At 35.1% G+C, this 144,179-nt stretch overlaps 7 protein-coding genes across 8 annotated transcripts; 5 read left to right on the top strand and 2 right to left on the bottom strand.

Moving 5' to 3' along the window:
• Window positions 1-11,233: 11,233 nt before the first annotated feature.
• On the bottom strand, window positions 11,234-15,482 carry LOC123680440 (cytosolic non-specific dipeptidase-like). The gene is made up of 5 exons (XM_045618339.1): window positions 14,624-15,482; window positions 13,755-14,106; window positions 13,371-13,572; window positions 11,655-11,982; window positions 11,234-11,531 (listed from the first exon to the last, which is right to left on the bottom strand). Exons 1-5 carry the CDS (start codon window positions 15,008-15,010, stop codon window positions 11,295-11,297), a joined length of 1,506 nt encoding a protein of 501 aa, XP_045474295.1. The 5' UTR covers window positions 15,011-15,482; the 3' UTR covers window positions 11,234-11,294.
• A 213-nt stretch (window positions 15,483-15,695) lies between these two features.
• Window positions 15,696-16,596, top strand: LOC123680441. Its single transcript, XM_045618341.1, has 3 exons — window positions 15,696-15,865; window positions 15,924-16,178; window positions 16,237-16,596. The coding sequence occupies exons 1-3, from the start codon at window positions 15,820-15,822 to the stop codon at window positions 16,446-16,448; spliced, it is 513 nt and encodes a 170-aa protein (XP_045474297.1). The 5' UTR covers window positions 15,696-15,819; the 3' UTR covers window positions 16,449-16,596.
• Window positions 16,597-16,852: 256 nt separating this feature from the next.
• LOC123680442 (PHD finger-like domain-containing protein 5A) lies at window positions 16,853-17,606 on the bottom strand. Its single transcript, XM_045618342.1, has one exon. The coding sequence runs from the start codon at window positions 17,461-17,463 to the stop codon at window positions 17,131-17,133; it is 333 nt and encodes a 110-aa protein (XP_045474298.1). The 5' UTR covers window positions 17,464-17,606; the 3' UTR covers window positions 16,853-17,130.
• A 787-nt stretch (window positions 17,607-18,393) lies between these two features.
• On the top strand, window positions 18,394-23,120 carry LOC123680439 (pleckstrin homology domain-containing family A member 3-like). The gene is made up of 6 exons (XM_045618338.1): window positions 18,394-18,565; window positions 18,632-18,748; window positions 18,888-19,034; window positions 19,792-19,916; window positions 19,976-20,137; window positions 22,566-23,120. The coding sequence occupies exons 1-6, from the start codon at window positions 18,526-18,528 to the stop codon at window positions 22,593-22,595; spliced, it is 621 nt and encodes a 206-aa protein (XP_045474294.1). The 5' UTR covers window positions 18,394-18,525; the 3' UTR covers window positions 22,596-23,120.
• A 19-nt stretch (window positions 23,121-23,139) lies between these two features.
• On the top strand, window positions 23,140-33,320 carry LOC123680438 (protein PTHB1). Its single transcript, XM_045618337.1, has 10 exons — window positions 23,140-23,412; window positions 23,587-23,675; window positions 23,732-23,996; window positions 24,154-24,410; window positions 24,605-24,907; window positions 26,818-27,291; window positions 30,373-30,671; window positions 31,774-32,079; window positions 32,864-33,068; window positions 33,123-33,320. The coding sequence occupies exons 1-10, from the start codon at window positions 23,147-23,149 to the stop codon at window positions 33,269-33,271; spliced, it is 2,613 nt and encodes an 870-aa protein (XP_045474293.1). The 5' UTR covers window positions 23,140-23,146; the 3' UTR covers window positions 33,272-33,320.
• A 2,386-nt stretch (window positions 33,321-35,706) lies between these two features.
• LOC123680437 (L-ascorbate oxidase-like) lies at window positions 35,707-57,772 on the top strand. The gene is made up of 6 exons (XM_045618336.1): window positions 35,707-36,057; window positions 45,517-45,616; window positions 48,349-49,394; window positions 51,766-51,987; window positions 56,530-56,748; window positions 57,477-57,772. The coding sequence occupies exons 1-6, from the start codon at window positions 35,928-35,930 to the stop codon at window positions 57,626-57,628; spliced, it is 1,869 nt and encodes a 622-aa protein (XP_045474292.1). The 5' UTR covers window positions 35,707-35,927; the 3' UTR covers window positions 57,629-57,772.
• A 7,321-nt stretch (window positions 57,773-65,093) lies between these two features.
• Window positions 65,094-133,258, top strand: LOC123680436 (sodium- and chloride-dependent GABA transporter 1-like). 2 transcript variants are annotated; one of them, XM_045618335.1, is made up of 11 exons: window positions 65,094-65,312; window positions 74,486-74,761; window positions 83,010-83,273; window positions 83,979-84,081; window positions 84,556-84,688; window positions 88,836-89,074; window positions 97,836-98,052; window positions 98,108-98,260; window positions 117,312-117,515; window positions 126,868-127,035; window positions 133,037-133,258. In XM_045618335.1, exons 2-11 carry the CDS (start codon window positions 74,617-74,619, stop codon window positions 133,181-133,183), a joined length of 1,773 nt encoding a protein of 590 aa, XP_045474291.1. In that variant the 5' UTR covers window positions 65,094-65,312; window positions 74,486-74,616; the 3' UTR covers window positions 133,184-133,258. The 2 variants fall into 2 exon arrangements, with proteins under 2 accessions (XP_045474291.1, XP_045474290.1); XM_045618334.1 differs by lacking the exon at window positions 65,094-65,312 and adding an exon at window positions 69,091-69,144.
• Window positions 133,259-144,179: the final 10,921 nt, after the last annotated feature.

The raw sequence follows: 144,179 nt of genomic DNA, 5'->3' as shown, positions 1-144,179 counted from the left end.
TCTACAAACAATTGCAAGCACGTTCTTCGTTTGTTTATATCGATGTACTTCGATGAACTTTACCATTGTTATACTAATTGCCCGCTTGCATATTTTGTCCAAATCAGAATGGCTCATCTTTAGCGATAAAATTCAATATAAACTGAATTTGTATGCCTAGGACTTGTTTCTTAAATATTGACTAAGATTTTTATTTTATAATATTCTCCGTACAAGTTGCAAAATCTACCAGGCTTTGGAAATGAAGAATTTAAATATAGAATTAGAGACACATCAAGTTTGAGACAAGAGTTCATTAACACCTATCTCTCCAAATGACTAGGATAATCAAGAAAAAAATTATAAAATTCAAATGAGTTGATAATTGATTTGAGTGATAGAATCTTGCATGATTAAAATTTTATTAATTTAATATGTAAACATTCGTTTATGGATTCAATATTATTCAAATCATAAAATCGGATCTTCGAAAATTATTTCAATTCAATTCGCAAATGTATTACATTGAAGAGTATGTGAAATAAGAAATAATCTATGAATCTATCTCAGTGGCTCGGTCAGTGATTAAGTTAATACTCAGAAATATATAAATTAACTAACTAATCGATGACTATTCAAAATTGATACAATTATTTTCGCAATTTCTTTGATCAATATGAACCAATAAACTAATTTCAAAATATCTATATGACATATCCAATACCAACTGGAATGTTGCAAATCAAAATATAAGGTGTAGTAAAAAGAAATCCATTGTTTTGGCATGAAAAACAAGGCTTTAATTGCTATAGTTATAATGATCCGATTTAGGTCACATATGCGCCCTTTTTGAAGGTAATATCATTCTACCTCTCTAATATAGGGTATGAAGGCTTCCACGGCCACATATAAAGGGTGTTTCTTTCGAGGTAAATAACTTTAAGTTGGCATTACTGTTCGAGATGGCGACCGATTTAACAGCTGTCAAGTGATTTATTCTCAGTTTGGTTTGGCAATTCATCATGAATAGACTCACGCCTGAACAACGCTTGCAAATAGTGCAATTTCATTTCGAAAATAATGGTTCTGTTCGGAATACGTATCCCGATTTTCATAAAAGAATTTTGTTTAGCGACGAAGCGCACTTCTGGTTGAATGGCTACGTCAACAAACAAAACTTCCACATTTGGAGTGAAGCTAATCCTCAAGTGTATGTCGAAACACCGTTACATCCAGAAAAACTGACTGTTTGGTGCGCTTTATGGGCTGGTGGAATTATTGGTCCGTACTTCTTCAAAAACGATGATGGCCAGAACGTTACAATCAATGGTGATCGGTATACAGCCATGATTACAAACTTTTTCATTCCTGAATCGAACAACAATGATGTCCAGGAGCTGTGGTACCAACAAGACTGCGTAACATGTCACACAGCTCGTGTCACAATCGATTTATTGAAAGACACGTTTGGTGACCGCCTAATTTCACGTTTTGGACCTGTGAGTTGGCCTCCAAGATCGTGTGATTCAACACCGCTAGACTACTTTCTGTGGGGCTATGTCTTTACATAGTCCCACAGTCTATGCGGATAAGCCACAAACCCTTGACCATTTGGAAGACAACATTCGCCGTGTTATTGCCGATATACGGCCACAAATGTTGGAAAAAGTCATCGAAAATTGGACGTCCAGATTGGACTACATCCGAGCCAGCCGTGGCGGTCATATGCGAGAAATCATATTTGAAATGTAATGCCACAAGATTATCTTGCGGATAAATAAAATTCATGTCAATCGAATAATCCATCGTTGTCTTATTGCAATTTAAAGTTCTATAGCTCTGAAAGAACACCCTTTATATGTGATTAATAATAAGTTATTATAGTATCAGGGGATAAATATCTACTTAACTCTTAGGATACATAAAAAATTGTTAGATTAAAAATTCGTGGAAATTAAATCAAAGTTTTTAATGTGAAGGTAACACCTGAGATAGCTAACATTTCAAATATTAGCCAACAGCCTGCGATAAACTAAACACCACTAAATCCATTAATGCCTCTATCAATAACTATCCCCATAAATAACGAAGACAAGTATCAAAAACTTTTAAAGTCGACCAGTATTATAATAACCGAGTGCCGAATCGTTTCAGCAATCGGCCAGCCTGGGGCAGTAGCGAACAAAATAAATCAGACAAAAAGTGTGAACCCGACTAAAACAAGATGTATAATACCCGAGATAGTTCTTAATAAAAGTTATTATCGACTGGTATGTGTACACACATTACGAAAATCGTGACTATCTCTACCCACCGTGTAATGAGGAGCCTGCGATTCATTGGCTCTTGCCGCAAGAACGGTACCTATATATTTTATCTTCCTCCTTCGTTGGCTGGGACATGACAAGAGTACAACTTCTCTCGTGGTGCTCGTTTTGAATCTCGATTTTTCAGGTGCTGAGAGCGATGAGATGTTGGAATGGCTGTATCTATCGTGGAAAGAATTTCGATCCATATTCCTCGCATAAAGATCGAGAACGAGAGATAGGTACCCTGATAGGTTTCACGATGGTGAAGATCATTGGTAAGGAGGATGTGGTGAGTATGCCAGGTCGAAGTTTCGATATTCAGATTTCCACGACAAGACGTTTCATGAAATGTCCGACAAAATTTTTTGTGTAGACCTGTTTTGCTGATGAGGTGTGGAATGTACGTAGTATGTACGCATGTTATTGGTTGGATGAATATTCTGGATGTCTGATTTGTGTCGATAAAATTTTTGAAAATTATATTGAAATTCTCATGTGATATGTGCTTACAAGTCCGATGAGAGCTGAGGGATGACAAATTATAGAACTACATCACCCTGCTAAACTATTTGAAAAATGTTTGGAAAAAAGATTAATGGCTTATGCTTATATATTCAAATTTGAATTGATTGAATCTGCTTTGAACTCTTCAGAAATTATTTGAGAGATAGAACACAGTATGTCAAAGTTGATAAGGTTCTGAATTAGCCAGCAGAAAAAAAATGGGTATTCCGCAGGGGAACGTTATTGGTCCAGTATTATTCTTTGTGTTCCTGTGTCCTCTTGGCTTAGAAATTGTTTCATATGCTGATGACTCGCCTACTGACTTGCCAGCACTGTATACAATGCATTATCTTCGAAAAAAACAGATATTTAGACGAAAATCTGAATATTTCTTTGAAAACAGATCCGGCTTTGTTGAAAATTAGTTCGTATATGTACGAGGTATGTCCAATAATCATTGAAACCTATTGTTCTGCTGTTTATTTTATTCAAACCGAAAACAAATCATGACAATTAATCATATCCCAGAAATAGTGGGTACTCTTTTTCCTATATTCTTTTTGAATTTCCTATTACTAATTGTGCGGTCAACATAAAAAACATGAAATTTCGCATAACGCTTAATATTGATTTTTTATAATTTCAATGTCAAATAGTCAATCGACAACAATATTCACATGTCGAATAATTAGTAATTTACGTAACAAGTCCGGAAAATAGGGTTTTTTTGGACGAATAGACAAAATTCCAGGACTCGCTTACGCTCGTCCTGGAAGTCTGTGAGTCCAAAAAAACCATTTTCGGGCGTGTTGCGTACAATATTTTTTCGGCAACCATGTAGAATAACACTATCGCTGCTGCTTCCATATTTCATTGCGATTGCAATCAAAAAACATGCAAATTTTTGACAACTAATTTCATATGAACTGTCAGCCGTTATCTCGGTTGCTATGGATTCTATGATTCTTTTCCGGCCTAGTCCGGGAAGTACGTACTTTCCGGACTAGGCCGGGAAATGCTTCTTTCTCAGAGAAAAAGCGTCCGGGAAGTGAGCACTTCCCGGACGGTTGCCGAAAAAATAATTTATTGATCCTTCATGACACTTTACAATGTGTTTAGGAAAAATCAGGGAAATATTACAAGTTAATCATTTCTATTCTATTATTTAAAATGAATACTATTTTATCGAGTGATTAACGAATCAAACACAAATTCCCTAACCGAATAGAAGCACTTTTGCAGCAACAACTCCTCAATTACTATTTTGAATGTTTGTTTTTACAAAGATTTTAAATGGGATGCCATATGAATGAACAATCTGATATAGTGGAGAACGTTTGAAAGTGTAAGTCCGATGTTTAGGAACCAGAAGCACCTGTGAATTACGTGTTCTCTGATCGTACGAACTAGCAAGTTTTTTCCAATTAGTTTCATTATCATTAGGGCATATGAGACATTTGAATATGTATATACCTACATGGAAGTGACAGTAATTTATTGGCGACAAATATAGGCCGATAGGATACTCGATGATTCAAACTAAAAATGAGACGTATTACTCTTTTCTGTGCCACAAAAACTCTAAAGAAGAAACTACAGTCTCCTCAGAGCAAAACAATTGTAAGAGTGTAAGAGATATGACAATAAACAAGGCTGTGATAAACATCAATAAGAGAACTAGGTGGTGAAGAAGTTTTGAGTCTACTTATAGCGAAATAAGCATTATTGTTTTTTTTGCATAGGAGATCAACGTGGGTTGGCCAACTAAGACTTCGATACATGTGGATCCCAAAGAATTTGATACAATCTGCTGGAAGTATAGTAGTACCCAGACAATCTATTTTCAACAAACATCTTTCACAGTTGCTTGCGAAATAGAAGCAAGCTGTCTCACCTGTATTAACTATCAAATTGTTATGGCGACATCATGATATGAACTCAGTCATAATTTTTTCACAAGCCCTCTGGATCTCATCAAAACTTCGAGCCGCGATTACAACAGATGTGTCATCAGCAATCAATATAAGTAATAAGCAGGATAAATGAAGAGGTAACTCATTTATGAACAGCAAGAATAATTGAGATCTTATTACAGAGCCCTGAGGAACACCCATATCTATATTATATTCTTCGGAATAATGGTTATCGTTCTTCACTGACATAGTTCTGTGATGCAGAAAACTACGCAGCCAATCGAAAAAAGTGTTTCTGCAGGCAGATTATAATTCATCTATAATAATTAACTTAAAGGATAAAGTATCAAAGGCGCAAAGGCTCTGGAATATAGTTTCTCTATAATTTTCTGTAGGTATATCCAAACAATCAAAAATGTAACTTATTTGATGTCAATATCTTTATATATCGTGTAAACTCACGTTGACCTACCACATACTCACATAGGTATACCTATTTCATTATAAATTTTCTGCTATGGATAAAATATCTCAAGCTACTAATGCCTTCAAGTCGACTTAATAAATGAAGAATCGATTTGGAAAGTTCACTGCTCAACCAATTATCCTTGCATAGCATTATACCTAATGATTTTTCTTATGATCGTTTCGAAGTAAGAGAGGACCGACCATTTAAATAAATAGGTTCAAAGCTCGCCTATAGGTGCCAATCGATCGTTAAACGAATACCATCGATGTGGATGATCAGCAGTTCTAGAAGAGTTAAACACTTATGTATACTAATGATGGTACCACATGTTGAGAAAAAATTCTGGTGTACGGGAATATTTTATTCTCGATCTGTCTTGAAAAACTGGACAGTAATTAGGTCTTTCTACATAAGTGACTATTCACTACGTCTTCTGATCGATCAAAGTCGGTAGCATCTCCAATTTTAAAGAACTTCATGTTTTTCGAGCGAACAATAATTCTAAAAGTTTATTCAGTCTACTTGATGGAGTTCCATTAAAAATATCAAAAAACTGACAACTTTGTGTCCATTCCCTTCACAATAATATATCTTTATGATACATTTGGTTTATTTTCGTCTTGGAATTCAATTTCCATTCTAAAAATGACAAAATTGATAACCAACCAAAAGAAATTTCAAAATAACTGTACAAATTGAGTTAACGATTAACAAATTGAATAATTAAATTAACATAAAGACAGATGTAGGTACGTTTCGGAATTTTGGTATTTAATATTACAATTTTTCCTCAACTCACCACTTGTATACCTACTTCACAAAAATTGCATTTGAGGAGCTTAAAACGAATTAAACATAACTGTTTCTCTAGTAAGGATTCACAGGAAGTCATAGAATCCTTTCTTTTTATTCTCGTGAACCAAATATACTTTATAAAACTACAAATCGACATTTACAATTGAAACAACAATTTTAGAAATTTAGAATTTATTCTTTGGTTGATAATGACTCTTAATCAATAAATGATTACTTCTAATTATAAAAGTTTATTGAGTCTACTTGATGTGATTGTTTTCTCTGTGAATCCTTACTAGAGAAACAGTTATGTGCAGTTCGTTCGAAGTTCCTTACTTGCAATTTTTGTGAAGTAGGTAGGTATACAAGAGATGAGTTGGTAAATTCAGTAATTTTTTAAACTATAAATCACTGATAAGAAAAAATTGTATTATTAAATACAAAATCCGAAATATTTTAGTTATTCAATATGTTAATCGTTTAGTCAATTTGTACAGTTTTAGTTATTTTGAAATTTTTTTTGATTGGTTATCAATTTTGTAATTTTTAGAATTGGAATTGAGTTCCAAGACAAAAATAAACCAAATATATCATAAAGATATGTTAATGTGAAGGAGATGGACAGAAAGTTGTTAATTTTTGGATATTGACTTCAATCAATCATAAAAATACAAATAGGTTTCAAAATGTACCTTAAAAAACTGTTTCTTCCTTTTAATATAGAGCATCACACTTTTAAACAATTCATGGCGTTCTTTGGAAAAATCGACAAGACATCCTTTGATGAATCTGATAGGGTGATTTTAAGTTCAAAAATATGATGTCATATGCAACTGAAAAGTAGCCTGAAAGGAATACCAGAGGGTCCTTCAATGAAAATTCAGATAAATTAGCCAAAGCAGAGCGGCGAATTTTTTTTGCCGGGGCGCCAAAATGTCTGGCGCCGCCAGATTGGTTTATGATTTTAATTTCTGATAGAGCTGTTCTAGCGGTTAATCCTGACTTTTTGTACTTGTGGCCCTTTTTTGGAGCTTCAAAATTAGCCAAAGCAGGGCGGCGAATTTTTTTTGCCGGTGCGCCAAAATGCCAGATTGGTTTCTGATTTCAATTTCTGATAGAGCTGTTCTAGCGTTTAGTCCTGACATTTTGTAATTGTAGCCCTTTTTTGAAGCTTAAAAAAAAAGAAAATTTTCTGAAAAAAAAGTGTTTGAATTCTTTATTCCTGCACCAATTAAATACCTCCCGAGCGTGAAAAACAGTTATACCAACACAACGAAAAATACATTTCGGCATTCTCTCTGTGTGGGCTATCAAAAGGTCAACTCCTAATACCCCCACGACCAAATCTGTATCAAAAGCACCAACATTGTTGATCCACCGCCGAAAGCACCCAAGACCATGCTATCGACATCGAGACTTGGGCGCCAATAAATAATCATCTCTTATTCCACCACCTTGAATGATGTTAAACGAGCCACCTCTGAAACTGGTGAATGTTCCGACTTAGGAGTTTGACGGATGGGTCAGGGTACCAACATTAATCATCCAAAATCAATTTGGGCTCCGGAGGCGGCTTACGGGGGTCCGGGGAAGACGAGGGCCCGGAGACAATCCGCAACAATAACGTTCTAATGAGTCTCATTACCTCGCTTAGGTGTGAACTTTCACCCAAATCATTTAGCTTCCATCAGTCAAACTCTAACGGCGACCCAGCCTTCTTCCTGTAGTTTACCAACGTAAATTGCTTTAACGATATCGCATTATATAATGTGGGAGATTGATTTCTGACCACGGGAGGATACACATCATCAATCCTGAAGGTTATGAGCAGTACTCTTTCGAATATGCCGAATGAACTCTAGAATGTTAACTGAAGGAGTTTGTGTGCGGTTTTTGATGGCTGAACTCTTTTCCAATAAGAGGTTTCATTTTGATAATACATAGGTGTACAACTTTGCTTCCGCCGTTTGTTTTTTTAGAATCTCCAGGTTTTATTGTAAAAAACTAGTTATTCATTCATGATTCAAAGTATTGCCCATCGCTGGCCACTACTTTGTCCCATCTTTCGGGCAGTGTACGAATCCCGCGTTGAAAAAACTGGTCATCTTTTGAAGCGATCCACGAATCGATGCAATTTTTTACTTCTTCATAAGACCGGAAGTGCTGGTCAGCCAGGCCGTGTGCATTTGAACGAAACAAGTGATAATCCAAGTTAGCAATGTCTGGAGAATACGGCGGGTCGGGTAGGACTTCCCTTTTCAACATTTTCAAGTATGTGTTGACCACATTCGCAACTTTCGGATCGAGCATTGTCATGCTGTAAAATCACTTCATCATGTCTCTAGTGTATTGCGGCCGTTTGTCTTTCAATGCGAGGCTCAAACGCATTAATTACGTTTGATAACGATCGCCTGTATTTGTTTCAGTCGGTTTTAACAACTCATAATACACTACGTCGAGCTGGTCCCACCAAATACTGAGCATAATCTTGATACCGTGAATATTCGGTTTTGCCGTCGACGTGGAAGCATGGCCAGGATATCCCCATCATTTTCTGCGCTTTGGATTATCATAATGAACCCATTTGTCGTCTCCAGCCACAATGTGTCTTAGCCTTGCAAGCAGCTGTTCACAAGCAAACAAACGTCGTTCAACATCTCTCGGCTTCAATCCTTACGACACCCAATTTCCTTGTTTCTGAATCATTCCCATGACTTTCAGGCGTTCTGAAAAGGTTAGTTGCATCCATCCCAATATTGCTGCAGATTCTTGTTGCGTTTGACACGAATCTTGATCAAGTAATGCCTCCACCATGCTAGTCTTCAACGTCAAAATCACCGTTCTTGATGCGTTGAAAACACATTCGGCACGTTCTTTCACTAATAACGGCCTCACCATAGGTGTTTGGGAGCATTCGATGAGGCTCAGCCGCAGATTTCTTCAGTTTAAAGCAGAAAATCAAAATCTTCCGCAAATGACGAGAATTTGGCTCATAAGCTGTCATGTTTAATCGAGAATAACTTCATGGTGCAGACAAAAATCGATTAATATTTCGATGGCGTTATGTTTACAAATAACTAAGCTTATTGTAGGACATCTACGATCTATTTATTTCGACTACCACTTCCGCTACAGCTATCTATTGCAAAACGGCGGAAGCAAAGTTTTACACCTAATGAAAAAAACGAGTACCTATATTTCAAAAGAAATCAAATGTTTGTTCATTTCATTGTAAAATGGAAGAATTCCCATTAACAATGGAAAATGAAATCAGGCCGCCACGGCTACAGTTGCACCGCCAAATCCTTTTCACGAAATTTTTCATGACCAATTCGCACATTTGCGGATGTATGTCGTCGATAACTTCACGAATGCCTTCTTTGAGGTCTTGAAAAAGTCTAAAGGTGTTAAATCAGAAGATCTCGGTGGCCTATTGTGATCACCTTTTCGAGAAATGAGACGGCTAAAAACTTTTCTTGCAGAATTGGGATTGTTTCGTTGCTTGTGTTACCGTCTTGTTGAAAATAAACGTCGTCCATATCAATATCTGTCAATTCTGGCCATAAAAAATCTTTAATCATAACTTGGCAGCGCAACAGTTGCAGATAAGTAAGGTCCAATCATACCATCAGGCCATCACAAACCGCACCAAATCATGACACGTTGAGAATGGAGAGGCTTTCCATTTTCAACAATCATTCTTGGATTTTCCGAGCATCAAAATTTGGATCATTTTGATGCATTGCAAGAATCCAATCAGCAGAGATACGACGTTGCTGGTGATCAATCGACTTGAGTTCAACTGAACTTTAAAAGCCTTAAGATCTGAGTCTTTAGGCAAAAAACTGTGTGATGTCTTCTTTGGGAATGGCTGGTTCCCAAGATCAACGAGGAATCGACAAACCTGCGTTTTCGCCAATACTACAGGTTACTGCAGTAATATTCTGAGTTGTTCTTGAGCGACGCACTCGTTTTCGATTCTTCACAGCCGAAAAAGATACTTCACGACGGCCCAAAAAGTGCTTTAGTTTTGCGAAATGTAACTGCAAAAATTTCCTCATTTTTGTAATAAATTTTAACAATTGTTAGCGTTGGTCATTTTTGTAATGACTAATGGCGCAGTTTCCACTAGTCAAATGTCAAAAGCTTAAAAAAAAACAGCTGCTCAGATAGCGAGCTATTCAAAATGAAAGCTCTTATTGGAAAACCCTATATAAAAAAATTGACTTGGCATCTGATTATCAGAAGATTAGGTATAGGTACCTAGATATATGAGGTGTTTAATTTTATTATTGTTATCGCTTATTAAATCTAGATGAGGTGTTATAATAGGTTCCTATTTAAATTTCTCATGAACATTTTAGTGGTTATTTAACATTTGGGAAATGAAGGAAGCACTGGAGTGAAGTCAGCAGCAATTGAGCGCTCGTTGATTAATGCGCCAACTTCCCCTAGGACACCACATAGCTGTATGTGTGTTCTACAAGGATCAAGTGCAATTGGAGCATGAAAGAACGATCGGTCAAAAGATTCTGACTGAATATGTTTATATTTTGTCATTTACACTCATTTCACTCGAGATCTATCCTGTAGGTACACAACGGCTTTTGACCTCGAATTCTTCATCGGGTAATCGAACCAATCATTAAAACCATTATGGGTTCAAAATTAGTGAATTAAAGACATTCACTCTTCAATGTTCAAACAGAAGTTTCGAACTGATAGGTAGGTCCCTAACTACAGGATGAATAATAAATTGAAATTTCTACAGATATTTCAAAAATTGATATACACTATTCAGTTTTATAAAACTCACATTTTTAAAATTTATTTTCACCTATAATTATAGTCATTTCATTATATATTTATTCAGTTTTCACGTTGAATCCAATTGAAATAAACGACCATTACCAAACGTACACCTCCTGACATCTGTCAGCGACAATAAAAACCGTGACGAGGTGTTACCTCTGTGAAATAGAAAATACCTGTTTTATCGACTGCATCGTATTATCGTTCAGCAAGAGATGGCAGCACATGTAACAAACAAAAACAAATGAATTCTATATAAACATGTGTACCTAAGGAATAATTAATTTTTGAAAAATATAAAACTATATCAATAAAGTGATAGTTCCTTTAGATAAATTTGTAACTAGTCATTTAGTCATTCAGTGGCCAAAAAGCGACACAATACAAAAAAATGAACCAATTCAACTTCCACTGTATTCTGTTACATAAATAAATATCTCTATCTAAAGAAAACAGAATTTCGGCTTTTTGATACATATAATAAGAACTCAAATTTCAAATATTCCTCAAATTTCAAATATTCGGTTTCTCAATTTCCTTGACCTCGGATAATTGTATCAAATAAGCTGCTAGTAACTTCGTTCCTTCGAATAAATTCCTATAGGAAATGTTTTCATTCGCTTCACCTGTATTAGACCCATTTCCTACAAGTGGCAAAACCAGTATGTTCTTTTCCAATGTACCGTCCAGATTACTTATTGATGTCATTGGGCGATCCTCCCTTATGAAGGAAGGTTCTTCCTTATAAGTCTGTGAAAACATCAAGTTTTATTCTGCTGAATTTTTTCAAAACCATATCAATATATAATTGAAGATATATTTTCATTTAAAGTAGTTTGAAAAGGAATTAATCATAAGACACCAAATTCTCACTTGAATTGTAGCCTTTCTGGCAGCTTCATAATTCCAGGATCTGATATTCTCCGCCCAGTGTCGAATTTCACTGACCACCTTACAAGTAATTATACTTTTGATGCCGAGTTCAGAAACTTTATTTTCCACAAAAGATGTGAAGAGAGCCATGGCTTTATCCATTACCTGTCTTTGTACCAGTTTAACAATGACTTGTCGTTTAATCATTTTCTTTGGATTCTCGCAGGAGCAAGCCATATCGTTACTGATATGCATATTCGGTAGTCGCCAAAAATGCATCAAAAGTTTCACCTTATCCCATTTTTGTTTATTTGGTGGAAGTGAGGGCCTTTAAAATGAATCATCATGTTCTCAACTTTTTCTACTCAATAATACAAAAATGTTGAAAGTGATATTTATGAACTTTATAGAACAAATGATTTGCTACTTTCATAATGTATTTGTAACTTCCTGACACGTTTTTGCAATCATTACCATTATCTCATATGCTACCTGCATATCACTACCCAGGTCATCCAAAGTCTGCGTAGGATAGAATAAATTGGGTAATCTAATAACACATAAGGCCGAGGACACACTTAGTCTGAAAATTGAGGTTTTTTTTTCTGTATAACTCATTTGTTTCTGGAGATAACTTCACAAAATTCTGTTTGAAGTCAGTATCCAATATAGAAATTCTAATGGTGTCGTCAGATGTTTTCTGTTTTCCATTGTTCCAGAGAGGAGATAGTCAATTTTTTTCCTTATGGACGCCATATTCGTTTTCCTTATGAGGTGATAAAGAAAAAACTACAAATTCAACAATGTATCACACTCTACAAAAATATTGAGTCTAGGTACGCAAATTTGAAGAATTGTTATGTGAAATCATTACTTGAGTATCGTGTCTCTGAAACAATGGAAAACAGAATAGTTATTAATAATACAAGTGCAGAAGGCATTGATATTCCTCCACGAGTTCAAAATTCAAAAACGAGCCACGAAGTGGCGAGTTTTTGAATGAACGAGTGGTAGAATGAGCCTTCTGTACGAGTATTATACATTATTTTTTCTAATTCATTGCATTGTTATTGAAATTAAAGAAATATTTCCATAAAAATCATTTAGTGATTTTTGAATTGAAAAATGTTGGTTGGCAGAACTGATTTCTTTAAGGCAAATTGATGAATTGACAGATAAAGCCGTGGCGGAAAGTTCGGAGTACCAACATATAATAATAAAATATAACCATGAAAACTGTGCGTTTCTGATATATTCTCGCACGATTTTGTTCTACAAGATGTGGAAGAATGAACGGAATAACCACAGAATTAGAGAAAAAATCTGAAGACACCATTAGTATCTCTATATTGGATAATGGCTATAAACCAAATTTCGTGGAGTTATCTCCAAAAACAAATGAGTTATACAGAAAAAAAGAAAATCTCGATTTTCAGTTTTTTCGAGATATCTCGGAAAACATTGGAGATATTTTGGATCTGTTAACACCAACACGCTAATCCCTAAACAACGCAACTTTTTTGTAATTTAAGCCACCCTGTCTTTTTAAAGATTTCGATATCCCTGTAATGGCCCTCTGAATAGTTCTAACCCTGTATATTCTACTTACACTCTTCTATGAAACCTGCATATATATTTTCTTGGTTTCAATTTTGGAATATCAGTATGCAAATTGTTGAAAAAAGTTCAGTTTGTAATTCAGAAGAATACCTTTACCTAATTTTTTCTATATCAAATTCTTGGATAGCTTCATAAACTCCTTCTTCATCAGGTGTTATTTGTTTCACAAAGTCATTAAAGGTAGGAATAAGAATGCGTTCATTCTCTTGATCATAAAGTTTACTCATTAGATTTTCCATATCGGCCTTTATATCGGAATTGTCTTTCTGTTCTGCCAGTATGTCGAAAACCAAATGTCCTAGGAAGATGATTTTTCTTATATTATTATTATTGAGTGCTCCTAAATCGTTTTGACAAAACCGTGTGGGAAACTATTTGTAAACACTTAAAAAAATGTTATGAATAGATAGTGTTGTAATAAGAGAACTTTGGAAAGATGATTAATGCTCACAAAAGAATATGTAAATGAAATACACAAACCTACGGTTCCGTAGATTATACAAGGATACTTTTCACCTATCCACTCTCCATCGCAACTAACCATGCAATTAACATTAGAAAAGAAATCCAATTTTTTAGTTTGTAAAAATTCTTGTAGTCCCATACTGTTCTGGTGATTCATAGATTCAATCACAAATTTTATGTTAACAGGTAATGGTATGTTTTTTTTCTTGAAAGCTTCAATTATATGGAACCAGCATAGGAGAATGCCTTTTCCTGAGGATGTTCCAGCACCATAAAATCTTTTATCCACTTGGGTAAGAGTCCATGGATCGGTCTTCCATTCTTCTAAATTTGGTAGTTTGACATCTAGATAACCATATACACAAACCTTAAAGCAGACATAATTTTATATATTCTTTTGAAGTCTATAAAAGTCATTAATCACTAGGGACCAGATCTGGGTAATGACCTTGCAGGTCTAGCAGTTGGAGACATAATTCATTCAATTCGAACATCATTTTCATCAATTTGTGATAAAGAGCATTGTCAATACATGAAACTCGTTTTTATTCATCTTTTAAACAACAACAAATGAGCATCTCTTAACCTCAATTATCTCGATCCAGACTTAACTGTATGTTCCAAAATTTTGATACACATCTTTTCACTCCCTTTTGGGGACTCTATCAAAACAGATCGCTTTATCATTTCGTCAATATGTCTGTATTTTTTCAAACTCTTCATCTAGATAAAAATAACTGATAACAGTGACATCAGAAACAAGCTTAATTCTACACAGCAGTTGAATTTTACAAAGAATAATGATTCTTATGTTTGACCAGAGGGAAAAGAACAGTTGAAATAACAAATTGAAGGAAGAAACTGAATTAGTTCACCACACTTACTGTTTTCTTCTTTGAGTCATTACCATGGCTCGCTAATATAACAGGTGGTATTTTAACTTTTTGTCCATTAAGCGAATGAAGGCCAACATAAAAACATTCATATTTAAATTCCAACCTCTTCATCCATTTCTCTGTCCATTTTATCATACTTATCAAGTCATTTCTATATCTAATATCACCCGAAACAGATTTAATTGCTACGGCTTCTGTAAGGTCACTAAGAAAATTCTTAACATGAGAATCAACGTATTTCATCAGAGTTGCTAGCGCCGGGCCTACAGATATTTTTCCTCTTTGTCTTGAAACGAAATAATCTCCATATTCAGCATTCGTTGTATGAGTTTCACTGTGTTCTGTTCGAAATATATGTGGAAATATGACGCTCATTTTGTTACTCTTTTAATGTGGGTGACTATATGAAAATGTAGCCAAGTAATAAGTGTACATATAACTAAAAATATACAAGTATGTTGCAAAAAGAAACTCTGATAGCATTATAAAATAACATGTCATAAAAATGAAGTGTCGGATACCAGAGCACTAACTACTTGATTTTACATTTTTGTTGCAGATTCAATTTCCTTCAGATATAATAATATCATAATGTCATCTCAACAACATATTCCATTTCAATTGCCAGAAAATAGTTTCATCAGATCCTAAATATAATAAATATAAAGTTCCTTGGATTTTGCTAATCTTCCTTGTTAATTCATTCATTTTCTCAGGTATTATTGACCACCAGAAGAATGGTTGAAGAAGACCACCAGAAGAAGGGTTGGTGTAATAAATCAAGAATTATTATGAATTTAAATATGATTCAAATAAAAACATTGGAAATTTGACAGTTTAAAATACGAGGTTAAATATCAATCAAAATTATTATGGATTTTTACTTCTAGCCATAGAGAAACAAAACTATTCAAAAAGTGAGGATAAAATAATGAAAAAAGAAATTTTCTAGAATTTAATGGAGATATATTCTTATAATATTATATTTTCTTTTCTATTAAAATAATCAAAATCACATAAGAAAAATAAAATTTCATTCTTCTTTCATCTATGTTTCATATTCTTTGAATTAGAACGTTGACATTACAAAAATTCAAAGACTAAATTCACATTTGAATATTGAGATCGAAGAAATTTGTAATATACAAGTTGTATTTCTAAAGGTTGAGTTTGAGGCATAAAAAATGTTTCTATCTACTCCAACCCTACGTCCTTTCGTTCAGAATGAAAGTGAGTATACACATTCACAAAAAAAATGTTCAATTCAATATACTATTTATTCTTTTAGACCCGGACAACACAGGTTTTAAAAAACCTGGAGCTTCTAAACCGGGAGGTTTAAGCATAAGAACTCCTTTTAAAGACCGTTCAGTCAATAGTGTTTCACCAACCTCTAAATACAATGCCAAGTTACATACACAAAAAAAATTGGAGCAAGCATCTGTCAAAAATGTAAAAAGTGTAAAACCAATGAATCTTCAACAGAAGGAGGAAGTTGATGATTTTTATATGAATGATTATGCTTCTTCTAGAGAAGTGGAAGGTGAGTTGAAAATATTATTTCGAACATGTCATTAGAGATTGCATGTTATTCATTATAGATACATTTGGTGACATCTTTCCATCTAAGAGAATTGATATAGTCAAATTCCTTCGTGATTATGTATCTGGAGGAGCGTCTCCAAAATATATATCAGATGATGAAGATGACGAGCCTTTTGAACTACCAATTCCGGATCAAATTACAAGCTGTTTTCCTCCTCTAACTCCCATTCAGACATATGATGTACCGCTTCCTGTATTCAACTATTGAGAAATGCAAAAAAAATTCATTTTCAACTCGATCCATTCATTTAATTATATCTTATGCGTTTATTAAAATATGATTTGTTTTTTTTTCCAAATATTTATGAATAAGACTTTTTTCTGTAGTTGTTGAATAAAAAGTTAGAATATTGTAAGATCATGCAATTTCTTTGTGTCCATTATACCAGCAGAAAACATTCATTTGGAGCTGCTAAAAATATTATAAGAAACATCAACCACATGATTCTAATATTAGTCTCATTGATAGTTAACTGTGATAATAATAGTAGTCAATTTGAAACTGCACATAATAATTTGACTTAAGTTTTTCTTTAAATGCTTTTTTGCAGTATTGTAATAAGAAATAGAGTATGTAGGTTTAGACATTTTTCAAGAAGCAGAAAATAAAAATCATTTTGAAAATATCGATTTATTTTGAATAAAAAAAATAAAGTACCATGATGGAATTGAGAGAATATGATCTTCCTTCAAAACAAAGTCAGTATTTTCTGTTACAAAACATTCAAATATAGTTTGTCAATTTATTCTAAGCTTAAATTAGAAATACATAACTATCCATACACTTGAATCCACAAAATGATCTCATTAAACATAAGAAAATTGTCTCGGTTTGAATGAATAATAAATCTGTTATCAAGTAGAATTAAAATAAGCCAATAAGGTCTCCACTATCTTCTCTTGAAACCGTACTTCTTTCTTTCATAGAACAAGTCCGTTTTGGAACTTCCCAAGTTTACAATTTTAGGGCATCCATCCCTATCTTTCTCTTGAATGGTGCACTCCTTGCAATAGTAAGCATCTGAAACTCCTGGCCCTCCACATATTACACACCTGCCTTGGTATGATCCGTAATTACATTCATCACAAATTCGGACTAATGTACACGGTCTAACGTAGGAGTCACATATAACACATTTTCCATCGCATTTTTCGCATAACCTACCGATAGCTACGCCGGGTTGTTTTCTACAAAATATTAAATCGGGATGATGCTTTGCCATTTGGACGAATGAAAATGGAACTTATTTACTTTGGTCTTCAGTATTGATTTATATCTAATTATGTAGAAATGACTTTATTTTTACTGTATGTATTTTACAACAAGAATCAACAATATTATTAGGTTAGGATCGAAATAGGCCTACAACCATAGATAAATGAATACATCCCATAGACCTAATATCATAGCATTATGATATAAGGTCTATGATACAGCCCAACTACAGTAGTAATCTGTGCCAGACCATAGAATACAAGGAAAATGACTTTTCAAAAAGCGAAAGAACGCATGTGAGAGTTTGCTGCCTACATTCGGCTGTTGCCGAAGATATCAGAATGGGGGCCAGTGTCGTGCATTTAAAATGGAATAGGGGTAAAACGTATTTTTGCAGAGGTGCATATCGGTTTTCTTGTCAAATTTACAAAGTAAGAAATAATTCTGTTTCACAACAATATGAGTTGAGCACTACTAGTGCTTATTGTATCGACCAATTGCAACTTTCCTTGACTTTTCACTTCACTCCTTTCGATTCAGAAGGTTTTTTTGTACAGTCCCTTGGGTTTAGTGGGTCCTGTTGCACCAAATTATTTTGCACCTTTCAGTTTTCGATACCCAATAGATTTATTTTATCAATCATTGGCAATTAGTTATAGTTTTGAATAAATACCTGAAATTAAAATTTCAAACAAAATGAAAACTCCGGGAATGTAGGCTCGTCAACAATATTCATCTTGCTAAGAGCTAAAAGTCTAATTAACACAGCAAATTATTCGATTCTTAGAGTTTCCGAAGAAACAAAGGAAGATCTAAATATTGATGTAATATATTATTGAAAGGTTTAAATATTATTTTTATTTTAATATCTGAAAAATGCTTAGTAGTTCGTATCAATTTAGTCCATCCTATCAGTAGATGTAATATTTTACTAACCTATGTGTCAAATTTTGCTTTTGTGTTGTTCGTAAATATTGAACATCCACATCAGTATTGAAATTAATTAATACCTAACATAATTATTATTTATTAAATGGCATGAAAATAGTTCTCGAAAAATATTGGAAACATGGAAGGAACTTTGTGGAAATGGACAAATTATTGGAACGGTGAGCTTCATCATTTTCTTGCAAGATTTTCCTGATCGACGTTACTCTATTAACATTTTTCTATAGGCTGGCAAACGAGATGGTTCGTTTTGAAGGATGGTATTTTAAGTTACTATAAGTCCCAAGAAGAAGTTTCACAAGGATGTAAAGGCTCAATGAAAGTACAGGCTTGTGAAATCAATGGTAAGAAATCTCATTTTACTTTGGTGTCATTGAGGTTTTTTTTTTTGACTGATATTCCTCACCATCGAATTGAGGTTTTTTTTAACTTTACATATATTCTTTTGTCATATTGATCAATTAATTTCTCTCATCTTCACAGTAAATGTATTGGATAATACAAGAATGGATTTGGTGATACCTGGTGAGCAGCATATGTATTTGAGGGCTGCTACTTCACAGGAACGCCAGCAATGGCTAGTTTCATTAGGAAGTTCAAAAGCATGTGTTAGAAATAGAAAAGATATAGGTAGGGTGATATTACATTGGTTTTTAGGAAAAACACAAATTGAAAACAGTACATATAACAATACTTCATTTTATTCTTTCATTGAAGCACCTATCTCTGTTCACTAGATTGAGCTTTAATTTTTAATATAGAGAAAAGTTAGTATTATTCTGAGCAGTTGCATATCTTTTATTTTTATATTTATTACTATTTGTTGAATTTTATTTGGAATGTTCTCCTCCATGGATAAATAGAAAAGTTTTTATTTTAATATATTATAGCCAGTTATGATATTATATTTGATTATTTGCTAAATATTTTCTGATCTATTCTGAACTGATTACATTATTTTTTCTTTACTTACAATCTCTTGAATTATGTGCTAATATTTTACTGCATATTAATTCCTCAAAAGATTGATGATATTGAATTCATTCTGGGTGTTTCATAAATCATGCAGAGTAACAGAGAGAACACATAAAAACAAAACATCAAACACTTGATTACAACAACATGTTTCTTCATATACTATTTCATTTAAAGGAATTATATTTTCTACAGTTGTTGATTCTGATTGCATTACTTTATTTTAACAAGGAGTAAATATTTCCCAAATTTGATTAATTAGCACCACTTCACTTTGACAAGTTGATTATTAATTTTTAAATATCAAAAGAGAAAACATGTGTAATCAAGATGATTGTTTACATTCATGTTCTGTTGAAAATCCAATTAAACCATTTTATGCTGTAACTATAGCCATGATTTTTCATTCCAGTTGAAGTTAACCCTGATGCTCTCAAAACAAAAAAGTCTGAACTTCGTTTATACTGTGATTTGCTCATGCAACAAGTCCATTTAATTAAAACAGCCTCAAAAAATGAAAATTCATCCGAATTTCAGGTAGCCTCTTATTTTGGTATTAGATCATATCAAATTGTATTAAATGTAAATTATTACAGCAAGTAGATGAAGCCACAAAAATGTTGGGGGCAACTTGTGATACTTTCATAAAAACATTAGAAGAATGCATGAAATTGACAAGTGCAAATGTCATATTTGATCCACCCATTAGCAGTGAAACAATTTTACCACCAAATAATGCAAATTCTACTGTTAAAAAGGTAAAGACAACCGTATTCTAGTAGAATTGGTATATGTTTTCTATTTATTTTTATGGAGACGAACAGAGTTATTCAATGTTCTTCAGATTATACTTGCAGAGTGATTACTGGGAATTGCTCGATGATCAAAACCTGCTTAAAACATGGTTGAAAATGAAATAGTGTTAGTTTCCGAGTTCACATAAGTGTGCTCAATATTCATTTTAGTTTGAGTGTTATCTTCTTCTTATTTAATTGAATGTGCTCAACTTTTTCAGTTGTCACAAGTTCAACTATGGTTTTCATTATGGATAATCATTTTGATGAAAGAATCAATCCTCAATGTAGGGGGAATTCTTGGGGTAAATTTTGACTCCGTTCTCATTATAAGCTCTGTAATTGGAACAACATTGTTATATGAGTTTAATATGTAAACTATTCAACAAGCTACAGATTGGCGTTTTCTAACTGCATTAAAATGTGTTAAGTTGATAAAAGTGAAAAAGATGATTTTTTTCTATTGTAGTCTTTATTTTTTCCAAATTGTGACATACTGAATGAAAAATACATTCTGTCTGAGTGCTAGGTGCTATTCAAGAAGGCAAATTTGCAGAAATAGAACATATGAATGAAAAGGAAACTTATGAATTTTGCACCACAAAAACGCCATAATTTTAATGAATTTCTCATTGTAAGCTCTCACAATTTTATCAAACAACCACTATACTATAAACTCTTACAATCTTATCAAACAACCACTATATTATCATGATATGTTTCAGTCTTTCCTCTTTCAAACCTCAAATTCCCATTTGGGGGCTTCAGTTTTCTGTTTATAGAAGACATAAAAGGAATTAGCCCCAATTTTTCAAGGAAATCTTTTCAAAAAATGTTATGACGAAAGGATTTTTCCTTAAGTAAATCTATTATTTGAATAGGACCTAGTAAGTGATATAATGAGTGAAATGAATAATCCATATATTTTTTGTTTCATTGGTCAATTCCTGGTACCTTTCCGATTATACATAATTATAATATATAATGAATCTTCTATTCATCTACAATATGAAATAAAAAAAAAATGTTCTACAATGATTCTTTCCCGTTTTTTGTAAGAGATGGCGCCACCAATACTGTGCGAGTATTTAATGGTTACATATGTCATAATCAAAGCTTATTCATCTGTCAACAATTCCACATTAACACATTAGTTGAAATTTTTTCGCATCATAAATTTTTGAAATCGTGAAAATGTCGAAATTTGAGCCCAGTCGACGTCATTTGCGGGAAGTTTCACTCTATTGGTTCAATTTGAAGAAATCTGCTGCCGAGGCGCATCGGTTGCTTCAGGAAGCTTATGGAGAAGGTTGTGTCGATGATTCAAGTGTTCGCGGATGGTTTCGACGCTTCAAAAGTGGCGATTTCGACGTGGAAGACAAGGAGCGTTCCGGGCGGCCGCAAATCTTTGAAGATCAAGAATTGGCGACTTTGCTTGATGAAGATTCGTGTCAAACGCAAGAAGAACTTGCTGAAGCATTGGGAGTTGACCGAACAACCATTTCCAAGCGTTTGAAAGCCATGGGAATGATCCAAAAGCAAGGAAATTGGGTGCCGTACGAACTGAAGCTGAGAGACGTCGAACGGCGTTTTTTCACTTGCGAACAGCTGCTTCAGCGACATAAAAGAAAGGGTTTTCTGCATCGTATCGTGACTGGCGATGAAAAGTGGATCCGTTACGATAATCCGAAGCGAAGAAAATCATGGGGACTACCCGGCCATGCATCATCATCGACGGCCAAGCCAAATATTCATGGCGCCAAGCTCATGCTCTGTATATGGTGGGACCAGCTAGGTGTGGTTTACTATGAGCTTCTGAAACCGAATGAAAGGATCACAGGCGAGGTCTATCGACGACAATTGATGCGTTTGAGCCGCGCACTGCGAGAAAAACGGCCACAATACTCCGACAGGCACGACAAAGTTATTTTGCAACATGACAATGCTCGCCCACATGTTGCACAGCCGGTGAAAACATACTTAGAAACGCTCAAATGGGAAGTCCTACCCCACCCGCCGTATAGTCCAGACATTGCTCCGTCTGATTACCATCTCTTCAGATCGATGACGCATGGCCTGGCTGACCAGCACTTCCATTCCTACGAGGAAGCCAAAAAATGGGTGGATGACTGGATAGAGGCCAAACCGGTCGAATTTTTTCGCAACGGGATTCGTATGTTGCCAGAAAGATGGGGAAAAGTTGTAGCTAGCGATGGCCAATACTTTCAATAATTCATTTGTAACCATTTTTTCACAATAAAGGCTCAAAATTTGAAAAAAAAACGGGAAAGACTTATTCACACACCTAAAATAAAAACTTGACGCGTTGTATGATGAAATTGTTTCTGTTAATGACATCTGTATAGCTTCTAATTATGAAATATTATTCCAGAAAAGTCTTACAAAAGCGGAGGAAACCTAGAGTGACATTAGACTGGATTTTTTATTAACCTTCATAATAGAAATTTAATGGAAGACGATGTTCTCATATCTGTTATTTATTATTGTTATATACATAGACTTGATGTTGATAATCCTAATTGTGACTTAATTTGTTATTTTTCCTATGTTTAAGTTATGAATACATTTTATATTTTAGAATCATTCCTTGATTTGACATATTTATGATTATGCATTTATTCTCGAATAAATCGTTATTTTTCTTAGGAAATTATTATTGTGTATTGGTTTATGCATATTTAGCCTAAAATGTCTATGAAACTTATTGTATGATTTTAATTTGCATTCCATACTCCATTTAGTAAAAATGAAGTTGTCAGGAAAGTTATTTCTTCCAATAGTAAATGACATGTGATATTGTTTGTGTGGCAGAAAAAATTCTATTCCATGTTGATTTTCAGTTTTTAATTTTATTTATCGAATTTTGTTTGTTTGTATTCAAGATATATCGTAACTACCGAAAAAATCAATTAAAACATAACCTTGATTTGTGTTGCATTCTTCCCTTTCATCATGTCCCTATTCAAAACTAAAAATGTATGGTCTATTTATTGTGAAGATGATGAAACATTCGACCAAAATTCCATGGTTGTCAGTCCTCTGAATAGTGAAGCTGATTTCATAATAATAGGAAGTCATCATGGTGTTTTACGAATGTTTCAACCAGTGCTAGAAATGAACGAGGATGCTTTACAGACAGGATTTAAGGCTTCTGATTTGATCCTAGAGAAATCCTTCAGTGATCCAATTCTACAACTTGGTGTTGGACAGCTTGTATCGTGAGTTACTGCAAAGAAACTTGCTATAAAAAATAGAAATTCATAGTTTTATTCATTTATTGTCAGAGCACGTAAGAAATAATATTTCTTGGTACTGTGAAATAGTGCGATCATGCTATAGAATTGTAGACGAATGTTGAAATTCAACATTTTTTCCTGGAATATTATTTCTAGGGGTTCTTCTCTGAATCAACTAGCAATATTACATCCTAAATTGGTTGCTGTGTATTCTTTGGTTGTGAAAGAAGGTGTTGCTGAACATGGTAAAGGAGCAAGCAATTAACCGGATAAATCTGAAACTATCTTGAACATATTCCAGGTGTCCAATACATTCTCAAACTGATGTATGCTCATCCTCTGAAGCGATCGGCTGCCAATTTCACCTTAGGCCACTTTGGCGGAACTCTAAATCGCGACTTCATTTGTGTTCAATCGCTGGATGGACTTATAACAATATTCGAGCAAGAATCTTATGGATTTTGCTGTTTTATAAGCACTTTTCTGTTACCTGGACCTCTAGTGTACGTGAGAAAAACCGATAGTTTTTTCACGTTTGGTTCTAATTGGTTTATCCAGTGTTATAAGTGAGTAATTAAATACATAATACTATTCATTGTTGATTATTTTTTTATTAAATAAGCTCAACTATTTACATATCGATGACAATATATTAAGACATCACACATTATATCTACTTTTTTATCTTGAAAAAGAGAAACGATGAATGTTGAATTTTTATAGATATAAAAATTTATATGATGCCGGGCATAGGACGTCAGATGAAGAACCTTCTACAACAAGCACTTCTGTTCTTTCTGATTGGGATTATCAGATGAACGAGCCTATTTTGGAAATGAACGTACAAGAGTTGGCAACTAAGGAATATGTAGTGATGATTTTGGGTGAACAAAATTTGTATTGCCTCAACCTATACGGAAAATTGAAGTTTATGAAACGTTTTGACTTTTCCCCATTATGTTTCACTTCTTATGTCCTAGGTGAGATCAAGAAGCATTTATAACTAGTTGTATGAAAAAGTGAGAATTACTTTTCTCTCAGGCCAAAGTTTGGTTTGGTTATTTAATGCTTTAACGGAGTTGCGTACTGTTCAGAGTTATCAGTTATTGACGTACGGCAAATCTTTTTTTTTACATTTTTCTGGGATGAGTTAATAAGAATATTATTCTTTCAGGAGATAACATTATATCCATTGTGATATCTGAAACGAGTACAGTTTTGATATATCAAAATACTACTCTTAAATGGTCAGCACAATTAAATTTTTTACCCATCAATATCAAGAGGGCAAACTTGTGGAATTTGAAGGGATGTTTGATCATACTATCCGACGATGGAAGGCTCGAATGTTGTTATTTGGGAACAGAACCCAGTCTTTTTGTAGCACCGCCCTTGAATTATCAGGAATTAGACTTTGAAAAGGCTGAAGAAGAATTAGCTTCTTTGACCAAGGCGATAAAAGAATTGAGCAACGATGGTAAGAATTACATAAGCAAAAAAACTATTAATTTAAATTTGATATGATAAATACGTTGGTAACTTCAGTGACGGATTTACACATTTGCCGCCGGTAGAGGTTATTCTATTTTTGCCGCTCCTACTGACCTCTGCAATTCGATACTCTAGGTCACCATAATTTGTCATATTTATGTTATCGGGACTAATATCTGGCTACCAAAGGATTTTGGTGGTAATGAAAGAAAATGAGGATTCATAGGTAAAAAGAATAGTTTTGGAAATTAGTTATTTTCCAGTTTTTCGCATAGTCTTACAAAATTCTATTCGCCTCATATTAACTTTTTCTTTGTCAGTTTTCAATTTATAAGTTCCAATTTTTTTTCAAAATACCTACGTCTAAATGTGAGGTCCCTGAGTTTCTTAAGAAAAGCTCATTTGCTTCAAAGGAGGCGGTTTTTTTTCGGTGAGGAATGGATCATCTCTTTATCGGTATGACAAGGATGAGGAGATATGAATGATAAAAAGTAATATAAGGTGTGTGAATAAGTCTTTCCCGTTTTTTTTTCAAATTTTGAGCCTTTATTGTGAAAAAATGGTTACAAATGAATTATTGAAAGTATTGGCCATCGCTAGCTACAACTTTTCCCCATCTTTCTGGCAACATACGAATCCCGTTGCGAAAAAATTCGACCGGTTTGGCCTCTATCCAGTCATCCACCCATTTTTTGGCTTCCTCGTAGGAATGGAAGTGCTGGTCAGCCAGGCCATGCGTCATCGATCTGAAGAGATGGTAATCAGACGGAGCAATGTCTGGACTATACGGCGGGTGGGGTAGGACTTCCCATTTGAGCGTTTCTAAGTATGTTTTCACCGGCTGTGCAACATGTGGGCGAGCATTGTCATGTTGCAAAATAACTTTGTCGTGCCTGTCGGAGTATTGTGGCCGTTTTTCTCGCAGTGCGCGGCTCAAACGCATCAATTGTCGTCGATCGACCTCGCCTGTGATCCTTTCATTCGGTTTCAGAAGCTCATAGTAAACCACACCTAGCTGGTCCCACCATATACAGAGCATGAGCTTGGCGCCATGAATATTTGGCTTGGCCGTCGATGATGATGCATGGCCGGGTAGTCCCCATGATTTTCTTCGCTTCTGATTATCGTAACGGATCCACTTTTCATCGCCAGTCACGATACGATGCAGAAAACCCTTTCTTTTATGTCGCTGAAGCAGCTGTTCGCAAGTGAAAAAACGCCGTTCGACGTCTCTCAGCTTCAGTTCGTACGGCACCCAATTTCCTTGCTTTTGGATCATTCCCATGGCTTTCAAACGCTTGGAAATGGTTGTTCGGTCAACTCCCAATGCTTCAGCAAGTTCTTCTTGCGTTTGACACGAATCTTCATCAAGCAAAGTCGCCAATTCTTGATCTTCAAAGATTTGCGGCCGCCCGGAACGCTCCTTGTCTTCCACGTCGAAATCGCCACTTTTGAAGCGTCGAAACCATCCGCGAACACTTGAATCATCGACACAACCTTCTCCATAAGCTTCCTGAAGCAACCGATGCGCCTCGGCAGCAGATTTCTTCAAATTGAACCAATAAAGTGAAACTTCCCGCAAATGACGTCGACTCGGCTCAAATTTCGACATTTTCACGATTTCAAAAATTTATGATGCGAAAAAATTTCAACTAATGTGTTAGTGTGGAATTGTTGACAGATGAATAAGCTTTGATTATGACATATGTAACCATTAAATACTCGCACAGTATTGGTGGCGCCATCTCTTACAAAAAACGGGAAAGACTTATTCACACACCTGATACATTCAACTGGGTGTTCTATTTATTATTTTACTAGTAAAGTATATTGATTGTTTACTTCAAGTGAAGATATCATAATGGTCTGTGTAAATTTGTATTCCTTTATTTTCAGAAATAAAACTGAGCAACGATTTCCTAGACAAACAGTTCACCATGAATCTTCAGGTAGACCCTGAATTGAAAACTTGCACCCATGAGGATAGCTTGAGTATGGCTTTCAACAATCAGATGTGCCAATTGATAATTGATATAATACCTCACAATCGCGTGGGAGAGCTTCAGCTGTCAATTATGGTACACAGACCTTTGAAATGTTCTCCAACAACATTTTTTCATAGCAATTTTAAAGAAAAAATTCAATTCGTTTGTGATATTTTCCTGGATGAAGAACTGGAAGTACCTACTTTGAAATGTGATGTTGTTGCAAGTATAATAACCGAAAATGGAAGTCCGAGAAACCTTACCAAATATGTGATGTTACCTTTGGGATTAGTAGTTAAGTTTAGCCCACCACAAAAAGAGAGTGAGGTTAAAGTTAATTTGAGTATCAACAGGGACTTGGTTCCTATATCGGTTTTATTTCCAGGTAATATATCAGAATTTCATAGAAAGCACCTATTGAACTACACACATCGGAAAAAGTCTTGCCCCCCTAGTTTTCTCAAGAAATGAACAATCTATGTTCTGGAAATGAGATAAATATTTTCTTCTATTTCAACTGCAATATATTTGATAGAAAATCTTTGTTTGTTACTCTTTACTCTATGCAGGATGAGACAAAATAGGAAAAATGGGAAAAAATCTGTATTGATCGATTATTTATTATTATTTTTGATAAATTATAGTTATTCCACAACTGAATCCAAATTCAATAATTCAATTTTTTCAATCAACTGCCCTACGTCTAGGCATCCCATGAATTCAGTCATTAATGAAATTTTCAGGCATATCATTCTATTCTTCCTGAAGGGCTAAACTCAAATCCTGAAAAGTTGAAGGTGGGTTTTGGTGATTGGATATTGCTCTACCTAAGTAATCCCATACGTGCTCAACTGGATCCATGTCTGGTGAATTCGCTGGCCAGGTTATTCTCTGGATATTGTTCTCTTGAAGAATGTTTTGAACCCTTCGTGTGCGGTGTTGTGGGGCGTTATCATCGTGATAAATGAAATTATCCCCAAATTCGTTGCGCAGAGGAACAATGATTGGTTCAATGATGTTTTCTACGTAGTTCAACGATAATAAGAGAGGTTCGGCGACCGAACATTATATAACCCCCAGCACATTATCAATCCGCCTTGAAAGGGCACAACTTCCCTAGCTGAATTGAGTCGCTCTGGTTTGCCTGGACCTCTCCAAATCCTTTCTCGTCTACTATCACTTGTAAACCGAATCGCGATTCGCCTGTAAAAAGTACTTTGCGCCATTGTAGTAAAAGCCAGTATTTGTGGTGTTCTGCCCATTGCCGACGGAAACCTCTATGTTCAGGTGATAGCCGAGTTACTCTTAAATGTCTTTTTGCCTTAAATTTGAGGAATGCAACTGCCTCCTTATGGTACTGGTTGAGACTACCCATCTATAAGTCCTCAAAAATGACTTCGAAGGGCTGTTACAGTCCGTGGAATATTCAAACGTTGCGCAATCTGGTGGTTCGACAAAGCTTCTTGATGTAGGGCTACTATTTTTGCCCGGTCGAACTGAGAAATTGGATGTTCCGGCATTTTCCACGAGATATTCTCAATACTACAACTCTCGTTTTCCGCTGAAAAGTGATTAACTTCGAATACACCTGTATTCTCCCGAACAAGAAACATGCTTTGCTGGTTTTTTGTTTTCATTCAAGTGATAAGATATTGAAGGTTCCAAGACTTTTGATGATGTGTTTTGTATATTTATGTAGGCTTGGTTAATCCATCGTCTAGAGGTATGATTCGATTACCTGGCCTTTCGTCTTTTTCTCCGTGACTTTGTTGGATTTGTAATAATTAATTTTGAATTATTTAAATCTATTTACAAAGCCACAACAATTATACAGTACAAACTCAGTATTGAGAAGATCTTAATTACGTCTTAATTACAAGTTTCTCACTATACGGTACTGAATTTCGTCTTTGACTCGTTTGTGGATTACTCGAAACGTCTTGGATTATCACGTCTTCGTCGTACTTCAAGTTTTCGGTCGTCTCGTCTTTAACTTGTTCGCGACTCGTCTTAATCTAGTCCGCGAAACGTTTTTTCGTCTTACGTCTTAAGTTGAACGCCCGAACTTGACTCGTCCTCGACTTAAGTTAACCTGTACCCGTCTTCGGCTTAATTTTTGAACTGTCCTCTCTGCCGATTGGAACTACCCTCTCTCAAATATCGACCTCCCTTCTCTCGGTTTGACTACACCCTTAGGGGAAAGTACCATCCCCTAGTCCAATAAGAGCTTTATCGTACCGCCCTCAAATATCTTTGCGGATTCCTGGAAATCGAATATTCTCGAAGGAATAGAACCTGATACACAGATGTAACACATATGGTACAACCGTCTTGTTCTCGAACTTTCCCAACCCCAGTAAATCTCTTAAGTTTTACAACCGACATGACACATCTTCGACACCCCGAAGAATTACACATCTTTTTTACATCATATGTACAATAACAATTCGTTCCCTGTAAATCAATCGAAACTGTCATGCCCTCGACACTAGAAGAAACTAATAGGTCTCCAAGCATCCGGTTGACCATCGCAATTATTTACAGGGAACAATAAGTAACTGGATCCTATATTTATATTTTTATCTAGTAGACATGTACCTTTCGAGATTTTCAACATATTTTACTCGTCACCGTTAGACTCGCTATGTAAAATATTGATGAGTAAAAATTATTCGATTTTGTACTAATTTTGCTTCGAATAAAGATTATTAGTATAATTATCTATATCTCCATAGAAATTCATTTTATGGAAAAAACGAAGAAACAATATATTTGTAGTTTTTCAAGTAGATTGATATTCCGCCAAGAAAAATGTATATTCCCTATGAAAAAATGCACTTGAAATCAACTCCAAGGTGACATTCACTGTCTGCATTCGATGTGCCCTGAACACTAAGGAATTTAATAATAATAATAAATCCATTTATTGTCTCACATATGGGACAACAAAAGGCCTCAATTATCAGAGTTCCAGAAACCCGGACTCTGCTTAGGCCTCATATTAAATTGCAAAGAAAAAAATCAAGAGCAATCAATAACAAAATATTCTTATTAAATAACAAAAAGAATTAAATTTAAAAAATTACAAATTACAGAAAATTTTGTTGCTTTTCTTTTGCATTTGAAACATTTCTCAAGGAGTTATTTCCTGGATTTTGTTGAAATGGGTAAACCTGTAGGTAAAACGAACTGAAAAAAAGACACACTCCATTATTATTATTTCAATAATTCAATAATCTTTGAAGCCACGTAACTCACACAGGGAGGTATATTCGAAAACATTGTATAGAAACAAGAGACTTTAGTTTTTAGGAATCACTTCCTGAATTTGATATACTTATCTTTACTAAAGTGCCTTGTCTTTTACTAGGTATACGCATTTTTCACAGTTAGCAATTCCCAACCCCAAATCGAAAGATAATATCGACGATTATTTCCGAATTCATCTCAAAACCTTCAATTTCAGACTTAATGCAGGATAATCCGATGGAGGCGTCCGGAAATGCAGCCGGTTTTGCCAACGTAACGGAATGTGGCAAAACGACCTCTGTCCTATTAGCGAAATCCTCACAAAGGTATCGCATTCAATCCGATTCCCTCGTCTCTTTGAATCTGATGGTTGAGCAAATGGTGCATCGTTTGGGGAGATACTTCCAGGACGATGAAGGTTTCTCCATCAATTTTGGCGGGTTATTGCCGATTTCGCCGTTGGTTTCTTGTGTAAACCGGCATTTTCGAGTTCGCAAAGAAGTCGTTCGGTTGCAGGTGAGTTGATGTTAACCTATTCTATTTGAATAACGAGACGATACAGTCCTGGACTCGAACATTGGGCGGATTTCGGTTGAAAATTTGGATTAGACCAAGGCAGAATTTTAACTTCTTATTGTTTTTTCGCTTTTCGCACATGGAGGGCCGCCTCCAGGACCGGCATACCGGACATTTTGCGGGACGTCAACTTATAGGGGCGCAAAGTCAGTTAATAAAACAAGACAAGAACATTTAAAGAAAAATTCTTTGTGAAAATACTATTTTTTGTGGTGAATTGAAAGAAATTTCCAACAGCTAATTTTATGGATTTCGAATATGCGAATTATGCAAAACAGGGCGCCAAAATATCTAGCAAAAAATGTAGAGACTATGGAATCACAATGCTGAGAGATTGCTTGATTTTTGTTTACTAAACAATATTTGAACATATAAATACACAACAGTCAACACAGGTTGTGCAAAGGTGTAACCTCGGGTGTAACGAAGAAATCTAAAGCAAAGGGGAAAAGTCAACACCGGCCAAATTTTTCATGTTTAATAAGTCAATATATCAAGAAGGAAACGACTTACGGAGAAATATTTCGAATGAAACATTGGTGGTTTGAGAGAGAACTCTACTTATGATAAAATCTCTCCTATTTACTAGAGAGAAACAGAGTATCCTTAAGAATTTATTGCTTTACGAAAAACGGCTGGAGGTGATTTTGAAAAAGGTATAGTGGGCGAACTATATCTACCACTCAAAAATGTTGGAGTACAGATATTCGATAATGCGAGTAATTCCTATGAAGGTAAAGGACAAAGGTTTATTTGCTTAGCAATCCTAAAATTAATTCAATTTTTTGTACAGGTTTGCAATAATTATTTTTTTTTTTGTATTATTAACAACATTTTTCAAAGAGATGCCTTCATGTGTTTCATTCAGCAGAGTTGCCTTGACTTTTATTAGAGTGGCAAATAGGGTACCTATCTGCCTAGGGCGGAAGTTTAGCTAGCGACTGCTCTGTTCAAACCTCCATTAATAATTCACATAAAGTTCTGAACTTTCCCTGCTGAACTGTTTGTTTTCAGTAGGTAAAATGCATCATTTTGTTTACAGGAAAAATTATCAGTTCTCAGCTCTCAATATCGTCTCATTGAAAAACGATTAGTGGCCAAATTGAAGGCGAAAACTCCAATACCACTAACCAAATTAGGAATCCTTCTGAATGACACTTCCATGGATATTTCAAACACGATAGAAGAGTTCATGGAGAAAAATGCAGAATTGAGTAAAGTGCAAGTTGAACTAGAATGCTGTCTGAATGCTTTAATGAATTTGATTAGAGTTATGGATGTGGATAAGAAATTATTAATTTTAATAGAATCAGTGTTTCAACCATTCGTCTGTGATATAGAAAATCAGGTACTTTTAATATTTTAAATATTTTATTATTCAATCTGGTATTACTCCCAACAAAATTCTTCTGCTATTTATTCTTTGCCGATGATCACCTTTTTACTTTTTGTAGAGTTCGTTAGAGTTTCACTTTTTGAAGTTTGGATTTCAAGGTCGAGTAGATTTTTTGAATAGGGATTATACATTTTCTCGCAGAATGTTGATCTTCTCAAAAAACTAGAAGCATTTAGTCTTTTATTTTTTCCATAAATTAAATTTCTCTGGGGATCTGAAGTGTTTCATACTTAAGATGATCATGATAAAGTCAGTCTTGTTGTCAATGACTTTTTCTATATTAATATTTCACAATAATAAAATCAAGTTTGGATAGACTGATCATTTCTTAATGAATTTGGTCTCTTGTTATTTTTTTTTAGAATTCACGGTTTTCGAGAGAAAAAAATTATCAACAGATAATGTCCCTGAGTTGTGGAGGCTGGAATTATTTTCAACCTTAAATTAATTCAATTGGCGGATGTCAAAAAAACAGGTATAAATATAAAAAAAAATTTAACAAAAAGAACAATTATGAACTTTTTACAAATTTTTGGACGCCGTCTTCAGGAGGCTGTAACTGAGCAGGAGGGAATTAAAAATAAATGTTTATATGAAAGACCCACCCTATTTTTCGACAAAGATTCGCCCCCTACATTTTTAGGCAACTATTTATATACATCATGTATATTATTCTACAATATAAATTTGGTTGATGAAATTCATTTATGTATTTTACAAAACATATATTTTCCAGAATTGGGAAGACGTTGTGGAGTGCAATCTCCAATACCTACTCCGAACTTCTTTAGCAAAATCCGAAAAGGATAAATTGAGAGCGGAATGTTCATCTTTCGAAGAAGTCCAAGATATAACAAAAATGGAAAAACACTTATCTCAAGTATTAGAGAGGCTTTCGAGGAAAATGGCTCTTGAAACGTTCAACCCTCCTGAGGAAAAAGGTGAATATTGAAATTAACTAGCTGAAGCCTTTGGGATTCAAAGTTTACTTTCAGGAAGTCCAAAATTGATTGAAGACGAAAAACAACCGATTGGATTAGAGATAGGAAAATCCAGTTCTAGAATTTTATCTGCTAGGGCAAGAAATTCTAATGCTTTGACGCGAATACCAGATTCAAAAGCAGAAGGGAATGAGATAGTTTAACTATGAGTTGTATGAATGTTATTGACTAATTAAAATCTGACGAAGTTTATTCATTTATTTATTTTATAAATTTTATAAATATTACATCCATGAAGCCATAAAGACCGATTAGAGGTGTTTATAATGATACTATCTTAAAAAATATATACATGATTCGCCTACTAGCGAAATTATTCAGTATAGATTTCAAAATATGAATAAAATATCCAATTTTGCTAATATGATGGCAGCTACCCCTTTACCCCTTTCTAGACACGATATTGCTGGAAATTCTTTTAGATCTGTCCAAAGCTTTTGATAGCTTTTATCATGAAAATGGATTAGTTTAGTGATGTTGATAATACTATATTTGACACGATAGTGAAAAAATTTTGAAAATCCATCAATAAATAACTGAGAAATAGATTATTTAAATTTACGTATTTTAGCGCGGAACGTCTTTGGTCTGTGACGTCACGGCACTTGCCTGTGATCGCTACACCATAAATTACGTTTAAATACTTAGCCGCGCCAAGGCTCTCGCGCCGTTTGTAGTTGTACAGTGTAGTTTTATCGAGTTTTGTTTTTATGTCACCATAATGGAAAAAGGCTTCGTGAAAGGACAAAGTGACAATTTGCCTAAAATAGATATATTCGCAGTGATGGAGTATTTTTCTTCAAATACATCTTATGTCAGTGCTGAAATAAAAGGAGTTAAACTTTTCAAGCAAGTATCTACTTTTGAGTTTGCTTCATCATGGTTCAACTTATAACGATGATTTATTTAAAAAACGTTTTATAAACAGTTTGTAGTTGAGTACTGGTTGTTGAAGTTTATCAATGGCAGAACATATTTATGAAGGAGTAAAAAGTAAAAAGAGAAAATAGTAATTTACGTAACAAGTCCGGAAATTATGGTTTTTTTGGACGAATAGACAAAATTCCAGGAAGAGCGTAAGCGAGTCCTGGAAGTCTGTGAGTCCAAAAAAATCATTTTCGGGCGTGTTGCGTACAATATTTTTTCGGCAACCGTGTGGAATAACAAATCAATGAGACGACACATTTCATTTATATACATTTTATTTCTTAATTCAAAAAACATGCAAATTGTTGACAACTAATTTCATATGCATTGTCAGCCGTTTTCTCGGTTGCTATGGTAATGATCAACTGCATTTATTAAAAATATACCTACCAAGATTTTCATATTCACAACGACACAAATGACGTGATTCTTTTCCGGCCTAGTCCGGGAAGTACGTACTTTCCGGACTAGGCCGGGAAATGCTACTTTCTCAGAGAAAAAGCGTCCGGGAAGTAAGCACTTCCCGGACGGTTGCCGAAAAAAGTAATTTATATGTATGTATATAGTAAGTTATTTCAGCCATCGTGTAACGAACAAAACACGACACGAACGGCATAAGTGATTGTACACCAATGAATTCGTAAACACTCTGCGAATACCAGTCGTCTAGTGTGTGACGTCACGCCACTTACACGTACTATGAAATTATTCTTCCAAGCGCAACTTCAAAAAGTCCCATAACTTTTTCATTTCTAGAGATATTTCAATGATTCTTCCACATTTTTGTTTCATTTTACTTAAATTTTTAGAATTAATCCTTAACAAAAAAATGAAAACTAGTCCATTGTCGTAAATATTCGATATTGAATCACCTAAATGCATTATCCTTGTTAGTAATCAAGGATAATTTAGGTTATTCGAGTGTTAATCGATGTAACATAATAGAAAAACATAAAAATCGAACATGAGGGTAAACAAGATTGGCGTACCTCAGGGTAGTGATCTACAACCAGTATTGTTTATCATTTTCATGAAGGAAGTGGTCTGATAAAGGTTAAAGGATAAAAAAATCGAAAAATTAGCATCCCAGCGGAATGCGATATTTTTATACCAGTATCCCCGAGGTACAAACGAAATTTTTTGTGTTACAAAAAGTTACTAACGAGTTACTACCGAATACAAAAAAAAAATTCTTCATTTTCGAAAAAGTGGGTGCTAATTTCGTATTTAGGAATGATAATTTTTTATTATAGGTTAGGTTACAAACAAGAATTTCTGTGTTACATATAGTTACCAAGGATGGACTTTCAAACTGAATTTTTTTATTCGAGAAAAATGAATGCCATATTTTTCTACCGGTATCCTCGAGGTACAAACGAAAATTTTTGTGTTACAAACAGTTTTCATTTTCGAAAAAGTGGGTGCGAACTTCAAGGACACGTCAGTGCTTTCCTAATTTTTTTATTGTATAGGATATTTCAGTCAACTCCTCCAGAAATATCACAAAAAACTTCAATTCGCAATTAAGTGCAACGTACAAACGAGCAAGGTGAACCTACGCATACCGAGAGAATAAAAATAATTCGCGTAATTCAATAGAGGTTTTTACGGTTGTGTACACTTTCACTACTTAATAGATGTATCTCAATATACATCGTGTTCATTATCTCACGCGTTGTCAGAGAAAGCACGTACTGTTCCTTCGCGCTTGTTCAAACTCCATATACCATACTCTAGTCAATGTCACACGCTACACGCGAAAATTTCAAACAATTTATTCAATACCGCAACTTATTTTTATTCAAACACGTGTAGAAAAATTACAAGATAGAAAATGTGCTAGTCTTATTTGTAATTATAATTAATTTTGTTATGTCTGGATCTGGTAAGAGTGTCGTCAAGTTCGAGATGTCTTCTTCAAGTGCCATAATGCCTAGGCTTTTGATAGTCTTAGGGATGGTTGCAGCTGTAGTGACCATTCTGTATTTCACTCCAATGCCAGGTGAGAACAATAAACCAAAGAAAAAAATTATCATTTATTATTTAAATAGGTACTAAGGCGACGCTTAAGCCCTGAAGTTTTAGAATTTTCTTTCGACAAAGTATCGTTAGGCTCCATTAGAGTTCTACATTTTTAAATTGTTTCGAAATACACAGGATTTAACAAAAAGTGTGAATGACCAAACATTTGTTTTTTCTTATGGAACCTAATGACTCCGAAAAGATTAAATGTATTGATGTGAGGTTTCGACAACGTTTCCTACAAGAATGGTAAGACTTATAATAATCATTGAGAACCTTACTGGGTGTTAAAAATGAGGCAATTCTTTGATGTTTCATTCAAACGTTAATATCGATCATACTCCAAATGGCATACGCTGTAGTTAGTTTTTGTATTATGTAGCAAACTTTATTGTTTTCGAAAAATTATCTTCCCGATGAGAAAATAAAATATAGGGTGTGCCATTTGGAATCCCAATATAAACGTTTGACTAAGTCATCAAAGAATCATTTCGAACAACAAGTAAAGAGTTCTCAATAATTATTGAAAAGTCAGTACTTAATACCTCCGTTCTTTTGGTATTCAATTTCAAATTCGAATTCAAATAAATTAATCATTTCGAAGTTATCAGGTTTTTCTAAAGACCTCTCAATTCATAGAAAAACGAAAAAAAAATATCAAAAATGGTAAGTTTTAAGCATATGAAATTTTCAACAAACTTGGGTTCATTTACTCCGAGCAATCTGAAAGTTAAATAAAGAAAAAGTTGTTCCATGAGCAAAAAACATGTGATTTGTCATTTACACTTTTATGGTACACCGAACAAACCATTTTAGAATTTACTTTTAAAGGAGCCTTTGTCGAAAAAATCAAAAATTCTGCGCTCAACCGTAATAGAGCATCGCGTCAATGGTGAACACCCTGTATATAAAAAACCATGACATATTTTAAGATGATCCTATCATTAGGACCTCTCATCTAGATGAATTAACCGATAACAATGACATAATGAGAACAATTTATGCACCTATCATCAGCTTAGTATTCTCTATCGCTACAATAGCGCATGAATGATCAAGTGTGCAAAAGCCAACTCGGTGCTTCTCCCGAATATTTTTTTGCTCACTCTGCTTTAATAGGTACTTTTCTTGTTTGGGTAGTATACCATATTATTGATATATTTGTATTATTAATATTTTATTTGAGTCTTATTTCGGAAAGGAACTATTTACATGAATGATGAATATTTCGTTTTTCATTGATCAATGCTTTTGTGATATATTTGAATAAATTACAAGGCTTTCAGTTTTTTTTTTGATACTGCTCTATTAAAGATATGTATCTAGCTTCTTCAGGACATAACACAAACATTAATTATAGAGGGAAGATTTTAAGTTCACATGAACACACAAAAAAGCTGCTCATACAGTTTCTATGACTACTGAAGGATATATGGAAAACAATACCAGAATTAAAATAAAAAAAAATGAATGAGAGCAATTTATCATTTTTCGCACTCATGTCAAGATATAATGAAATAGGTGTTTGTTTGTAAATATGCTTTTGTTTTCTTTGACAGAAACATAATAATACATATACCCAAATATTAATACCCTGAAGTAAATTAGTTATTGTGTCCTTCACGGTTGAACCAAAGAAAGGGTTTTTTCTTAGTGGGAATTTGTTCTTATTCCCACTAAGAAAAAACCTCTTCTTTATTAATACCCTGTTTGATTGATCGAATTACACAGAGAGTTCTCATCACTAATGGACAATTGAATGGAGGTTTATTGAATTTATTATTGAAGGATTAGGAGAATGTGATGAAATTGCTAAAGGAAGGATGTTCACAAATACAAGACCATCTGGTTAATTCCAACAACGAAAAAATACCACTACGTTGAATATAAGCGTTTTATTCATCATTGCTCTTGTCACAATTTTGTCATCCTCTTAATTTTTCGTCTTAAATTATATAGTTTTCTTCCTACAGCCAGATACAACCATTATGCTCACCTTGCATGAAACCTTTAACAATTGTCCAAACGTTCTCTTGACCTTATATAAAGAACGAGATCATGTGTGGTTTGTTATTAACGAAGACCTTCGATCTTATTGAGAATCTCTGGATTAAAAGTTTGCTATTTCAAGGTCTGACAGTGATCGTTAGAATAGGATTTCCGATCAATTAAATGATAATATCTTCCGGGAATTGAAGAGAATAATGTCATAGCTGTAAATGGATTTATTGATTTTTGGAAATGTGTAGGCATAATTCAAGAATTTGAATTGAAAATCTGAGCGTTGGTCATCCAGAGCATTTTTTTGGAACTATTAGAAACTATCTTCTTATAATTTGGCCAAGAAAATCGTTTGTTGTACAGCATGGATCATCCTAGCTCTCACTTTTTGAATACTTAAATCATATAATACAGTTTACATCAAATAGAAAAATATCCATTCATTAGCCATTTTCAATTTTACATTTGCCTGATATTTGATATTCAATCATAATAGTTTCAGAGTTATGGATTTTTGAGGGTTAAACATATCAAAATAGGAAATAACACTTAAATAATTTGCTCGGTTGATATAGGTTATTAATTAGGATATAGTAAACACACTGTGAACATGTTCACAAATGATAATAATTTTAGAAAAATAGTAGGCGTTGATATTGTTCCACGTTTTTAAAATTCAAAAATAAGCCACGAAGTGGCGATTTTTTTAATGAACGATTGTTGGAATGAGCTTTTTCTGTACGAGTATTGAATACTAATTCACTGAATTTCTACTAAAATTATGGAATATTTCCATAAATATCATTTACTGATTTTGCATTGACAAAAGTTGGTTGTGAGAACTGTTTTCTGTATCACAAATTTGATAGATAATAATAGATAGATACGTAACAGCAGAGTCCGGAGTACCAACATATAATAATGAAATATAAGCATAAAATCTGTGTGAAACTTCCCGCATGGATTATACCAGGTATGGCAGAATGAACGGATTTGCCATAAAATTAGTGAAATATACTAACTGACAAAGAAATTGCAACACCCAGGTGCTGTTTAAATGAATTTTTTTTGCTAAAACATAAGTATCTAGTATAGCAAGAAGTGAATTATTGAATTGGGAGAACAAATCCTGAAAGTTTTTTCATGTAAACAATTTTTGTTACTTGAATATTGTAGTCGTTTTTTGCAAATTTTTTAAATTTCACAACACACCAGCTGTTCGAGGGGATCAAAAGTAGATGTTTAGTTGTTGTTGAAATGCCTAGAGCACGTGTACGCGGAATTTATCGCCATCTAAGTGAATTTAAAAGAGGTCGAATTATTAGTCTACGGGAGGCGGGGTTGTCATTTCGAGAAATCGCTAACCGTACGAAAATAAATCCAACTACTGTTATGAGATGTTGCCAAGCTTGGTTTGATAATGCCCAAAATCGAAGAAGAGTAGGCACCGGACGTCGAAGGGGCACAAATGAAGTTCAAGATCGACGTCTCAGACTTATGGCCATTAGAGACCGATTTGCGACAACTCGATCTTTGACTGATGAGTGGTTAGGAGAACAAGGCCATCCTGTAACTGTCCGAACGGTTAACCGCCGCATAAGGTCTTTTGGACTGCAGCATTATCGACTCCATCTTGTGTTACCTCTTACGGTTGAGCATCGCCGGCAACGATTACAGTGGTGCAAAGAACGTCAACATTGGAATGTGGAATGGCATCAGGCCGTCTTTTCTGATGAGTCTCGATTCTCCTTGGGTGCACATGATGGCCGAAGACGGATTAGACGACGTCGGGGAGAAAGACGTGAACCTCAGTTTGATGTTGAGCGTCATGAGCACCGGCCAGTAGGCGTTATGGTGTGGGGTGCTATTGCACAAGCAAATAAGTCACCTTTAGTCCTTATTCGAGGTAACATGATAGCGCTGCGTTACCTTCAAGAAATAGTGGAGCCCTTACCTCAACCGGCTCGATAATCTAATATTTCAGCAAGATAATGCACAACCTCATGTTGCCAAAGTTAGTTAAAACTTTTTCGATGTGACCCATGTGAATCTTTTGCAATGGCCTCCCAGATCCTCCAATCTTTCGTCCATAGAGCATGTTTGGGACACAGGGGTAGAAGGCTTGGAAATTTACCCCAGCTCCCACTGACGTTGGCGGCTCTGAGACATGACATGACATGGATAGTATCCCTCAAGAAGAAATAGACCATCTTATTGTATTAATGCAAAGACGTGTTGGGGAATGTATAGATAATCGCGGTGGACAAACCTATCCTAAACAAATTTATCAAAAAAAATTGATGACCCTTTTTTCTTCAAATTTCAATCATTTAACTGCTTGCTATACCTACTATCTATGTTTTACCAAAAAAATTGAACTTAAAACAGCTCCTTCTGGGTGTTGCAGTTTCTTATTAATATTTATAGTTATTGCTATCTATGGCTATTGGTACTTATACTTGAAATTTTTTGATAATTTTTTTTTTCACTTAAAGGCATCGACTGCTATGGTCATTAGCCTTTTTTTTTGATAATTATATTGATTTCCACAATTGAACGTTTGAGGTTTCAAGTTAGATTTTTGAATAGAACGAATAATAACGAATATAAAAGTGTGAAATTTAGACTATTCAGATTATTTGAATACCGTTTTCACTTATTCACTATTTGAAATTGTGAATTCCTCAATTATTCGTATAATTTACTTTAGATGTTCTGCATGATTGAATAACAAGTAACAAACCTTGAATTTCATTCTGAGGAATCTCTTCAGCTACATATATTTTTCAGCGAAAGCCTTCCCATACCGCAATGAATATTTCGAATGTCCTTAGCAAAGGTTTGACAAAAGCAGAGAAAGCTTTCTTCTCAATTTCATTTCATAGTCTTGAGGTCAATTTTACGAGTATTTATCATTGTTATTGATCCAGATTATCTGTACGAAATCAATTCGACCAATATTTTCGACTGAGTGAACCGGATGGGATACAGCATAATTGTGTCGACAATTACCATACCAACTTCACGATCTTGCAGCTGTGGGATGACGCAGTTGATGCAACATTTCCATCAAAGCTTATATTTCCATATCCGCATTGTTTGTTAACGTTGGTAGAAATCCCTTGGAATATGAATATTTAAATGTTGGTCTCACAATACATGTGTTGATTGCCAAAAGGTATGATCCATTGTTAGTTCAGGTTTGAACCTATAGTGTTCAAACTGAAATCGACAAATTCATCGGTTGATCAAAGTATTGAGAAACCCTCAGTTTGTTGTATTTATTCAATAACTTTTCCTTTTTAGTATGATTTATACAGGGTAAATCTGTGGCTTGTACATATATTTCAGTCGAAGATTCCCGAGTTCAAAGGAAACACTTTTTCCTTCACCATTCTTTCCGATTCAGCTAGGTTGAAAAGATATAGGCTGTTGAAAATCCATAATAAAATGTAATTTTCAGTTATATCTTGCAAATGGAATGGAATCGATGAAAATGATTTTCGGAATATATATTTTTGTAGGATCCAGTTATCGTTCCCTGTAAATAGTTGAGATGGTCAACCGGATGCTTGGAGACATATTAGTGTCGAGGCCATGACAGTTGCAATGAATTTACAAGGAACGAATTGTTATTGTCCATATAATGTAAAAAGGATGTGTAATTCTTCGGGGTGTCGAAGATGTGTCATGTCGGTTGTAAAACTTGAGAGATTTACTGGGGTTGGGAAAGTTCGAGAACAAGACGGTTGTACCAGATGTGTTACATCTGTGTATCAGGTACTAGTCCTTCGAGAATATTCGATTTCCAGGAATCCGCGACGATCTTTGTGGGCGGTACGGCAAAATTCTTATTGGACTAGGGGATGGTACTTTCCCTAAGGGTGTGGTCAAGCCGACAGAAGGGAGGTCGATATTCGAGACAGGGTAAGTTCCAATCGGCAGAAAGCACAGTTCAACTTAAGCGGAAGACGAGTCAAGTTCGGTCGGTCAACTTAAGACGTAAGACGAAAAGACGGTTCGCGGACTAAATTAAGACGAGTTAGAGACGAGACGACCGAAAACTTGAAGTACGACGAAGACGTGATAAACGAAGACGTTTCGAGTAATCAACAAACGAGTTAAAGACGAAATTCAGTACCGTAGTGAGAAACTTGTAATTAAGACGTAATTAGGATCTTCTCATTACTGAGTTTGAACTGTATAAGTGTGGCTTTGTAAATAGATGTAAATAATTGAAAAGAGTTTAATTATTACAAATCCAACAAAGTCACGAAGAAAAAGACGAAAGGCCAGGTAATCGAATCATACCTCTATACGATCGATTAACCAAGCCTACATTTTTATTGATGTGATGTGATTTCATCGAAATCCGGCCAACTTTAGAATATCCGCTATTCTAAGTATGAAAAAAAATTGAATCGGAAAAAATAGCGAAGATAAAAGTGTTTCTTCTGACCACAGGAATCTTCGGTTGAGATAGATGTACAAGTCAAAAACTCATTCTGTATAATACTAGGCAATTCGGTCCTCGGAATACAAAGAACCAATGCAATCAATCAACATCAAGCTAAATCTTTATTGATATTTTTCATACATACCAAAAATCATTAAAATCGCTAACTTGGTATCATGAGCTTTTGAGAACTCATTTATAGATGAGGGTCTTTGACGTTAGATTCTCTAGAATCTGGATTCTCTTAAAATTTGTCATGAAATGTTCTATTTCATTAGTCCATTTGAATTTTGTTTGCTTAGTTTCAATCTACTCTGATCTTTTATATTCAGACCCTAAATTTCGTCGGTTTTGTGATTACGTAAATATTGTTTTTCGGCAACCGCCCGGGAAGTGCTCACTTTCCGGATGCTTTTTCTCTGAGAAAGTAGCATTTCCCGGACTAGGCCGGAAAAGAATCACGTCGTTCGTGTTATTGTGAATATGAAAATCTTTATATTTTCAATAAATGCAGTTGGTCATTACCATAGCAACCGAGATAACGGCTGACAGTTCATATGAAATTAGTTGTCAAAAATTTCCATGTTTTCTGATCGCAATCGCAATAAAATATGGAAAGCAGCAGCGATAGTGTTATTTTACACGGTTGCCGAAAAAATATTGTACGCAACACGCCCGAAAATATTTTTTTGGAATCACAATTTTGTCTATTCGTCCAAAAAAACCCTTCCATCTTGATTGGATTGGTAGTTTTGAAATAAAAAGGAAAACAAAATTTGGGATCACTTCATTTACTCCCAGTCGCGATAGATTGGCCATCAATGAAACCAACTGAATCGTGTGAGACCATACCTGGCTCGAAATTCGAAAACTACAGGAGAAACGAGTTCGGGGAACGAAAACAGGCCCGCAGAAATTATTTAATTTTTATATTTGACCTTTTTGTGAGAACTTTCTGTACGACGAAGTTTTTCTGCCATATAAACAGAGTTGTTAAAAATTTTTTCTGAAATTTTTTGCAGCGAATAACACTTTCTATTAGGACATTTTGAATTATCTTTCTGTTGGAGAGAAAAATCAATACCTATTGAAAATTTTCTTGAAACAGGATGGGATGAAATCGATAAGAGACTTAAAATTTTGGGATGTTCTTCCGAAGATTATACCATCTCATCAAATCGCTCAAGGAATAAATATCCTATATGGTTTTATTTCTGATCAGAGGATGATTCAGAACATTCAGAACATGATGAATTCCATTTTTATTCTACGCACCTAGATATTACCGCATCTGAAAATTTCAGTAGTTCATTGATGGAAAATATAAACCAAAATTGATCAAATCAACTGAAAATTCAAACCATAAAATAGGATTTGATTCGAACTAATAAATTCCTATATCCTAAAGAAGTAATTCAGAAGTCTTTTTCCTAATCAGGTTGCATTTACGGAAGAAATCTAAATGGTTTTGCCTCTCAGTTTTCAATACTCATCTTAACTCTGGGCATTGAAAGGTAATTATCGATAAGTTAAATAAACATTCGGAATGAAACGAGCCATCTGGTTAAATCTCAGGTAATTTCTCTTACAAAGAAAGCAGTGTTGCAAGTCTCGGTACAATATTACATAACATTGATAGAAGTGAAAGTTTCTATTACCGATGATTTAACGTTTACTGGGTGAATTTTTATCGAACGTCTTCTTTTTTTCTCGATACATGGAGGTCTACGAACTTGAGTGCATAATTACAAACAAACCGACTTTGTTCGACTGATATTTTTCTCTATATGTATAGAAAGTGAGTACTTTCTTTACAGACGTATAGATTGTTAATTGACAATTTGAATTGGGTGTTCGTGAATGTCAAAGTAATTATCATTGTTTTTATATGGAAAATGTTAGGAGAGACAACTATTTAAACATAGAGTTCGGCGAATTTTGGTTATTTTCGGAAAATATATACAAGGTGGTCCATCGAAAACTTAACACCTCGATTTCTGATTCAAGGAGGAACAATTTTTTCGCTTTTTTATTCACCGTTACTTCAACCCCCTAACGGGGGTGAGCACAACCCCTTGATTTCTAATAGATATGAGCGGTGTTACGATTACTAATTTTAAAGATCATATCGATTACTATCTGACCCTAAAATTTCGCTTAAAAATATTCATCGATAATGAAATAATAGCAAAAATATTGAAAGAGGCAATGTGGAATTTATCTCAAGAATATAATTCGTATCCTACACATTTCAAATGTATTCAGTACTTGTACTCTTCCACTATTTAACTAAGATATTTGAATAAAAAGTTAAAAAAAACATGGCTGAAATGCCCAATTCATTTATTTACTTTTTTATGTCTGCAAGTTTTTTCTCAACCCTTCACGAAAAAAACATAAATGTATTGCAAGCTAATGTTTAATAGTATATTATTGAACAGCCAACCAAGGGGTTGACTATTTCAACTCCTTCTAAGTATACCTTTGGGTTGAAAAAATTCCGAAATGTGTATTATATTAGAAAAATAATATTCACCAAGTTTTGTGTCTTCAGTTCAATATACAGGGAAAATAAAAAGGAAAAACAATTTTTTTCAGTTAATCTTCGGGGGAAGATTTTTCAAGAAATGTTATACCATATACCCACCTTAATTCTGATCACAAAATCACCCTTTACATCTTTTCGGTGTTATTCAGAGACACCCTGTATATGTAATGAGTGTTTTTTCAAAAGATTGAGAACTTTAAATGATACTAGACAGAAATATTTTTGGAATAGATTGTCTATTATTATAATCTGGTGAATAATTTGATGGTATTTATTTTTTAAATACAAATGTTATGATTCCCGGCATAATATTTCCGCCGTAGCTAAGAGTTACATAGTCCATTGTCCATTTGATTGGTCCAAATCAGCAGAATCGGGCTAGCATCACAACAATGGATATTCTGAAAAATCTTTTAGATGTATTAATTTTCCAGATCATACATTCAAGAGCTGTGATCGACCTTGTCATGCACTGGACTGGCCAATGATTTGCCGAATACAATTGACAATCGAAATGTATCAAACAATGAGTGGGTAGGTGGAAAATCACATTAATAACTTTATTATCATGAATGAAGTAATTCATAATAGGAAATAAAACATATTTGATTATTTTCAATTTTTAGCATTTTAGATATCTTGTGACTAATAATTGCCATTTACTATTATCATTTGACTCATATTAACAAAGCATGCCAGATCAGTGTGTTTATTATTGAAATACTCGATCATAACTTTTGAGTATTTTCAGTGATTCTTAATCAAAATTTTCAAGATAGCGTATTAATTGTTCCTGTGTTATAAACATAGGGTATTGCTTCAACTCTATTCCTACAATTGATCACTATTGAAAGATGAAAAAAAGGGCACATGAAATAAGAATACCAAAGTCTGTTGCTTCAGCTCTATTCCTACAATTGATCGCTATTGAAAGATGAAAAAAAAGGGCACATGAAATAAGAATAACAAGGTCTGTTTAGTCTAGGTTTTCGGTCACTCGAAAATAGGCCAAAACACATGCCAGAAAAGGAGAAAAACTCTTTGCATTGGCCCAGAACCTTTTTGTTGTTAAGTAAAATGTACCTGCAAGAGTTTACGAAGGAAGAACCGAAAGAGGAACACTCTGGCGGAATTTTCCTGGGCTGGTTCATTTCAAAAAGTTTCTTCGAAACTTTGATACGGCGAGATCTGACAAGTATCTGGGTCTTGGCTTGCAAATGCTACATATCCTCACTGGATTCTTTACAGGACATTGCCGCCTCAGGAAGTACCTGTAGGGTGTTTTTTTTCGAGGTATATAACTTTAAGTTGGCATTACTGTTCAAGATGGCGACCGATTTAACAGCTGTCGAGTGATTTATTCTCAGTTTGGTTTGGCAATTCATCTTGAATAGACTCACGCCTGAACAACGCTTGCAAATAGTGCAATTTTATTTCGAAAATAATGGATCTGTGCGGAATACGTATCGCGCACTACGTCCATTTTATTTTGTTTAGCGATGAAGCTCACTTCTGGTTGAATGGCTACGTCAACGAACAAAACTGCCGCATTTGGAGTGAAGCCAATCCTCAAGTGTATGTCAAAACACCGTTACATCCAGAAAAACTGAGTGTTTGGTGCGCTTAATGGGCTGGTGGAATCATTGGTCCGTACTTCTTCAAAAACGATGATGGCCAGAACGTTATAGTCAATGGTGATCGGTATAGAGCCATGATTACTATCTTTTTCATTCCTGAATTGAACAACCATGATGTCCAGGAGCTGTGGTTCCAACAAGACGGCGCAACATGTCACACAGCTCATGCCACAATCGATTTATAGAAAGACACGTTTGGTGATCGCCTACTTTCACGTTTTGGACCTGTGAATTGGCCTCCGAGATCTTGTGATTTAACACCGCTAGACTACTTTCTGTGGTGCTATGTAAAGTCATTGATCTATGCGGATAAGCCACAAACCCTTGACCATTTGGAAGACAACATTCGCCGTGTTATTGCCGATATACGGCCACAAATGTTGGAAAAAGTCATCGAAAATTGGAAGTCCAGATTGGACTACATCCGAGCCAGCCGTGGCGGTCATATGCCAGAAATCATATTTGAAATGTAATGCCACAAAATAATCTTGCAGATAAATAAAATTCATGTCAATCGAATAATCCATCATTGTTTTATTGCAATTTGAAGTTCGATAGCTCTAAATAAAACACCCTTTACCTACCTCGGCTACCACCTGGACAGCTACCCGACGGTAATGGGCAGAACACCACCCAGCTTTTACCACAATGGCTCAACGTACCTTTTTCGGACGAGCCACGATTCGGTTTACAAAGTGTTAGTCGACGGGAAAGGGTTTGGAGAGGTCCAGACAGCCTAGAGCTACTCTATTTCGGGGAGGTTATGACATTTCAAGGTGGATCAATAATGTGCTAGGGAGTATGATGTTCGGTCACTATACCCCTCTTATTATCGTTAAATGAACAATGACTGGTGCCATCTACGTAAAAAATATTATTAAACCAATCATTGTTTCTCTGCGAAACGAATTTTGGCGATAATTTCATATATCTGGATGATAACGCCCCACCACACCGCATACGAAGGGTTTACACCTTTAACTTTTCAGGAATTGAGTTTATCACTTCAGGTAGAATAGAACGATATGCCTGAAAATTTCATTAATTACTTGATTCATGGGAAGCCTAGGCGTATTGGGCAGTTGATTGAGAGAAGAGGTGGCAATACGGACTATTGAATTTGAATCCAGTTGTGGAATAACTATAGTTGTTCAAAACTATATAATCAATAAATTAGGATTTTTTCTATTTTGTCTCATCCTGCATATAGCAATGAGTAACAAACGAAGATTTTCTATTAAATATATTTCAGTTGAAAAAAAAGAAAATATTCATCTCATCTCCAGAACATAGATTGTTCATTTCTTGAGAAACCTAGAGGGGCCAAGACTTTTGACGATTTGTATATATTCTCAGGATTCGAGTGTGTATGTGTTGTAACCATCATATTTAATTTAAAATCTTATTTACTCTTCCATTATAATTTGTTTCTGCAATTGAAAATGCTCCGTCTGAAGTAGAGATTTTATACATATCGAATGTAAAACAAGCTCTTTGCTTCTAAATAGCCTCATAGATGCCTTGGAGGTTTGAATTAAAAATATTGAATATAGGATTGAATAAATATCACATAACTATTGTTACATTTTTGTCTGGAGACTGTAAAATTAATTTCAATTCTTTTTCCAGCGTTTGCAAGGACTGTCCAAAGAACACCACCGATTGCAACAACCAATTCTGCGCCACCGCAGACGGCCAAGCTAGAGGCATAATAACAGCAAACCGTCAAATACCAGGTCCTCCAATACACGTCTGTCACAATGACATAATGGTTATCGACGTCATCAACAAGATACCCGGACACAGCTTGGAGATGCACTGGAGGGGACAACCCCAAAACGAAGCCCCGTTCATGGACGGAGTCCCAATGATCACCCAATGCCCAATCAACAGTTACACCAACTTTCAGTACAGATTCAGGGCTTCATCTCCTGGTACTCATTTGTACCACGCTTTCGCAGATTCAGATAGAGCTGATGGACTTGCTGGTGCTCTGATCGTTAGACAATCGGACAAGCTAGAGCCTCATAGAAAACTGTATGACGAAGATTTGAAAGAGCATGTAGTGATGTTGTCTGAATGGAGTGGTGATCTGGTTTCTGAGTTTTCTGCGAACAACGATGTTCCTAAATCGATATTGATCAATGGAAAAACAGTGTCGGAGGCTGGAACAGGAATGTCCATCTTCAACGTGAAGATGGGAAGGAGGTACAGGTTTAGGCTGGCATACGCCAGCGGTAACTTCGGGTGCCCCATGGTGTTATCCATACAAGACCATCTGTTGAAAGTGATAGCTCTGGATGGCAAGTCCATAAAGCCCCACGAAGCCAGTTCTATAAAGTTAAACAAAGGAGAAAGATTGGATTTCGTCCTGAAGACCGATCAAAACGTAGGCAAATACCTAGTAAAGGTTGTGTCACACTGTCGGGGCCACAAGATCGAAGGATCCGCCGTTCTGAATTATGAAGTGTCCCCCGAAGCAACCAGGCTAAAGGAGAGGACAAGAAGTTCCAGACCGAGTCCGAGAAATTTCGACACAGCTTATTGTTCGAGGGAGATTGGCAAAGTTTGCACGACCGATGTTGCAGCTTTAGATAAGATGCCGGAGGCGTTACGAGAGGTTAATAGAAGGATATATTTGAACTTTGATTACGTCAGGGCGGACGAGAGAGACGGTGAGTTTTTTTATTTCAAGTTGAGGTGGATTTGTGTAATTAATGGGGTCGGTGAAGATAGGTTTTGGTTGTTTTTGTGTCTTGGTCCTGTGGGAAACTTTGACGGACTGAATTAGATGGGAATGAAGTCGAAAAATGGAAGTCTTGAGTTTTTGATTGAATTTTGAATGGTTGTTCTTATTAAGAAGCTTGCGTTTAGGGAATTTTTAAGATGGTACATTTGAAAAATTTCGCGCTTCTTGTAGATGGACAGCAGGCTATCAAGTAAACTGATTTTGGAATGAAGTATGAACAGTCTGTAGTCACTGATGTCGAAGTTGAAGTCAAAATTCATTCTGTCTCTTCTACGTGTATACGAACTTCGAACTGAATATGCTAGATATTCTAAGGATAGGTTAAGATCCTTCAATTTTGAGCTATACCTAATTTGTTTTCTTAAGGAAATAGCATAATACGAGAAGGACGTAATTTTAATTGAGTGTAGGGTTTATAGGAGGAAGACACCATTTATTTTTGGATGATTTGTTAATTCTCATCAATAAAAAATGTTTTATTCCATGACTTGGCGTTTTATAAATAATAATCAACTGAAATAACTCCTTGGGTAGAGCCTGGATGGAAAATGTTTCAAACGAAAGTTTCTTAGTTATCAGTAGGACTTCGAATGCAGACTTTGAATGTGACCTTGGAGGTTGATTTCAAGGTAATTTCAAGGTCGAGTAGATTTTTTTAATAAGGAATAAACATTCTTCTTTGCAGAATCTCATGCTTCGTGAAACTCTAGAAACATTTTGTTTTTGTCATAAAATGAATCGTTAGGAAGATTTTCATGCTCAGAAAGAGTATGATGAAAATCTTCTTCACACAAACTACGAAGCACATTTGAACATGTTAGTTTTCATGGAAAGGAAAATAAAAATCACAAATAATTTTTTTCAATTAAAAGATGCAAATGAGTTGAATCAATAGCAGATGTCATCTAATTGAATGTTTAAAAGTTTTCCAATGATTAGTAATGAACATGTTCTCTCAAATCCTCTGTTCAAATCTTGACGATTGATAGGAACATCGATTAACGAGAAAAAAATCTTGAATATGAAACACTTTATATTTTCAGATAAATTCATTTTATAGGTGAAACCAAAGAAAAAAAATAGATTTTCAAAAAGGATAATATTTTACAAAAAAAAGGTATATTCTCCATTCAAAAATCTACTTGACCTTGAAATCAAACTTCCAGGTCACCTTGAATGTCTGCATTCGATGCCCTCTGAAGATTAAAAAACTTTCATCTGAAGCATTTTTTATCCAAGCTATTGTCAAGGAGTCATTTCAGTGGATCTTTTAAAATCGGTCACCCTGTAAATGGCTTATATTATAAGGAAAAGAATCGAACCAATCGAACATGCATTAATTATTTTTATAAGAGTTTTCATTTTATGAAAAAAATTATCGCAAAAAATTCATATGTGAATGAAATTGTGTGGAAAAATGAAAAAATATCACTTCATTCTATATTTTTATGGCATGCCCAGACCTGGAAGTTTTCATATCAGATTTACAATCAGAAGACTGCAAAAATTACATGAACTCAAATTGGAACACGCGCGTCAAACTCAGAAGAATCAACAAAACCCGAAAACAGACATCAAAACCCGCAAATTTGAAATCATAAATTGAGAATGAATTGAACTAAATACTCAATTATAAATAAACACCGGTAATGCCCCAATAGGACTAAGACTTGATAATTCAGTTAGAGTTAATATTTTCGGAAGTATTTTTTTCAATTGATTTAGGTAATACTTTCAAACGTAATATTTGATAATTTCACAAATATTGTGGACTGAATTAAAACTAGATCAAGTCCTTCTAATTCCATGCATTTTTCTACTTCCAATGAGGATGTAAAATCATTGCATATAATTACTTCCTGCAGCTCAATGTGAGAATAAATGGTCCGTTATAGTCATGATGTAACATATGTAATAACTTTCTCTTCGAATATTTCTCCATCTGACCAACAAGCGAATTCAATCAGTTGCATCATCTGACCTTAACAGCATTTTAATTATACATTAATGAGCTTACACTATTAGAATAATAATAATAACAATTAAAACTAAAAGGATATTATGGTCACAATATCAGATCAATATAATTATTTCGAAGTTGTTTGTTATTTTTTCGAAACTATTGTTTTAATCTCTAATTAAAAGGGATCAATTTCTTTTTTAAATCTACGTTTATTATGAGTGAATTTTACATTCAACTTTCGGATTTCTTGAAATGACACAATTTACTGCTTAAAAAAAAAACTATTATTATGATATGGTCTTCAAATATATTTTCTAACAGGAAACTTTTACAGATACTTTTGTCGAGTGGAAAAATAGGAAATACAGGGTCAACAACATTTCGTTCACATTTCCACCGTCTCCAATCTTCACACAACCCGAAGATGTTCCTTTTTCATCTATTTGCAACGAACTCAAGACTCCCAGGAACTGCGAGAGAATGGAAACTTGTGAATGCGTTCATGTTGAACACATCCCACTGGGAGCAAAAGTGGAGATCATTTTGTTGAATTCAGGTAATGATTTCCACTTTATATAGTAGATATTGGAAGAACTTTGTTTGAAGGAATGGAAAATTGTAATAACATACTGTGATAATATTAAGATTCCGAAGGGAGAAATAATAGGTGCTTTTATAAGAACTTTATTACTTTGAATAATAACATAGGGAAAACAGCCGTATATCAATTTGATGTCCTGAATTCAAGTATTCATTTTTACCTAGGAACTCAAATTTTAAAGATATAGGTATAATTTTTTCAATAAAAGTTACATTATTTCAACTCAAATCTGTGAGTGTAGTAAACGAAAGTAGATACGAATTTTTTATTTTAATTACACAAATTACAATATTATGTCGAACTTACAAACGAAAAAAACATTGAAGAAATCAAATAGTCACTCGACACTTCGAAAGCTTCTTTTCTGCGACATTCTTTTTTGTTTTTTTGAACAGTCCTTTTTTAAACTCCAGCAGCAATCTGCCATCATGTGCATGCCCCATTTTCCTTGGTAGCGGTCCTCCATAACTTTAATATCTTGGTGAAATCTTTCACCTTGTTCCTCACTCATGTCTCCTAAATTTTCTGGAAAACGGTCTAAGTGGTTGTGTAAATAGTGTATTTCAGTACTCTTATTGCCGCCTAAGGATTTGAAACTATCAAGCATCTTTCAATATAGTTTTGAGGTTTACGTTAGCCTAGAAATTTTTCTACAAATGCAACAAATGATGTCCAACCTTCTCGTTCAACTTGATTCATTGAATTTATGATGGCAGGATCCTTAATAAATTGTAATAATTGTCTTCTTTGTGGGCCGTCAAATATCCCTGCTTTGAGTTTTTCTGTGCTCAACTGATGCATTTTTACCCTTACATAGGCGTTCAAATTTGCTTCCGCAGAATTTTCCGAAATTTAAGTCTTTATTGTAGAAAAAACTGGTTATATATTTATGATCCACAGAATTGTCTATCGCTGGCCACTACTTTCTCCCATCTTTCGGGCAGCGTATGAATTCCGAGTTGAAAAAACAAGTCATCTTTTGAAGCGATCCACGACGAGCATTATCATGCTGTATAATCATGTCCCTCGTTGTATTGCGGCCGTTTGTCTTTCAATGCTCGGCTCAAACGCATTGTGTTCAATAACGATCGCCTGTGATTGTTTCAGTCGGTTTTAACAACTGATAATACACTACGCCGGGCTGGTCTCACCAAATACTGAGTATGACCTTCGAACCCTGAATATTCGGTTTGGCCGTCTACGTGGAAGCATGGCTGGGATACCCCATGATTTTCTGCGCTTGGGATTATCGTAATGAACCCATTTTTCGTCTCCAGTCACAATGCGATGCCGAAATCTCTTCCATCTTTGCCTTGCAAGCTGCTGTTCACAAGCAAACAAACGCCGTTCAACATCTCTCGGCTTCAAATCGTACGGCTCCCAATTTCCTTGTTTTTGAATCATTCCCATGACTTTCAGGCGTTTTGAAATTGTTTGTTGTGTCACCCCCAATGATCCTGCCAATTATTGTTGCGTTTTACACGTGTCTTGATCAAGTAATGCCTCCAATTCTGCATATTCGAAAATCTTCTCTCTTCCACCGCTGGTCTTCGACGTCAAAATCACTGTTCTTGGAGCGTTGACATCACTCTCGGCAAGGCAGAAAGTTGAAACCTCCTGCAAATGAAAAAAATTTGGCTCGTAAAGTGACATGTTTAATAGAGAATAACTTTATTATGCAGACACAAATAGACAAATATTTCGATGGCGTTATGTTCACAAAGTTGTTAAATTAACCTTATATTTTATAATTTTGTTATTACCAGAAGTGGAGTATCTAGGTCTATGCATTTTAATGTTTTATTTTTGGAGAGTGGAGAGACTAAGCAAAAATCCTCATGTCCATAAAAAAGAATATTTTCCGTAGATCCCTTCAAAAACACACTTCCAACTTTCGGTAACTTTAAGCTGTAAAAGAGGCAGATGCTTTTTTTCAGTCTTTCCTCAAAAGAACAAAATCTCGAGGCAGTTTATGTACAGCTCAGCTCATCCCTCAGAAAGCGCTTGGTTGTAACCCGATGAATTCTGGGAGTTAATTGGGATGAATGCACTTGAACGTTAACCGGAACGTTTCACATCTAGGTTCAGCCCCTGCAATTTCTCCTTCACAATGTGCCTCGTTTGTTATTTCGGATAAAAGGATTACTGGAGGGGGTTGAATGTAAACCTGAATAATGTCATATTTTTCAACAATGATGGAAGGGTAATTTTGAAAGCAAACCGAAATTGAGTTGTGGACTTCAATTAGTCAGATGCGGGGATTTGAATCATATACGTTAAAGGGATTTTATACGTTTCATTATTTTTCAAATTACATTTCAGAATGTCCGAGACAGCTTTCGAATAGAGGTATAGGGTGACCAAAATTAGTTGTCTAGTGAGAGGATCTCGGGACCGCTTAGAGTTAGAAAAATGAATGATACATTTTCGGGCTCGATTTTTGAGATAATCAATTTGGTGAAAACCGCAACTGTTTTCAAGCTATAAAAGAAAACTGGAAAATGGCAGGAAATGAAGAGTTTTCATTTTTTATTGGTGCTATCAAAATGAAACAAAAAAATCCTAGAGGCTCTTGGTGTAATGATTTATCTTGTATTGGCATTAGTTTTGAAGTTATAATACAAACTTTGGTTTTTTAAATTGAAACTATAATAAGTTCTGTAACAAATAACATTATTTAATTTTTCCGTTTTCAAAATATACAGGGTGGCCATTTGAAAACGAAACAGACGAGATTACAGACGAAATGAAGTTTTTCGATAGAAATGCTCGGACAGGTCGATTTCTGTTTCGAGGGGGACAACTTAAGATGTAGGTTACGGACGCATAGCGCTTCAACCCTTGCTACTACAACCCTCACCCCCAAATTTTGAATAGGGAAGATGGGGTGAGTGATACCTCATTTGAAAGGTATTTTTATACTGATTTCAGCACAGTAATTGTTTTTTCATTTTATGCATTAGTTCTCGAAATATTCTTAACTAAGTATTTGAAAATGAAGTGGTGTTTTCATGGCACTTGTAGTGTTTTGTGAAAAATCGACATTTTGAGCTTCAAAACAACCATGACTGTGGCTTCCTTCCTAACTAACTAACGCATGAATATTTCGAGAACTAATGCATAAAATGAAAAAACAATTACTGTGCTGAATTCAGTATAAAAATACCTTTAAATTGAGGTATCACTCACCCTATCTTCCCTATTCAAAAATTGGGGGTGGGGGTTGTAGCAGCAAGGGTTGAAGCGCTATGCGTCCGTAACCTACATCTTAAGTTGTCCCCCTCGAAACAGAAATCGACCTGTCCGAGCATTTCTATCGAAAAACTTTATTTCGTCTGTAATCTCGTCTGTTTCGTTTTCAAATGGCCACCCTGTATATCATATCATATTAATTCCTTATCAAACAAAAACAATCATCAAAAGTTTCATTTTCACACGGCAAATTAACCCAGTGCATATCTATAATAATTTGAGAGCTTCAGATAATTAAAATATTCGGTAGTTACTAAGATCTCCGGATTTAACTCCGTTAGATTTTTCCAACATTTTCAAATCGATAAATGTTGTTCTTTAAATGTGACCAAAGCAAAAATCTTCTTCTTCTTCTTTAGCAGCCTTTCAGAATCCACTCCTGGACATAGGCCTCCCCTCTTTTCTTCCACTCTTCTCTATCCCTAGCTGTTCTATACCAGGAAAAATCTAACGATGGTGAATCCGGGCTCTTTGGTTGCCACCGAATATTTTAATTATCTGAAGTTCACAAATCATTAAAGATAGGCACTAGGTTAATTTGCCGTGTGAAAATGAAACTTTTGATGATTTTTTTAGTTTAATAAGAAGTTTATATATCTTGTTATGATAATTTTGAGAAGGGAAAATTCAAGCAATTTTATTTGACATGAATATTGTTATGGTTCACATTCAAAAAAATTAAAGTTTGTAGTGTAACTTCAAAACTGATGGCAAAAGAAAATAAATACTCACACCAATGGATTCTACTAAAGAAGTGCCTGTTGGATGTTTTTGTTCCATATTGATAGCACCAATAATAAAGAAGTTATAAGAACTTATCATTTCACGCCATTTTCCAACAACAACAAGTTCTTTATTGATAAGATTCAATAGGCCATCGACCGAGGTCCTTCAGCCACCATTTTCCAATTTTCTCTTAAAGCTTGAAAACAGTTGAATTTATGAGGTTGCGGTTTCCACCAAATTAAATCTGTCACAAATCGATCCGAAAATGTGCAATTCATTTTTTTTCTAGCTCAAAGAGGTTCTGAGATCCCCTCACTAGACAACGAATTTAGGACACCCTATACATAAAAGTCGTATTTTCTGATAAAATACTAAAATTTTGTAGGACATTTAGGTATTTAAGACAAAGCGTGATGATATTGGATGTGAAAAACATTTTACACTAAGTGTGTTGATCAAAATCTGATAAATGCTCTCCTAAAACAGGAATAAGTAATCATAATTGTCTATATTTTTCAGGCGAAGATGACCAAGAATTCATTTTTCATCTTCATGGATATCATTTCTATATAGTAGGATACAGAAATTTCGACTTTCCGATAAACATAGAGGAAATGAAGGCTTTGGAAGCTAGAGATGAATTATTCAAGAGGAACTTATTGTCTCCAGTTTTGAAGGATACTGTTAGACTTCCAAGAAACAGCTCTGTAGCACTCAGATTCCTAGCAGACAATCCAGGTAACTATACAAGGTTAAGAAATCAAACTAATAATAAGAGCTCCTTCGAAATTGAGGGTTTTCCAATAAGAAGTTTCATTTTGAAGATATCTGGGCAGGTTTGAAGATGTCTTTTTTGACATTTGACAGGTAAAAACTATGGCATTACTAAAAATGAAACGATACGCGCTTCAACAACGCAGTGAAATTGTTGAAAATTTTGCAGTCACAGTTCTCAAAGCTAAATCACTTTTGGGTCGTCGTGAAGCACCTTCTGGGACAGCTTTGTGAAACTGGTGGAAAAATTTGAGTAAATCAGTAATGTGGAGAATCGAAAACGTGTGCATCGCTCAAGAACAACTGAGAATATTGCTGCTGTGGCCCATAGTGTTGACGAAAATCAAGGTTTGTCGACTCCTCGTCAATCTTGGGAATTAAGCATTCCACAAACTCCATTACACCATATTTTGCCAAAAGACTTGGGTCTTATGGCCTTTAAGTTCAATGATGAGGCCCTTTTTCACCTCGGATGCTACGTTAATATGCAGAATTGTCTCATTTGGGGCTCGGAAAATCCAAGAATGGTTGTTGAAAATCCTATCAAAAAGAAGAATATCAATGCCCTCTGCATTTGCATTATGAGTAACTATTAGGAAAGAGTTTAGGTTGTAGACAAACCCAAAACAAAATGAAATACTTATCTAGAGATTAAAAGTGAAAAAGATATTAATTATTGCTTTTATTTTCAGGTTTTTGGATGCTGCGAGATGAACAATCTAAAGGCTACACAAGAGGAATGGACATAGTATTCCAAGTTGGTTCTTATAGGGACATGGTGCCTCCTCCATCTGGTTTTCCATCTTGTGGGAGTTTTGTTGGACCAGACTTTTTCCTAATTTGATGTGAACGTGGACCAATACCTGAAAGACTTCGGAATGAGCTTAAGACTGAATATTTTAATAATTTTGTGTACCTTGTGTTGGTGTGCCCAATATTCCTTGTTGTTATTTATGTGGTGATTATATTTTTGACTTCTTGGTTTTTATTGAGCATTTGCATAACTATAGAAGCGCAGAATGAAAACTACCCCACAGCTAGCAGGCTGCAAGCATCCCAGTTTAGGAGAACATCCATATATCCTTGATATTCGAAATATGAGAATGGTGTACAGTTCCCGTCAATCTTTTTCTTTTCTCAGTTTAGTTTGAGCGGCTGAAAATGTAAAAAGTGTTTTTGGTTCTGATACTGAAACAGCCAATGACGTACAATTTTGGTTTAGTCGATTCTGAACCGTTTGGAACCATTTGCATAAGTTTGGTCTCAATAAAAGCTTGATGTATGAATACCACACGAATCCTGCTGAATCGCAACAAAATCGTCCCAGTTTGGAAGCGGTTGGTGATTAATGATGAAAAGTGATTCACTTACGACAACGTCAAGCGAAAACGGTCGTGGTTGAACAATATTTTATTTTTATTGCCAAATAAATATGTTTTATCGTTAGTCATTTCAACATTTCTTGATTTTCTTGGGAAGAAATCTAGGTATTGAAATGAAATATCTTATCATGTCTTGAAATCTAAAATTACTTCCACTTTAATTTTCATTTCATATATTTACTTTCATTTTAAAGAAATTGGCGGCCCCTAGCTTGATGACCTCCTTGGTAATTGGTAAAATGGGTATACAACTATAGATTGCACTGATCGGATTTCTACAAGACTTCTTTATCGACTCCTAATTTCAATCCTATATGAAACACTATCAACGTGAATTAGTCCTGATTTAACAAAAATGTAAATTACCGGAGTTAATACCTCCGAACCTGATGAAAAATTATACTTCTACCTCTTTGTTATAATTAAATAATAGTCTTATTGTTATTAGAAGGAAAACTTTCAAAATAGCTCCGAATATCATATTCTATTGATTATCGGAATGATAACAAAAAATTCTTGGTTCGAACGAAAACTTCCCAATAATAATATCGACTGGCATAAAATTTGATGCCACTTGACAATAACATGCAAATGTTACCTTAAAATGGATTTCACCATTCCGCTGGGAGATATTCGTTCTTATAGGAGTTGTTTAGAAATGCTGCTCAATAGCCTTACATTGTGATATGCAGATCTTCTGCACAGGTTGATTGCTCGAGGGTTATAAAGCGCCTGGATATTGCCTACTAAAGGTTATGACAGGAAAACAAGATGATATTCTACAAATTTCGAGGATGCGTTTAGGGTTATAGTATATGGGAGCAATATAATCAAGGTTCAGTTGGCTTCAATAGAATGATAGCAATATATAACTTTTTTTTTCATTGAGGTAGGATATGAGTTCCTGAATAATATTAATTTCGTGGAAACGATTACTCCAATTACTTACTACAGCTGGAAGTCTTCTTCTTGTTTGGGTAATATGTTTTATAGTAGTAGTGGATTGTTTTTATTTTTCTACTCAAATCAATAATTGTATAGCAAAAATAATGTATTGATTGGAAAAATGACGAAGCCGAATGAGACTTTTGGCAAACTCTGTGATCTATTGAATCGATAATTCTCCCTTAAAAATAATATGAAAAAATTAATGATTCATGATATTACTAAATGGCAACTATCGAAAATAGTCAATATTGTTGAAGTCATGTGAATTATCAAGTTCCTGGATACGTCAGAAAATGAGCAACTCTGTGGAAAAGTTTGTGGTAATATGGGCGTCAGAACCATAGAAAATTCAAGTTGAATATCGAAAAAACGACTATCCTGTAGTCAGATGCTTTGGAGCTCTTAATAATTCATGCGACAGTTGCTCCTTTGGAGAGCACATAACGGTATATATGTTAGGTATATCGGGCTCCAAATTGGTGCATACATAAAGAAGCCCTCAAAATATCCTAATTTTATTTATGCGCTAGTTATACTCTTGGGGACCATATATATTTTTTTCACAGTTATGTGGTCTTCAAGGACGCAAGAGGCATGCATATAAACGAACGAGGACGAGGCTTCATAATTTTTATTCACATATTCTGCCTGAAACTTCTATGGTTCTGATGCCACTACTAACAAGAAATTCTGCTTGGAATTGTTATTCTGAATAGAGCCTGCATTGGGTTAGATTCTAAGTCTAAGCGTCATGCATGTTATACTGGTCGCACCGTTACTCTATCGAACGCTTAATTAGTACATTGCTGAACCCTGAACCACAAATTATTGGGGCTGAAGACACCCTTAACCTCAAAATTGTTGGAAAGTTGTATCAAAATCAAGACATAGGTCTCAAACATTCCTGAGTTCGTTAGTTCTGAAGTATTTTTGTTGCGAAATGAAAGCTTCAAAATGTATTAATTTGAAGACGATGACGATTTGATCTTTTTGACTTTATTATTAATAGCTTAGGTAGGTACCTAAAAGAATTTATTCGAGGTTCGATTATTTGAATACCAACTTTGGATCCGTCGACATATTTTCAAAGGTTTAGGATGACCCAAAAAACGATTTTCATGTTACTGGAGAAAATTGAACAGTATCAGGAGTATCCATACAATTTGTGAATATTCAATATTTTTTTATGAACATATTGATGTAGATAAATACGAATTATACACGCAAAAATGACAACTTTGTTGGAACTGTTGCCACTGAAATAATAAGATTTTATATGATATTATATTATGTGAATTCTCTACTATTCTGATGACGCTGTCTACACGAAAGTGGGGTGGTTGGCCATAGTGGCGAATGCAGATCATCTGAGCCTGTCAGAAAAGTAGCTTGTTGTGTATCGCAAGACTGTTAGTTCCGGAGATACAGGGTGATTCATGAAAATTGTACAAATTTTCAGATATCTATAACTTGGGAATGAGTTGTCCAATTTTGTTTGAATTTTGCGGGTTGGTTCAATTCATACAACCCTTATCAACGTTTTATGTAAATATTCAGTACTCAGACTATTGAGTTTTTTCTTTTATACTAGATATATTTTTTACACGTCTTAGAGGAAATTAGTTTTTGTCACGAAAAAAAACCATAATTCAATCTAATTGATACAATTTTTACTTTGAATGGCACATTTTTTTCAAAAAAATATCAAACGAAATTTTGTAACTTTTGCAAAATACTGTCCTGTTTTCATTTCTTTCGCAGTTATATTTGATGATATCAGCTAAGATTTTGTATTTTACAAAAACAGGACCGTATTTTGAAAGAGTAACATGTCGTTGCTATTCCTTTGAAAAAAGTGTGCCATTCGAGGAAATAAAATTGAATCCATTAGACGGAATTATGTATTTTTTCATTCTGATTATTCAATATTTTTCATTCATACCAACGAATTGGTCTAAAGGTATAAGTTTTCCTTAAAATTTTCTTATGAGATAAAATATGTTATTGATTTATTGATTTGGAAATTGTTTCCAGATATCTCAAAATCCCTGAGATCACGAAATTGATGACTTCATACATTTAACACTACATAATTACCTATTATTGCTTGAAAGAGAAACTTTTATATCCAAAGATATCCATCATGTATTGAACACATCAAGCAATATTCATAACCAGCGAAGCGTTTTAGAAATGACAATAACAGCGCACAAAAACTTCAAGATATAAATTGGAGGAACAGTTATACAAGATGTGATTTGTGGTAGGATGAACATGCAAAAATTTCGCATACCTACCTCGGCCTGTCTAGAGTGCGTATTTCTCAATGTTGCTTTGGGGGTTTGGGTGTAAGTTAAATAATCGTATTCATTGTGAAAATTATTAGTGTACTTTAGGGGAATTCGATGTTAGTTGTGCCTATACCGTAGATATTTTGGAAAGACAACTACTAGGGGAACACGAAAAATGTCAAGTGAGTTTTTATATCTCTAAAATTTTCAGAAATCATTCATAACGAGAATATAGAGAAAAATTTAACTAAAGCATGGCGTCAAGAGCTTTTGAGCGCTCGTCATTCATTTGCCTAATTGGAGACAACAGGAATGTATAAGGTATACAAGATGCGATTTAATGTTGTCGTTATTTGTATTACTTTATCTAAATTAGGATTTCACCAGCATTCAACATTTGTCAAATATTTATGAAATGACGGACAAGGTTTAAAATATTTTATAAAGCTAAAGTGAAATCTTCATGATATAATGGTATATGTCTTATATCTTATGAAACATTAAAGTGATACAATAGATCGAACATTTTAATTACCCTGAATATTCAGTCCTTTGCTTAATATTTCAATGAAATATTTTTACAACAACCTTTACTCATATCTGCAATGTGAGAAAAAGAGATTTTAATAACGAACTTTGAACCAAATTACCCCATTTACTCCCATTTCTACGCCCTTGGTGTGATTTTCATCAACAAACCTTTCTGTGTAAATTCATCTAGATCTTTTTTGATCCACCACGTTTTGTGGAACTAGCAATATATTTCATTTAATCGTGTAAATTCTCTCATTTCTCAAATTGTCTTACCAAATACATAATTCCAGTGTTGTATTAATCTCCGATGATCGAAATTCTAATAGAAAGGTATTATAGTCTGAAATTTATTGACCTTCCTTGGTAATAATTCTATTGATAATTCTGATATGTGAAGGTGGTTGGTTGAATTCACGCCGCGCTGTTAATTAATCGAATTTAGTTATTTATACGAGAAACCCTAAAATATTCCCCTTATATTAATAGGATAATCGAAATTCAGTATGATTTATTTGCTAGTCCAAAACTTTTCTCAGTGAAGGAATTTGGTGATATCTGGAAAGTAGTAATGAAGAATCAAATATAACCTTTTTCTTTGGAAATCTCTACAAATGGAAGGTAATTTATTAATTCTAAATCAAGAAGGGATTGATATAGAATATTTTCAGTCGGTTTCATAAGACTTTGATTGACCGATCAACTCGTTGATTATACATAGTTTTAAATATATGGAAGTGTCAAAAATGAGATGAAATTTATCGAAGAAAATATTTGATGGATCCATAGTGCAATAAACATAGATAGAGAAAGTATACCCAATTTTTACATGACCCCAACATGATTAGATTACGTTGTCGGATTGTGATATATTTTCAAATCCACAATTTGACTATATCATTATGAATGTATACTATATTGAATGAAATATATTTATTTGAGTAATACCCGATTAAATATGAAAATTTGAATATTTGGAATCTGATATTTTTCTTAATTTTCGAAATTTTTATAAGCAGAATATTTATTATCTTCTGTATCTACCTGCTGAAATCCAAGGTTTGGCAACTTTTGCTCTCCTAGGCCCAGTTTCACCAAATGCTTTAATCTTGACTTGGCTCTTAAGTGAGGCCTTAGATCACGATTAATGTAATGTAGCGTTTCACCACATTCCAAAGCGCCATTTAATCGACCAATCGCGATTTAGCACTAATCGGCCATTTTTGGAGGATTACAACCTTTCAAGTTGAGATTAATAATTATTTATCAGTATGGAACTCTTGTCTATGTAATTATTTTTCCGGAAATTTCTAATTTTTGGGTCAATTTTATCAAAATATGACTATATGTATAGGCTCAATATTTCCCATTTAAAATACACGTAAACTTTGTTTTTGTGTTTTATGAAATTTATTGCAAAGAATAATTTATTGATATGTTTGATTGAAATATTATTTAAGAAGCAGTTAAACTTGTTAATAAAAATAAATAAGTTAATAAAATTACTTATATAGTTTTTTTTCCAGAATGTGTGGTTTTGTGAAATGGGATAATTTCTTTTTAACTTCTGCAAGTTTCCGATATTTCGAAGCACATCACTCGACATTTTCAGCAAAAATTAACTTTGTTTTTTGTTTACAAGATGACAAATGTTTTGAAATGTTATGAGTTATGAATGAATGACACCTGACACCTAGCGCCAATGGTGGTCATCACTGCTAATACGATACAGAACACTATTATAACTCTTTGTTCACAACGTTGCCAAATGGTCTGACTATTTAATCGCGATTTGGTTAATCGCGATCATCTTCGGACGGGTTGATGCATGGTGAAACAGAAAACACTGTTAAGCCTGCTTTAGTAACAAGCGGAGTTTAATCAATCTGGGATCAAGTGCTGTTTGGTGAAACTGGGCCCTAGTGTCATAAGTTGTTTCACGTCGATAGGAGCGCTTAAAGTTTGTTTTCTGAATTTATCATATATTTAGGTATTTATTTCAATACATTTTGGGTTAATATGAATCATTGATTCACTCTGGGACATAAGAACTGGGACTTTGTGCAGAAAATCGCCAATAGAGTGAAATATCGTATCACTGATATGTTTTCATTTCCGCGCGCTTCATGTCAAATTTGATAGTTCATGTTGGGCACAAAATTTGTTTACTGAAAATGACATAATATGATCCTTCTATCTATGTTTAATACTCTGAGGATGGATCAAATCACCACGTTAAGTTTTATGAAACCCACCATTAGAGTAGTAACAACGGATTTGAGAAATTAGTTTGAGAATATACAGGGTTAGAATTATTTAGAGGGGCACAACAGGACAACAGGGATATCAAAAATCGTAAAAGATACAGGTCCGAAATATCTCCAATGGTTCTCGAGTTATCTCCAAAAAAACTGAAAATCGGGGTTTTCTAGAGATTCTAATGGTGTCGTCATATTTCTTCTGTTTTCCTTCGTTTCAGAGACGCGATAGTCAATTTTTTTTTCTTATGGACACCGTATTGATTATCCTGATGAGGTGATAAACAAAAAAATTACAAATTAAACAATGTATCACACTCTACAAAAATATCGAGTCTAGGTACGTAAATTTGAAGAGATGTTATATGTAATCATCACTCGACTATCGCGTCTCTGAATCAATGGGAAACAGAAAAAATCTGAAGACACTATTAGTATCTCTATATTGGATAATGGCTATAAACCAAATTTCGTGAAGTTATCTCCAAAAACAAATAAGTTACACAGAAAAAAAGAAAATCTTGATTTTCAGTTTTTTCGAGATATCTCGGGAACAAATGGAGATATTTTGAATCTGTTAACACCAACACACTCATCCCTAAATAACGCAACTTTTTTGTAATTCAAGCCACCCTGCCTTTCAAACGGTTTTCGATATCCCTGTAGTGGTCCCCTAAATAGTTCAAACCCTGTGTAATGTTTAACGTATTGAACTTTCAATTTACAACGAGAAAAGAATTCGATGTTTTTGCAAAATGAGATAATAATAAAGAACTAAACGGGCTTCAGTTCCACATAAATAGCAACCATGTTCTTCTTCAGACTTCACGATCTCAAGTGTCTATTTATAATTGTCAGTTGCATTTTCTTTGTTTTAAAGTTCAAGTTGCGTTAACTGAAAAGGTCTGGATAATTTCAGTTCCAATTTGCCGTTCCGTGAAGTGAATTCGGTATTTTATTGGGTCAATCGAAGTAATGAAAACTTTAACTGTTTTTAATTGAAAGTGAATAACAAATTAATTCCAATTAAGGCGGACCGATTTTGAAAAGTTTGATAAAGCAGTGAGTTTGAGAAAGCTGTGTGGTTCGTTAAGTGTTTCTACGGATTTCTAATTCGGGTGAGTCTGACAGTATTTTGAAATATAATCTGTATTAAATATCTGTAAATGAAAAGAGAAAACTAGGAAAAGTTCATTATCTATTCATTTTCTGATTCTGGAAATTTTTCAACTTCAAGGACTTATACATTGGTTTTTTGTATAAAGACTGTCCCTGAGGAAATCTATTCCTAATAATCTACTAACATAGTATTAACTAACTGAGTCTCTTTTCGATTAAAAATAAAGTGTGCTCAGTTTCATTTATTCTCATTTTTGGGTATTGAAAAAATAGATACAAAATTTGTCCTAAGTATTCTTTCCCAATAAATGTTCAATTTATGTTTTTCGATGTTTTCAACTCACATGTCATTATTCATTAACCCAGTTTATATTAAAACTTTCAAGCAAAGCAAGATCGAATATAGGAAGTATATATTTCTAAATCATATCTGTAATATAATATATATGATATGATTTAGAAATATAAACTTCCTATATTCGATCTTGCTTTGCTTGAAAGTTCTAATATAAACTGGGTTAATGACATGTGAGTTGAAAACAGCAAAAAAACATAAATTAAACATTTATTCAGAAAGAAGACATAGGACAAATTTTGTATTTATTTCTTCAATACCCAAAAATGAGAAGAAATGAAACTGAACACACTTCATTTTTAATCGAAAAGAGACTACTATGTTAGTAGATTATTTAGAATAGATTTCCTCAAGGAAAGTATTTATACAAACAAACAATGTATAAGTCCTTGAAGTTGAAAAATTTCCAGAATCAGAAAATGAATGGATAATGAACTTTTCTTAGTTTTCTCTTTTCATTTACAGATATTTAAATTGCAAAATATGAGTTAGTCCATGAACACGAATGTGCATTGAAAATACGAGAAAAGCATTGATTCTCATCAGCTTTTTATTCACTCCTATTGAGCCTTAGAAGACTATAAAACTGTTGTATTCTACTATAAATACAGGCGATTAGATGTAAAATTATGGAAATATTCAGTATTTTTTTCAATTTTCTTCTTGGATATCCTAGGGTATCGAAGATGTTATTAGATAGAAATTTTTGAAATTTGAAATTGGTATTTCACATCATAACCCAAAATATTAACTCCGTCAGTTTTGTTGTCATGGAAATATTGGGTGAATTTTTCTCGATATTCTTCTAGATTTTTTTGTTTCTGATAACGTTATCAACACGAAATTCCGCAAGCAGCTTGCAATAGTTATTCTATATTTATACAGGCGAAATCTGAACCTGAGCAGATTTAAAATCACGTAAATATTCAGAACCTATTTATTTTTAAATATTCTTCTCGAATCTTCTAAGGTTCTGATGTTATCATCAGATTAGCTTGAAAATTGTCACTGCCTTAACTCCGCCGGTTTTATGGTTACCGAAATATTGGGTTACCTTTTTCGATTTTCTACTTCAATGTACTTTATGGTTCTGATTACGCGATCTTATGAATTTTCACTCGAGGCTTTAAATGGCCATTCTTTATCTAAATCCAAATTTCCATCTCAATAGAACATGCAGTTCTGAAATAAATAGGGATACAAATTTCGAATGGAATTATTTACGAAACCCTTAGTTGGATTCACGAATTTAACCGCAATATTCTAGTTCCGGACCTACCCAGTAATTCTGAAGATTTTAGGTAAATCCGTTCCATCAGTGAGCTGAACCTTATCGTTTAAGTCCATTCCTGGTCAAAATTTTGAGAACGAAATGAAGAAATTTAGTCAATTTTAATAGTAAAATTTCCGAGTGAGATTATGCATCATTTACTTTCAACGAAATTGAATTCTATGAGATTTATTCAAGGTTAAAATAGAAGACAAAGACAAAAACTCAAGAATGAATTTAGACAATTTAGAATTTCCAACATGAAATATTCAAATGAAAAGGGGATCAAGAATATAACTACAATGAAAGTTTCCAAAAGGATTAAAAATTTTATATGACACGATTCCAGAGTTTATTGGAAAACATTTGGATACCTACGTCTTTTGTCTGTATTGAATTGTTTAAAATAACTAGAACATTTTACTGTGAAATTTTTGTAATTCATCTGATGAGCCCTCTATTCTTATTCGGTATATTATTATTTTCCAGTAAAGTCTTAGAATTGTAAAACCGGACTCTACCACGAATGTAGTGTATTCTACTTTGGTAAGAAACTTCAATGATTAAGTGTGATTCCAAAAGTATGCTTATCAGAATCTACACTGTCAGGTGTAGGTAATACCCAAAGAGATTACTGCCTTCAGAAAATTACGTTTCAGTATTCTGTATTGCAGAATTATTGAAGGTGTGTATTGTCAGTTCTCAATAAAAATTTCAAAATGGTTTACACGTTGTAGGAGAGAAAGGAAATGTTGAAAATCCGAAAGTCATTGTTCTGTAAATGAATTTTTAACATTTTCTTCCTCTCCTCCAACCTGTAAACCATTTTGACCATTTTGTAATTTTTATTAAGAACTGATAAAACGTACCTATAATGATTCTGCAATACAGAGACGAAATTTTCTGAAAGCAATAATCTCTTTGCGTATTGCCTACACCTGGCAGTGCAGGTTCTGATGAGTATGAAGAGAAAAAAGGTATTTAACACTTTTTAATCATCTTATTGTTTGTTTTTGCTTCGTCTTCGAATAGAATATAATCACGGTTTTATCTGTGCATGCAATCTTATGGTGAGAAATTTGAGAATTTGTGGTAAACATACACTGTTTGTTGAAAATATGTTTCTTTCAATTGAAATTATACGATCAATTGGAACATCTCCGTTTCATTTTGTTTTATCGGTACCATAATTACATAGAAACACCCTGTAACTTTGTCAATATTCACTTTATAGATCACAAACTGCAGTTTCATACAAATTTGAATCCATGCATAGATTTTTGTGCTACAAAACTACCCACTTTCAAATTCAAATTCTCGATGGGCTTGCAACCCTCTCCAGGGGGTTGCTAGTAGAAACAAACTTTGTATCCCAGATCATGTCCCCTGTCATCAAAAATCGATCTGTCTGAGTGTTTTCACAAATTCTGATTCGTTGTTGAGTTATTGAGGGTGGACACTTTTGAATGAAACACCCTGTATATCATATCATTTTGTATATGAGTGGTACATATATTTCTTTTTATGAAAACATATTCTATTAGTCTACCTTCCATTTATTCTGAAACGGTCCTTATTTATTTCATTATTATTTCAAAATGTTTTGATTCTTTTCCACTTTCAAGTGATTTTTATTCAAATAATAACGGAATGCATTCGATATACAAGAAATAACTTAATTATTTAGTCAATTGAACGTAATTGTTTAGGCTTCGATTTAAATTTGAGTGAATGGATCTGTAAATCTAATATATCGTCAAACTCTCATCTCCTATAGAAAAGTGCAGTTTCTCAACTGAATCAAGAACCTGTTGTAGAGTATCGAACAGAGTAAATCTCCTAGGTATCGAAAGTTGTTATTTATCTGATACCTAAGGCCTTATGAATTAACCTCAAAAACTTCTTCAAACGAAACTTTTGGATGATTAAACCTATCGAATAGATAATAAATCATTTGAATTTTTCTTCAATGGAAAGCATATTTAGATACTACTTTCGAGATTCCGGAAGTCTTACACGTGCAAACCATTGTGATTAGATTGAATGGGTCCCTATTGTATCAAAAAAATGAAAATTATTTATAAGTCGTTGGTACAGGCTGCCAAAAACGGAAAAATAAAAATAGCGAATACAATTATTGCACCATGCAGTTCAAACATTCAAGGCAAAGTGTCTACAGGTAAAATGCAGCTCAGTGTACATTATGGTTAGTAAGAAAGATAAAGATATTCTTTTCACCATCTCATTCGAATTCAGTCGAACTTCACAAGCAGAGTGATTGAATCTCCTGCTTTCATTTATTAACCTCCATCGAATAACTTCATTCAGGAGTTCCCTCCGATCTCAATTTTCATCTTTTTGTTTCGGGAATCCCGTCGAATTTGCATGAATATTTGAGTTCTTTTTGTTTCGTTACTCAATTAGAGATTCTCCCTCTTCTGGTTGACCTGATTCCAGTCCTCTTCACTATAATATTAGGGACGTGGTGGTTTTGGGTATATCGATATGCGGTATAAGAAGAGCTGAATCAATAAAATTTGCTGACGGCATTCTCGTCAGTTTATTCAGATTTGCTTTGTGAAAAAACCTCTCAATTAAATGTCGAGCTTTCGATCTTGGGTTTCTTTCATTTGCAGATTTCTTTTGAAACAATACATCTTGTTGTTTCGAATGAAATTCATCTCAATATTGCTCGAAAGTAATGAAGTGTATGAGTATAGCTATTTATAATACAAGTGTAGAAGATATTGATATTCTTTCACGAGTTCAAAATTCAAAAAAGAACTACCAAGAGGCAAGTTTTTGAATGAACGATCGTTAAAATGAGCTTTCTGGAAAAAGTATTATAGGTACCTCATTTTCTGTAATTCACTGAATTTTTATTGAAATTATTGAAATATTTCCATGAATGAATATCGATTTTTTTCATCAAAAAAAGTGAGTTAACAGAAGAGTTTTCTATATCACAAATTTGGTAGAAGAGTTCCGAGGACTAACACACACTGTGTGCGTAAAGTATGGAACAAATTAATTTTTAGCTAAACAGACAATTTCAAGAAATAATCCTGAAACACGTCGATTTTTATTTCAATTTACCGTATTTTGAAATAATAATCTAATATAAAGGGTGAATTACTTTCGAGTAATGACGTCACCGTTATTTTTTTTTGAATGGAACACCCCCATTTTGTCTCAATTTTCCGATTACTCCAGCTGAGCTGATTTCAAAAATGTATCACAAGTTGATTCCAATTGGTACAGGGTGGACCAAAATACAATAGTTTTGTGTGTGCTCATAAAGAAACGCGTAACATTCTTCATTAGTTAAATTAACAATATGATCGACTATTCTTCGTATTGTAGACCAATTCAAAAGTGATACCAAGAACGATTCAATACTTGATACTGGTACTTTTTTATTGTGTTCAGAAAATTCTCTTTCAAATTTGAAGAAGAATGAGTCGTTTTATTGAATAAATTTCTCTTAGTATTTCCATATCAGAACTGATTTTGATGAAAAAATTCAACAATAATTAACGTTCTTGAAGCATGCATATTTCCATGATTGTGTCCTACTGAACACAAATGACATAAGAATGTCAAAAATTATTACATATTGTTGCCATTACAAACAATTTTAAATTTTCACTTGATTCATTTCAAGAGAAGTGTCACTCTTATGTTTGCCTTCATCAGATATCTGATATCAGTATTCTATTTTCCATGAAAAAATACCATTACAACACTAAGTACAAGAAAACGATTCGTTTTCTTCTATATTCAATTACTGTTGTTAGCGAAAAGAAATATAATGTAGATAACATAATCATTGCTGAAAAGTCTGCAACTCAGTTATGTAAATCTATATACATATTGCAGAAGCAGATTGCGGTTACCCCATCAAATTTATCTCAGCTCATTTGCACAATCTTTCGAGTTGATCGATATTTTTTGAGATACTTTTACAAAAGAACTGCATACTACTTATAGTCTCTATTCGATGTCATTGTTCATTTCTCCTAAGGATCAATTTTTAGTCTATGCCATAATTGATTGTTTGTAAGTAATTTAATAAGTGCATCCAATTTTTCCGACAAAAATCGAAAAAACAAGTAATATTTCAACAAAAAACATGGTTTCAACTTAAATCCGAGTGGATGACGAATACTTTTTGTTAAAAAAATATTACTTGCATTGTACTTTTTCGATTTTTTTCACAGAAAAAATTAAATGTCCGAATTGTATTTGACAAGACTATTTAGATTACTTCATGAATACCATAATTACTTGTTATCAAAAGTATTGTAATTTTTGGTTGAAACAGCTTTCAAGTTTTGCCACGGGTAAGCTCGAAAAAAGTGCTGATAGATGCTGTCATACAGTTTTTCCATCTAGAAGTCATTAGTTGTTCAAAATTGAGCGTTTGTGATTGATGGAAAGTGAGATGAGGGGAAATAGTCGCTGAAAATTTGGAGCAATGAGAGTTTCGGAAAATTAGGTTTGTATTCTTGAACCCAAATCAATAGTTATACAATTTAAAAACCATTGTAAACTTGATGTAGGTACATCAGTTATTGTTTTAAGAAACTTCAGATAATAAAAATAGTCGGTGACCATCAAGGTTTCCGGATTGGGTAACACCGTAATATTTTTTCTATTGGTCACATTTGAAGAATAACATTTATCAATTCGAAAATGTTGAAAAAATCTTACGGAGTTATATTCGGAGACCTTGGTGGCTACCAATATATTTGAATTATCTGAAGTTCACAGATTATCATTGATAGGCACTTGGTTGATTTGCCGAGTGAAACTGAAACTTTTGATGATTTTTATAGTTCTACTAAGAAATTTAGATATCATGTCGTACATTTTTGAAAAGGAAAAAAAAATATTTCTTTTCATTCAATAGAAAACAAATGATTTCACCGACAAGCGTAGCCAGGCGGGTTTAGGGGGTTCAATAGGACACACGATACACATTTATCGAAAATCACCAAAAAATCGAAAATCCAAAAAAGTACACAATTGAGTATCTTCACGAAAAAATTATGGTTACACAATAAATTGGGATTTTATACATCGAAATACTGAGGTGTTTTGTAGCTTGTATCCTTTGAAAATCAGTGAAATACTCCCCTCCGAACGGTCGAAAAAACTCCAAACTTTTTGCACCCTTACGAAAAACACGTTTCTTACCACTTGCACACCCCCCCCCCCCCAACATATCCCATAGATCTAGATTGTAGGTAGATCAATGTTGCCCATAGATCAACCTTGTAGGTAGATCTACTCTTTCCATTGATCTACATTGTCGGTAGATCCGCAATGCCCATAGAACCACATTTTCCACAGAAACACATTGCACGCAGAAACACATTGCCCATAGAAACACTTTGTCCATATATACACATTGCCCCTAGATCTACATTCCGAAACGTCTAATTCGTACTCAATAGTCGTCCACCCTGTATAATGATTAATCATACACCTAATTTCTTTGTAATTATTTATTATTAATAAGTAATTATCACATAGATGTATAACTGAAAATGATATGAATAGGAATTTGAACAAACGCTCAAAAGTTATTTTGATGTAAGTATTTTTTTTCGCTCTTTAAGAATTAAGATATTTTGTGGTAAAGGAGAAAATAAAAAACCATTGGACATTCTTTGACAGAAAACGTCAATAAAATTGACAATTGAACCGATAATTAACGAGTTATTTTTTATTCATTATAAATATGAATCATATGCACTCATTATATTCTTAGACAAGACCGTGAAAGATTGGAAACAATAATGTTCTTATCAACCTGCATTCAACAGGAATTCAGTCTCGACAAAGCAGTTTCAACACCTCGACAGAATATTTACGGTCCGTCCCAAACGCACCGGGAAATCGGAAACCCAAAATCTAACCAGCCAATTTCCTCCTCATTTTCACGTCAAAAGTCCCCAAACCGAACAAAATCAACTAAGTGAGAGCCTAAAACCTCCGATTTATTTGCAGAAAAAGTGCCCGCTAAATTATTTAGTCCATATTATTGCCCATAGAACTACATTGTAGGTAGATCTGTATTGCCGGTAGATCTACCTTTTCGATTGATCTACATTGTCGGTAGACCCGCAATGCCCATAGAACCACATTGTCCACAAAAACACATTGCCCATAGAAACACTTTGCCCATATAATACATATTGCCCCTAGATCCACATTGCGAAACGTCTAATTGGTAGTCAATAGTCGTCCACCCTGTATAATAATTAATCATACACCTTATTTTTTTGAAGTAATTATTACATGGGAGTATAACTGAAATTTTATGAATTGGAATTTGAAAAAACGCTCAAAAGTTGTTTTGAAGTATGTATTTTTTTTTCGTTTTTTAAGAATGGAGATATTTTGTGGAAAAGGAGAAAATAAAAAACCATTGGACATTCTTTGACAGAAAACGTCAATAAAATTGACAATTGAACCGATAATTAACGAGTTATTTTTTAATTCATTATATGAATCATATGCACTCATTATATTCTCAGACAAGTCCGTGAAAGATTGGAAACAATAATGTTCTTATCAACCTGCATTCAACAGGAATTCAGTCCCAACAAAGCAGAGTTCCTCGACAGAACATTTACGGTCCGACCCAAAACGCACCGGGAAATCGGAAACCCAAAATCTAACCCGCCAATTTCCTCCTCATTTTCACGTCAAAAGTCCCCAAACCGAACAAAATCAATTAAGTGAGAGCCTAAAACCTCCGATTTATTTGCAGAAAAAGTGCCCGCTAAATTATTTAGTCCATATTATTGCCCATAGAACTACATTGTAGGTAGATCTGTATTGCCGGTAGATCTACATTTTCGATTGATCTACATTGTCGGTAGACCCGCAATGCCCATAGAACCACATTGTCCACAAAAACACATTGCCCATAGAAACACTTTGCCCATATAATACATATTGCCCCTAGATCCACATTGCGAAACGTCTAATTGGTAGTCAATAGTCGTCCACCCTGTATAATGATTAATCATACACCTTATTTTTTTGAAGTAATTATTACATGGGAGTATAACTGAAATTTTATGAATTGGAATTTGAAAAAACGCTCAAAAGTTGTTTTGAAGTATGTATTTTTTTTTCGTTTTTTAAGAATGGAGATATTTTGTGGAAAAGGAGAAAATAAAAAACCATTGGACATTCTTTGACAGAAAACGTCAATAAAATTGACAATTGAACCGATAATTAACGAGTTATTTTTTAATTCATTATATGAATCATATGCACTCATTATATTCTCAGACAAGTCCGTGAAAGATTGGAAACAATAATGTTCTTATCAACCTGCATTCAACAGGAATTCAGTCCCAACAAAGCAGAGTTCCTCGACAGAACATTTACGGTCCGACCCAAAACGCACCGGGAAATCGGAAACCCAAAATCTAACCCGCCAATTTCCTCCTCATTTTCACGTCAAAAGTCCCCAAACCGAACAAAATCAATTCAGTGAGAGTCTCAAACCTCCGATTTATTTGCAGAAAAAGTGCCCGCTAAATTATTTAGCCTAAGAAATGGCACCGTGGAGGATACGCTGAAAGAAGAATCGTTCGTCAGGTTGAACTTTCCCAAGGAAGTAACTTATCAAGGGTGCGAGGACGGGGGCGACTCTATGGACGGCGGCAAAGCGGACACGCACGAGCTGGATCGAGGTGGCTGGGGAAATAAGTTGGACTTCCTGTTCTCATGCATCAGCCTGTCTGTGGGATTAGGCAATGTCTGGAGATTCCCGTATTTGTGCTACAAGAATGGCGGAGGTAATTGCTTTTTGTTTTTTTTTCTTGGTCCACTTCCCGTGAATCTTGGTTTAATGAAAGCGACCAGGGTCGCTTTTAGCTATGGGAACATTCCATATGGGTGAGAGAGTATAGGTAAGTACACTAGATATTGACAAAGTTTTTCAATTTATTCAAATACTAGCTTCCAGCCCCGGCTTCAGTCAGGCAACTCAAAATACATCTTTAGAAGTGTCAAATTATAGACTATGATTGTTCGCTCAGTCTGAGGAAAAAAGAAAGCCTTTTTCGTTTTTTCCTTGAGATTTTTTCGAAGAAATTTTAGTGTATAAACCTTCTCATGATAGTAATGAACACAACATAAAAAGAATTATCTAATTTGGTGCAGTCGTTTGAACGTGAAGCCCTCATAGAATATCGATAGTGTACAATTTTGCTTCCAGCGTTTTGCAAGAAATGGCTGTAGCCAGTAAGTGGTAGTCGAAATGAATAGATCGTAGATATCATGTAGTAAGCTTAGGTATTTGTAAAACAAACGCCATCGAAATACAAGACGATTTGTGTCTGCATCATAAAGTTATTCTCGATTAAACATGTCAGCTTACGAGCCAAATTCTTGTCATTTCCGGGAATTTTTAATGTTCTGCTTCAATATGAAGAAATTTGGGGCTGGGGCTCATCGAATGCTCTCAAATATCTATGGTTAGGCCATTATTTGTGAAAGAACATGCTGAGAGTTGTTGCTTTTGACCGATTGTGAGCTCGCGGGGCAACCATTCTGTAAAGCTTTCTCATGTACAAATATTCGTGAATAATATGATGTACATGTTCAGATGATATCTTCACAATGTCTGCTATTTCGATCGACTTCACTCTACGGCAATTCAAATTTATTTTGTGAAGTTTTTGATTTTTCGTCGGTGACAGACTCTTTTGGTCGTCCACTGTGTTCGACGTCTTCGGTGCTCATTTCACCACGTTTAAACTTAGCATACCAATCAATGATGGTTGATTTTCCTGGTGCAGACCTTGGAATCTCTTCATCAGGCCAAGATTTTGCTTCAACTGTATTTTTTCCCTTTAAAAAACAATATTTTAGCAGCAGATGAAATTAGTTTTTCTATCTTTTTTCAAATAACAAAAGTAGCTACACTCACAACGCAATATTTCACAAAATAATGGTCGGACTGCTGTCAAATTTTAACCCGTATCGTTTGAAGGTTGGTACTAACTAAAAATCATATCGATTTAATACTAGCACCTCCATCTGTGCATCAGATCGGGGACTTTTCAATTGGCCTAATACAACGAGAGACATGATAAAGTGATTTTACAGCATGACAATGCTCGACCCCATGTTGCGAAAGTTTACATACTTGGAAACGTTGAAATGGTCGTACCCCATCCGCCTCATTCTCCAGGCGTTGATCCCTAGGACTATAGCTTGTTTCAATCAATGGCACACGGCCTGACTGACCAGCACTTCCGGTCTTATGAAAAAGGAAAAATTGGATCGCTGCCCGAAAAATGGGAGAAAGTAGTGGAGTAGAGATGGAGAATACCTTGAATCATAAATGTGTGACCAGTTTTTTACATTAAAGCCTCGAATTTCGGAAAAAAACTGCGGAAGCAAAGTTGTACACCTGTGTTATATTACATCTCATTTGTATAAGTAATTCTAGAACGCTCAAAACACTGAATAGGTTTTTGTCTTTGTTGTTTAGTCATTTACATTTTTTTAGTATTTCCTGTGTTTTTCAAAACAATTTGAGAATGTAGCTCAAAAGACCTAATGAGGCATCGAAATAAAATTCGAAAATTTCAGCGCTCAACCTGTATATTGATCATGTAATTATCTAATCCAAAATGCTTGGAAATGAACGAAATAAAACAAGGTGGAACTCTTGTACCTATTTGTTCCTATTTACAGCTTACACCGACTGAAAGTTTCAACGATAACTCAAGTTCTGCAATGTTCCGCTTATCGTATGCCAACTTTTCAACGTTTTATAATTTCTGAAGAGACATTTTACAATATGCTCTGCAGCTTTGAATAGAGGCTAGTTAGTTCATGCTTTTACGCGCCTATATTCGTCGGTTGAGGGATGTAACCATTGGCTTTTATGAACCCACTGCTTAATTGAGTTACTTCATTCGAGATTGAATTAAATTCAAATATGAATCCTTCAGGTTAAACCTCATACATTTAATCCCCTCAAGCGATGTAATAATGTTAACATGTAACTCGAATGATGAATTTAAGCGAATCACTCTTATGTAACAAAGTAGTGAGAGAACAGCTTTATTCTTTTGACGAAGATCAATACAAAAAATGGTTAACTTCAAACGATATATATTATTTTGAGTCAGGGAAATACAAAAAAATTTCAACTTCAAACAACAAAGCGTGTGTAGATGTAATCTCAGTATCAGCAGAGGAAATGTAAACGGGACATCATACATTTCAACGTATGATACAAGAGAACAGATAAAAACCTCAGCAAAAACACTGTTTCCTCGTATAGGTGTAGTGACTGGTTGTGGCTTTGTTTACAAAATGAGCTGACATATTTATATTATGATTAAATCTGAGAACAAAAAAGAAGATAAGATAGAAAGGAGTAATAAATTTTAGTTAACATTATATTGATTTGAAATAGAAACAAATAGAACAACAGTATTCAACAGCAAAAAAAAAAGATCAAATCTGCCGTACTAAGAAAGCTGTCATCAGTACTCCATTGAATAACCAGCTATGTTTTGAAGAATTTTATTCCTTAACTTCAATTTCATATGCAAATTTTCCAATTGGACCTTGGAAATTCAATGAAGAATCAAATTGAACTCCAAGATATAAGGTACTATAATTATAATTCAAGACCAAATTATTGAAAGTTACTTCCAACTTTTCATATATTTCTTTTATTATTATTTCAATGAAAACAGGAAACTTTTGTTTTGTTTGGATTAAGCAAAAACGACACTAAAGAAAATAATTTGTCATAACTTTCAAATATTTTTAATTTGAAACATTTTCAATAACTCCAAAATCAGAATGACGAAACATAAGAGCAATATTCCCGGCCATATAGATTAATTTTTCAGATGAGGTTGTGGTCCTTATACTGTGACTAAAGTAGTTCACGGTCAAGGAAAATTCAGGGAAATAAAAGAACAGAATAAAAACACTTATTCAATTTATTTCCAACCCACTAAAAATGTGTGAAGAAGATGATAATTTGTCTAATCGATTCTTAGGGTCGCTGGTCACTTGGGTCGTTGCAGGTACTTCTTCGTCGATCTCGAGAACAGATGTGAAAATCTTTAATCTTCTCGTAGTCGGTGCAAGTGTTGGACATATGTTGTAGTTGTAGACTGGTCTGAACTCAATTGAATTATTCGCCCTGAAATGACCAGTTTTATGGGCATTCAGTCTGTTTTCCATTCGACCGTTAGCAAAGCCTTTCTACGGATCCCTTAGGGGTGAGGCTTTGATAATGCTAAGTTTGTACACTGAATTCTTCAGTTCTCGGACTTGGAATATTTTCGAGGGAATCGACAGATTCCCTACAAGGTGAAAGGGGTGTCAAATGAAAAGTATGGCAGACAAAACCAATCAACGTTTTGAAATCAAAACTTTTATCATCGACAAAAACACGAAGTCTCCTGTCAGATAACATGGGTATTTTCAATCAAAACGTATCATTTTTTCATTATTGAATTTATGAAATAAACCTTCTTTTCACAATGGCCAAGCTGCAGATTTAATAATGTTGCACATGTAACTTGAATGATGACTCTTATGTAACAAAGTCGTAAGAGATTACAGCTTTCGGTTATCAGGAAAGTAACACATGTTCCAGTTCCCCATCGGAGCACTTCCATCTTGTCATTTTAATTGTTTCTCGTGATTCATTCAGACAACGGAGATCACGCAATTCTATTCAGTTCATTGCACGTTTCCAAACAATTAGGAGCCTCCACCATATTGTGCCATGTTGTCCAGCTGTGATAAGATATGTAGCAATTCGAAATGTGTCATTCACACAAAGTGGATGTATTAGGGATTGAGGGTGATCAAGTACGTAGATGGCTGTGTCCACTTCTATGCTCTAGGATGGGTTTAATTAGATGACGTAAAGGATATTCCAGCACGTTCAAGGAGCCCTTTAGTTGATAGCCTGAGGGTAGCTATGAATATTGCGGTATCATTATTATGAAACATATGGAAATAAGACGATTTAGGTCATTCAGTTCACACATCTATTTATGTTAAGTTTAGAAATTTGCTTGAACTTTGTGTGGCTGTTCTTTGAGATAGGGTGCTAACATTTTGTTCAAAATTTTCAAACTGTTAGTTTCTAGTTCTATGTTTGGTTAGTTGAGTATGTTACCAATTTTTTTTCACAAAATTCATAAGATATCCCAGTTAACTGAAACAAGCAGAGGATCAACCTTGTCACGAAAGAATTTTTGTTATATCTTGAAAACTAGTTATTATATTTGCCGATTTTCTCAGCTCAACTTCAAATCCCATTCTTTTCCAATTTCATATAAATAGACCAACTCGCATTAAGACAAGTTATGGTATATATTATTACACATATAGAACTTCAATTATACCTATCTTAATTGGTATATTTATAGTTATGTTGCAGTTTGAACAATATTTAAACATAGGCTGAACTGTGTCACCTCTTTGTTACAACTCAAAATGCCCGAGAACAGTCGTTTGTTTTGGGTCGTGGTTATGATCTCTGAATTCACCAAATGGAAGGGACAAAAACCCAGGTCGATTAAACACCTCTTATATTTACACAAGTATTTCACAATTTGAATCTTTGAAATATCTGGTATAGTTTATTCAAAGTCACTTGGACTATTCCATAAAAACTCTTCGCCATAGATGTCCCTTTGAAGTGGATACCGCGATCTGCAAAATACCGGGGTTTATCTAAAAGTATTGTTAAGCAATAAATTCACTGGGCCGAAAGGAATTTCTGGAAATTGGACAAACCTTGTATAATTGAAATATTCATCTTCTTCCAAGTGACTTTGGATATACTATACCAGAACAATTGACATACAATATTTTACAAAATGGAAATATATATAAGTGGATCCGAAATTTATAAATTTACAAGAAAAAAGAATATAATGCTTCAAATTCACAAATTACTTCCCTGAAGAGATAAGTCCTAGCTCTATACTGAGCCAATCTTCCTCCACCGAAGTTGAAAAGAACCGAGAAAAGAACTTAGGTGCGACAGTTCTTCAAATTTAAGGAAAGTAAATACTGCTGCTTGTTAGCTGACAGTTGACAATGATGTTGGGCTGTTTTTTGACGAAGGACTCTCAATGTAATGCTCAAACTTTCAGCGCTTATCTGGAACATCAATTAGGAATTTAGTGAAGAAAAAAAATACAAAAAAAACCTTTTTTGAGGGTTTTACTAATATAATAGAGGAAAACAACTATAAAAATTTCGCTGCGATAATTATCGATATTCATTCAAAGAAACCAGAAAAAGAAATGATATGACCGTTTCACTGTATCGGGTACACATGCACGAACGTACGCATTGGCGTACGCCCAGATTTTCATCAACTGTCTTGTTCAGTTGAATATTTTTAATTTAAAATGTAGCATGCTACAACTGTACCTGAAAAGTCTTTTCCATTACCATTTATCTCACTAAATTTGTCTCTTTTGTTGAAACAATCATTGACGTTGGTGAAGTATCTTCTTCGGTTATGATATGATACTAAAAGTATTAGCAGATTTCTTTGTCACTTTCTTGTTTGCGATTTCAGAAAAATATTAGATATCTGTATCTTGTAGTAAAAGCACATTCCTAGACTACAATGGGAGATATACATTATCGTCGGGAAATATCTTTTCCTACATCTGCTATGAAAAGTAGCGTATTCTGCATAGTTTACTCAATTGCAAAACTATGTATTGCGCATACTGTGGGAAATATTATTCCCCACGGCACTTTGCCCACACCTCCCTTGGTAGACCAATGAAATTGGGTTTTTGAGTCGTTTCTATGGAAACGCAATAAATTAGCACATACTGTCAACGAATGTCATTTTGATTTGAATCAAGTCTATTACTTGAATTATTGAAATTGGTGCAGTTGTAGGAAAAGTATAGTGTGCAACATGTGGAGAAAGTCCTTTTCTCGCTCGTGTGTTTGCGGCACTCGCCTTTCAGGCTCGTGCCACAAACTTCCACACTCGCGAGAAAAGTTGGACTTTCCCCACTTGTTGCACAATATACTATTTTCTACTAGGAACACATATCAAATATAAGATATATGAAAAGGTATGAAAACTACAACATTTTTGGAATGTTTTTTGATGCAATCTTCTCAAACCATATCTTTAGATTTTCCGAGCCCTGAATGAAACAATTCTGCTTACTAATGGGTCTCATCATGAAAATGATTTGAGAAGGTGCTTCATGACAACCTTAAAGTGCTCTAGTTTTGTGAACCAAAAGTTAGTGAATGTAACAATTTCATTGCATTTTTAGTAATGTAGTAAGTATTACTTGTCGAATGTAAAAAATGACAGCTTCAGAAGGGACAGCTGTCCAATTGCGGGCTATTTGAAATAAAACCTCTTATTGGAAAACCCTTTATACCGTCCACTTCTATACTCGCCAGAAATTTCCATTCAAAAACGATATTTGTACCACAAAATATTGTATACCTTCTTACTTGATTCACATATCACGTAGAGCCGCCGGCTAAGAGAATATCTGTCGTGTATTCTACTCATCTTTTTCTCGAAGGTTCGCCTTGGATATCCTCTCTCCAGATTAGAAGACAGAAGAATAATGACTTGAATCCATAACAGCACAAAATGAAATACTGGAAGAGTTTTCATATCAAGTTGGTTGAATCCGAGGTTAAATCCGCTCAATTCTATTTGAACTCGTTATTTTGTACTGCTTTTGATTTCAAATAGGATATCTCTCTTACATCTCGAATGTTTATCGATATAAATAAAAATGTTGGAAGCTTGGAAGAAATATAATTCTTTTGAGATAGAGCGATACAAAAATTCAAAGAAAGAAGCATGTGTAAATGAAATATGAGTATTAGCAGGAGAAATGAAAACGGGGCACCATACATTTCAGCGTATGATACAAAAGTACAGATAAAAACCTCAGCAAAAAATCTATCTCCCGGTAGGTAAAAATATAGTGATTGTTTTGTGTATTTGTTTACAGAATAAGCTGACATATTTATATTGAAGGTCCTCCTCTTCATCCAAACAATCATTCTTCTTCACCAAAAGTTGAAGACATGTACAGGGTGTCTCGTAAAGACCACGTCAAACCGAGGGAGAATGTAGATCAAAGAATAACCCACCTGCTATGAAAAAATTCCTATTATAAAAGTCTTACCGTTTCGAGATATTTTTTTTTTTTGAAAATAATGAATTTTTGCCCCTTTCAATAGTTTTGTCCTTACGCTTGGTACAATTTTACACCTTTTTGCTTAATTTTTTCCGTAAAATATTGCTGAAGAATGATTTCAACGTTTACATTAAAAACATCCTCCGAACATTTTAAAGGGGGGCTATGAGAAATATTTTTATTGGAAATTTTGGTAGTGGATTATTTTTTTCATGAAGTTTAGCCCATCGTAGTGGAACCAAAATGTACCGAGCTACTGCTGCACATTACACCAATAAATTGTCTATTTTATAGTGATTTCAAAAAGGTATCACACAAGTCATTTGGTATTCAAAGAAAAAAGATATGGCTGTTTTCATCCAAATGGGTACGTTTCTGACAAAATCAAGTTTGTCAATTCTGTTAATAAATCTAATATTTTTCATTATATCGATTTAAAGTAAGCAACCCATTCTAAAAGAGAATCTGAAACTGAATGGATAGCTTGAAAACCCCATGAAATTTATAAATGGGACAAGTATTCACCAAGTGATCAATGGTTTCTTCTACAGCATACTCCCATAGTGGGCTCTCAATAGAATGCCATTTGAAGAGCATACTATTGCAAAGTCGATTTAAAATACTCCAAATGTTTCTAGGGAGATCGAAACCCCGAACTTTCTCTGAAGAATTAACGATTAGACTTTTGTTGAAACATTCATGGAACTCCATTCATAACGCCAAATTTCGTTTTCAGTTTATCAAATTGAAGGATAGATAGATAATTAGACAATTACTCAATTACTCAATGAATTCATCATTTCATATTTCAGAAAAGTGAATAAAATCTTTGTTTCAGGTACCTTTCTTCTCACTTACACCATATCGATGTTCCTATGTGGCATTCCACTCTTCTTCCAAGAAGTAGCAATTGGACAGTATTTGGGTTCAGGCGGTATGACCTTCGTGGGACAATTATGTCCACTCTTCAAAGGGGTTGGTTATGCCAGTATGACATTAGTTTTTCTACTTGACGTCTATTATTGTGTTATTAACGCTTGGACGTTATTCTACCTCATCAGTATTATTTCTTACCTGCCCGATCTACCATGGTCTAACTGTGGTAAGTTTATAGAGGAAGAGTCCGTGGACGCCAGACTTAAGTCAAGGTATGAGGGATGAAAGTAAATTTTAGATTCCATATATCATATCGTCAGTAGGTTCAAGTAGAAATGATTATTAACAAATTTTGATAATATTGCCTTTGGCAGGTAGCAGATGTAAGTGTGATAAATTTCTGCAAATGATCGAGTCTCTCGACAGGAATTCTCTTCAAAAAATCTACTCGACCTTGAAATCAACTCCAATATCACTTTGAAGCATTAAATGTCTTCCTGAAGAATAAAAAAATTTCAGTTGCAAAACAGTTTTTGATTTAGGCTTTTCGTTATTTCAGTAGATCTTTCAAAATGGGTCATCCTATATATTGTGAAGCATTAGCTGAAGCATTCTTCTAGGGCAAAAATTCGTACCAGACCGTCTGAATATCCTGCGTAAGAGGCCTACAGCACTATTTCCACTATTCAAAGTGTATGTCAATTGAGATTACATCTTTTCACAGTTGATGAAATACTTATGATGAGAATTGGGTCCCAATTTTATTCAATTTCACACTTATCTACCAATGCTATAAAGGTCTAAATTTTTTAGAGATCCTTTCTACTTGAATCTATTAGGGATAAGTATCTCGTCCACGAGCTCTCAGACTGAAACTTTCGTTAGTAAACTTGACTTCTTTTCCAAAGTAACCATTTGAATTTTTTCATAGATAACTGGTGGAATTCAGAAAACTGTTTTTCATCTGTGACGAATCTATCGAATTTTACATTGAATGATTCAATTAGGACTTCACCAGTCGAAGAATATTTTGAGTGAGTATCAGGAATATGTGATATGATAATATTAACTGACTCGGTAACGAAGACGAATATTCAATATTTTATGGAAAATATGCTCATCTCATTTTCAGTTGATGAAGCTATGAGTATAACATCAACTATTTATTTTATTTCAGATTAGAATTACAACAATCTATATCTCATTTGGGTAGTTGGAGCTTATAGTTTTTCAATGAATTGTCACTATTTCAGACTATCCGAAAAAATATTTTTAGGAAGTGATTGTTGTTTCGTTTCTCTGATTTATCAGAATTTAGTTCAAGTAGATAATTCTGTAGTATATTCTATCAAGAAATGCAGGAGAAACTGAACATAGAGGAGTGTAATATCTTCGTTGCAAGTTATAATCGAAAATAATAAATATAGCATGTGTGAATATAATTTAAAGATAAGTTTTCTGATTCCATAGGAATAATGAATCTCACTAATAGAGAACTTTTTCCACAGACGTAGAGTATTAGGTATTACAAAAGAATTGGAAGATATAGGAGGTGTTCAATGGGGACTCTTCGTTTGTTTGGTGATTGGATGGCTAGTTGTTTACGCAGTCATACGAAAAGGGTTACATCAAAGTGGTAAGGTGAGTATTTCATATTTCATTAATTGAAAAAATTGAGCAAAATCTGTGAAACACTCGGTAGTACGGTGTACTGAAGAGTCGACTCTGGTACCGAAGGTACCATATTCGAATCTTGGCTCGGCCATAGTTAGGTTAGAGGCTAACGACCATAGTAGTCGATGTCTTCAACAAAAAGAAAAAATCCAATGAGATAATTGCACTCTCAAATGGATAACACTAAAGTGAGCTCCAATTGCATATTACTAGGTTCACCACCATGTAAAAGTCCTTGATACAAGTGCCAAAATGTGTTATTCATTCTCTAAAAAAGTTTTTATTAGGGGAATGTCACATACATATACGTACTTCAACGTTCAACATAACCAGATTTATCAGTGAATATTTCAGCGGAATTATGTCTTAATTTTGATGTTTATATCAGATTGACTTCATCAAGTATTCTTCTTCGACCTTTATAATTTAAATATCATATATTCATTAAAGTCACCATCAAGCAAAACATCAAATTAACGAAAATTGTTATTTCAATTGTAAATGCTGATTTGCATATCTATCATAGAAGACTAAGAAAGTAGGCTCACTCACTCCGAGGGTTGAGATTGCTAAATCCGTAAATATTACCAGAGCAACTTCCCTTTCACATAGCCTACAGCTCTCTGAAATGCAAGTTAGTGAAATGAATATGAATATGAAATTATGTTGTCAAAATTTTGATATTTGATATTAGATTACTTTCATCAAATAGACTCCTTTGACCCTTATAATAATCTGCTTCCATCATTCAAATCGAGATAATTGAAGTACTTATTTACAAAGGAAAATGCTGAAAATGATCTGAAATGAATTTAAATCTGCATACCTTGTTCACTCTCCGTGAGTTCATCTCTTAACTTTTGCTCATACATCCCCTTAAGAATTCATTACGTAGAAGCAGGTAGCTATGGAAATCTAATGGTAAGGCGTTTCATTCTCTAGAAATGATTTTATCAATTCTCCTGCATAACACCCAGAGATTATCGCACTCTCAAATGAATTAAGTGAGCTCCAATTTTATATTATTTGGTTCACCACCTTGTATAAGTCCTTGAAACCAGTGCCAAAAATGTGTGTTATTCATTCTCTAAAATAGTTTTTATTGGGAATTTTATATACATATACATATTTATACGCCCAACACAACTAGATATATTATATAGTTGAGATTTCAGCACAATTATGTCATAATTTTTATGTTTATATTCTCTAGCTTTCTTTAAGTAAGCTTGCTAGACCTTCACAATTTAAATACCATATATTGATTGAAGTCACCATCAAGCTAAACATCAAATTAACGAAAAATGAAATTTCAATTGAAAATGCTGATTTGCATATCTATTTCACAGAAGAGTAATAAAAAATATTTAAAAGATAACGTGTTGAGATTGCTACATGTGTGAATTTCACCAGAGTAACTTCCCTGTCAGTTAACCTACAGCGTTCTAAAATGCAAATTGGTGAAGTGAATATAAGTTAAAGTTTGAAGATTCAGTAAGTGAAGGTTCTGGCAAATTTTGTCATAATTTTGACATTTATATCAGATTGCCTTCATCAAGTAGATTCCTTTCAAATCGAGATAATTGAAGTACTTATTTGCAAAGGAAAATGCTGAAAATGATCTGAAATGAATATAAATCTGCATACCTTGTTCACTCTCCTCGAGTTCATCTCTAAACTTTCGCCCATACAGGCCGTTAAGAATTCATTACGTAGAAGCAGGTAGCTACGGAAATCTAATTGTGGCCAGGCGTTTCATTCTCCAGAAATGATTTTATCAATTCTCCTGCATACCACCCAGAGATAATCGCACTCTCAAATGGATAACAATCAAGTGAGCTCCAATTTTTATTATTTGGTTCACCACCATGTATAAGTTCTTGAAACCAGTGCCAAAAATGTGTGTTATTCATTCTCTAAAATAGTTTTTATTGGGAATTTTAAAGACATATACATATTTCTACGCCCAACACAACTAGATATATTATATAGTTGAGATTTCAGCACAATTATGCCATGGTTTTTATGTTTATATTCGATAGCATTCTTTGAGTAAGCTTTTTAGACCTTCACAATTTAAATACCATATATTGATCGAAGTCACCATCAAGCTAAACATCAAATTAACGAAAAATGAAATTTCAATTGTAAATGCTGATTTGCATGTCTATTTCACAGAAGAGTAATGAAAAATATTTGAAAGATAACGTGTTGAGATTGCTACATGTGTAAATTTCACCAGAATAACTTCCCTGTCAGTTAACCTACAGCGTTCTAAAATGCAAATTGGTGAAGTGAATATAAGTTAAAGTTTGAAGATTCAGTAAGTGAAGGTTCTGGCAAATTATGTCATAATTTTGACATTTATATCAGATTGCCTTCATCAAGTAGATTCCTTTCAAATCGAGATAATTGAAGTACTTATTTGCAGAGGAAAATACTGAAACTTATCTGAAATGAATATAAATCTGCAAACCTTGTTCACTCTCCTCGAGTTCATCTCTAAACTTTCGCCCATACAGCCCGTTAAGAATTCATTACGTAGAAGCAGGTAGCTACGGAAATCTAATTGTGGCCAGGCGTTTCATTCTCCAGAAATGATTTTATCAATTCTCCTGCATACCACCCAGAGATAATCGCAATCTCAAATGGATAACAATCAAGTAAGCTCTCCAATTTCAGGTTATTTGGTTCACCACCATGTATGAGTCCTTGAAACCAGTGCCAAAAATGTGTGTTATTCATTCTCTAGAACAGTTACCATTGGGAATTTTATATACATATACGTATTTTTACACACAACTAGATATATCAGATAGTGGAGACTTCAGCACAATTATGTCATAAGTTTTATGTTTATATTCGATTGTCCTCTTTGGGTAGGCTTCTTTGACCTTTATAATTTAAAAACCATATATTGATCGAAGCCACCATCAAGCTAAACATCAAATTAACGAAAATTTAAATTCAAATTGTAGATGCTGATTTGCATATCCATTTCACAAAAGAGTAAGAAAGAAGATCTATAACTTTACGTAATGAGATTGTTACATCTGTTAATATTACTAGTGTAATTTTCTTTTTAGTTAACCGACAGTGTTCTTAAATGCCAGTTAATGAATGCTCAAGTCAGAGTTTGTGAATTCAGTAAGTGAAGGTTTTGGCAAATGATGTCATACTTCTGATATCTATATTAGATTGCCTTCATATAGTGAACTTTTTGACCTTTATAATAACCATCTTCATTCATTCAAAACGAGACAATTGAAGTACCTATTTGCAAAGGAAAATAATCAAGTGAGCTCCCCAATTTCAGGTTATTTGGTTCACTACCATGTATACGTCCTTGAAACCAGTGCCAAAAATGTGTATTATTCATTCTGTGAAGAGGTTTTCATTCGGAATGTCATATACATATATCTATTTCAATGTCCAAAATAAACAGGTATATCAGATAGTAGAGATTTCAGCACAATGACGTCATAGTTTTGATGTTTTTATCAGATTGCTCTCATCAAGTAGGCTCCAGTGCCCTTTACAATTCAAACACCATATATTGATTAAGGTCACCATCAATCAAAACATCAAATTAACGAAAATTGATATTTCAATTGTAAATACTGATTTGCATATCTATTTCACTGAAGAGTAAGAAAGTAGATCTATAACTTTGAGTGTTGAGATTGCTACATCAGTAAATGTTACCAGAGTACCTTTCCTTTCAGATAACCTTCATTTTTCTCAGATGTAAGTTAATGTAATGTATGTTATTATTTCATAATTTTGATATTCGATATTAGATTACCTTCATCAAGTCCTTTGACCTTTAAAATACGCAGCTTCTATCATTCAAATCGAAATAATTGAAGTACTTTTCTGCAAAAGAAAATGCTGAAAATGATCTGAAATGAAATGAAGTCTCGTTTACTCTCCTCTAAACTTTCGCCCATACAGCCCGTTAAGAATTCATTACGTAGAAGCAGGTAGCTACGGAAATCTAATTGTGGCCACGCGTTTCATTCTCCAGAAATGATTTTATCAATTCTCCTGCATACCACCCAGAGATAATCGCACTCTCAAATGGATAACAATCAAGTGAGCTCTCCAATTTCAGGTTATTTGGTTCTCCGCCCTGTTCCCCTACGTCGTCCTGTTCATCCTGCTGGCTAGGGCAGTGACGCTCGAAGGCGCCGGTAATGGCCTCCTGTATTACGTGACGCCCCGTCGGGACGAATTGCTATCTCCAGGGCCCTGGATGGAGGGCACGACGCAAATATTCTTCGCATACAGCATAGGGTGCGGGGCTCTGCCGGCTCTGGGCTCCTATAATAAATTCCATCACAACAGCTACAAGTAAGTGTTTAGTTTGGACGAGTTTTGGGGTGTGTGAGAGCCGTGTGTTTCGGAATTAGGCGAAATAATGTTCAGTCGCACAAATTCTGTTGTCTCCGATGTGTTGGAGGAGGTCCTGGTGGACGTCCGTTGTAATTTGAAATATCTGACGTAATTTGCATTCGTTTAGTATTGTGTGTCGGCTTGTTTGTTAGCAGCGGCTTATTTTAAATTTATTCGTTTAACTCCACGATATTTATTCAGCGTTAGAATTGAATATTTTAGCATATCGGTATCCTAGTCCTTGTAGTACGGAGTCGCGAATCCTTCTTTCAAAAACAACTTTGAGTCTGAGTACGAATTTTTGAATAATTCTATATGGTTTTTCAATAAAAAAATTCATTTACATAGGCGTACAACTTTGCTTCCGCCGTGTTTTCCGGAAATTCGAGGCTTTATTGTAAAACTGGTTATGAAGGGTGTTTATTTTAGAGCTATTGAACTTTAAATTGCAATAAAACAACGATGGATTATTCCATTGACATGAATTTTATTTATCCGCAAGATAATCTTGTGGCATTACATTTTAGATATAATTTCTGGCATATGATCGCCACGGCTGGCTCGGATGTAGTCCAATTTTCGATGACTTTTTCCAACATTTGTGGCCGTATATTGGCAATAACACGGCGAATGTTGTCTTCCAAATGGTCAAGGGTTTGTGGCTTATCCGCATAGACCAATGACTTTACATAGCCCCACAGAAAGTAGTCTAGCGGTGTTCACTCACAAGATCTTGAAGGCCAATTCACAGGTCCAAAACGTGAAATTAAGCGGTCACCAAACGTGTCTTTCAATAAATCGATTGTGGCACGAGCTGTGTAACATGTTGTACCGTCTTGTTGGAACCACAGCTCCTGGACATCATGGTTGTTCAATTCAGGAATGAAAAAGTTAGTAATCATGGCTCTATACCGATCAACATTGACTGTAACGTTCTGGCCATCATCGTTTTCGAAGAAGTACGGACCAATGATTCCACCAGCCCATAAAGCGCACCAAACAGTCAGTTTTTCTGGATGTAATGGTGTTTCGACTCACACTTGAGTATTAGCTTCCCTCCAAATGCGGCAGTTTTGTTTGTTGACGTAGCCATTCAACCAGAAGTGCTGTTCATCGCTCAACAAAATAAAATGGACGTAGTGCGCGATACGTATTCCGCACAGAACCATTATTTTCGAAATGAAATTGCACTATTTGCAAGCATTGTTCAGGCGTGAGTCTATTCACGACGAATTGCCAAACCAAACTGAGAATAAATCATGTGATAGCTGTTAAATCGGTCGCCATCTTGAACAGTAATGCCCACTTAAAATTATATACCTCGAAAAAAAACACCCGTTATATTCATGATTCAAAGTATATCTATCGCTGACCAGTACTTTCGAGCAGCGTACGAATCTCACGTTGAAAAAACTTTTTGAAGCGATCCACGAATTGATCCAATTTTTAACTTTTTCATGAGAACGGAAGTGCCGGTCAGCCTGACCGTGTGCAATTGATCGAAACAAGTGGGAGCAACGTCTGGAGAATACGTCGGGTGGAGTAGGACCTCCCATTTCAATGCTTCCAACTCGGCTCAAACGTATTAATGTAGGATGCAGTAATTGTTCCTTGTAAATAATTGAGAGGTCAACAGGATGCTTGGAGACCTATTAGTTTCTTCAAGTGTCGAGGGTATGACAGTTTCAATGAATTTACAGGGAACGAATTGCTTTTGTATATAACTCAGAAACGAAGTGTTAATTCTTCGAGATGTCGAAGACATGTCGGGTCGAATACTCGATTGTAAATCTTAGGAGATTTACTGGGGTTAGGAAAGATCGAAAATAAGACGGTTGTACCAGATGTGTCACAACTGTGTATCAGGTTCTAGTCCTTCGAGAATATTCGATTTCCAGGAATCCGCGAAGAGCTTTGTGGGCGGTACGGCAAAACTCTTATTGAACTAGGGGCGGTACTTGGTATTTTCCCCCGATATCGGAGTGGTGCCAAGGGTGTGGTCAAGCCGGAAGAAGGGAAGTCGATATTCAGGGGATTAAGTAAGTTCCAGTCGGTGGACAGTTCAAGTCAAGTCTAAGACGAGTTAAGACTAAGTTCGGTCGGTCGAGACTCAAGAGGTACGACGTAAGACGGTTCGCGAGTTAGAATAAGAAGAGTCGCGATATATTGAATGTGTGAATAGCGGCTTCCAAATAAATCGAAAGCGAAAATAGTGTTGTTTTTCGTCTTCTTGATTTCATCCCCCTTTCATTGAGGGCAATAGGAAATTCAGTTCATATTGGTTGGGCTGCCAAGTGTTATTTATTATAAAGTCGGCTTAGTAAAGGCGGTTTGGAGATTTTTAGTGCATGGAATGTTGATAAACTTAGCGAAGCGGAACAACCTTATGTTGTTTTCGAGAATCGAGGTTGAATTATCAAAAGGCGGCCATCAAACTGTGCCGAATTTTCGCCCTACAAGAGAGGCACCTAAAACGGTCAGGATGGGATAGTAAAGGTTCCGTGATAATGTTAGCCTTTTTGAACAGACGTTTTGATTGGCACAGCGAAGGACGAGTAATCACCATTGACACATTTTTTTAAACTTTGTTCGTGGATTCTTCATGAGAATCTACTACATTGAAAAAATCAATCCTTCTCTTGGGATGTAACACTTCTGTTTACCAGATAAAATCTCCCAACCTCAACCTTATTTATTCATGTGTTTTCCACATCCAGTGGTCAGGGAATTTTAAAGTATTGCCCTCATTCCGATCGATCCTACTTCGAAGAAACCCCAACGTGTGTGTTGACCTTAAAAAACCCATCCTTTATCCCTGTACCTTTTTACTAGACGTTTGTTTTACGTCCTTATTCATGTTTTTTGGGGGAAATGTGACACGTTACCTGCTTCTGGTTTTTAAGTTGGCCCGTATCCATTCAAATAGGGGGTGTAGCCGGAAACGACGGGTCCGCATATTTCGCATCATTAAGGGGGTTGATTCGAGAATTGATGTTATTATTCTTCCTAACAATGGGGTAGTTTGTTTTCGTGAACTTGGCAGCTTGTTATTACTTTTTATGGTGTTTTGCTGTACCGTGTAATGATCAAAAAGTTGGGATAATACACTGAACGAAAAGGTACTTTTTGGGTTAATAGGAAAAAATTTTGTTATGTAATCACACTCTGTGGATTTTTAAATACACTCAGGAGCAGAAAAAAAAAGCACCTATAGTTGATATTGATTAAAGATCCGAAGAATTTGTCATTTTTTTTTATAGGTTCCCCCAATTTAGGACCACACTGTATAAATCTTTTCAATGTCCATACTGAATTTCAAGAGGATCTTATTGTCAAGGCTCCTCGTCCTGATGAAATAACAGACAACATTGATATCATAATTAATCATATCTCACATAATCCTTCATACTTTATACGGTCCCCAAGTTGAAAATGGATGAATGAATAGGTGATGAAAAGCTCTTGACTTCACGTCTGAGTTTTCTTCTTTTTTTAATTTGTTAATCGGTTTTTTGATGATTTGAGTTATTCTACGAGGAAAATAAACCATAGTATGAAATTATGCAGCCTTATAAGAGGATTATCGTTAGTCTAATGAAATTGAATATCATCATGGTATTAGATTAATATCCAACTACTACCTTAGGAAAGTACAATAAGTATTAATTCTTTCCTTCCTTTTCTTTTTATAATTATTTTTCCTAATTCTGTGGCAAATACTTTGTAGAATAAAATCGTTCGAGAATAGGTATCTCAGATTCACAATGATTTCATGGTTATATTTTATTATTATATGTTGAATGTTGGAAGGTACTCAGAAGTCTCCTGTCACGGATTCTTCTATTACCTGTCGAGTGTTCAATACAGAAAACTTTTCTGACAACCAACATTATTCAATGTTGAAATCACAACGATATTTTGGAATATTCCTCGCTACTTCGTGGCCCGTTTTTGAATTTTGAACTCGTGGAAGAATATCAATGCCTTCTGTTCTTGTATTATAAATATACTGACGAAGGAACTACAACATTCAAAAGGAGCTGTTTAAATTTGATTTTTTTTTTGGTAAAACATAGATAGTATAGCAAGGAGTATCAGAGATTGAAATTTGGAGAAAAAAGCGAAGGGTTTACAATTTTATTTAATGAATTTGTTAATAATGCGTTTGTCCACCGCTATTGTCTATAAACTCCCCAACACGTCTCGGAATTGATGCAATAAGATTTCTTCTGGAGGGATACTATCCCAAGCTACCTGTACTTCATATCTCAGAGCCGCCAAAGTCCAGGGGTGCTTGTGTAAATTTCCAAGCCTTTTACCCATGATGTTCCAAACATGCCCCACAACATAACGCCTACTATCCGGTGTACATGACGCTCAACATCAAACTGAGGTTCACGTCTTTCTCTCCGACGTCGTCTAACCCTTTTTCGGCCATCATGTGCACCCTAAGAGGATCGAGATATATCAGAAGAGATGACTTGATGCCATTCTACATTCCAGTGTTGACGTTCTCTGCACCACTGTAATCGTTGCCGGCAATGCTCAACTGTCAGAGGTAACTCAAGATGGGAGACTTTATCCGGCGGTGAACCGTTCGGACACATACAGGATAGCCTTGTTCTCCTAACCACTCATCAGCCAAAGATCGAGTTGTCGCAAATCGGTCTCTAATGGCCATAGATCTTAGACGTCGATCTTGAATTTCATTTGTACCCCTTCGACGTCCGGTGCCTACTCTTCTTCGATTTTGGACATTATCAAACCACGCTTAACAACATCCAGAATAGATTCGGTTTTTTCACGTAATTGGGTGAACTTGTTGCTGTTAAATTTACAGGGTTAGGAATATTGAAATCAGGAAACCAGTTTGGACTATGCTAACGTTTCGTTTATGAAGGGTGAGTCTTTGACTTGTTCATATATTTCAAACGAATATTTCTGAGGTCAAAAAAAACACTTTTTTCCATTACCATTTGTTCCGATTCGGCTCTGTTGAAAAAATACAAATTTCCAATATTCCTTATATTCAGATTGATTGATCTTTAATCGACTAAATGCTTGATGAACTTGCCTTGATAGTGTCCAAATTGATCGCTTGATTTCAATGGTCCTAACCCTGAATGATCGCAGATTTAAGCAGAAATGTATTTTGTCAATGAGATGAATTGAGTTGAATAATTGCAACAATGCTTCTTCTCACAAACAAGAATACTAATTCATTGCCATTGCCATTGATTCAAAATCTATACAATACTTTCCAACCTGAATAACCGAGTTCTGTTTGAATGAATTTAGAGCGAATCGATTATCGTTTTGTTTTTGAATTGGGGTGTTCATTTCAACAATTCATTCACAAATAACGCACAGGGAAATATTTCGCGAAATAAATACCTCTGTAATTTTTGAATTTTTTTAAAACATTACCCATTATTATATTATTATTCTGTTCGATACCAATTTATAATCACGAAATAGAATTGTGGAAATTTGTACATTTTCCTTCTGATATGAAATGTTGACGCGAAATGTTATTCTCAGTTTGAAAATCACATAACAATGAGAATAGGAATGACTTGGACCCAGGAGATTTTGAGTACATTCATTCATGCGCCCATTGCGCCGTTGGAGACCACGTAACTGTTTAAAGAAACTGTTCACTCTGCAATTAGTTTTTACTAAACCGGGTTCATTGCCAAAAATTATCTTACTACGATAAAAAATTCAGAATGTTTGCAAGCTTCATACTTGTCTTTTAGTTGGAAAAAATCTCACTGAAGAAACTCACTTAACCTGCTGTTTGAAAAATACGAGTCATAGAATCCTTTACTCCGATCTTGAAGAGGTTTCAATGAAACATTCCTACAGGGTGTATATTTGGCTTTATTCGTATCTCTATCACTGAATACGGAACTGTATAAATATATAAAGGCCCGCCCTTTGTGTACATTCTTTAATGTATCAGTATACAACACAAAACCTACCTCAGGGCGAAGAAAGATTTTTATATATATTTTTGTGGTGGGTTTTAAAATGTGTTATTTTAACGTCGGGGTGAAACGTGAGCACTGTTTTTTGTTATGTAGACATTATTGGCATCCTTATCTCTTTATTTCCGAGGAGAATTTCTGTCAAAGGAGCTTTGAATGAAGAGATATCATATTCGGTCCATACGTTACCGTAAATATTGACATGATCGAGTGTGTACTGAATGGAGAAAGATATAGAGCTAATGAAATTTTTGTAGGTTACTTAGGTATCCTCTGGGACGCCAATGCTAAAGTTTTAGACCTCGTGATTCTTATAGTGCACATTTGGGGAAGGGGAAAAATCATAATTTTTCCGAATTCTTTTCTGTTTTTTGTCAATAACTCGAAAACTAAGCAACAAACGGAAAAACTTTGTTTTGGCGTATTTGAAGAGCCTGAAAATTCTTATGGAAATTGCAGGCTCCTAGAAATTCTGAATTAAGGTACTAAGAGATTCCTTAATTTTGAAGGAGGTGGACTTTAACGGATGAATGTATTTTTTTTTATGTAATTTATTATTAATTTTAAATTGAGCATTCAATGTATCTTTGTATACCTAACTCTTTACTCAGTAAGTTTCTAGGCTTACAAGTAAAAATACAATTTTTCTTAAAAATTTGAAATCATTCGTCAACACAGTCATCTTCAAAATATAATAATAATTGTATTTCAAAGGTCCTCTAACTTTTTAATATTTTTTCTGTGGAATGATTTGCTTTCAAAAAATATTCTTACCTCTGCAATCACTTCTTTAGTGGAGCCAAATTTCTTTTCCAAGGGCAACTTTAAACCGTTTTTGTCGATAGAGTAGTCTGAATAACTCTTGCTTTGCTTGCACAGTATTTTTTTTTTATCGAAAAACAGTGTGTTAGTATTTCATGTTACTCCTTTTATCCATTCTTCAAACAACAAGTAAGAGTCACCTTCAGTATCTCGATCCAAACGCAACTCTAAGAGCTTTGAGTCGCATATTTTGAAACTTGTCAGCAACGACAAAAAAAATTATGTCACTGGTGATGCCTCCTGTGCATAAGAGCTGAAGGTTAATATAATAAATATACATGAGAATGTGGTCAAACTCATTTATGGTTTTTTGTTGCCTACTGACCCAGTGTCTTTGGCGTCGTGAAAGGTCTGTTCAGTTTATAAAAGGTGTTTTTTTTTAGAGCTATAGAACTTTAAATTGCAATAAAACAACAACGGATTATTCGATTGACATGAATTTTATTTATCCGCAAGATAATATTGTGGCATTACATTTTGAATATGATTTTTGGCATATGACCGCCACGGCTGGCTCGGATGTAGTCCAATATGAAGGTCCAATTTTCGATGACTTTTTTCAACATTTGTGGCCGTATATTGGCGATAACACGGCGAATGTTGTCTTCAAAATGGTCAAGGGATTGTGGCTTATCCGCATAGACCAATGAATTTACATATCCCCACAGAAAGTAGTCTAGCGGTGTTAAATCAAAAGATCTTGGAGGCCAATTCACAGGTCCAAAACGTGAAATTAGGCGGTCACCAAACGTGTCTTTCAATAAATCGATTGTGGCACGAGCTGTGTGACATGTTGCGCCGTCTTGTTGGAACCACAGCTCCTGGACATCATGGTTGTTCAATTCAGGAATGAAAAAGTTAGTAATCATGGCTCTATACCGATCACCATTGACTGTAACGTTCTGGCCATCATCGTTTTTGAAGAAGTACGGATCAATGATTTCACCAGCCCATAAAGCGCACCAAACAGTCAGTTTTTCTGGATGTAACGGTGTTTCGACATACACTTGAAGATAAGCTTCACTCCAAATGCGGCAGTTTTGTTTGTTGACGTAGCCATTCAACCAGAAGTGCGCTTCATAGCTAAACAAAAAAGAATGGACGTAGTGCGCGATACGTATTCCGCATAGAACCATTATTTTCGAAATGAAATTGCACTATTTTCAAGCGTTATTCAGGCGTGAGTCTATTCATGATGAATTGCCAAACCAAACTGAGAATAAATCATTTGACAGCTGCTAAATCGGTCGCCATCTTGAACAGTAATGCCAACTTAAAGTTATATACCTCGAAACAAAACACCCTATTTGAGTCTACTACTTTTTTCCTATCTCCTTCGTAATGACTGTCAAGCAGGTCATTGGTATCTTTATCATCAAAGAGGCTTCGCCATTACAGTGAAAAATTCCTGGTAACCCAGCTCTTCCATGTCACCCTTATTTTACAACTTCACCTGAAATCTTTCAACAATCACCACTATTTGGTTGTGAACTACTTCAACTTCCAACATTCCTGAAAGATCATGGTTTTCGGAGAATCTGTATCGAGATATTGAGAGTTAAGTGATGCTACTCTAGTTGTTGAGTAAACTTGCTGAAACACGTGTTTCCTGTATTGATAATACACAGTACAATACTGTGCAAGTAAAGCAATGATTTGTTCAATTGGGGATCGTCAGGATGTTAAAGAACTTGTTTATTATCATTATCATCAACCGAAGAGATGAGCTGAAGGCAGTGGCCTATAGCATAAATTATGTTCATTTTTCGTTTACGAAAGTGAAATCAACCGTTATAAACTGTTTTTCGTTTTTCTCGATATTTTCGCTAAACATCAAATATCTGAATATTTCCTTCCACAATAGATAAAGAGTGGAAACTGTTAAAGAAAGTGTATATATTTTTCAGAGATGCTTTGATCACATGTGTCATCAATACCCTGACTTCCGTCATTGCTGGAGTAGTCACTTTTGCTATCCTTGGTCACATCGCTCTCGAACAAAATACAGATGTTTCCAACGTTGTCAAAAGCGGACCAGGATTGGTATTTCTCACCTATCCTGGGATTATTTTAGAGTTGCCTGGTGCACCATTCTGGGCAGGAATGTTTTTCGTCATGCTCCTGGTAAGATCTAATAATAAGGGAAATATATGGATATTATAAGAATGATTTTGTCTAGGTGCTGGGTGTAGACAGCCAGTTTTGTTTGGTAGAATCCTTTATCACTGGACTGATGGACAATTGGTCCCAGGAATTGAGGCCATACAGGATTCAGTTTACAGCATGCGTTTGCGGAGTGATGTTCATTTTGGGAATACCCATGGTGACACAGGTGAGTTATTTCAAATTTCATCTTCATAATCTAGAATAAAAAAAATATACCTGGTAATGAAGTATGTTTCTACATGTCAAAATGAATAGGTAATTTGAAATGAAAATAAAGATATCGGTGAATATAATCGAAAGAGAATATATTATCCAATGCGAGGAACAGAGATAAAATCCCAGTAGTTGAATAATAGTGTTCAAGATAGGCTTCGTAGATGAATTTTGGATGCCGTACTAACCTAATTTTTCAAAGCTTGCGGGCTGTAATTTCCCCTGTTGTCTTTTATTTCTCATACAAATCCTGAAATGATTATTTGTGTGGGAAATCTCTCAGCTGGAAAAATAGTTTTTGAAGTTAGTGAAGGATGTATAGCTTGTTCATGACTATCTTCCAGGAGGAATAATATTTATTCTGCAACAAACTTGTAATGTCTCAAGATTTTTTTCAATTTAATGAAAGCGAACGAGAACGGGAAATGCTAGGAATTGTAGTTATTTATTATTCGACGCAAGGAGGCAATCGATTTATTCTCGGCTGTAGTCGCATAGTGGAAAAAATCAACATCCAAGGCAAAAAGCTTAATTTTCTTATTGCATTATATTTTATTTCATTCTCTGAAAAATAAAATATCGAATGGACAATCAGTTGGTACAAGGTTTTTCCATTTTGAATATACCGCTATTTGGGCGACAGTCCATTTTAAAGCAGCCACTTGTCATTTGACACATGAAAACTACGTCGACGTCATCAGTAAAAAGTTTCAACAACGCACTTATTACTTATTACAAAAATGTGAATGTGATGTGAAGACTCAAAACCGTGTGTGTCGTTCGAGAACAGCTGAGAATTTGTTGCTATAGCCAAAATGTTGACGTACACCCAGGTTTGTTGATTCCTCGTCGATCTTGGGAATTAATTTTATTAATGATTTTTTATATCCTGAATTGAAAGATATCGATGTGGACGATATTTATTTTCAACCAGATGGCGCTACTTTTCAGACGAGTAAAAACGGAAAAATAGCACTTCTGCAAAAAAATTTCCTGTCCGTGATACTTTTCGAAAAAGTGGTCACAATTGGTCACCGAGATTTTGTCTCCACAATCGATTCAAGACCTTGAAGATGGATTACGTTATTGAGGACATACTGCCGCAAATATTCGAATTGGTCATAGAAGATTTTAGCGAAAGGATATGGTGCTGCAACCGTAGCCGTGGTGGCATTTTTCTATGGTTATAGTATACCTTTCTCTTCACAACGAAATAAACATCCATTGATTTTTTGAAATATACACTTTTTTTAAATATCAAAATGAAACTTGTTAGTTGAAATCCCTTTATACTGGATTGGACCCCAAACTTCTGGGCTCGGATTTTTGAATTCCAGCTGGGAATGAGATTTTCTGGTTATGGGGAACCGTTCGAATATTCGCTGTTGCTGGAAAAACTAACAATGCAGTGCCTGAAGTGGCGATGGGACATACTAGACAAAAAATAACTGGTTATTTTAACTCGTACAAGCTGAAAGCTTCTGAGAGCTCTCATAGAGGTTAAAGAAAATCGGGATAGAAAAGATTGAAAGTATACGAGGTGTTCTACAAGCTCTGTCATAAACTTTGACAGATTAAAGCTGCAATCTTTCTGAACATTTCTTTCCTACGAACAAAGGCCCGATTCGTTTTCGTTTACAAGAGAGAAAAGGTACCTACTGACAATGAATTGACAAGTGTATTTATGCTCATTTCTAAATACACATTTTTGTCATTGATAAACCATATCATTTAAAATGAATACAATTTTTGGAGCCATTCATTCCTATTGAAAATACTCGAAATCGGACATATGTTCCCATAATGTTTTTTGTTAAGAAGACATGATCTTTCATATTATCGCAAAATATTTCGGTCAGTTAATGAATCACTCAGTCTAAGCTTCGTGCATAATTTCGTATTAATAGCAGCATTATTACTATAAAAAAATCAAGGAGAATATCAAAAGAGTTCGGGAGACCGTGGCGGGGTTCAGGTATCGACTATCTCCTTGATCTCGGCTGAAATGTTCAGACAAAATTTTAACCAAGATAATTTTTTCTGGAGTGTTTGTTGATGGTCTGACGGAGGAGAAAGAATAACAGGGGATAACCAAGGTACAAGCTTATTCGTTTCCTCAACGAAATTTTTACACTTAGAGACTCTAATTCTATTTTTTCATTGAATGTCACTCCACAGATCAATTGAGTAATTATATTCCAAAACATAATGATTGATCTTCAGTGGCACTTATTTTGAAGATTTAGGGGCCACGAAGAATAGACCAACACTGTGTTCAACAGCCTAAACAATATATCGAATATATTAAATATATTGAAGAAAAACCTGCAATATAAGAAAACGTCAATCATCATTGAAATATCTTCATGCAAGTAGCATAAAGTGAACACGAGCAAGCAGAAATCTACTAAATGGTGGTTAGAATGAGGTTTGGTATTAACAAGCCTCGAACAAACAACGACATTAACTCACGCCTTGCATCTCAGTACTTACTAATTTCGACGTTATAATAAACCTACAACCTTCAAAGAGAAGATTTAAACTACCTGCAAGGAAGGAAGCATAATGTAAAACAATATTAATATTAATTTCACCTCAATATCACGAATATATTCAGCTTTATATCTCGAAGAAGTGCGTTTGTTAAGTCATTCATAAAATTTGATAAATATCTTCTGAAACATTTATAAGACGGAAAATACCTACCACCCGACGTGATAATTTTCAATTTTATGTCAAGAGCGCTATAAATTTCAGTAGGTTATGATATTCATGCCAGAATAAAATTATCAGACCCATGAATTGAACTTTCAGCGTTTTTCAGGACACGAGACGCAATAAGGAGAGTTATTCAAAGCCAACAATATTTCGAACAACGTGCGAGTTTTTCGGCATGCAATAAAGTTTTCCGTTCTATGATTAAAAACATCCCTTTTTTCAGAGTTTACTGAAAGTACCAGAGGCAGCCGCCTAATGGAAAATTGTCACTAGTTACTTTTCCTGAATTTTTCGTATTTTGTTGAATATAACTTCCTCAACAAAGAAATTAATGGGTCCAACTCTATCATATGATTAATTTTCGAGATAAATGGTGTCCAAGTTGGAAAATGGCATTTCTTCAGAGTAACATCTTGAATGAAATCTTTTTGCGCGACAAATATTGCTTCACCATGAGGTAATAACGGGTGTTTTTTTTCGAAGTATATAACTTTAAGATGTCAATAATGTTAGAGATGGCGACCGATTTAGCATCTGTCAAGTGGTTTATTCTCAGTTTGGTTTGGAATTCATCATGAATAGACTCACGCCTGAACAAAGCTTGCAAATAGTGCAATTTCATTTCGAAAATAATGGTTCTGTGCGGAATACGTATCGCGCACTACGTCCATTTTATTTTGTTTAGCGATGAAGCGCACTTCTGGTTGAATAGCTACGTCAACAAACAAAACTGCCGCATTTGGAGTGAAGCTAATCCTCAAGTGTATGTCGAAACACCGTTACATCCAGAAAAACTGACTGTTTGGTGCGCTTTATGGGCTGGTGGAATCATTGGTCCGTACTTCTTCAAGAACGATGATGGCCAGAACGTTACAGTCAATGGTGATCGGTATAGTGCCATTCCTAAATTGAACAACCATGATATCCAGGAGCTGTGGTTCCAACAAGACGGCGCAACATGTCACACAGCTCGTGCGACAATCGATTTATTGAAAGACACGTTTGGTGACCGCCTAATTTCACGTTTTGGACCTGTGAATTGACCTCCAAGATCTTGTGATTTAACACCGCTTGACTACATTCTGTGGGGCTATGTAAAGTCATTGGTCTATGCGGATAAGCCACAAACCCTTGACCATTTGGAAGACAACATTCGCCGTGTAATTGCCGATATACGGCCACAAATGTTGGAAAAATTTATCGAAAATTGGACGTCCAGATTGGACTACATCCAAGCCAGCCATGGCGGTCATATGCCAGAAATCATATTTGAAATGTAATGCCACAAGATTATCTTGCGGATAAATAAAATTCATGTCAATAGAAAAATCCATCGTTGTTTTATTGCAATTTGAAGTTCTACAGCTCTAAAAAAACACCCTTTACTAGACAAAAAATAACTGGTTATTCTAACTCGTACAAGCTGAAAGCTTCTGAGAGCTCTCATAGAGGTTAAAGAAAATCGGTATAGAAAATATTGAAGATATACGGGTTGTTCTACAAGCTCTGTCATTAAGTTTGACATATGATAGCTGCAATCATTCTGAATATTTCTTTCCTATTAACAAAGGCGCGATTCGTTTTCGTTTACTTACAATGAATTGACAAGTGTATTTAGGCTTATTTCTAATCACACCTTTTTGACATTGATAAACCATATCATTGAAATGAATGAAATTTTTGGAGCCATTTATTCCCATAAAAAATACATATCCCATAAAAAATATATATCGAAGAAAAACCTGCAATATAAGAAAACGTCAATCATCACTGAAATATCTTCATGCAAGTAGCATAAAGTGAACACGAGCAAGCAGAAATCTACTAAATAGTTGTTAGAATGTGGTTTGGTATTAACAAGCCTCGAACAAACAACGACATTAACTCACGCCTTGCATCTCGGTACTTACTAATTTCGACGTTATAATAAACCTACAACCGTCCAAGAGAGGATTTAAACTACCTACAAGGAGGGAAGCATAATGTGAAACAATATTAATATTAATTTCACCTCAATATAACGAACATATTCAGCTTTATATTTCGAAGAAGTGCGTTTGTTGAGTCATTCATAAAATTTGATAAATATCTTCTGAAACATTTATAAGACGGAAAATACCTACCACCCGATGTGATAATTTTCAATTTTATGTCAAGAGCGCTATAAATTTCAGTAGGTTATGATATTCATGCCAGAATAAAATTATCAGACCCATGAATTGAACTTTCAGCGTTTTTCAGGACACGAGACGAAATGAGGAAAGTTATTCAAAGCGGACAATATTTCGAACAACGTGCGAGTTTTTTTAGCGATAAAGTTTTTCGTTCTATGATTAGAAACATACCCTTTTTTCAGAGTTTACTAAAAGGACCAGAGGCAGCAGCCTAATGGAAAATTGTTCGTGAATTGTGAATTTTTCGTATTTTGTTGAATATGACTTCCTCAACAAAGAAATTAATGGGTCCAACTCAATCATATGATTAATTTTCGAAATAAATGGTGTCAAAGTTGGAAAATGGCATTTCTTCAAAGTAACATTTTGAATGAAACCCTTTTGCGCGACAAATATTGTTTCAACATGAGGTAATAATTTCAAACCGGTTTTAAATAAAAATCATTGTTAGATACGTGGTGAGTCAAACATAATTCAGAATGAAATTCGTTTAGTTTATAATTTACCCTGAATTAAAAAAGTTGTCAGCGGAATTTTCCAATTTTCTGGCTTTACTCTAAGTTTTAATTACACTATTATAATGTCAAAGAGTATGAGCTTTGCTATGACCATTATTTGAGATACACATGGTAATAATTTAAGAGGAGCCACTGTTATTACAAAAGTTGTCAAAAGGTTGAATACATCGAAAATTTCATACAGTAACGGTAAGAGATACGTTAGCGTTTACTTCTGTTATTTTGTCGTTGTATAGGGTGTTTTTTTCGAGGTATATAACTTTAAGTTGGCATTACTGTTCAAGATGGCGACCGATTTAACAGCTATTAAGTGATTTATTTTCTGTTTAGTTTGGCAATTCATCATGAATAGACTCACGCCTGAACAACGCTTGCAAATAATGCAATTTAATTTCGAAAATAATGGTTCTGTGCGGAATACGTATCGCGCATTACGTCCATTTTATCGTCGACAAAATCGTCCATCAGAGAAGTTTATTCGATTAACCATGGAACGTTTTCGCACCACGTTTACTCTTATTGATAACTCGCATCCCTAGAGACGCCGTACAGAAGAAGCTATTGCTGCTGTATAGCGTAGCATTGAGACCCGAATGAGTCTATGCGCCATCGAGCACAGGAATTGGATTTGAGTCCGTCCACTTTATGGAAGATTTTGCGGAAGGATCTTGGTTTGCGTGCTTACAAAATCCAACTCTTGCAAGAATTGAAGCCAAACGATCATCAAGTAAGGCGTAGATTCGTCGGATGGGCCCAAAATGAGATTGCCGTTGTTCCCGATTTTCATAAGCGAATTTTGTTTAGCGATGAAGCGCACTTCTGATTGAATGGCTACGTCAACAAACAAAACTGCCGCATTTGGAGTGGAGCTAATCCTCAAGTGAATGTCGAAACACCGTTACATCCAGAAAAAACTGACTGTTTGGTGCGCTTTATGGGCTGGTGAAATCATTGATCCGTACTTCTTCAAAATGATGGCCAGAACGTTACAGTCAATGATGATCGGTATAGAGCCATGCTTACTAACTTTTTCATTCCTGAATTGAACAACCATGATCCAGGAGCTGTGGTTCCAACAAGACGGCGCAACATGTCTCACAGCTCGTGCCACAATCGATTTATTGAAAGACACGTTTGGTGACCGCCTAATTTCACGTTTTGGACCTGTGAATTGGCCTCCAAGATCTTGTGATTTAACACCGCTAGACTACTTTCTGTGGGGCTATGTAAAGTCATTGGTCTATGCGGATAAGCCACAAACCCTTGACCATTTGGAAGACAACATTCGCCGTGTTATTGCCGATATACGGCCACAAATGTTGGAAGAAGTCATCGAAAATTGGATGTCCAGATTGGAGTACATCCGAGCCAGCCGTGGCGGTCATATGCCAGAAATCATAATATTGAAGATGTAATGCCACAAGATTATCTTGCGGATAAATAAAATTCATGTCAATCGAATAATCCATCGTTGTGATATGAGATATAGTGACTTTTTTGGATGATCGAGGAAATGTATTCTGTGCGAATCGAATTACTTATTGAAAAAAATCCAATACATTAATGAGGAGAAATTGTTGACTACAATTGAGGGGAATTCCCACTCTAGGGCATGCGGCCCTGAGCCATTGTTATTTCACGTTGATGGCAAAGACACAATCCTTAATTGAAACACTTATACCACTCCATTAAGGGGTAGAAAAAACATTCTGTTGTTGAGCATACGCGTATTTTCATTAATGGATGGAGGGAATTGGAACTTGCTTAATTCCGATGGATGTGAAAACCTGGAATTTACGTTTGCCTTCAATCTAATGAAATAACTATACCTTACGTTATAAGAGGTTATGCAATATATTTTTCTGAATATTCATTCTTTCTGGAATAATATTTTTTGGCTTGGTGCTATTTTAGATTCATGTACATTTTTGTTGGGTCACGAATCTTTCTGAACACATTTGTAGATGGAAAATGATTTTTTTAGGCACTAAAATCCATGGATCCAGAATCACTACAAGATCATAAACTTTCCTTTTTTTTCCAGTTGTAAAATTCATATTGTAGATTTGACCTCGCGAAATTATGGTCTATTGTGCATTAGTCATTGTAGTCCACAGCTCACCTTCCAGTTCCAAACTTTTTGAACTCCAGTATCTGGGATATCTTCAAGGAAGTTACTTCCTCACTTCTACAAGCCCCTTGTCCAAAGAATTTTTTACGTTGGCTAACGATGGCGAGGTATTCCTTCACCAGGTGATCCGAAGTTTCGTCCTCCCCTCTGCAGAACCTCCACACATCGTTTTCTTGTACTAATGAACTGCTTGGTGAGGCGGCAATGCAGTGAGTCGGTTTAGCAAATTCTCACTTAGATCCAGTTACTTCTTAGACCTCGCAGTATCAAAGTTTATAGAAAACTTCGAAATGATCCAACCCAGGAAGGTCCGGCAGTAGTGCTTCTCTTTCAATTTTTCCCTTTTCCTGACACTTTTTGTATGTACATTTACCTACTACCACAGAAAATTTTTGGGCCGATAGAAGGAGTTTGTGATTCTTTCATGGAAAGTGGGCTGGCTTCATTTCCTTTAATTCCCGAGTGATCGGAAACCCAGACTGAACATACATTGTTATTCTTGCCAGGTATTTGTAAACATAACGTCATCGAAATATTAGTCGATTTGTGTCTGCATCATGAAGTTATTCTCGATTAAACATTTTAGCTTACGATACAAATTCTCGACATTTGTGGAAGGTTTTAATTTACCTGCTTCCATATGAATAAATCTGTAGCTGAGGCTCACCGAATGCTCTCAAATACAATGAGACCGCTATTACTACAAGAACGTGCTGCTAGTAGTTTCAACGCTTCCAAAACGGTGATTTTGAAGTCGAATACCAGCATGGCGGTGAAAGAGAGAAGGTTTAAGAAGATGCAGAATTGGAGGCATCAAGACTCGTATCAAATGCAACAAGAATTGAGAGGATCATTGGGAGTGACGCAACAAGTCATTTCAAAACGCCTGAAAGTCATAGGAATTATTCAGAAAAAAGGAATTCGGGTGCCGTTTGAGTTGAAGCCGAGAGATGTTGAATGGCGTTTGTTTGCTTATTAACAGCTGCTTTCAAGTCAAAGACGGAAGGGATTTCTGCTTCGCATTATGACTGCAGACGAAAAATGGGATGATTACGATAATCCCAAGGGCAGAAAATCATATTGATAACTCGGCCATGCTTCCACATCGATGGCCAAACAGAACACGGTATCAAGGTCATGCTCAGTATTTGGTGGAACCAGCTTGGCGTAGTGTATTATGAGTTGTTAAAATCGACTGCAACAATCACAAGCGATCGTTATCGAACGCAATTAATACGTTTGCGCTGAGCATTGAAATACAAAGGCTGCTATACAACGACAGACATGACAAAGTGATTTTACAATGCTCGACCCATGTTGCGAAAATGGTCAAGACATACTTGGGAAGTCCTACCGCACCGGCCGTATTCTCGAGACGTTACTCTCCCGGACTTTTTATTGTTTCCATGAATGGCACACGGCCTGGCTGACCATCACTTCCAGTCTTATGAAGAAGTAAAAAATTGGATCGATTCGTGGATCGCTTCAAAAGATGATCAGTTTTTCCAAAGCGGGATTCGTATGATGCCCGAAAGATGGGAGAAAGTAGTCGCCAGCGATGGACAATACTTTGAATCATGAATGTATAACCAGTTTTTCAAAATAAAACCTCAAATTTTGGAAAAAATGGCGTAAGCAAAGTTGTAGACCTATGTAAATTTTCAATACTATATGTATACTATTAGGATTTAAAACTTGGTAAATAGATATGTACATGATTGAAAAGTGTTCTATTTGTACAACCTTAAGCAAAGTTAACCAGAACACGACGATTGTCCAGGTCATCGAATCATACCCTCATGCGATCGATGAAACAAACCTACATTTATATCAGAGCCTCCACTTCTGTTTGCTTCGTTTAAAATCCTTATCTTATACTATAACCTTCATCTAACTGATATAAACTGAATCAAATAGCTATGGCAAACCCGCCTGTTTCTACATCGATTCAATGAAACTCCTTTTCACGAATTCAGGTGGGTATCCTGAAATACACATTGCGCCATAATAGACGTCAATATACACCAGGATTACCACAACTTTGCACTCTGAGCATGAAGCTGGATGGGGTAAAATTGTCTCCCGCTCTCACTTTTCCAAACTAAATATTTGATATCGTCCCAGTGAAGCGAGCGAGACTCGGTTTGTTCCTGGCTAAATGTCGTCAGAGCAAGGGCGTAGATCTTAGGAGGGGGGGGTGTAGTCGAAAAACATTTTTTTGACGACATTTTATACTCATAACTAATATGTGAGAAAAAGAAGTTTGATAACGAAGTTTGAACCAAATTACTCGAAATAACTTTATTTATTACCAATTGGATTGTCTTATCTTATACTGGGTATTCCTGAATTGGAGTCACGAAGGAAAATGAGAGATTTCTTGAACAATTTCAAAAATAAAATGGCCCGCAAACGCTTTGTTTTTGAGATACAGGCTATTTCTTGTAGTCCTATTTTTTTGTGATGCTTCACCAGTTTGTCGAATCTTCATTAATCTTCGCTACAGAGTTGGTGAATAAGTACCAAAACTTATATTTAACTTATTCATCATAGCTACCTAACTGAATCTTTATAATAATTTGGATTTTCCTGAGAATTAGTATAGAGAGCTGTTTGAATATTTTTCTCGAAATCTATTGCAACTACAACAAACCAAAAAGTGTAGTACTGAACCAGAGTTTCTTTTTGAATTTTTCTAAACAACAAGTGATTCGCAAAAAAATAATTCTGGTGGAAAGAATCTGGCACCCTTCCAGAAAAAAATCACCCTGTAGATTTGCATTCAAAATTAGGATATCACATGATGAAAACTTTAAATTGGAATATCTATGCCAATTCAAGTTGAATATCTTGTGAAGGTAAGGTGCTATGAGAGAAAAACTTGAACTTTAACACCTGTATCTCAAAAACAAAGCGTTTGCGGACTCATAGGATTCTTGTTCTTGAAATGATCCAAGAAATCAGTCATTTTCATTTGTTCCTCCAATTTAGGAACACTCTGTAGATAAAGTAAATTCAAAACTGATGTCTTCACAAATAATATTCAATTTGAATCAAACACAATAAATTGTACATTACAGCCTAGACAATTTTTCGATGCGAACCCAGTTCAGTTCTTTGAAAACTACATATTGAAATTTTGTGACGAGAATGATACAAAAAACCGAAAAACAACGGGTAAGTGTATACCGATGACTAATGCAAAAATCACAGATGGCAAATAAGGGGCGATCCGAGAAAGCGGATAGATAAAGGAAAATGAAATACCTCGGACAAAGACGAGCTCGTAGTGCAATAAAATTTTCGCTCTTCGTCTTTGCGAGATTTCTGAAATTCTATATTTTGAAAATCTTAGGGGGGGTAATTACCCCTATTACCCCCCATTTCTACGCCCTTGCGTCAGAGATATTCCGTCCGAGCCCAAAAACATCCAACGTGCAAACTTTACGAAACCATTTCAACTCCTGTTTAGCGGAAAAGTTTGCTTTGTTTCTATTAACAATAAATTTATCTCAGCGTGGGGCCTCGAATATTTTAATGCCGAAAAGGGAACCTGGCGAGCTTCTCATTCAATTTTAAACGAACCAGACTTCTATTACGGTCTGCACCGGGTCTCCATCTCCATCTGCAAACGTGGGGAATTGTCTCGTGAAATTAATATCGGTTGGAATTGAAAACTTATAGCGGATTTTCTTTTCGGAATGTTGTTTCTCTTCGAATCTCTTGAACATTTCTATCCCGAGGAAGAGTGCTGTATCATGTTACTTTTACGACATGTTTAGCAAGAACACATCAATTTCTGAAGCGACGTAGTATGGCTTTTCTCAGGGTTGAACTGTTGAACATAAATCTACTGGGATGAGAAATATTGAAAGAGTGTCGGTAATGAATCTTGAATATTCTCATTGAAAATTGAATTAGCTACATAATTTATGTTGAAAATGAATTATTATAAAGTGTAGCTACATGAAAGGTATCGAGATACCTAATCAAAATCCTGAAAAAGTTCTATAAAACCAAAACTAGAAGAATAAAACTAGAAAAATATCACTATAAAAACGAGAAATATTGTTGATTGAAATACTAGGTGATATTGAAAGTGTTCATTGAAAGAAGAACAAACAAAAAATAAATAGAATGGAGAAAAAACACTTCTGTGACAGAAAAAATTCGAGGAAAATACTGACCTGGTGTCAAGAGCTTTGAAGCACACCTTCTTTCTTGGTGTATTTTTCACAAATTATGTTCTTGGTTATTACTTCTAGATGAGGCGTTCTGATAATATGATCTTTATGAAATTCGGCATGAGTATTCGGGTTTTCCTAATATATACCTATAAAATGTAAATTTCAACCTTATTGGCTTTGTCATTAGGTATTTTTTCTTCTTCACCGTCGAAAAAATCAGAAAAGTTCACAATGTGAAAATAACATCTGAACGTGTACTGCATATCATTCATGAATATTTGTACATGAGAAAGATAAAAATGGGTGCCGCACGAGCTCACAATCGATCAAAAACAACAACGTTAATGATTCTGAGCAATGTTTGAAGCTGTTCAAGTGCAATGAACCTGAATTTTTGCGTCCATATGTGACAATGGATGAAACATGGCTCCATCATTTCACTTCGGAGTCCAATCGACAGTCAGCTGAGTGAAGTGCATACGATGAGCCGAATCCAAAGCGAGAAAAAACACAACAGTCAGCTTTCTGGAATCAGTATTCTGGGATGCGCAAGGTATAATATTCATAAATTACCTCCAAAAGGGCCAGAACATCAACAGCGATTAATATATAGCGCTATTGGATCGTTTAAAGGATGAAATCGTTAAAAAACGGCCCCATTCGAAGAAAAGAAGGTGCTGTTTCACCAAACAATGCACTGTGTCACAAATCAATGGCAAAATTGCATGAATTGGGCGTCGAATTGCTTCTGCATCCACCGTATTTGTCAGATCTGGCATCCAGCGCCTTTTTTCTGTTGTCAGACCTCAAAAGAATGCTCGCTGGAAAGAAATTTAGAGCCAAGGAAGAAGTAATCGCCGAAACTGAGGCCTATTTTGAAGCGAAAGACAAATCGTATTACAAACATTTCATCGAAAAGAAGATCGCTATTATCGCTGTATCGCCCTCGAAGGCAACTATATCGAATAATAAAATTGACTTTTGCTAAAAAAATGTGTTTTACTATTGTAGACCGGGGACTTTTCAATTGGCCTGTTAGGTAATATAAAATTCATTATACATAATTGGTTTTCAATGAAAATTACTGTTCAGTAGAAAAAAGCAGGAAAAGAGAAAAAAAAGAAAAGAGTAGTTAGGCTATGATTCAACTCTAGTCTATGCCTTAACGTATACAGGACTATAAAATGATTATAATACTTCGTTCTTGAAAATATCGTTTTCTCAGTGATATAATATAATTGACATTGACACCATCATGTTATTGGAAAAACATTGCCGTTAGGTTCAAATTTTCCCACATAAAATAAAGCCAAATTAGTATCTATTAAACCGCAAGATCTTCCAGTTTGAAAGAAATATACTTGCAGTAGAAAATTCCCAAATAATCCAACGAAACCATTCTCGAACTTGAAATAAATCACTGGGCTAAAAACTATGACATTCTGAGAAATCCTGAAAATGTTGATCGATGGACCCTTCCTTCTACGTGGGATCCTAGCGCCATTTCTGGCGCAACAGCTAAAGGTCAGCGTGATGCTGCAGGTCGCTTTTCTCTAAGTGTCGTTGGGCAACAGGTCATCACACCTGTGACTCCGGACAACTGGACCAATGTTTCATCGCTCTTTCGGACTGTATTTTTGGATATAAAAGTAAATGAGTATTACCCTTACGCATTGGTTGTCATTCTCATATCGGACTCCTTGAATCATAAATGTTAAAAAGCGAGGAAATGATAACTGACTAACGTAATCCATTCAGAAATATTTCTGCATTTCATACATAGACGTACAACTTTGCTTCCGCCATTTTTTTCTAAATTCGAAGCTTTATTGTAATAAACTTGTTATACATTTATGATTCAAAGTATTGTCCATCGCTGGCCACTACTTTCTGCCATCTATCGGGCAGTGTACGAATCCCGCGTGAAAAAAACTGGTCATCTTTTGAAGCGATCAACAAATCGATCCAATTTTTTACTTCTTCATAAGACCGGAAGTGCTGATCTGCCAGGCCGTAGGTCATTGATTGAAATAAGTAATAGTCCAAGGGAGAACCTGGAGAATACGGCTGGTGAGGTAGGACTTCTCATTTTCAACGTTTCCAAGTATGTCTCGACCACTTTCGCAACTTGGGGTCGAGCATTGTTATGTTTAAAAATCACTTCATCATGTTTCTCGTTGTATTGGCTTGTTGCGTCACTTCCAATGATCCTGCCCATTATTGTTGCGTTTGACACGAGTCAAAGTGATTCCTCCAATTCTGATTCTTCGAAAACCTTCTCTCTTTCACCGCCATGCTGGTCTTCGACGTCAAAATCACCGTTCTTGAGGCGTTGAAACCACTATCGGCACGTTCTTTCACTAATACCGGCTTCACCATAGTTATTTGAGAACATTCGATGAGTCTCAGCCGAAGGTTTTCCCATATTGAAGCAGAAAATTGAAACCTCCCGCAAATGACAAGAACTGGGCTCTTAAGCTGACATGTTCAATTGAGAAAAACTTTATGATGCAGACACAAATCGACTAATATTTCAATGGCGTTATGTTTACTAATACTTAAGCTTTTTGTATGACATCTACGATCTATTTATTTCGACTACCACTTTCTACTACTACTTTTTTTCATAATTTGGTAAGAAGACGCAGCATTTTTTTTTTTGGTACAGGACGAATAATTTCTTGACATAAGTATGAGGCACAATCCCAATAAAACGAATGCATCTTAAATGCAGTGGATTGGGAAAATACTTGAGTAAACTCGAAAATTTGTTTTTTCCATCTAAAACCTAAATATGTTATTATGAAATCGACATTTCCCAAAAGAAAACACCTTATAAAAGGTGGTAAACTTTATTGTTCTATTTTGTAAGTCTTTCATGACCTTCATTTTATGGTAATGTGTTTTCCTGGCTTCTGGAACGCCATCGTTACTGAAAATGTGTCGATATTTCGCCAGTGCCAGTAGACAAACTTCGTTGGATAGTCCAGCAAGCAACATCTGCTGTAGTTTCCAGGAAATTGCACTTGCGAAATATTGAGAAATTTCAGACAAACAATCACGGTTTGCGGAGCCTGAACGACCATTTACAAACTGTTGATGAAATGGTAATAACTTGTTTATTTTTATTTGCGGAAAAGTGTTTGCTTTTGCTGGTTCGGTCATACGATCCGCAAGATTTGTGTTAATTCAATGCATGAGACGAAAAATATAAGCGTTTTTTACGATCGTACGCTTTCAACCGTTTCACTGGGCGCAACTTTGAAAGTATCAATTTCCTCTACTAATCTAGAAATTGAATTCGAGAAAAAAACTCTGAGTTAGGAGAAACTCGTCATTCAAGCGCCTACTGTAGACCACAGAACTGTGGTTATTAACATATGAGATGTGATTTATTATGTTGGTTATTTTATCTAAATGAGAATTCTGTTGAAAAAATCTACTTGCAATTCAAAATTACTATTCAAGGAATACATTTACGAGCTGAGTTTGAAACGAGACTGATCTATTTTAACAGAAATATTAGGCATTTTATCGATATACGGCTTGAATTTTCTATGATTCTGAATATGCGATCATAATGAAATCTTGAAGAAGTTTGCAATTAATAGTATACATTTACACACGAGTTTAAACTCTGTCGGATCTGTAATCACTGAACTATCAGTTTCTTTTCCGATATCCTGCTTGACTCTTGAATTATCTATGATTCCATCAAAACAGGATTCTGCACGAAGCTGGAATAATTTTTTGAGCTATCGTTAACAAAATCATTTCTTCAACAATGTCTATATTTTCGAATTTTGAGTCAGTCCAGTGCTCTCACCAACTGAGCTACTGAAGAAGTTGAATTGTCCATAAGCGATCATATATTATGCTATTCTAAAATGATAATGTTTAACTCACTAATGAGTCTTCAAGTTCAAGCATATCCGGCTGTTCGGCCGTAAACACGATTACTCCCGAACTAAAAGAGCTAAAAATTTTCAGGGTGGGTTCGGATCTTGAATGCTGATGTTGAATTCGTTACGATAACCCCAAACGCAGAAAACCATGGGGATATCCCGGCCATGCTTCCACGTCGACGGCCAAACCGATGTTCACGGTTTCAAGGTAATGCTCAGTATTTGGTGGGACCAGATCGGCGAAGTGTATTATGAGTTGTTAAAACCGACTGCAACAATCACAGACGATCGTTATCGCATGGAATTGATGTGTTTGAGCAGGGCCTTGAAAGACAAACGGCCGTAATATAACGAGAGACATGATAAAGTGATTTTACAGCATAACACTGCTCGACCCCATGTTACGAAAGTGGTAAAGACAAACTTGGAAATGTTGAAATGGGAATTCCTACCCCACCTGCCGTATTTTTTAGACGTCTTATCTATGAAGAAGTTAAAAATGGATTAGTTTTCATTTTTTTGTTAAGGATTAATTCTAAAAATTCAAGTAAAATGAAACAAAAATGTGGAAGAATCATTGAAATATCTCTAGAAATGAAAAAGTTATGGGACTTTGAAGTTGCGCTTGGAAGAATTATTTCATAGTACGTGTAAGTGTCGTGACGTCACACACTAGACGACTGGTATTCGCAGAGTGCTTACGAATTCATTGGTGTACAATCACTTGTGCCGTTCGTGTCGTGTTTTGTTCGTTACACGATGGCTGAAATAACTTACTGTATACATACATATAAATTACTTTTTTCTCTTTTTACTTTTTACTCCTCACATTAATATGTTTTGCCATTGATAGACTTCAACAACCAGTACTCAACTACAAACTGTTTATGAAACGTTTTTTGAATAAATCATCGTTATAAGTTGAACCATGATGAAGCAAACTCAAAAGTAGATACTTACTTGAAAAGTTTAACTCCTTTTATTTCTGCACTGATATAAGATGGATTTGAAGAAAAAAACTCCATCACTGCGAATATATCTATTTTAGGCAAATTGTCACTTTGTCCTTTCACGAAGCCTTCTTCCATTATGGTGACATAAAAACAAAACTCGAGTTAAAACTACACTGTACAACTACAAACGGCGCGAGAGCCTTGGCGTGGCTAAGAATTTAAACGTAACTTATGGTGTTGCGATCACAGGCAAGAGCCGTGACGTCACAGACCAAAGACGTTCCGCGCTAAAATACGTAAATTTAAATAATCTATTTCTCAGTCATTTATTGATGGATGTTCAAAATTTTTTCACTGATTTATCAGTTTTGCTCTATATTTTAATTCTATCGTGTCAAATATAGTATTATCAACATCACTAAACTAGTCCATTGGATCGATTCGTGGATCGCTTCAGAATATGAACAGTTTTTTCAACGCGGGATTCGTACACTTCCCGAAAAATGTAGTGGCCAGCAATGTTTTTTACAACTCAATTTTGGAAAAAATTGGCGGAAGCAGAATTGTACGCCTAAGTAATATCAAGATATCTCCTGAAAATTTCAAGTTTGTAAGTTTTTCCATTTGTAGTTATAATGTGTATGACTAAGACTCAGAATTGAATTTGATCAGGGATTGATTATCAGAAGGTTGAACCTTATTATTTGCGACCATATCCGTCTTCAAATTCCAGAAGTTACAGTTGACACAATGATAATGCAGCCTGTAGGTAAGCGAAAGGAGCGCTCAAAAGGCTTACTACGGGACAAAACAGTTTTCATCAAAAGCAACCTGTTGTACATCCGGCATGTGAAGTTAGTCTAAATTCTAAACGCGTATATACACTTGATGATGTTACTTTCAAATTTAATAGGGGGAAACTCGAGTTTTTGAAAGTAATTGAATTGTGTGGATTTTATACATTCAGGTGCAGTATGAAAACATGCCTCTCCTCCCCCACTATATCAGATCACTTTCTTGTATCTTCTGGCGTTCCACACGATTCTATCCTGGGACCTTTACTTTCGTTATATATAAAGATATATGTTGGGTTTTATTTGTCACGACTTATCGGTTTTCACGCTCAGATACGCTTCAATTTCAACCCAAGCACTAACCAATCGAGCAGATCGACGTAGGTTTGGGTTAGTTTCTATCGTGCCAACAATCTGAAATACAGTGTCGGCGCTATTTGTTCTTGGTGTTAATCGTGAAATTAATGCTGAACAAATTACCCTTGAAGTTGGAAGCCAGCCAATTTCATTCAGTGTTAGCTACAGAAATTTCTGTATAATTTTCGATTGCAAGCTGAGGTTTATCGAGCACGTGACGTTAGTTGTGGACCAGTAATTCCAGGCTTTCAACCTGCGGCGTGTTTTGAGCTACATGCTCCATTTGCTGGGGTGTCTGTGTCAAATCCTGGTTGTATTGGGGTTGAATTCACAATTCAGTATCTCCGCTAGATTCTGTTATTGAATGTGGAGTCATGACTTACCACATTGACGTTTATATTCAAACTTTGGTTCAATAGGAATTCTTTTTTGTTTAGGTGATAAATTATAGAAATTTCGAATCGAAATATTAATCTTATGTTCAAGTTATGTACTTAAATGTTTCATTTCGAATCAGTTGAAGTTTAGTATCTTTTTTATTCCCAGAGTAATGAGCATATTTAGAGGGAGCATATACAGAGGGAGCATATGTCATTTTCCGTAAGCAAATCTTGTCCCCAACATGAAATATCAAATTTGACATGAAACATGCGAAAATGAAAACATATCAGTGATGCGATATTCCATTCAATTCGCGAGTTTCTCCACAAAGATCGCACTTCTTATGTCCCTTATTGAATCAACGTTTCATATCAACTCAAAATATATTGAGATGAATACCTAAATATATCAGAAATTCAGAAAACAAACTTCAAGCGCGCCAAACGACGTGAAACAACCGATGACACTAGAAGAGCAGAAGTTGCCAAACTTTGGATTCCAGCAGGTAGATACAGAGAATAATAAATATTCTGCATACTATAAATTCGACAATAAGGAAAATATCGGATTCCAAATATTCAAATTTGCATATTCAATCAGGAATCACTCAAATAAATTTATTTTATTCAATATTATATACAATCACAATGATATAGTAAAATGTGTTGAAAATATATCACAATCCGACAACGTAACCTATCCATGTTGGGGACATGTAAAAATTGCGTATATACTGCCTTTATCTATGTTTATTACCTACTCTATGTTATTATAAGACTTCCTGTATAACATAGCGACAAATTAAAATCAAATTAATGAAACATGGCTGAAATAATTTTTGCTCAATGAAATCGGCTTATCTTAAAATGAATCTGATCTTTTTCAGGGAGGAATGTACATCTTTCAGTTGATGGACTACTATTCAGCAAGTGGAATATCACTTCTTTGGGTGTGTTTCTTCCAAACAATTGCATTGTCATGGGTTTTTGGCGTTGAACATTTAAGCGACTGCATTGAACAAATGATGAACATTCGACCCAACTGGTTCTGGAAGATGACTTGGAAGTACATTTCGCCAGCATTGATGTTCGTAAGTTGAATAGAAATATTATTTATGTTGAGATGAATATGTAAAGATTATTCAATTGTATGGTGATAGTGATCTCTGGAAACACTGGACATTTTTCCACTTAATGAGATAAAATACATCATGTTCTTCCATGGGATTTCGGTTTCGAAATAATTATGACTCACCCTCTAAAAACACCCATCATAATAATATCAGAAAGGTAGAAGTTTAATAAAAAAATGTATTTCAGCAACATACCTTTAGGCACGAAATTTCAATCTGGTGGCATTCACCGTTTAAAAGTTATGCGGAGAAATTTTTTTAATTTATCAACTTTGGAAGGATAAATCTCCCTTAATATGCATTTTGAGCCGAGTTTAATCATCGAACTATACTTATTTTTTAATGTACTACCACCCCTAGAGAGCTCAGTACACATTTTTGACTCACCTTGTATATTCATAAAATTCATAACAAAAACATACAACATACAAAAAAATTGAGTTGATTCCCCGATAGTTAATTTTCCTTTCATGCGGTGAGTGACCCTTTTTATATGTTGCATAATGGCGAAGGCGTCGGGCAATACTACTTTCTTCGAATAAAGTGTTGAAATGAATTTTGAGCAAGGGCTTCACTTTTCTTTCTCCATTTCATTGAAAAATGATAACAAACACGATTTCCTATTATTGGTCAACTATATGTCAACTATAGTATAAATAATTTCACATAAAGTATATTATAGTTCCCAAATTATAAGGAAAACGATCTAATCTGAAGATAATTGGACGTAAAACTAAGCTAATATATTTTTAAGACGCTATTGAGAACCTGTATCGACAAAATTCAATAAAAAGAATTCCATACCATTCTCTCTATACCGGGTGGTTCAAAAGCCTGGAAACGGTGAATTTATTTCGCGCATAGGTAGAAAATCGGAATTCTGAAACTGAGGTCTTTAGTAATTTCGCCCGAGGAATCGATGGGCCCATCAGATTTTTGACACCCGGTATATTGGCATTAGAAATACCTGTTGGCACCTGGTTTTCGATTAATATTGATCTGTTTTTCACGAAAAAGTGTGTATCATCTGGATATCTCGTGAAAATAAAATAAACGACCAGGGAAATCAACTTCAGATTAATTATCTCTTCGAACAAGATCCAGAAACGTCGATGTATCGAGCTAAAGGCGTCTTACAGTATGTTCATCAATCGAAAAGCCTCAGCAAATTTAACACAAAATCCCTGTCTTCAATTTAGTATGCTCCTGAATTTTTTAAAATTTTTTTATGATTCAGACAACGCTATCAATACAAAATTTTGGACGAAGATGGCAATTGCCATTCTTTATATAGGGTTTTTCAATAAGTGGTTTCATTTTGAATAACTCTCTACCTCTTCGAAGCTGTCATCCTTATCCTTATATAGTTTATATGTAAAGCTACGTCATAACTGAAAATGGAAAGATACACGCTTTAACAACGTTCTAAAATTGTTGAAATTTACTACAAAAAAAGGTGAAAATTCTGCAGTAACAGTTCGCAACACTAAAGCACTTGAGGGTCGTCGAGAAGCACCTTCTAGCACGCAATAGTGAATCTGGTGGAAAAATTTGAGCTGTTGGGACAAGTTAGTGATTTGAAGAATCGAAACAGTGTGCAAAATTAAGATCAACTGAGAATATTGCTACTATAGCCCATAGTGTTGGTGAAAACCCAGGTTTTTCGATTACTAGTCGATCTTGGAGATTTAAGTTTTTTATTATGGCCGGAATTGGAACATTCCTACTCGCAATTTTCCTGGCCGTGCTATTTATCGAACAGTCTTCAGTCTCTTTTTTGAGGCCACGTGAAAGAACTATGCCAATGCTTCAAAATCGATTCAAGAACTTAAAGATTGAATTTGTGAATTTATCGAGGACAAACAGCCGCGAATGTTAGAATTGGCATACCTATGTCTTGAAAATATAATGTTGCAACCACAGTCGTGGCGGACATTAATATCATCAATATGTTTTGAGAAACTGTATTTTCAAAAATTTTTCATTTTGTTATGATTTATAGTGTTATAACTTGTATTTTCATTTCAAAAGAGTTGATATTTTTGGTGTTATTTGCAAGGTTCCTTCTCATTTCATCATTTTGCTATTGATGCGCACAGTACAAATTGAAATTGCTGAAAATCAAGAAGCTTGATCGAATGTACCTATTCAATTTGTCTAGTACTTGATAAATAAATAAATACTTCACTTAATTTGAAACAGTACTACTTGACTTGAATTTTACTGGATTTCAAGTCAAGCCAAGTCAATTAGCTTGAATATTGAGTCAAGTAGCTTGAATATTAAGCAGTGAATTTTTAAAATCCAAACCTATCCTGGGAAGTATAAAATGGAATTCGACGGAAGGCAAATATTTTTCACTTTTCTTCTAACACGAAAATCTTGTTGTTGTGTCATATTATGATCTTGTTTAATTCCGGGATAAAATAATTTCAAAATTTTTCATAGAGTCAAAATGAACCTGTTGAACCTTTGCCATTTTACCTAACATAAATAAATGTTAAAAATAGCGTTATAAAAAAAATCAATTATTCATAAAAGAGCATGTTTAAGAAACCATTTACGTCGTAAGAAACATCCAAACGGATACTCTCCTGCAGTACGAGTTTAAACGACGGAAATGGTCGGGAAGTTACGATCTCAGCCATAGCGTAAACGAATTCCTGCTGGGGCAAATTTAAAAAGAGTAGAAAAACGCACACGTGAAGGAAATTAATTCGCAATGCAGCGTACGACATAATCGAGTCAGGCGTTACGACGTTACGTTGGTAATTGCGTCTGAATTACTAGTTATCGAATAAACTTTTTGCAGCTTTGGGCCGAAAGTGGTAAATTCATAAGCACAAGTTTTTGATGAATTATTACATGCGGATTTGGTAACTGGTTATGTAATTTAATTTGACGAGTTGAAAGTGTTGCATTGAACTGTGGCAAGTGTGAAATGATTGGAATATCGAATAAAGAAAAGAGAGTTGCAATACGGCTTAGAGCTTCTTTTTATGATCATTCCATCCATCTTCGATATTTCTTCAACTTCGAAGAAATTACATATAAGATTTCAGGGCCGGCGCGAGCAATTTCGGCGCCCGAAGCAAAGAATTTTTTGACGCCCCTGCTGAAAAAGTATCAATAAACATCCTCCCTCCCCCCAACAAAAAAAAATCACCTGCCCCTCGATGATAATTCGCCATTTTTTATTTCTCTAGCGTCCTTGCTAATCGTTTCTTTCCAAAGTCGTTTTCACTGGGTTTCTTTTTTTTCGGATATTTTTACCTACAATAAATTCCTGGATTTCTTCGACGCTGATGAACAATGCGTTAGTAATATATCTGATTCTCACATTCACAAGACACTGCGTACGATTGATGAAAGATTACCTATCATACTACAAGATACAAAGGGCGGTAAGGCATGCAAAGCTTCGAAAACGAATTAAAAACATAGTTCCGCTGAAAACATTTAGCATTTATCAGTAATTAGTTTCGAATGCAGAATCGTAGGAATTTTCCACATGCTGAATGTGTAAACAACTTCCGCGTAATTCGAAGTGTTGTTTTTCGTCTTTGTGAAATACATTCCATACCTCATTCAATCAGGGTAATAGGCAATGCTGCTTATGTTGGTTGGGTTGCCATGTGTTATTTATTGAACAGGCGGCTTAGTAAAGAAGGTTTGGAGATTTTTATTGAAGGGAATGTTGATAAACGCAGCAAGGAGGACCAAACTCATGTTGTTTTTAAGAATCAAAACTAAATTTTTTCAGAAATATGAAAGGGCGGGGCGGTCACAAACTGAGCTAAATTGGCGTCCTTCGAAAATAAGCGCCTGAAACAGTCGCTTCACTGTTTCGCCCCTAACACCGGCCCTGTAAGATTTATTAGATCCAAACGAAATATTCGAATTCGGAATCTACGTCCTGTGAAATATACTAGGTGGTCCAACGAAAACTTAAAACCTCGATTTTCCGACAAAATGAAAATGTGGACAATTGCTCGGACCCGTCAATTTTTAATTCGAGGGGTAACCCTCTGACGGGGGTGAGCACAACCCTTGATTATGAATAGGGATGAGCGATAGCTAATTTTGAAGATCATATCCAGTACTATCTGACCCTAAAATTCCGCTTTAAAATATCCATCGGTGATGTACGAACAGTGAATATGGTGGAATTTATTTCGAATATTTCCCTCCTGTGAAAAATTCTATGTATATGGAGAACAATTATCAAAAATTACAGCGATAATTGCATTGTAGGAAGCGAAACAGCACTGCGATAATTGTTCCGTTCATAGATGCATAGTTTCTATGCATCTTACACAGTTCGAATCTATGGCAATTCCATTCTACTTCAGTCTGACAAGTGATGTAACAGTTTATTCGGGAAATGTTCCCCCGAATTACACTCGTGCATCAAAATGACCGGATAATTTCGCATTCCAGTGTGTTTTCTTTGAAAAACTGCATTCGGTCATTTTCATTTTTGGAGAAAGAGCCCGACACCGAAGGTGGAGGTCTCTTTCTCCAAAAACTGAAAATGAACTCATGCAGTTTTCATGACAACACGCTGTCATGCAAAATTATCGGTAATTTTGATGCACTTGTCCAAAAAACTTCCCTCCTGTCCAAAATTCTATGTATCTGGAGAACAATTATCGAAAATTACAGCGATAATTGCATTGTAGGAAGCGAAACAGCACTGCGATAATTGTTCCGTTCATAGATGCATAGTTTCTATGCATCTTACACAGTTCGAATCTATGGCAATTCCATTCTACATCAGTCTGACAAGTGATGTAACAGTTTATTCGGGAAATGTTCCCCCGAATTACACTCGTGCATCAAAATGACCGGATAATTTCGCATTCCAGTGTGTTTTCTTTGAAAAACTGCATTCGGTCATTTTCATTTTTGGAGAAAGAGCCCGACACCGAAGGTGGAGGTCTCTTTCTCCAAAAACTGAAAATGAACTCATGCAGTTTTCATGACAACACGCTGTCATGCAAAATTATCGGTAATTTTGATGCACTTGTGCAATTACTTACGATAATATTATTCGTATCCGACACATTTAGTAGTATTTAGTAGTAAGTAATCTTCCACTATTTCACTTGCCATTTCGTTATAGAAAATTTTGAATCGAAAAATCCCAGATTCAAATAGAACTCGATAAGATCTTCGAAATGAGGGATCACAACTCCCCTCATCCCTATCAAAAATCAGAAGGGGTATTCTCACCCCCGTTAGCGGGGTTACAGTTACGGGGATGCGAAGAGTGAAAGAGTTGTTCCCCCTCGAAAGTGACGGGTCCGAGCGATTTTCCACATTTTCATTTCAAAGCCGGAAAATCGAGGTGTTAAGTTTTCGACGGACCACACTGTATATCGAGTATCGACATAGTTATAAAAAATATATATTTCAAGTCTCCATGTCGTGGTCCGGATTTAAAATCATTTTAAATGGTCATTTGACATGTCAAACGGAACTGTTATCTGAAGCGTTATATTTCAAATTGAAGGTTAGCCATCTAACAATATGAATCGTTCATCTAGCTAATATGAAAATTGTGAAAACTTACTACATAAATGATGATTCTGTATAGTAAGTTTCATGCATTACTGGCAGATTATGGTCGACATAATAGTCCATCTGGGCGTAAAATTAGTAAACACAGTGAAAAAATTCGAGACTAGATCTGTTACTGAAGTCTAAAAACCTAAAATGCATGATCGAAATGTACGTTTGACCGAAAATATTGGTTATGTAAGTGAAAATGTTGAAGAAGATCCAAAATTATCCATTCATTGGCGCGCACAATATTTGGGCTTCCCTGACGGCACACAATGGTGTATTTTGATCTAGATTTGCATTTCCATCCTTATATGGTTTAGTTGATATAAGAAGAAACTTCACTTATTGGCTATGTGAATAAGCAGAATTGTCATTTTTGGGGCAGTAAAAATTCTCACGTAACTGCTCAGAAGCCAATATATCTACAAAAAGTCACTGTATGATATGAAATTTGGCCCGGTGGATGAGGATTCACGACTTGACTTGGTATTTATGCTACTTGCTTTCATATTCAAGCTACTTGACTTGGGCTTGAATTGAAATCAACTCAAGTTCAAGTAATAGTTTTTCAATGTCAATTCAAGTACCTTGCAACGATTTTGCACACTTCAATTCATGTTACGCTACTGTAATTTTGGTTTGTCGATTCGTAGTGTGTGGTTGGTTGCCGATGAAGCGCCAATGGATGCGCGTATTTAGAGAAAGAAACAAATAATTTTCTGAAAGATTTTGAATAATGATCGAGACTTCAGGAAAGATACGTACCTACGTACGTAATTTCTAGTTTGGGTAATGTGAATTGCCCACCAAGATCTTGTGCTTTATATAGCCTTTGAATTATTGTAATGGAATTATGCGAAGAATCGTGTTTATGCCGATAATATACAGATTATCTATAAAACAACATCCGTCCAGTTATAAGTGAGATATTGACCAAAATGTGCCGACGAGTCATCGAAAATTATCTCACAAGGAGCGAGTTCTGCAAGAGATAACTCGGAGGACATTGAAATGATGTTGTATTCTTCACATAAATGGCAAGGTCCAAGCAAAATATTGAAATAAAAATTCGATTGATATTCTAAATGAAAGTGTGTTTTATTTTCTAAAAAATGGATAGTTCTTTATTTCTACATTTTGAAGGGGACGCAAAACTAGAACCTATAAGCTCTGTTTAGAAACTATTAAAAAAAAATCGTTCGACGGTGATCATTCAAATTTATAATTTTCAATTGTTCAATAGCTATACTACTATACATCTTCTTCAAACGTCACAGTTAAAAGACAAGTGAACAAATGTATTGAGAATATCTCCAACTTGGTGTCAAAGCAGAGCGAGAAGGGTGAGTTATTCGTTTCGAAGGATTTTTCCATCTGTTGGATTGTGAAGAAATATCGTCTCCATTTAACCAACTTGGTGTGAATTGCCACGCTATTCCCTTTGGATTTATCCGTTAGAAAATCGTTGTTGACGTAGCTTTTTCTTGCTTGTTCGTTACAGTTTTGATGCTGGGAACTTTTCACATATTTAGAATTGAGGAAAATTTTAGAAGAACGAATCTCATTGCTACCAATCTAATATTTATGTTTATTTATGTAGGATACAGTTATTGTTCCCTGTAAATAATTGCGATGGTCAACCGGATGCTTGGAGACCTATTAGTTTCTTCTAGTGTCGAGGGCATGACAGTTTCAATGAATTTACAGGGAACGAATTGTTATTGTACATATAATGTGAAAAGGATGTGTTATTCTTCGAGGTGTCGAAGATATGTCATGGAGTTATAAATCTTGAAGAGATTTACTGGGGGGTTGTGAAAGTTCGAAGACAATACGGTCGTACCAGACGTGTCACATCTGTGTATCAGGTTCTAGTCCTTCGAGAATATTCGATTTCCAGGAATCCGCGAAGATCTTTGTGGGCGGTACGACAAAGCTCTTATTGGACTAGGGGATGGTACTTTCCCTAAGGGTGTGGTCAAGATGAAAGAAGGGAGGTCGATATTCGAGACAGGGTAGTTCCAATCGGCAGAGAGAGGCAGTTCAAGTTGAGACGAAGACGAGTAAAGTTCGGTCTAAGTCGAAGTAAGAGTAAGTTCTGTCGGTTGGAACTTAAAGACGTAAAACGAAAAGACGGTTCGCGGACTAGATTAAGAAGAGTTGCGAACAAATCAAAGACGAGACGACCGATAACTTGAAGTACGACAAAGACGTGGTAATCGAAGACGTTTCGAGTATTTAAAACTAGAGTTAAAGACGAAATTCAGTACCGTAGTGAGAAACTTGTAATCAAGACGTAATTAGGATCTTCTCAATACTGAGTTTGTACTGTATAAGTGTGGCTTTGTAAATAGATGTAAATAATTGAAAAGAGTTTAATTATTACAAATCCAACAAAGTCACGGAGAAAAAGACGAAAGGCCAGGTAATCGAATCATACCTCTAGACGATCGATTAACCAAGCCTACATTTATATTAAGGATGATCCTTTTGAGATATCTATCATTATACGCAGTGAATAAAGACTTTATTATACAGTCTCTTAGAGTTCAAATTTAATTGAATTAAGTGTTTTTAAAAATAATCACTTTCTATTTTTCTTAGTTCTCCTAGAAGTTTATGTTTGAACAGCACTGAATTGTTAAAAAAATACGCGAAAGTGGCTAAATGAGTACAGAGGAAATGTTGTAAATGGTTTTACAAGGAAAAAATTGTGAATCTTTGTTAAAAATATAACGAACAAATATTTAGTATTTTTTTATGATTTTCCTTGGCTGTGAATTATTTCATGCAACATTCAAATTGTTTCGTCGCTTGATAAATGATAAATTTTGTTGAAAATGAACGTTAAAACCAAAATCTTTATGCCAAATACGATGTATTGTCGTTATGGAATGCATTATTGCCAAAATCGACAAGGAATCGACAAACCTGGATTTTCGTCAACACTACAGGCTACAATCTTTATCAGCAATATTTTCACTTGTTCTTGAGCGACACACACGGTTTCGATTCCTCACATCACTTACTTGCCCCAAGAGCTCGAATTTTTCCACCAGTTTTATTATTGCCGGCCGACAAGGACGAACCAAAAGTGCTTTTTGCAAACTGTGACTGCTAAGATTTCACCACTTTTGTAGCGAATTTTAAAAATTTCAGTGCGTTGTTGCAGCGTGTCTCCTCCCATTTGTAGTGATGGCGTAATTTCAACTTGTCAAATGTCAAAAGATGACAGCTGTCCGTATGGGAGGCTCTCCAAAATGAAATATCTTTTTGGAAAATACTTTATTTGCACACGGAAAAATGCACTTTGCGCATTTGTAAGTCAGGATTCACGACTTGGCTTGATATTCAAGATACTCGACTCAAGCTCAAGTAGCTTGAGCTTGACTTGAAATCGATTAAAGTTTAAGTCAAGTAGTAGTTTTTCAATGTTAATAAATACTTGACTTGAAATGGAAAAACTACTTGACTTGAACTTGAGTTGATTTCAAGTCAAGTTCAAGAGCTTGATTCAAGCCGAGTAGCTTGATTATCAAGCCAAGCCGTGAATCCCTACTTGTAAGGAAAATAACTATATCACATGCTCAAAACCAGGGGAAAAATTGATATGTGGAATAAAATTCAACGAACTGAATCCATGGTTGTAGACGTTTGAGAAAGAAATAAAATTTTCCACTCATTAACGTAAAATCTGATATTGCTCTAAGTAAATATAAATGAACTCTTTCCTTTCTTCCAGATAATATTGATCAGCCAGTGTGTGCAGTTTAGAACACTCTCCTACGGTGATTACGAGTATCCGGTTTGGGCTAACGTTATTGGATTATGTTTGAGTTTGGCCTCCATGATGTGGATTCCAGTGTATGCCATATATTACGTTATAAAAGGCCCGGGTACTTTATTGGAGGTAGGTGCAGTAAATAACGGATAAGGTTCGAAATAGCAGTGAGTGGTCTCTATAGACGAGGCGAAACAGAAAAATGAGGGGATTAAAGTTTAACGAAAACTTTTCCGGGTTGAATGGAAGATGTTTCGGGAATTTCAAGTCGCTTATCGAGATTGGGAGTGTATACTCCATCCTTCAGTGTAACATTTAAGTGATCGACTGACGAAAGGTATCGTTCAACTTTTCAACAAGAAAAGAATGGGATATAGTGTATATGTTATTGTAAAAGAATGGGGCGAAATGCTGTGGCCTCGAAATATATTATGAATTGGGTGAGAACTTTACACGTGTGTAAGACATTTTGTTGGGAAAATATCATTGAAGAAATATGGAATGGGGTTCATTAGGTCATCTGAAGAATAATTCTCATATACCCTAGGAGGATGTTGTCTGTTTTATATTAATATATTCACATTACTTTGAGAATCATTTTTTTATCAAGATTTTGCTTCAACTTTTTTTACCTTCAAAAAGCAATATTTTATCAGCACAGGAAATTTCTTTTTTCCATCTTTTGCAAATAACGAAAGTAGCTATACTCACAACGCAATATCTCACAAACTAATGGTCGGACTGCTGTCAAATTTTGACACATTTCGTTTGAAGTTTGGTACTAAACCTTCGAACGAAATGTGTCAAAATTTGACGGCAGTCCGACCATTAGTTTGAAGGTATTGCGTTGTGAGTGTAGTTATTTTTGTTATTTGAAAAACGATGAAAAAGAATAATTTCGTGTGCTGATAAAATATTGCTTTTTGAAGGTAAAAATACAGTTGAAGCAAAATCTTGGCTTGATGAAGAGTTTCCAGGCTTTGTAACAATAAATCAACAATAATTGATTGGTATGCTAAGTTTAAACGTGGTGAAATGAGCACCGAAGGCGGCGAACGCAGTGGACGCCCAAAAAAGGCTGTCACCGACGAAAAAATCGAAAAAGTTCACGAAATAATTTTGAATGACCGTAAAGTAGAGTTAATCGAGAATGCAGACATTGTGAAAATATCATCTGAACGTGTACATCTTATTGTTCACGAATATGTGTTCATGAGAAAGCTGTGTGCAAAATGGATCGCAATCGATCGAAAGCAACAACGTGTTAATGATTCTGAGCAGTGTTTGAAGCTGTTTAAGTGCAATAAACCTGAATTTTTGTGTCGATATGTGACAATGGATGAAACATGGCTCCATTATTTCACTCCGGTGTCCAATCGATGGTCAGCTGAGTGAACTGCTCACGATGAACCGAATCCAAAGCGAAGAAAAACACAACTCAGCTGGCAAGGTTATGCCATCAGTATTCTGGGATGCGCAAGGTATAATATTCATTGATTACCTCCAAAACTGCCAGACCATCAACAGCGATTATTATACAGCGTTATTGGATCGTTTAAAGGATGAAATCGTTAAAAAATGGCCTCATTTGAAGAAATAAAAGGTGCTGTTTCATCAAGACCATGCGCCGTGTCACAAATCAATGAAGACAATGGCAAAATTGCATGAATTGGGCTTCGGATTGCTTCTGCATCCATCGTATTTGGCAGATCTGGCCGTCAGCGACTTTTTCCTGTTCTAAGACCTCAAAAGAAGGCTCGCTGGAAAAAAATTTAGCGCCAACGAGGAAGTAATTGCCGAAACTGAGGCCTATTTTGAAGCGAAAGACAAATCGTACTACAAAAATGGTATCGAAAAGATCACTTTAATCGCTGTATCGCCCTCGAAGGCAACTATGTTGAATAATAATATCGAATTTCGCCAAAAAATGTGTTTTACTATGGTAGATCGGGAACTTTTAATTGGCCAGTTATATCACAAAGATATATTTTTGTCAAGCAATAGACACAAAGTTCTCATTCAAAATTCTGATATTGATACGTTCAAATATTTCGAAATGTTCATCCCAACAAGCACACTTCCGAAGAGGCACATTTTTTCAAATTGATCATCACCCCCTAAAAATGAGATAATTCAATAAAGCACGCCACCCCTAAATAATAAATATTGGAATTAGCGAATTAATTTTTTACCACCATTCCTACTGGAACCTCGCCCAAATTACATGACCGTTCTGGAAGCGCTTCCACATTGAAATAACGCCAGAAGCCTAGCACTTTTTAAAGGGTTTTGAGGGGGTGTACTGAAAATATCACCATAAATATTCAGTAGATAGGATCAAATGGTTGCAGGCTTATTTTACGTCGGAGTTTGCCTAAAATAACCCCGTTTCCGATTGGGAGCTTCAGTGAAAAATGGAAAACGATGCGAATCCCTATTCGATGAGTGACATAAATCAGAGTGTGTAACAAAGATTTATCTGGAGGTTGGATTGTTCGGGAATACTGCCAGAATTGGAAAATACACCTATCATTTCTAGTTTGCTTTTCGAGAGGGTTGCGGTTGAGGTATTTATCCAACTTGCAATAGCTACAACTGCGTTATGATTGCTGCACCCGGTATTTATAAAATGGAGGTTTTTGATGCTCATACGGTTCACACACTAATGTTCAGAAGGATATAAACTATCATTAAAAAAAAAGACGTCCAAATCGGACGAGTAATTTTGATGAAAACGTATCTTGAACTTTTGCCTAATTTTTAGTGGTGCGTTAATTTCTGGGGGAAGAGTATTTGATGAAGTTAATATTATACCTAGAAGGAATAGTTTCTCTAAATTACAGAATTACTATATTTTAATATTAACTTTGATGGAACATTCTCATAATTCTGATTTTTTTTTTGATTTAGCAACTTGAATTTAATCTTATCCGTTATTTCTCATCGAAATTAAGAATGTTTCAAAACAAGATAGCTCAAAACAGGATGTTAAATTGGAAAGGTTCAAAGGAAAATGAGAGATTAATTTTAAGAGAAAAAGCCCTATAAACATGGTCTTTGAACGTTTTTTCTCGATATCAGGGTGTTTCTTGTAGCCCCACTTTTATGTGATGTTGTGTTTATTGGAATCTTCATTGATTTTCGCTACAGATTGGCTGAATGAGTACCTGAACTTATAATTAACTTATTCATCGCAGCTAACTAAAACTGGATCTTGTTATATTTTGGATTTTTCTGAGGATTGCCAGAGAATTCTTCAAAATCTTTTTCCCGAAATCGGTGGTAGAAAAGACAAAACTACAAAAAACGAAAGGTATAATTCTGGATATTAGTTCTTTTTACATTTTTCTAAACTAACAGTGTTCCACGAAAAAAGAAGTTTGGTGGGAAAAAAGTGGCCACTATTCCAGAAAATGTCACCCTGTAGATTTGTATTCAAAATTAGCATCTCCCATGATGTAAACTTTAAATTGAAATATCTATACTAAATTTAAGTTCAATATCTTGTGGAGGAAAGTGCTATGAGAAGAAAATTGCAAAAATCAAACTGTTCCTCAAAAATAAAGTGTTTATATGACTTTTTTTTCAATTATCCGAGGAATCGGTCAGTTTCATTTTGACCTCCAATTTAGATTGAATAATCTTGATCAATTAAATTCTTTAATCAGAGAGGTACTCGTATAATGTATTACTGAAGGTATAATAGAAAAGGTTTAGTTTGTCTCTATTTGGATTCAGTTTGTTTTGAGCTAAATTGTTCTATGCAATGAGAAAAGTTACTCTTTTTTCTATCATCGTTAAATGAAGTAATTTTTCCAAAAATAGTAGGTCGAATAAAGGAAAACTGTAGGTATATCCTACCGTTCTTAGAGGCCAAAATTAATTCTTGTCACTTATTTATATTTATTTCATTTAAATACTCGTTGAATTTCTCTGAAAGTAATTTTTCAGTATTGATATGGCTGTAACGATTCAATTCGATATCTTACAGCTAAATTATCATAATAAAACAAAGATTCAAAGTCACATCGATAGTATCTACTTCAGAATTTGATCCATATAACATACACTTTTGTTCCCTCATTTTTCATAATATCCTATTTCTGTGAACCGAATGAACAACAGTCAGATTAGGTACGCTACTGACTCTCCATTTCCATCTTTTATGGTCCCAAATTCAAGCCTAATCAAATAAGAAACTATTAGAGGTGTACCAAAAAATTTAGACTGTTAAAAACTTGAAGCCCTGAATTTGAATTCAAATGAAGTTCATGAGAAATTCATGGCAGTAGTTGAAAAAGTTCGTCGAGATAAAAAAAGCTTTAATTTGTCAGAGGGAACTCAGAGATGTGAAGTGTGAATCATTCACTATTATCTTATCGACCGCCTTAGGGATTTCTGCAAGAAACAAAGTTCGGATTCTAGAAGCTAATTTTGGCGAAGAATGGATTCAAGATTAAGTCGACTGCGTCTTATCGAATTGAGGAGTTTTCATTCTATCCGCAATTGTGAGAGGGTCCACTGTTATAATACAGGATGGTCCAGTTTTCAATAGACCGATTTTTTCTTTAAAATTCGACTTTATTCGTCAACATAGTCACCTTCTCGAGTGGTACACTTCTTCATTAGAGTCCAATTCCTTTCTCTGTAGCATTTGCAGAAAGTCAGAAAAAACTAGGGTCAGATCTGGGAAATAAGCAAGGTGGTCAAGTAGTTGGTTCAATTTCACGATGGGTTTCATCCATTTGTGACAAAAAGCAGTGTCTTTTTTTTTGTTCTTCATTTTTCACAATTTGTGCACTCAATCGATCCTATAACGTAATAGTCATCGTTGTTGGATTTGTCTTGGTGAATAAAGTCAATGAGCAATATAAGAAACCACGTCCCAAAATACCGATGCCATAACCTTGTCAGCTGTTTGAGATTTTGGTCGCTTTGGATTGCTTCAACTGACTGCTTTCCTGAATCTATGTTTTATCTACATCCACTTATCACCGCAAAAATCCAGTTTATTCTGCTTAAACAACTCCAAATCGCCAACGATGCTTCATTGCTTTTAATAGCGGTGAGCAAGCGTGGCAGTAATTTAGAACAAACGCTTTCTTGAGGATGAATGTTTACGCAAAGTGTGAATATACTTCTGGATGATGTCTTAGACTTTATCTGTTTGATAATATTGAATTGAGAGGTATTACCACCACGTGGTTTTTCGCGTATCATTCAATTTTTGGTATCCATTGATTTCCCTTCTGGCGCTCCTGCAATGACCAAAATTTGTACGATGTCCGATGTTGTACATTTACTTTTACATTCACTCCATCTTCTTTCTTTTCACGAAGCAAATTAATAGAGGGCAGCGCTGTACGAGGACTTTCACGAAATTATAGTTTTACCTCTTTTGTAATGATTTCTGGTAGGTTTTTTTCACGAATACTTTCAAAATATATCAGTGCTTTGTACAAAGTACATATCATCAATTCTTTTGGCGAACGAAAAGTTATCTAATTTTTTTTCATTCGGAAACTGATAGTATATTATTCAACGAGCGGTAATGTAGGTCATAACTCACGCAGATGAATTCATTGAGTGAGTTATGACCATAACCGCAAGTTGAATACTATATATTATCTACGACTATAACAATAAATACTGAAATACAAGAATAGAGGAAGAATTTTATTGACAGACTCCAAAAGTTACCCATAAACGTCAAAAATAAAAAGTGACATAACTATCCCCAATAAAAATAATGGAATGTTCCCTTTCGGCCAATCGAATAAAAACAGAGAAGTATAAAAGCACAGATCCATCTTTTCCGATTTATTATAGTGAGTTATTATAACTCACACTGTTTGTTAATAGATTCTATTAATTGCTCAAAAGCAGTAGAATAATGAATAAATAATTCAATAGGAGTAGATAAAAATATTTACTTTCCTCCATGTAGATTTTTGTTTCATGAAATTGTGTGAAAGTTCCATGAAAATCGGTGATTTGTAAGAAGAAATATCTCTAATTTCGTTTCGAACTGAGCCACGTGGTGGTGTTCCCTCTTAAGGATAGTTTTCATTCATAACAATAAGTGATAATTTTCCTTCCAATGATTTTTATTGTCATAATGTTTTTTCAGAACTTCAGGAGTGGTCTGAAATCAACAGTGAAATCGAGGAAAGTAGCCCAGAAACAGAAAGAAGTGCTTGCTACCCTTCCAGTGACGGAGAGCAATGTCAGACTTCTTATACCTAGCAGTAAACAATGTTTGAGCGAAGAAACGTAGTACAAATTTATATTCGAGTAGACAAGTTAACTTTTTGCTTGTGATTCTCAAGAAAAAATTAAAGATTTTGATGGAGAACAATCATCTTTTTATTCTCCTCTTGAAACTCCTGTACAACACTATTTCAGAACGATGAAGATCATAAAAAAAGATCACAGGTGTTTTCATTCGGTTGTTTTTTATCTTTGGTTTCTACAAATTTTGAAAATAATCACTATCATAATTGAATTTTAAGTTTTTAATCCCAATATTTTAAACGACGAGTATGGTTATTCTAAAGTGAATAATTTCCTGGTACAATGAGTCATTATCGGCAATGATATTTTCTCAAATTTAGTGTTCATGCATAGGATTATTAATTTTGATATAACAGTTTATTATAATTATTGTTATTTCAAATGTTGAAGGTTCAAATTTTAATCTACTCAACAACCTGAAAATTTGAAATCTTGAGCACATTCCATTCGAAAGCTTCTATTCCAACACGAATGCGAAATTTCGAACGCATGAGTGTTGGAATTGCCTTCTGCAACGAGTATTAGACGATATTTTCTCTATTTCATTCAAGTTCTGAGAAATATTGTCGGAAATCAATGAAAAATTCAGATTATATATCCTAGTGACTTTTGTATTGTATTTTGGCAGTTGGTGTGGCTATTACGAAAATTGACAGATTACAGAATTTGAATAGTACGTTTCGAATTTTGAAATAATTTATAATTACTCATTAAATTCGTGAATTATGTCTAACGAAATCGATTTAACACCACCAGAATCCAGAGAAATTGCAAAGAGAGTTGCAAACCATTTTACTATATCCAAATTATATCATATTGACAATTGAAGTGTTTTGAAATTTGATAGGATCGGAAGTCAGTGTAGACAACCACAAAACAAAAAATATAACTGAAAACAATGCTGAGTTCATTAAATCACTATTTTTAGTACTGTAATGAACTTTTCACGATACTGAAATAGAGAAAAATAGAATATAAACCCCAGTTCTTACCTGTAAAGTTAACTGTTCAATCTGACCCTCCCCGTTCAAATCAAGAGTCATCTTCCATAATTATGAAATGAAAAACCATTACAATCAGAATATCCCCTTGTTAAAGTTGAGTTGAAATTGGGAGGGGACCTCGTACTGTATCTGAGAGAGAGTGAGATAATAAATAATTCCAGGCGCAGGCCCTAGCCAAATTATAATTTTCCTTGGAGAATGTCACCCCTATGTTGCCTCAGGCATATTTCGGGGAGTTAGGGATTAACATTAACTTCGGGGCTACGTTGTTATTCTTATATAAAATGCGAAAACATAATCGTATTTTGTAGTTATGCGTTTGGACGCTTTGAACCCGGAACACATATTATAACGGGTGTTTTTTTAGCTGCTTGGGAAGTTTTCTATGGTTTGGCAGTTGAGAATATCGAACTGTATTGATATTTTTGTTCAGTGAGGTCCGAATTATGGAAAATTACTTTGAAAAAATAAATCTGTTTGCAAAGTTCATACAGCACTTCTTCTATTTTACAGTAGACCTAATCGGCCTAGTGAGCAAGCAATTCGTTTAGTTATTATAGATCGTATTCGCAATAATTTTACTTTTTTCGATTTAAAACCATCCACCAGAAAATAGTATATTGTGCAGCAAGTGGAGAATGTCAAACTTTTCTCGCGAGTGTGGAAGTTTGTGGCACGAGCCTGAAAGGCGAGTGCCGCAAATACACGAGCGAGAAGAGGACTTTTCCTTCAACTGCTGTGGAAAGTAGCGTATTCTTCATAGCTAACTCAATTTCAATACTATATATTGCTCATACTGTGGGAAATATTATTTCTCACGGCACTTTGCCCACACCTCGCTTGGTAGACCAATGAAACTGGGCCTTTGAGTCGTTTCTATGGAAACGCAATAAATTAGCACATACTGTCAACGAAGAACATTTTGATTCGAAGCAAGTCCATTACTTGAATTATTGAAATTTGTGCAGTTGTAGGAAAAGTATAGTGTGCAACATGTGGAGAAAGTCGTTTTCTCGCTCGTGTGTTTGCGGCACTCGCCTTTCAGGCTCGTGCCACAAAAGTTGAACTTCCCCCACTTATTCCACAATATACTATTCTCGCACACCAGCGAGAAAAGGACTTTCCCCGCATGTTGCACACTATAATTTTCATACAACTGCACAAATTTCAATAATTTGTGGCGGCTTCTCATAAAGCCCACATAGCAACAATAATAAAACACAGCACTCAGTGGCCTAGAGGCTAAGACTGTGTTCTCACTCACCGAGATGCAACAAGGTCCCGGGTTCGAGTCCCGGCGGCTCCCGATAATAATAAATTCCCCAAGCGTCTGTGACACGGCACACACAATTATACCAAAGTCACACTGATGAGTCCGGTGTGTGTGCCAGGGACGAAACGCATAAGTAGGTATACGTGAAATCCTACAAATTCAATTGATGGACTTGATTCAAATCAAAATGGCCTTCGTTGACAGTATGTGCTAATTTATTGCGTTTCCATAGAAATGACTGAAAAGCCCTATGAAATGGTCTACCAAACGAGGTGTGGGCAAAGTGCCGTGAGCAATAATATTTCCCACACACTATGAGCAATATATAGTTTCGAAATTGAGTAAGCCATGAAGAATACGCTACTTTCCATAGCAGTTGTAGGAAAAATCCTTTTCTCGCTCGTATATTTGATATTTTAGATATGTTTACACAAACACACTTATCCCAAAATAACGCAACATTTTGTAATTTAAGCCATCCTGTATTTCTAACGGTTTTCGATATCCCTGTAGTGCCCCTCTAAATAGTTATAACCATGTATACTGTTGCCATTATAGCCATTTTAAATTATATCATTTCTATTGAAAACTCGTCATGTTTTTTTGCAGATAAACTTCATGAAGTCACCTCAGAGTTCGATAATTCCAATCAATCATTCTTTATCCAACTTCGAAAAATACTACATTTCAACATAGGTATGCGCTCATAATCATGCATAACAGTGTAGTTCACATGTTCATAATCCCATATCACTGTTTCATCAAGTGTGAAGGAAAAACTGGGGCCCACGAAAAATCATGCAATGCACTAATTTCCTCAATAATTCACGGGACAGCGATAAAACCTTTTGTAATTAATTCAACGAACATGAACTTCATTAAACAATTGCGTGATTTTTTTTTACCCTTACTGACAAGGGCCATCGGACAGAATATTTGAGATACTCACGCAATCGTTCAGGGGAGAATAAGAATGACTGGAGAATATTAGCTGTAATTGACTACAATACTTGTTCCAGTATTTGACGTGAAAATTGTTATTTCTGAAAGCAATTGAAGTTACTATTTGCTAGTCCGAAAGATGGCGTCGTGGACTGCACATCTCACAGAAGAACTTCTCTACTTGGGACTTGAACCCAACCGTGCTACATTATGGAGATGAAGGTGTATATGGCAGGGAAAAATATTGATGATTCCAGGGATAAACACCGTAATCTTCTTGGAGAAGGCGTATCTCCAAACTTAGATGAAATAGTCTCGCCAAACAATAAAAACCAACACGCTGATTACTGTTGAAGAAAACTGGAATGCAGATATCGAAAGAGCAGAAAAAAACGCTTCCAGATCCAACCATCAAGAATTTCACAAATTTCTATCGTCAAGTTAAGCATGACAGTTATTTTCAAATGAAACCCTTTTTTTTTGAAAAACGAATAGATTATTTCTAAGCATCTATTTTTTCATCACAAATGAACGAATAGGTACTTACGTTCTTCAAAGTTGTTGTGTACTTATTTATGAAATTCGAAAAAATTTGACTTCAAATAAGTTCTCATGAAATCATGGCTTCATTATTCTCAAATGAAGAGTACGTTGACAAGATGTTAGTGTTTGCTTAATTGAAATGAACGGAAGAGGTGCTGAACGAGAATTCCGTAGACGTTTCCGCCATCGCCGAGATTCAAATCATAAGTCATTTTCCTGTCTTGCAGCTCATCCTACGCAACATGGCTCATGTCATAATTTAGTTGCACCAGAAATGAAATAGGCGAATATATCCATGAGAATATTCTGCAGTTGGCATACAATAATGATGGGGATGGTATTAGGTAAACAGTTCTGAATAAAAGGAGTACATACCTAAATGGTTCAATTGGAAAACATTGAAAAAAGAAAAATATTTGTCCAATCGTTACCAAATGTTTTCTTTAATTGGGACCTGGTGTAGGATAACCCAGTGCTCACACAAGGGAGATCACGTGAATAATTTCCACTGATGAGGTTCATTTCATACAGAATGGAATAGATAACACCAGGAGTAAGCACCTATGGAAAACAAGAAATATTTAATTTTAATAGAAAAACTATCCATGCGACGATTCATATCCTGAATGTAGGGTACGCAACACACAATAGTAGGTTGATCGCTCATTTCACATTTCAAACTATCCAGTATTAAAATAATTCCTGACTTTCATGTAAGGAATTATTTGGATAGTGCATATCCTGATATATTTATTGGGCACGATAAAAAAAATAGCATGGTTTTAATTTTATGCTTCAATATGAAGAAATCTGCGGATGAGACTCAATGAATGCACTCAAAAACCTATGGTGAGGCTGCTATTAGTGAAAGATTAGTGAAACGCCGAAAGTAGTTTCAACTCTGCAAAAACGGTGATTATGACGTCGAAGACCAGCATGGCGGTGGAAGAGAGAAGGTTTTCGAAGATGCGGAATTGAAGGCATTACTTGATCAAGACTACTGTCAAACGCAACAAGGATTGGCAGGATCATTGGGAGTGACAAAACAAGCTATTTCAAAACGCTGTTTCTGCATCGCATTGTGACTGGAGACGAAAAATGGGTTCATTACGATAATCCCAAGCGCAAAAAATCATTTGAAATCCCGGCCATGCTTCCACATCGACTGCCAAACCAAATATTCACGGTTCTAAGGTCATGCTCAGTATTTGGTGGGACCAGCTCGGCGTAGTGTATTATGAGTAATGAAAACAGACTGAAACAATCACAGGCGTTCGTAATAAGACACAATTAATGCGTTTGAGCCTAGCATTAAAAAAAAGGGCCAAAATACAACAAGAAATATAATAAAGTGATTTTACAGCATGAAAATTCTTGACCCAATTGTTTTCAACGTGGTCAAGACATACCTGGAAACGTTGAAATGGGAAGTTCTATCCCACCCGCCGTATTCTCCAGACTTTGATCCTTCGGTGTATCACTTGATTCAACAAAGCCATTTCAAAACGCCTGAAAGTCATGAGTATGATTCAGAAACAAGAAAATTCGGTGCCGTTTGAGTTGAAGCCGGAAAATGTTGAACAGCGTTTGTTTGCTTGTGAACAGCTGCTTGCAAGGCTAAGACGAAAATGATTTCTGCATTGCATTGTGACTGGAGACGCAAAATGGGTTCATCACAAAAATGTCAAGCGCAGAAAATCATGGGGATATCTTTGCCATGCTTCCACGGCCAAACCGAATATTCGCTGTTCCAAAGTCATGCTCATTATTTGGTGGGACTAGCTCAGCGTAGTGTATGATGAGTTGTTGAAACTGACTGAAAGAATCAGAAGGGATCGTTATCGAACGCAATTGATGCGTTTGAGCCGAGCATTGAAATACAAACTACCGCAAAACAACGAGAGACATGGTAAAGTGATTTTACATCATGACAATGCTCAACCTCATGTTGCGGAAGTGGTCAAGACATACTTGCAAATGTTGGAATGGAATGTCCTACCCCACCCGCCGTATTCTCCAGACGTTGCTTCCTCGGACTATCGCTTGTTTCGATCAATGGTTCACGGCCTGGCTGACCAGCACTTCCGGTCTTATGAAGAAGTAAAAGATTGGATCGCTTCAAAAGGTGACCAGTTATTTTAACGCAGGATTCGTACGCTTCCCGAAAGATGGGAGAAAGTAGTGGCCAGCAATGGACAATACTTTGAATCATTAATGTTCAACCAGTTTTTCACAATAAATTCTCGAATTTCGGAAAAGAACGTTTGAAAGTTTAACACTTATGGCCTAATTCGCTCCTAATTTGAAGCACCTTCATCGCCCGCTATGTGTTTATACCACTATCTAAATCTGTATATGTTCGCTTGATTTGCTTGAATTACCAAAATGTTGTTTCTATTGGCTCGAATTAACAAAACTGTTGCTTTTTGTTCAAAGGACTCTATAATGTTGATAGTGGATGAAGGAAAATACGATAATATTTTCAACTTGTTAAATTTGACTTGTTCAGCGAGAGAAAACATGCATCGAATAGAATGGTAATTGCATAATTTTAATAACTTATAAATACTACTGAATACTGAATTGTGGAAGCACTCGCTAGAGGAGAGAGCATTATGCGAGTAAAATTAGAGTTCAACCACAGAGGAATTCTTCTTCTTCCTGTGTAAGTCTTAACAAAATCATTCAGTGGCCACTTCTATTTGATTCTATTGAGAGGAACATTGCGTACTGAAGCTGTTACTCTAAGTAATCATCAAACTTCAATAACTCAGCCGTATATTTGCGTTATCGATCTCCGAGATTGAAGTCTACGTCAGTTCCTGCGTTGTGCCACTCCGCGGTCCAGATGATCCAAGCGTACGTCCACAGCAACTCAATGAGCCGTTTCGACAACTTCCAATATACGACAAGACGGAGGAGGCAGTGGCTGCGTGTCAGGCGATTTAGGGATTTAATCTGCCATGGTGTGGACGTGTTCCGCATCTACAACCGCCGACAACTTTGTAAATTTATTGGCTCTTATTGCGCATAATTTATAGGGTCTCCTTTATTGCCCCAGAACGGCTTTTTTACGCTTATTGCGTTCGGATTTTCTGGAATACACATTGGACGAAGGGAGGGAGGAGATGCTGCGTTGGATAAGTCGCTGGAGCGGGGATGGAGATGAAACTTTGGGACGGCTTTGTTGGAACATCTTGATAAGCTGTGGAATGCTTATTTTCCCTCCGATTGAGTAAATGGGCTGCGAGCAGACATGAAGAACCTACGTAGGGAAGAGATGGTTGATGCGATAATGATGTTGTGGACGTGGAACTTCAGGAATGTGTAGTCAGTGACATGATAAGTGTTACACCCGGAAGGAATAAGTTCTCAACTTGATATCTTGCCATTGTAATGGATTCATGATGCATGCTGTGGGAGCAATGGATGAAAAACAAAGTTTTGCCACTTTGTTTTGCTTTTCAGTCTAACTTATATATAAATACAGGAAGTTGTATGAACTTTGTCGGGATGATATTTCTTGTCCGCTGAATTATGAATCAGTCAATCAATCTTGGTAATTCTTAAGGATTGGTGAATCTGGATATTTGAGTTTGTAATGAATAATTTTTCTGGAAATTCAGATCTGTATTCAAGATTTTTTTCTCTTGAAAATAATGAAAAAACCATTTTGTATCATCTTCCAAAAAATACTCAAATGCAAATATCGAAAGAGCAGAAAAAATGCTTTCAAACCATCGATCAAGTAGGATGGCACAAAGTTGTATCGTTATTTTTAGACCATATGAATATATCAGTAAGTCAAGTTTCATATCACATGAATTTTGAAATGCAGCCATATTTCTGTCAATTTGTCAACGATTAGCAAACGGTCTGGGAGCAGACATGAGGAACCCACACAGGAAAGAGATAGTTGATGCAATAATTATGTTGTGGACGTGGAACTTCAGGAATGTGTAGTCAGTGACATGATAAGTGTAACACCCGGAAGGAATTATTTCTTAACTTGATATCTTGCCATTGTAATGGATTCATTTGATGCATGCTATGGGAGCAATGGATGAAAAACAAAGATTTGCTACTTTGTTTTGCTTTTCAGTCTAACTTATAGATAGATACAGGAAGTTGTATGAACTTTGTCGGGATGAAATTTCTTTTCTGCTGAATATTAAATCAGTCAATCAATCTTGGTAATTATTGAGGATTGGTGACATTGGATATTTGAGTTTGTAATGAATAATTTTTCTGGAAATTTAGATCTGTATTCAGGATTTTTTTCTTCTGAAAGTAATGAAAAATAACATTCTGTATCAACTTTCGAAAAATACTCAAATGCAGATATGCAGAAGGAATGCTATCAAACCATTCATCAAGTCGGATGGCACAAAGTTGTATCGTTATTTTTAGACCATATGGATATATCAATAAGTTAAGTTTCGTATCACATGAATTTTGAAATGCAGCCATATTTTTGTTGATTTGTCAACGATTAGACAAACTGTCTGGGAGCAGACATAAGGAACACCAGCAGAAAAGAGATAAACTAACTAGCAGATAGATAGAGGAGACTGTATGAACAACGTCGAGAGGAAATGTGTTTTGCTATTTCAATTTTTCTACTAGTACACAGGGTGTTCGAAAATTTGGAGAAATTTCAAATGCAGCTGAAGTTTGAATGAGTTAACTGATCTTGGGGATTTTTTACGATTGGTGACATCAAAGATTCGATTTTATAATTGATAATTTTTCCGGAAATCTATATAATGGATTATTTTCACATCTAGATTTTTATGATTCATTTTTCAAAGAAACATTTCATGGCGAGGGAATAACTTCATGCATATGGACAGAGTCGAATTATTTCATCTGCTAATTATGAATTTTCCAAAAAAGGAGAGCAATTCTATTCACAATCTTATAACTATTTTCTTATAACTAGCATTGGCCATTTTTTATTTTTGCCATGAATCAAGACTAATTTTTCTTTTATATCATTTCTGAAGTTTTTTCCTTATATCTGTATTTATTATATATTATTCTATTTTTTTGTTGAAACTGAAATGTAGTTTATTGAAATTAATATTTACCTGTCTTCATTCGTACTATGATATTTTTATAAAAAACGCTTTTAGTTTTTTTATGTTTAATAACCGTTTTGTGACATATTTTTTCTGCTTATTCGAGTCAAGTCAAGATTCGTATCACAGGAATTTTGAAATGCGGCCATATTTCTGTTCATTTTTCAATGACTAGGTAAACGTTCTACAAGCAGGCATGAGGAACCCACGCAGGAATGATGTTGAAGACGCAGAACTCCTAAAATGTGAACCCAGTAACCCAGTGACATACATATTTAACTTGATATCTTGGTTATGTCATAAATTCATCTGATGCATGTCATGGGAGCAATAGAAGAAAAACAAAGTTTTCCCTCTTTGTTCTGCTTCCTAGTATAACAGTTTTTCGTATCGCTTTTATTATTTCAATATCAGCGGAAATAATGGACCTACATGTAGCTACATATAACTAAGAATTATGGTATTGCGGTATAGGATACATTTCTTGAGGCTTTCAAGAGGCAAAAAAATACAGGATGATCTAAATACCATTAATAATATCAGCCATATCACAATATCTTTGCACACCAAAATCTATAAAAATGTACGATACGTTTTCAATATTAATATACTATATACTTGGGATATTGATAATGAACGAGATAATATTATGACAATCGTGTTCCTTGTTTTCCAGTTAACGATCTTGTGAAACTTATCATGAAATTATGAGGCATTTGTTAATGTCCGAGGGATATACGGCTGAAAATTTTCTGATGAAAAATTTATAACTCAACATTACGAAACATTGATTTACTTATTAAAAGTACATTAGTGAAAGCATAATCCTAAAATTTAACTTAACATCAGATCCGTTGCTTTTCTACCATCTATAGAAGATAAAATATTATGCGGGGAAATAGTTCTTTTTTCGTTTGAATATTTTTGCCTCAAATAAACATTGAATGATGGAAATAAAAAATTATCTGGTACAATTTTAAGAACGAGTTGTTGGTATTTGGTGAAATTATTTTCTTCAACTATTCAAATGTTCATTATAATCTTAGGTGATGACATTGAATCGGTTTGTGTTCATTTTTCTATGTGTAGTATATGTTGACAAGATTGGGTGGAATGGTTTCATATGACACAAAATGACAAAATTCGAATGGTCTTTAGAACTGAAGAAAATTTTCCAGAAAAGCAACAATTCAAATGGCTTAATTTACATAACCCCTAATAGTATACAGGGTTAGAACTATTTAGAGGGATACTTCAGGGATATCGGAAACCTTTTGAGATGCAGGGTGGCTTTAATTACAAAAAAGTTGCGTTTTTAAGGGATAACTGTGTTGATGTGAAGAGATCCAGAATATCTACGAAGGTTCTCGAGAAATCTCGAGAAAAAAAATGGAGATTTTCTTTTTTTCTGTACAATTCATTTGTTTCAGGAGATAACTCCACGAAATTCGGTTTGTAGCCATTATCCAATATAAAGATTCTAAAGGGGTCGTCGAATTTCTTCTGTTTCCCATAGTTGCAGAGATGCGATGTCAATTTTTTTTCTTATGGACATTGATTCTCCGTATGAGGTGATAAAGAAAAAAATAACGAATTCAACAATGTATCACATTCCACAAAAATATCGAATCTAGCTACGCAAATTCGAACAGAAAAAAAGACAATCTCGATTTTTAGTTTTTTTGAGATATCTCGAGAACCATTGTAGATATTTTGGATCTGTTAACACCAACACACTAAGCCCTAAATAACGCAACTTTTTTGTCATTCAAGCTACCCTTCATCTCTAACGGTTTTGATATCCCTGCATTTTTTCCTTTCGAGATTTTACGGCTGGATTGTACCGTACCGAACGGACGGACAGAATTGAATTGAATTTGAGCTCAGAATCGTTATCAGTGAATCGAATCACATCGTTTGAAATTTCACCAGGCTCAAAATTAGAAAAATATATACATCGTGGTAAAATTATATAACGTTCTGTTCGGGGAATGAACGAAACAAAGCACGAATCACAACAAGCATGAACCTATGAAATTCAAACCAGCAGGCTTCTAAGGCGGTTCCCGCTAAACCTAATTATACGGAAACAAGATATTCGTCTAACTATATTTTCATGTTTTCCATGTCTACAGG

This window comes from Harmonia axyridis, chromosome 5 (assembly GCF_914767665.1).
Source record: "Harmonia axyridis chromosome 5, icHarAxyr1.1, whole genome shotgun sequence".
Classification (NCBI taxonomy): domain Eukaryota; kingdom Metazoa; phylum Arthropoda; class Insecta; order Coleoptera; family Coccinellidae; genus Harmonia; species Harmonia axyridis.
Note: the sequence above shows the minus strand (reverse complement) of the source record. Positions and strands in the feature narration are given on the sequence as shown.

What these genes read in the sequence shown, in the direction of transcription:
- LOC123680439 (XM_045618338.1), top strand. Translation starts at nt 18,526, where the DNA reads ATGGAAGGAACTTTGTGGAAATGGACAAATTATTGGAACG. An exon ending in ATGGACAAATTATTGGAACG is followed by an intron (nt 18,566 to 18,631) that starts GTGAGCTTCATC and finishes ATTTTTCTATAG; the next exon opens with GCTGGCAAACGAGATGGTTC. An exon ending in CAAATTCTACTGTTAAAAAG is followed by an intron (nt 20,138 to 22,565) that starts GTAAAGACAACC and finishes ATATTATTCCAG; the next exon opens with AAAAGTCTTACAAAAGCGGA.
- LOC123680440 (XM_045618339.1), bottom strand. Translation starts at nt 15,010, where the DNA reads ATGAGCGTCATATTTCCACATATATTTCGAACAGAACACAGTGAAACT. An exon ending in ATGACTCAAAGAAGAAAACA is followed by an intron (nt 14,107 to 14,623) that starts GTAAGTGTGGTG and finishes GTCTGCTTTAAG; the next exon opens with GTTTGTGTATATGGTTATCT. An exon ending in TATAATCTACGGAACCGTAG is followed by an intron (nt 13,573 to 13,754) that starts GTTTGTGTATTT and finishes TCATCTTCCTAG; the next exon opens with GACATTTGGTTTTCGACATA.
- LOC123680442 (XM_045618342.1), bottom strand. Translation starts at nt 17,463, where the DNA reads ATGGCAAAGCATCATCCCGATTTAATATTTTGTAGAAAACAACCCGGC.
- LOC123680437 (XM_045618336.1), top strand. Translation starts at nt 35,928, where the DNA reads ATGTCTGGATCTGGTAAGAGTGTCGTCAAGTTCGAGATGTCTTCTTCA. An exon ending in CAGGGCGGACGAGAGAGACG is followed by an intron (nt 49,395 to 51,765) that starts GTGAGTTTTTTT and finishes AAACTTTTACAG; the next exon opens with ATACTTTTGTCGAGTGGAAA. An exon ending in ATTCCTAGCAGACAATCCAG is followed by an intron (nt 56,749 to 57,476) that starts GTAACTATACAA and finishes TTTTATTTTCAG; the next exon opens with GTTTTTGGATGCTGCGAGAT.
- LOC123680438 (XM_045618337.1), top strand. Translation starts at nt 23,147, where the DNA reads ATGTCCCTATTCAAAACTAAAAATGTATGGTCTATTTATTGTGAAGAT. An exon ending in TTTCACTTCTTATGTCCTAG is followed by an intron (nt 24,411 to 24,604) that starts GTGAGATCAAGA and finishes TTATTCTTTCAG; the next exon opens with GAGATAACATTATATCCATT. An exon ending in AAAAGAATTGAGCAACGATG is followed by an intron (nt 24,908 to 26,817) that starts GTAAGAATTACA and finishes CTTTATTTTCAG; the next exon opens with AAATAAAACTGAGCAACGAT.
- LOC123680436 (XM_045618334.1), top strand. Translation starts at nt 69,123, where the DNA reads ATGCAGCTCAGTGTACATTATG. An exon ending in GAATACCCATGGTGACACAG is followed by an intron (nt 98,261 to 117,311) that starts GTGAGTTATTTC and finishes GATCTTTTTCAG; the next exon opens with GGAGGAATGTACATCTTTCA. An exon ending in GCCCGGGTACTTTATTGGAG is followed by an intron (nt 127,036 to 133,036) that starts GTAGGTGCAGTA and finishes ATGTTTTTTCAG; the next exon opens with AACTTCAGGAGTGGTCTGAA.
- LOC123680441 (XM_045618341.1), top strand. Translation starts at nt 15,820, where the DNA reads ATGTTTCTATCTACTCCAACCCTACGTCCTTTCGTTCAGAATGAAA. An exon ending in TCCTTTCGTTCAGAATGAAA is followed by an intron (nt 15,866 to 15,923) that starts GTGAGTATACAC and finishes TTATTCTTTTAG; the next exon opens with ACCCGGACAACACAGGTTTT. An exon ending in TTCTTCTAGAGAAGTGGAAG is followed by an intron (nt 16,179 to 16,236) that starts GTGAGTTGAAAA and finishes TATTCATTATAG; the next exon opens with ATACATTTGGTGACATCTTT.